Source organism: Helianthus annuus, chromosome 8, assembly GCF_002127325.2.
Source record: "Helianthus annuus cultivar XRQ/B chromosome 8, HanXRQr2.0-SUNRISE, whole genome shotgun sequence".
Taxonomy (NCBI): domain Eukaryota; kingdom Viridiplantae; phylum Streptophyta; class Magnoliopsida; order Asterales; family Asteraceae; genus Helianthus; species Helianthus annuus.
In genome coordinates this window covers 106630121-106774299 of record NC_035440.2, presented here as the reverse complement: position 1 = coordinate 106774299, position 144179 = coordinate 106630121, and the positions used below count along the sequence as shown (strand labels likewise).

General features: G+C 36.4%; 5 protein-coding genes across 6 annotated transcripts; 1 reads left to right on the top strand and 4 right to left on the bottom strand.

Annotated features, from left to right (window-relative positions):
• Positions 1 to 48779: 48779 nt before the first annotated feature.
• Positions 48780 to 52293, bottom strand: LOC110870482 (protein FAR1-RELATED SEQUENCE 5-like). The gene is made up of 6 exons (XM_022119660.1): positions 52281 to 52293; positions 51945 to 52160; positions 50789 to 51581; positions 50439 to 50634; positions 49668 to 50237; positions 48780 to 49430 (listed from the first exon to the last, which is right to left on the bottom strand). Exons 1-6 carry the CDS (start codon positions 52291 to 52293, stop codon positions 48780 to 48782), a joined length of 2439 nt encoding a protein of 812 aa, XP_021975352.1.
• A 17506-nt stretch (positions 52294 to 69799) lies between these two features.
• On the bottom strand, positions 69800 to 75198 carry LOC110873610 (putative BPI/LBP family protein At1g04970). The gene is made up of 6 exons (XM_022122569.2): positions 74618 to 75198; positions 72472 to 72611; positions 71980 to 72331; positions 70669 to 70917; positions 70460 to 70585; positions 69800 to 70206 (listed from the first exon to the last, which is right to left on the bottom strand). Exons 1-6 carry the CDS (start codon positions 75020 to 75022, stop codon positions 70009 to 70011), a joined length of 1470 nt encoding a protein of 489 aa, XP_021978261.1. The 5' UTR covers positions 75023 to 75198; the 3' UTR covers positions 69800 to 70008.
• Positions 75199 to 81556: 6358 nt separating this feature from the next.
• On the bottom strand, positions 81557 to 88598 carry LOC110873611 (serine/threonine-protein phosphatase PP-X isozyme 2). The gene is made up of 8 exons (XM_022122570.2): positions 88325 to 88598; positions 86400 to 86552; positions 85373 to 85435; positions 85217 to 85302; positions 84930 to 85005; positions 83810 to 84078; positions 82813 to 82891; positions 81557 to 82031 (listed from the first exon to the last, which is right to left on the bottom strand). Exons 1-8 carry the CDS (start codon positions 88463 to 88465, stop codon positions 81981 to 81983), a joined length of 918 nt encoding a protein of 305 aa, XP_021978262.1. The 5' UTR covers positions 88466 to 88598; the 3' UTR covers positions 81557 to 81980.
• A 9896-nt stretch (positions 88599 to 98494) lies between these two features.
• Positions 98495 to 111763, bottom strand: LOC110873612 (protein ENHANCED DOWNY MILDEW 2). Of its 2 annotated transcripts, XM_022122572.2 has the most exons (20): positions 111662 to 111763; positions 110458 to 110910; positions 110283 to 110379; positions 109181 to 109231; positions 108928 to 109094; positions 108616 to 108712; positions 108378 to 108482; positions 107169 to 107416; positions 106907 to 107056; positions 105617 to 106096; positions 104565 to 104712; positions 102930 to 103031; positions 102736 to 102828; positions 102575 to 102616; positions 101928 to 102041; positions 101129 to 101200; positions 100916 to 101034; positions 99990 to 100059; positions 99109 to 99348; positions 98495 to 99045 (listed from the first exon to the last, which is right to left on the bottom strand). In XM_022122572.2, exons 2-20 carry the CDS (start codon positions 110865 to 110867, stop codon positions 98722 to 98724), a joined length of 3129 nt encoding a protein of 1042 aa, XP_021978264.1. In that variant the 5' UTR covers positions 110868 to 110910; positions 111662 to 111763; the 3' UTR covers positions 98495 to 98721. The 2 variants fall into 2 exon arrangements, with proteins under 2 accessions (XP_021978264.1, XP_021978263.1); XM_022122571.2 differs by having other exon boundaries at positions 98495 to 99348.
• A 562-nt stretch (positions 111764 to 112325) lies between these two features.
• Positions 112326 to 113225, top strand: LOC110870484 (transport inhibitor response 1-like protein). The gene is made up of 2 exons (XM_022119661.1): positions 112326 to 112450; positions 112580 to 113225. The coding sequence occupies exons 1-2, from the start codon at positions 112326 to 112328 to the stop codon at positions 113223 to 113225; spliced, it is 771 nt and encodes a 256-aa protein (XP_021975353.1).
• Positions 113226 to 144179: the final 30954 nt, after the last annotated feature.

The following is a 144179-nucleotide window of genomic DNA, read 5'->3' as shown; positions in this document are numbered from 1 at the left end:
AAGTGGTTATGCTTCACGATATTTAATCGTACACGAATTCCGGGTCGAACACCCCTTCACAATTACACACATGTGCATTTTGATCTCGGCCCAAACCCCCTTCACTTGTGTCTCGGTTCTCGGCCCAAACGAAGCCCAAAGTTGGGCCCGACTCACTTGTGGAGCGCATACATGCACACACGATTTTGTGTGTATGGTTATCATTATCTTGCAACACAAATATACAAAACTCTAACTGCTCTCCTTCCACTTTCGAAACCGACGGCAACCCTCCCTTTTTCGAAGTCCACCACCTTCGTGAAGCACCATCTCCTTCTCGCTCCAACATCCCCGTACACACAATCTTTAGGTTAGTTATCATCCTTTTGATTTAGTTTTCCTTGTTGTGATCTATTATGTTATTGCTTGGTGATTGATACTTTGTGGCATGATAATAGAAGTTTATGATGAATTTCTTGTAACACCCAAACTGTTAAATGATGTCGATGATCTAGGGTTGTAGATGTATGGGATTTTGATGACTATTGAAATTAGATTGGTTGTTATTTTTGCATGATGTTGATGCTCGATGGTTTTGTGTCGTGTGACGTTCACTGATCTGTTAATATGATTGTAAGATGATAAGGATTCATTGAGCTAAGTTGTGCACAGATCTGATTTGAATATTGAATATGATGATTGATTTCGGTTAATGATTAGTTTGATGATTAGGGTTTATGTGAATCGTTGATAATGTTGTGATTATGGTTAGTTTTGATGAACGGTGGCAATTAGGGTTATATGAACCTGAATAATAGTTGAAATAATTGTGTTGTTTGATCTTTTTGGAATGTGAGTGAAATGCTAATTGTTGTTACGGAATAACCGTTGATGAGGATTTTGATCAGTTAAATGTTATGAGGTTCCGACTGAGGTTCCGATTTGAAATCTCTTGATTCCGACTCGAAATCTCATTGGTTCCGACACCAAGCTTGGCTTCACACATTTAGGGACTCGAGACCAGCTTGGTTGCGAGTCAAAACATGTCCGGTTCCGACTCAAGGCCTGACTCGAAACCTTGGGATTTCGAGTGATGTTTCATAACTCGAGATCTCTTGGTTTCGGCTCGAGACCTCTAGGCTGCGAGTCGAGATCTTCTAGTTTCGTCTGAGGTCCCCACTCGCAACATACATTCACCTTGGGCCGCATACAGGTTACTGTTTACACAAGTGGGCCTCCGTTATAAGATTTAAATAGGGCCCACATACACTACATAATAGTTTAACTTACATGCTCTACGTGTTACGTGATAGTTTAACTGCATGCTACTTGTTAGATACGTGTAAGGTATACGTGAATTATTTGTACACAACACTAATAACAATGGTAACCATAATAGGATGTGGTTGACCAAACTAACTTAAGTAATTTAATCTGCCGAGCTAAGCTAAGGTGAGTTCACACATTTTACTAAAAACATGTATTCCCAGTGGTTGGGAACGGACAACACTTTCCCTGATTTAGGATTGCCTAGTATTTCTGGGATGGAATACGATAAATTTACTAATTATAATGCATGTCTTATGAGGACTAGGCGAAACTCTATCTGAAAGTCCCCACACATTTTATACCGATTAATCGCCGGGGCCTAGCGAACGGGATATTAGTTAGTAGCACTATTAGGTCTAACAAACCTCACACCGTGCCGTAGAGGACGGGAGTGAACTATTATGCCTGGGCAACTGGTCAATGATGATAGACATTGACTCGGGGCACAAACATGACTACAGTTAGTATCGGTATGGCACAAGTTTAGTAGCTTAAAAAGATGGGGTAGCTCCCCATGACGTGTTTTATAAAACAGAGTAATTTAACAACTTATGTTTTTGGAACAACACTGGTAAACTGTGAACTCGCCAACCGTAACACCTCGTAAAATCGTGTCCAATGATGTGTTGACATATGTAATAAACCCTAATAAAGTCAAACGTTGACTATGAGAGACTAATTTCGGCAAAAACGAAAACTATATTTATGGAAGGACTAAAAGTGTCAACATGCTGAAACTAAGTCTCTGAGTGACCTTATACGGTGTCCGTATTCTCATATGAGCCACTTGTTGGACGAGAGAAGCCGTTTACATAATTGTCCAAAAGTTGCGCGATTATTTGAAAAATTTGCGTGATGAAGGGTTAAAAGTGTCAACATGTAAATTCTTACCTCTGAGTGACCTTTTAACGAACCGAGAGTTTTATGATGCTTTTTCATACTCTTGAGTATGCCTAAAATTGGTCAATGAGAGCTTTTGTGATAATCATAACAAAATATGCATTATTCAAGCTCAAGGACTATTTACGACAAACTACGAAAGTATGCCGATTCTTGTAGGGCCATACACTTCGGAACAAGGTCATAAGCTAAACATACCCTAAATACCCTTAACATAGCTTAGAAATAAGTTTTGGAAGGTTTGGTGTATGAAAATACGGTTATTTTGTCACAGGGATTAAAAGCGTCAAAACTGCGAAAGTATGCATATTCGTGCATACTCTGCATTCTGACCATATCCGCACATCCAAAAATTTTTGTAATCATTAAAATATTATATTTTAGTGATGGGAATGCAAAAATACCATTCGTTACGTAATTTGGATTGTTTTCGCGTCCGTTCGAACGTTCGTCGTAATTAAGTGAAAAAAACTCTACGACCGAACGAACTGACATCCATAACATTTTTGAGCATGATTCAAGTTAAATATGCTTTAACATCTTAATGAACCCTAAAATATGGGTTGACGGGGGTTAAATGACGTTATGTGCAAGTTTGAGGGTTCAGGGGCCAAAAGTGTCAAAGTACGAAAGTTATAGTATACTGACCACTACCTTACGGACCGTATACAGGACCCCTTACGGTCCGTATACAGGTCCCCAGCAATGAAAAATTGCTTGGAAGCCACACCAAGCAAGTTAAAACCTTCAAACGAATCTAGGGGCTTGTTTCCTGTATTGTACACCTGTTAGGGACACTTGTAAACATCTGAGGAAGCCCTAAACATCTGTCAATCATCTATAAACTCTCCAAACACTATAAATAGAAGTGTTCTTCAACACTTTCATTTGCACCATTCCTTCTTTCTTTCTATCTTCTCAACATGGTAGTTCCTGAGCATACTGGGAGCAGCCTCTGAGTTCTTTTCAGTCCCTAGGACCACTTGTGAGTGATCCTTTCGTGTCTAGTTATTTTGTTTGGCTTTTAAAGCCGAAAAGTCAAGCATTTACGATAAACGCTTTGACTTTTAGTTAGACCTTAAACGGTCCAGCCATTGTTCGCAACGAACATGGCTACGTGATTGTAATTAGGTAGGTTTTAAATCCTTAAAAGGGGCACCTCCTAAGAATCACGTTTGCTTGATTAATTGAGAGTCAACATATTGACATTTTAAAAAGTCAACGGGTCAGATTTTAAAATAATTGTGATATGAGTTTAAGAGTGTTCTAAAATATGTTTTATCACTTAAACAACTTGGTAATAATTATTAGAACATGTGTAAACATGTTTGGCTCGTCAATTCCAATTTTAGGGTCGGTTCGCAACCAAAAGTCGCAAAGTTTGACTGCTGCTTTGACTTTCATTTATCAACCGATTTAGAACTAAATTGCTACTGAAATAAGTTTCCGTTAGGATCGTAATATGATGTAGTATAACTCCCTAAGGTTATATTACATGTCATATAGTGATTTGAGATTTTGTTGCAAGTTCCGTTATTATGCTTAAAAGTTGACCATATTGCCCTTTCGCTAAAAATAAGGTTTATTAGCACACATGAGCATGCAAATAAATTGTATTCTGATATGCTAACATGTTTAGCACATTTTGATGTTATAAATCTGGTCATAAACTGAATTTGCTTAAATGGTCGTAAATTATGTTTTTAAAAGGACAAAAATTCCCTTTTTACATCTAGAATGATTTCAAGCATATTTTATTGGTTAAACTTGATACCTACTGATATGATATCATAATTAGGATTATTTGGGAATGACAAGTTAGATTGTATTTTGAGTTTATGCACAAGTCGTTGATAAGTATCATTAAATGACGATAATGTCCCCTACGGCACTTAAATTAGTTTTTAAGCATAATAATCATGTCAAACCTTTTACCTATTGATATGTTATGAAAATTTACATATTTTAACTATTCAAAGCTGGTTATAACATCAGATTTACTAAAACATCGTTGATATAGTCATTTAACGACTTTTACGCCGATTAGGCGCATAGTATGGTTTTAAACCATACTTATCACCCAAGACTTGTTACTTACTGATTTTATAAATCATTTTGAATATTTTTATAGTAAGTATAAGTCACAAACTCGGAATCCCAAATAAGTCCTTAAAACTATGTGTGAAAGGACCAAAATGCCCCTACGATGCATAGTTTGGTTTTAAAGCATAAATTACACATATGTTTGATATCCTAATGATATTATATCATAAATCTAATATTTTTACATAATTTTTATGACCGTAACATCAGATTACTTGCAAGCTCCTTTTATAAGTCAGAAAATGACCAAAACGCCCTTTTGAGGCTTAATTCGATTTTAAAATCTTAATGGGCATACATGTTAGTATCCTACTGATATTATAACATGTTTTAAGCATAATGACTTGTGGAACTTGTATATGTCTCATCCGGTTACTCGTTATCGCTTATACGCGTACAGTTAGACTTACGTAACTAGTTTATGTAAGTTTGCCGAAACGGGTTTAACCTTATCGTTTTTACTTCAAAATCCAGAATGTACTTAGTTTACCCATGTTATACAAGTCTTCATACTTGTTGGGTCTAAATAACATTCAGTTCCGGTCATCGATTGATCTAGCGTATCGTACTGTTTTAGATACTTTAAGCTAGCCGGTCTAAGTCTATGACTTAAATAAGACCATTAGCATTCTGAATTGGTTATATATTACTATCATTCCAGACTAGAGCCACCTGGTAAAAGCTACCTGCATTCAGTTAGATTGGATACGACTGAGTTATTTTGTTGTGAATCAAGTATTAGCTCAGGTAAATACTTTTAACTCATTTTCCCTTATACGGGCTTCGGATATGGTAAATTAATACCGCTTGGTCGGGTGTGGGATCAATCAAATGCCGGATTATGGCTAGTAAATCCACATAACCCGTTTTGATACTGTTTTGTTGATAACTTAAACATTGGGGGTTAATGCGACCATGTCCTGGATATATCCTCGGCTCATTAAAATTGCTAATGGCCACGACTGATGCGCAAGGTGTAGGCATACACCGAAAAGAAGCCAATACTAGAATCTTAAATACCCACAAGTTAGGGATAACTCCTTTGTGGGTTTTATAAGTGGTGTGTCGGTTAATCATGTCTCAGTCTCTGTACTGGGCCCCATATGTATGGTAAACATGTAACTCAGTATATAAGATTATAAATGTAATTGTCCCAAGTTATAAAAGATTTTCGTGCCTGGTGCACCTAATCCAATTTTCATAAAACATTTTCAAATGAGTCGGTTAATTGTATTTACTAGTGTAAACTGACGTATTTTCAAAAGACTAAGTGACAGGTACTACTCGTAATAGGCTGGGAGCTGCTCGGTGTCGAAATAGAGGATCTTGCAAATCCTTAAAGATGCCTTAAAGTCTGCTAGACTTCATTTTATACATTCTGTAATGATCCGCCTGTGGATTTGATATTACAAGCTCGTCTATAATAAATACTTTGATATTTTCAGACATTTGGGTTTGTAATAATATTTTATATTCCAAGACTTCCGCTGTGCTAATCTGTGTATGTTTAACCTTGACGATACCAATCTTACGTCACGATACTCTCCACCGGGCTGAGCTGTAAATATCGGGGTGTGACAGTTGACACGCTACTACATGCTTTGCAGGTCGTTAGGTACTTTGCTGGAATTTGCATGGTGGAATGGTCGTTGTGTCGAAGAACCGTTATCGGGTTCTTATGAAACATTATGAACTTTTAACTTTAATTAGGTTTTAAACTAAATGCTTCCGCTGATACTTAAACTTTATTTTGGTCTTTTGACTTCTTAAACATTAATCGTATTGATTGTGATGGGTTCTATTTACTTTAATTAATTGTTCAATATGATTGGTGGCATGATCCTGGTCAGTCACACCGCCTCGCAGTAATACTCTGCATGTGGATTTTGAGGGTGTGACAAATACAGTTAATAGACACATTTATAAAACACTTAATCATCATGGGACAAGTATCTTGATTTACCAGTTTTACATGCTTGTCACATTCGGGAACTAGTACTAGCTAGTGTTTGATCAATATATACACCATTGTTTAGTGTCTGTCAGGTGTATGCCTACACCCCGCACTTATGGTCATTGCAATAATGGATATCGGGGAACCCGAATATACGTATTATCAACCCCTAAATGCTTTATGTTAATCAAGCAATACGTATTAAATCGAATTATCACTTTGTAAGCATTTAGCCCATTATGTGATACAAGAACCAAGGGGTTTTATACCATATCCCAAGTTTTAATAAAACAAGTTAAAAGTATTTACCTGTACTAGCAGTTGAACACAACATATTTGGTTTGTAGTACAGACGGGTCAAAGTTTATAAGCTTATGGTGCGATTATTGGTGGGCTTTATAGTCACATAGTGGATGGAAATATTATCCATGAGAATCGTTTACTGATCTTTATAAGTCATTGTGAGCTGATCGGTTAACGTGGATTTAAATACGGTTTTTGTTAGATTAAATGGCGATCAGATAGAATGTTGGTTGTAACCATACGAGTGAGGAGTCTCGTATAATATGGTTTGTCAACCTTGCGTTCTGATTTGAAAAGGTTTTTGGAAAGGTATTAACCTATTACGATTCATTTAAATGGTTTAACCATTTTAACGAGTTGTATTCGTATATATGGGTTCGAACGCAGGATCGTGATAAGTCGAACATGATAAGATATATTTTTGATATACTTTACAAAGTGATTTGATGTATAAAATGTCACATTGCATATGTTATAGATCATTCTTTGTAAATATATATTTTAAACAAAGCTAAGTTTGACTTTCATAAAATTTAGGTTTGACTTGTCAATTTGAACCACTTAGATGTGATAATGACGAGATGTAAATGAATGGTTTTATTTCCTATATTATGAAGACTATTTGGGTAAATTTAATTTGAAAATGGTTGATCAAAGTGACCATAAATGAAGGTCAAAATGTTTTAAATATATGATACTCGGATGGAATTAAGCTACGAAACTGTTTGTAAATAAAAGAGCATATGAAAAGAGACTTACCAGCTGTTAGGATCGGAGGCTCTCATAATTGTGCTTGTTTGCATGATTTAAACATTAAGTGCAGCGAAAATGAATACAAACTTTGTAAGCACAATTTAGGAAGAAGATAATTTTGATAAAAACATGCTTTTCATAAAGTCAAATGATTACAGTACAAAGCAAAAGATTTACAAAGCATGCTTACAAACTAAACTCCCCCTCAGCCTGATGCTCCAAGGTTGAATGCACAAGATGAAAGGATTGGACTAGAGGAGAAGAACCCACACAGTCAATCAAATGTAACAGTACAGGGTACTGTTACATTTATAGGCAAACCAAACCACTGAAGCATCTCAGCTGACGTCACCATGAAAGCGACATCTAACAAACTCTATCCACTGTCTATAACTACTGACCATACAGACACTGATTACATTCTAATCACTGATGTATAAACACTGATTCTTCATTCCACTGATGTAGTCAACCACTGAAGTTTGAGCATCAGTGCTTTCTTCAAAGGGTGATCAGGCCTTGAGTGAGCAGTACTTTAGTTCTTCATCAGTGCTTGGAATCCATCAGTAGATTGAGCTTCAGTCTTTAATCTTCATCAGTACTTTAGTAGCAGTTGTTCTATTGAGCAATGTTTTGAAGTCTATCAGATGCTAGATGACCACTGTCAAGGGGAGAGCTTAATGCAAACAGCTGCTTATGACTAATCCACTATTGTGAACCGATTTTGGCTTTCATTATCTGTTCCTTTGGTAGGGTTCAATCCCAACAATCTCCCCCTGGAACAGATAATGCTAAAACCCTTCATTATTCTGGATTTTTATTTCTCATCAGAAGTTTCCTAACTTGTCCTTTAAATTTAAGCTCAAAATCCTGAGAACTTGTATCACCTTCATCCCTACACAGTGTAAGCTCAAGAAGATCTTGTAGATCTTCAACACCCAGGCCTAGTGCTTGATTCCTTGATATGTGCTTCACTTCTCCATTGGATCTGATCAGGGTCAATACATGGGTCTTTTGATCAGACATCCATTTTAGTACTTTTGAACCCAATGGGTTTCTTGGGAGAGGTTTATTCACTGATGAGACAGGGGATTGTGGCCTTGTGAGAGGTTGTTGAGCAGTACTTAGTATAGTTGCTGGTTCAGAGTTTTCAACAAGATCAGCACTCTGAGCTTTTAATAGTTCAGAGTTTTCAGTATGATCAATACTCTGACCTTTTGCTACTTATGGGTTTTCAACTGGTATTTGATTGAAGGCCTTTTGTATGATTTCATTTGCTATAGCTATGTCTTCTGCAGCTTCTTGTTCAATCAGCGCTTGCCTTTTTCTTTGTTCAAGCTCAATGTCTGATATTTCTGCTGATGTGTTTGGTGATGATGGTTTGTTTAAAACCTTTTTGGCAAGGTCTTGAAGCTTTGCTGATCTGTCTTTATCTAAAGCCATTTTCTTGATGGCTTCTTCAAAGTATTCAGCTTCCTTTTCCTTTTCTTCCGCACTGGTCAACAGTTTCTGTAACACCTCGAAATTTTTGCGTCCAATAATGTACTGACACGCGTCATAGGTTTACACGTGGTAATAAATACTAAAGAAGGACTAAAGTTGACAAGCATTGAAAGTATGTGAATCCGAGGATTCAAAATGTCAACGAGGGATAAATATACTGTACAGTAACCCTAAATGATGCCCGTACCTTCAAACGAATAAATCATGGATCGTACGGAACGAAATGTGGAAGAAAGTGAGAGATCACAAACTACAGGGGTTAAATGTGCCAATATGTTTAAGTTATACCTCTGAGTAACCCTTTAACAAAACCCGAGACTTTGTAACACTAAATTACGCTCACTAGAATATACGATATAAATTTCGCAACGTTCCGTTTTAAAACGAGAAAGTTATGATCAAATTCGTATGCGAGGGGTTAAAAGCGTCAACCTTGAAAGTTAGGACTTTTCGGGTAATAATAAGTTAACCGAGGATTTAACGGCGAGGGTAAAAGTCACGAGGCCCTTATACGTAAATTAACGAGGCCCAAAACACAAAGTTACCCCTTCGAATCGCCAAAGGCCAACATTAATAATTGAAAAGATTTGAAAAATCTTACTTTTAGGTCTCAGGCGGGCCGCGTAATGGTTGCAAAGGACCTTACGCGGGCCGCATTGACAGTAGAAGATATGGGCTTGTTAGAAGGATTCTGGCGGGCCGCGTAAAGGTTGAGTGATCCTTTACGCGGACCGCGTCAATGCCCCAGATGCAGAAAAGTCGGACAGAAGCACTGTTGAGTGTTTTAACCGACTTATTGAGCAATAATGAGAGCATGGGCGCCCCCTAAACGTCCCCTAGCACTCAGGGACAGTTGTTGATCATCTAGAAACACTTGTAGGCCTTGTTGTAAGGATCTTATGCCTCCAAATTGGCTATAAAAGGGCATTGAGATGCAACATTGTTCTTCACACCTTCAACTGCTTCCTTGATCACTTCTGGAGCTCAAACACTCTCTCTTAGCATCTCTGGTCGTGTACCAAACTTCTGTAAGTATGTCTAACCCTTTGTGGTTTAGTTTTTGCTTAGATCTAGCTTAAAAGTCAATCCGTCGTAACTAACGATTGACTTAACGATAAATCACAAATGGTCCAGTGATTTGTCGAATCAAAGGTAGTTACATGTTGGTAATTATGTGGGCATTAAACCCTTAAAAGGGCACCCTCTGATTCCCAATCTAACTAGTCCAAATGTCGGGTCAAAGTTGCTTTGGAAAAGTCAACAGAATGCTAACGTTCGATTTTATGCATAATCAGTAATGTAGATGGCGTGTAACCTATTTTACCACTCATGTAACATGATAATAAGTATATTAACTGATCTAAGCTTGTTTGATCCGACCATTTACTATTTTGACCCGGTTTGGAACCGAAAGTCGCAAAGCTTTGACTTTTTCTTTGACTTCAGTTCTGACCCGTTATGGTATGTTTTAGATATGCCTTAGGACTCTCTTAGGACCAGGTTACATGATGGTATAACCCTCTGTGACCGGTTCGTTGTTTGTCCGAGTCTTTTGCACATTTCCGTTAAATGCTTAAAAGTTGACCATAACGCCCTTTTTACTTTAAAAAGAGAATTTTGGACATTTGAAAGGACAATAACCTTAGTTACTGATTTCTAAGCATGTCCCTAAAATTTCACGTCAATCCGAGGTCTAGAATAGGAGTTATGCTAAATAGCGCAATTACAGAAACTTTAGTAATTAAACGGCGCAATTAGCATAAAGCCTATCTAAACCCAAATTTCGACACCAAACCTTTTACACACTGATGTTAAATAATATTCTGGGATTTTTGAAGATTTTTAATTATTTTTAACCTGCTCATAACCTGCGGTTATGGCATTGATTCGGTAAATACCGAATATACCCTTTTCGGACATAACTTGAGTTCTACATGGTATTTTGACCCGAATCCAGTTGCTACTGATTTTATATAATAAATAAAGTATTTTGAACTTTATAACCTGTTCGGAAAACTCAGATTTCCTGTAGAACTCGGAAACCTCTTTTATAATCTTTAAAATGATTGAAATACCCCTACGAGGCGTATATTGGAATTAAACTCGTTATGGGCTTAATGGAAGGTATCCTACTAATACCACAACCTATTTAGAGCATATTGACCTAGGAAACCTGTGTAGGACTCTTACGGTTACCCGTTACGCCTTTTACGCGTACGGTTCGGTTTATGTAACTAGTATACATAAACTAGCCGAAACGGGTCAAACCTTATCGTTATTACCTCAAAATCCAGAGTGTGGTTACATTGCCCATATAAAACAAGTCTTCAAACTTGTTGGGTCCAAACCACATTCCATTCCCAGTTTTCGCCTTTCACGCGATTAAACCGTATTTATCCTTTGAAACTGACCGGTCTAAGCTAAGGCTAAATAAAAGACTCGTTAGGATTCTAATAGGTTATTATAAACCTTCGTTCCAGAATAGGAGACCAGTAAAAGATACTTGCATTGCTTGTTGTGGTTTAATACTTGCTCAGGTAAATACTTTTAACTTATTTTCCGTTATACGGGCTTGGATTACGGTATATAAAATACCGCTTGGTCAGGCAATTGACCCCAACTCATTAGTAGTTGGGTACTATCAATGTGACCCGTTTAAAAAATTGGTTTTGTTGGTTTTACACCTTTGGGAGCTTAATGACCATGTCCCGGATATTCTTAGCATCATTTTACGAAATGGCCACGACCTTGACACGCAGGTGTAGGCGTACACCCGACAATGTGTCTATATTTATAAAGGTATAACCGTTGGTTTTTCCGCCACGGCTTTATGCCTTGTGGCTTGTTTATTAACCTTAAACCCGGCACGACCCGGGCGACTGAACGCATAGTGAACATGTAATTCTTTTACAATATTAAATTGATTAATTATCCCAAGTTATAAAGAGTTTGTGCCTTGTGCATTCAAATCAATTTTATTAAACCTTTTTACAAAAGTGTCGATTGAATGTATTTACCAGTGTAAACTGACGTATTTCCCTCAAAAAGATTAAATGCAGGTTCTACACGAAATAGGCTGGCCACTCCTTAGCATCGTTAGAGTCTCGCAAGCTTGGGATGCCACTATCTGTTGAACAATATTTCTATTTTATTTTGATCCCCTGTGGATTTATTTCGACTACTTGTGATACCTAGATATTACATTCGATAGTTGAAATATATCTATCTTTATGCTTCCACTGTACATTTAAATATTGTGTGGTTTGACTATATTGTTGCCAACTACGTCATGGTAATCCCCCACCGGGCCCACCGGTGAAACGTGTGGAAATCGGGGTGTGACAGGTTGGTATCAGAGCCAACGTTGAGTGAATTAAACACTATCCTTATGTGTTTAATCTCAATGACACAATTGCACGTACTCGAGTCTAGACAAGAACATAGGACAAATTCGAATTGTGATTCTAGCTTGTCTTTTATTGTTTATCGTGATTTAAAAATTTGTTAAGCAGGAAATATGCCACCAGCAATTAGAAGAGGAGGAAGAGGCAAAGGGCCGATCACCACTCACAATGATCACGAGGCCGGACCTTCACATATGCGAGCTCCTTCCAGCACAAGGAGTGAAGAACCTCAGAGGCGTAGAAGGAACCTCTTTGAGCCCGCAAGACGGTCTACCTCACACAGTTTGACACCTTCATACCGTCACTCTTTTGGACCAAATTCGGAGAACGAGCCCAGTAACCCTCAACCTTCTTTCATACCTCTCCAGCGTTCTGTTTCGCACCGTTCCTATGGCGACCCTACTCCTTTCTTTCAAGGCTAGTTCAACCCGGCAGATTATGTTCGGGAACCAGTAGGTTTTAACCCTTTAGGACCTGAAGACCATTTCTCTGAGGATAATGCGATGGATATGGACGAGGACACGGATCCCATCGAACCTGCAAGAGGTACTCCCAACCATCCTATCGAGATCTCTGATGGGTCATCCTTTCATGGAACACCCTATCAGGGTCCAGACAGTTACCAGGCGAGGTTTAACCAGTGCGAGTGGTACTTTACACCCTCTCACCATTCATCACCTCACCAGCAGCAACAGCAGCAGGATCCTTCCGAGGATTCGCGTTTCGTGGCAGTTACGCCACCGCCTCCACCGCCACCAGTTCATCAAGCACCTCCAGATCCGCCAAGGCGTAGAAGATCAGGCGCGTGGATGTCCACGCGAGGAGGGGAATTTCACTTTAGCACCCCTCGCCACTCGAGTGCAAGTCATTTTCCGCCATTGCCTGAAGAACCACAAATGGGTGAACCTTCGAGCCACCCTGCAGAGGTGAATTCTGCACCAGTTGCACCACCTCCGCCACCATTCGGCTATGATAACCCGATACCTGCGTACGCTGGTTCCACCGCGTACATCCCATTTAAGCAGCCGACTCACACTCACTACAACTATATGGGTGGCGACCCATACATAGAAGCGGCGGCAAACTATCACGCCCTTCACCCAGAAGTACCTTATGAAACACCTTGGGGAATGGGATACTCGACTCATTGGTATCCAATACCCGCTAGACCTCCGGTTCAACAACGGTCACAGCAGCCACGTTTTTCCCCACCGGAGCAGGAAGAAATCCTTCACCGTTTAAATAGGGTAGAACGAGACTTTGAGCAAGAACGTAAGAACAATCGTGGATTCCTTAAAGGCCTAGCAAACCTGCTAAAGGGGAAGAAGAAGCGAGATCATTAGTCTTTATATGTTCTATTGTATTTCCTATTTCAATCAAATCCCTGTGTCGACATCTAATTGTTTTAGTCCCTGCGTGGACATTTATTATGTTCAGTCCCTGCGTGGACTTATCTTTTGTCCTTGTGCGGACATCTATCCTTGTATTTGGTCCCTGCGTGGACTTGTTTTCTGTAAACCTCTGCGTAGGTATTTGTCTACTGAAAGTCCTGTTTAGGGCAGTGTGTAATCATTATTATGATTAATGGAATGTTAAGTTTATAAATTTCATTTTTGTCATTTTAATACATTATTATATGAAATAAATTAAAAATCATTCCTTTTAATTAAGTCTGCCTAAATAAAGAATCTTAATGGTGAGACCTAGCCTGGTGTCATTATAAGACCCGGCCAAGATGGTGAGACCTGAGTAAAAGGTTCAGATTCCTGTTAACCTCTGTAAACATGTTAACATTCTTGGCAGATGTGATTCGTTAAAATCATACGCGTCATTCTTATATAAGAATCCTTCAAAGGATTCCAAGACCTAAGTTAATGATTTATAAATCATGGGTTAAATCATCCATTGGTGATGTAGTGCCTACGGGCCATACTTATTGTCATATAAGACAACAGACAGTTGTAGTCTATGACTCCCTGTCAGAAAAGGTAAAAGAACTATGGTTCAAACCATCATGCCTTGATTCTCTGAAATCCTGGCTGATAATGTATAAAACGTCCATGTGACTAGGCTTTTGTGCCACTAACAATATTGTTTTTAATTAGGATAGGTTATGTTCAAATCCTAAATGGAAGTGAGTAACAAATTAACCAAATATGGTCTATGTTTACCATGGTTAATGAATTGCCATAAAAGACAATTCCATAATAAACTCCTAAATAAAATTCTGTCATATTCCTTGTAGCAGATCAAGATCTCGATGGCTGACCCAAATGGAGTTAATAGTCAATCAAAGGAGGATGAAAATGATAACGCCCAAATTAATATAACGGGCGCTGAATTGAAAGCTTTAGTAGACGACGCTGTCAAGGCGGCCTTAGATCGGCAATATGAGGAGTATAGCGAGTCTCGAAGCAGGACCCGATCTGCACCACACTTTAAACCAAAAACCCATTCTGAGCATCACAGGAAACCACACTCGACCTAGTCTAAGCCTAAGAAGGACGACGATCGGCACTCATCGAACGAGAATAGTGCCCGTCCTAAGAATAAAGTGTTCGATAATGCACCTCGCGCCAAGGGTTGCACATATAAGTATTTTGTTTCTTGCAAGCCCCGAGATTTTACTGGGGAAAAGGGCGCTGTGGATTGCATGACCTGGCTGGACGAAATGGACACCGTGGTGGACATTAGTGGTTGTGCTGAGAGGGATGTGGTGAAGTTTGTATCCCAGTCATTTAAGGGTGAAGCCCTAGCGTGGTGGAGGTCATTGGTTCAAGCCTCAGGAAAGGCTGTTTTGTATAGCATGTCATGGGAGGAATTTATTGCTCTCATCAAAGAAAACTACTGGCCTCAGCACGAGGTTGAAAAGATAGAATCTGATTTCCTATCATTGGTCATGAAGAACCTGGATTGCCAGGCATACCTCACAAGTTTCAATACCTTGTCAAGATTGGTTTCATACCTTGTGACCCCGGAACCTAAACGGATCGCGCGTTTCATTGGGGGTCTGGCCCCGGAGATCAAAGCTAGCGTGAAGGCTTCTAGGCCTGCTACATTTCGATCCGTGGCGGATATATCTCTGTCTCTCACACTAGATGCAGTGAGGCAGAGATCTCTGAGAAATGCTGACGGTGAGAAGAGGAAACGTGAAGATGATGATTCACGTAGGTCAAGCAAGAAGCACCGGGGAAATCGTGACCTCAAGAAGGGATCGGAGACCAAGAAGAATGACCGACAGTCGGGCGATAGGCCCAAGTGCAATGTTTTACAAGAAGCACCACTTCGGAAAGTGCAGATATGAGCAAAAATCCCAGCCGAAGGCATGTGGGATTTGCAAGTCCTCTGAACATAGGACTCTTGAGTGCAAGAAACTCAAAGATGCAACTTGTTATAGTTGCAACGAAAAAGGGCACATCAAGACTAACTGCCCGAAGATAGTGAAGAAGGCTGAAGAAGGGAAAAAGACCAATGCGAGGGTCTTTCAGATGAATGTTCAAGAGGCTATCCAGAACGACAACGTCATAACCGGTACGTTTCTTATCAATGATGTATTCGCAAGAGTATTATTTGATTATGGAGCAGATAAATCCTTTGTGGATGATAAGTTTTGTGAGTTGTTAAAATTGCCTGTTAAAACCTTGAATGTGAAATATGAAGTAGAACTAGCTGATGGGACTATGGGAACAGTCTCAACTGTTTTAGATAGATGTGTTATATCCATTAGCAATCACTCATTTCCTTTATCCCTGTTACCTTTTAAACTAGCTGGTTTCGACGTAGTATTGGGTATGGATTGGTTATCGCATAACCAAGCCCAAATTATGTGCAACAAGAAGCAAGTGGTAATCAAGACTCCGTCTGGAGAACCACTTACCATTCAGGGAGATACTCGGCATGGATTGCTTGCACAAGTATCTATGCTAAAGGCATCCAGATGTTTGAAGAAAGGATGTGTCATTTATATGGCACAGGTGACTATCGGTGAGGAGAAACCCAAGATTGAAGACATCCCAGTCATCTCTGACTATCCTGAAGTTTTCCCGGAAGAACTGCCTGGTTTGCCACCAGATAGGCAAGTGGAATTCAATATCGACATCATTCCAGGAGCCGCGTCTATTGCGAGAGCACCTTATAGATTGGCACCCACGGAAATGAAAGAATTGAGGACGCAGCTAGATGATCTGCTAGCCAAGGGTTTTGTTAGACCAAGTTCATCTCCTTGGGGAGCACCAATCCTGTTCGTCAAGAAGAAAGATGGTTCGATGTGTCTATGCATCGATTACCGAGAGCTTAATAAAGTTACAATCAAGAATTGGTATCCTTTGCCCAGGATCGATGATCTGTTCGATCAGTTGCAAGGAGCGAGCTACTTTTCCAAGATTGACCTAAGGTCATGCTACCATCAATTGAAGGTCAAGGACGAAAATGTGCACAAGACTGCATTTAGGACTCGTTATGGTCACTTCGAGTTCCTAGTGATGCCTTTTGGGCTCACTAATGCACTTGCCGCATTCATGGATCTCATGAATCGCGTTTGTAAGCCTTATTTAGATAAATTTGTCATTGTCTTCATCGATGACATCCTCATATACTCGAAAAGTCAAGCTGACCACGAGAAGCATCTTCGATGTATTCTTAAACAGCTTCATCAAGAAAAGCTTTACGCCAAATTCTCTAAATGTGAATTTTGGCTACGAGAAGTCCAATTCCTTGGACATGTAGTAAGTGAGCATGGTATCCAAGTGGATCCCGCCAAGGTTGAAGCCGTCATGAATTGGCAGGAGCCGAAGACGCCTACGGAGATTCGCAGTTTCCTAGGTCTAGCAGGATACTACAGACGCTTCATCGAAAATTTCTTAAGGATTGCTGCACCCCTAACTTCTTTAACTAGAAAGAATATAAAGTTTAATTGGGGCCCTAAGCAGCAAGAAGCTTTTGATATCCTCAAACAGAAGTTAAGCAATGCTCCTGTGTTGACATTGCCGGAAGGAATGGAAGAATTTGTAGTATACTGTGATGCATCGCACACCGGGATGGGTTGTGTGTTACTGCAAAAAGGCAAGGTCATTGCCTATGCTTCACGACAATTAAAGGTGCATGAAAAGAATTACACCACCCATGACTTGGAGTTGGGTGCCGTTGTATTTGCACTAAAGCTTTGGAGGCATTACTTATATGGCATTAAATTTGTGATCTATTCTGATCACAAAAGCCTTCAGCATCTGTTCAATCAGAAAGATTTGAATATGAGGCAGCGACGTTGGATGGAAATACTGAACGATTATGACTGTGAAATAAGATACCATCCAGGCAAGGCCAACGTAGTCGCAGATGCCTTGAGCAGAAAAGAAAGAGTGAAACCAATAAGGATCAATGCCAAGAGCATTGAAATCAAGAACAGTCTGAATGAACGATTGTTAGCTGCACAGAAAGAAGCTGTGTTAGAAGCTAACTATCCTAACGAAAGCTAGGGGTAACTGAGGAACAGTTATCCTATGGCAAGGACAGAATTCTGAGATTAAATGGAAGGATATGGGTTCCTGTTTATGGAAGTCTCCGAGACGTTATCCTTCAGGAAGCCCACAGTTCCCGATATTCCGTTCATCCTGGGCTGATAAAATGTACCAGGACTTGAAAGCAAACTTCTGGTGGATAGGCTTGAAGAAGTCTATAGCCACCTACGTAGCAAAGTGTTTGACTTGTGCGCAATTAAAAGCTGAACATCAAAAGCCGTCGGGCTTGCTACAACAGCCTGAACTTCCCGAGTGGAAATGGGAAATGGTGACGATGGATTTCATCACCAAGTTGCCAAAGACAAAGAAGGGAAACGATACAATATGGGTAATAGTTAATAGACTGACTAAGTCAGCACATTTCCTACCCATAAAGGAGACTCATAGCTGTTGGACCGTTCTTTGACCCGAAAAGTCAGTCAGAGTAGCTCATCTTCATGTATGAAGGCGAAATCAACATATATGAAGTTACAACAGCATATCCTTTCAATTCCTATCTTTTTATTGCTTTCTGATGAAATTTTGACAGAGTTTCGGCTCCCAAGCACACACATACACCGTTACCAACTATGAACCGCTCACCCCTATATATAGTGTTTCTGGTCCGCTCATAAGACATGCCAAATGAGCGGTCCAGACACTTGACAAATAAGCGATCCATATCGAAGACATATGAGCGGTCCAGACATAAAACACATGAGCGGTCCAAACACTACTATGACATATAGGCGATCCAACACCTATTTTATACAATATTTACATATTGACCCCCTGTTGACCAAACTTGACTTCAAACTTTTTGTAGACGCAGTCAACAGACATTCCGTGCATCAACAGACTCCCCCTTGGATGTTGACGTAGTCTATTAGCATCTTCAGATCCGTAGTCTTCAGTCTTAGTCTTTTCACCAACTCTGTCTATCTTCACAAGCATTCTTCACAGGTTTCAGCATTAACTCCTGACTCTAACATCAACTTCCCAATGATTGTCAATCCAGACTCCCCCTTTCACAGACTCCCCTTCTCAGTTTGCTGGGATCTAAGGTATCTGACTCAAATTTTAACAATTTACCTCCATTGGGAATAAACAAGCCTCCAAACCTGTTACTCAACCAATAACATTACAGTCTATCTTTTCAATCAATAAAAAATTAACTCAATCAGCTTTAGAAATCCACACAAGTTTTCAAGTTCAAGTTAATGACCCTGAATACTTTGATTAATCTACCAAGTTCAATTTAATGACCCTGGTTGATCTTTTGACGAATCAAACTGACTTAGTAAAACAATTTTCCGATTTTCTTTCTGAAAATAACAAGTATCAACTTAATGAACTTGTTTTGACTTTGAAAACAAACATATTTCCAACAATGTAAGCTCTCCTCGATCTTCAGTTCAGAATCTCCTGCATCTGCTTCATCTTTCTATAATCCGACAATCAACTTTCCACTCTGGTTTGTCTAAAATAAAGCAGAAATAAAATCTTTTTGGATTTTAAGATGATCTAAACTAAAAATGAAATAACAGAAAACTTAAATTGCAGAAAATAAACTATTTACAAAAATTATTTTTGGTGAGCGTATCAGGGAATCATATCAGCTTTTCAGACAGATTACAAGTACCGTTAAGCTACATTACATACTCAGACTTAAACAATTCACCTCGATTGTCGATATACTGATCCATCTTAAATTCTCACACAAACTTCAATCTATTCAGGATACCGTTTAAGTATTTTAAGAACTTAGATCAATTCATGTGTCCCACCTTTTGAATATACTCCCGTATCCAGAATCCCAATATTCAGTCTTACTGGCAAGAATACTACAATGATGTCTGTACATAAATTAGGGGTTAAATGCGAGAATTGAGGGATCTCAGGTCAGAACTTCCGTTCAGCAGAGAGATATCAGCTTCGACTTAGCAGTGTGTCCCCTTTAGAGGATCTTTTCAGCTACAACAACTGATTATCAATTTTATTGTCTAATCAGCTGAGGGCTTCATGCTATATTTCAAGCATTTTGGATAAAGTATTAGCCAAGGACTAGGTCAGAACTACCGTTCAGCAGAAGTCCCGGAATAATACCCCAGACATCATAGAGTATAACCACCTAGTATATCAGAATACGAGACCTTTCAAACGAGATTTCAGGGATTACCTATATATTCAAGTAGTGTTCCCCAAGAATTTCACCAGTTTGAAATTTTAGATTTATATCCCAAATAAATCTACTAAATGTACGAAAACCTATCGACACATCGTTAGTGAGAGTGTTTAACTCATTTTGTCTTTCCAAATCTTTAGCATACTGTAATTGTCTAGCTGATGTACTATCATTTTCCCTATATACACAAGCTCTTTTTCAATTTTATCATGTTTTTGGATTTTTGCATTTTTTTACTGTTTTTGTATTTTTCCTGAAAATAAGCTACGTACAACTATCTATCTCCCCCTAAATACCAAAACACGTAAAAAACCGACAAACCATCGCAGATTGTTTCTCATCTTCATCCGCAACAGTACTCTCATCAACGCTCACAACCCCATCCGACACCGAAAGCAATTTCATACCATTAAGTTTTAACAAATATTGAAACCGATTTTTATCAAAAGCTTTGGTATGCAAATCAGCTTTTTGTTCGTCAGTGTGGATTTTCTCAATTCGTATCAACTTTTTCTCGAAGCAATCACGAATAAAGTGATGACGAATCTCGATATGTTTAGTTTTAGCGTGATGTACTGGATTTTTAGTTATATTAATTGCGGCCTCATTATCAACAAACAGAGGTGTGTTAAGAAACTGCAAACCGTAGTCGCGCATCTGTTGCTGTATCCACAGGAGCTGAGAGCAGCAACTGCTAGCAGAAACATACTCCGCTTCACATGTAGATAGCGCCACAGATGTTTGTTTCTTACACTGCCAAGTAACCAATCTCGGACCAAAGAACTGGCATCCTGCAGTTGTTGATTTCGCGTTGACTTTGCAGCATCCGAAATCTGAATCGGAATACCCTTCGAGTGTAAAATCGCCTTTTCTAGGATACCATAACCCCAATGACGGAGTACCTTTCAGGTAACGTAATATCCTCTTGACAATAATCATGTGCGATTCTCTCGGGTTAGACTGAAATCTTGCTGCGAGGCACGTTGGGTACATGATGTCAGGACGTGAAGCAGTTAGGTACATCAAAGAACCTATCATGGATCGATAAAGTGTCTCATCAACCCTGTCTCCGGTGAGATCTGGGTGAATCCCATGATTAGTAGCAAGTGGGGTAGCAGCTGGAGTCGAACTTGACATTCCAAATTTCTCTAGAATATCATGCACATACTTCGTTTGATGAATGAAAATTCCCTCAGGAAGTTGTTCAACTTGTAATCCCAGAAAGAATTTCATCTTCCCCATTGATGACATTTCAAATTTCTGCTTCATCACCTGTTCGAAATCTTTGCATAATTTCTCATTTGTTGACCCAAAAATTATATCATCCACATAAATTTGTACTATCAGAAGATGACCATCAACGACTTTAGTGAAGAGAGTGGCATCCACTTTTCCACGTATGAACTGGTTAGCGAGTAGGTGTTGAGACAAAGTCTCGTACCAGGATCTCGGCGCCTGATGTAGACCATACAACGCTTTATCCAGCAGATAAACTTTGTTTTTGTGGATTGGGTCAGTAAAGCCCGGCGGCTGACCAACATAAACCTCCTCTTTGACCTTCCCATAAAGAAACGCTGATTTAACATCTAACTGAAATACTTTGAAATTCTTCCAAGACGCAAATGCTAGGAAAATTCTGATAGCATCTAGTCGTGCGACAGGAGCATAGACTTCGGTAAAATCAATCCCCTCCTGTTGACTAAAGCCCTGAACAACGAGTCGAGCTTTGTTCCTTACAACCACTCCTCTGTCGTCCCTCTTACATTTAAAAACCCATTTTGTATTGATTTTTCGTTGACCCTCCGGAAAATCCACTAACTTCCAAACACCTAACTTCTCAAACTGACCTAACTCTTCTTGCATTGCTATGACCCAAGAGTCTTCAGTAAGCGCCTCTTTGTAAGTTCTCGGTTCGACCTGCGAGATAAAACAACTTAATGAAAATTCAGTTTGTAAAGGTGCTACTGTAATATAAAAACATGTTAAGCCCTGGTCAATTTGACGTCTCGTCCGAACGCCCGATTGCAATTCTCCTATTATCAACTCCTCTGGATGATAAGAAAGAATTCGCGGCATCACTTCGATTGGAACTTCTACATTTCCCTCCAGATTAGTAACATTCTGCTCTGCATCTTGATCACCAACTTGGTTTGTTTGACTTGACAACTGGATCTGCTCCCCCTCAAGGTCTGAATCACCATGGTAAAAAACTGGCATATTTACAGCTTCTTGATCATCATTCACTTCCGACTGATTACCAGGAGCAACTTCATCATCATTTTCACCAGCGTTACTAGGACCTGCTTCATCATCATTTGAAGTCTCCCGAGGTCTTCTAGAATACTCTGCTGGAACCTGAGTGTCGATTCATACTCTCGTAAAATATCCAGCTCATCAAAGAAATCTTCTTCTTCTTCTCTCATGTCAAACGATTCCCAAAGTTTGTCATAATGATAACGCCATGAATCACCAGGATTCTGTGGCGGCATAGTGTAACCCTGACATTCAACATTCGCTGCTTCAATAATACGCTTTTCACTTGGAACAAAAACACGCCGTGTAGGACCTAAATATCCAACAAATATTCCTTCAAAGCTCTTTGAACCAAACTTGCCATTAGGCTCTATCACCGTACAGGGTGACCCAAACGGTTCTAGATACTTCAAATTCGGCTTGCGTTTATTGATTAGCTCAAAACACGTCTTGTTGAACTTCTTCACAGTAAGAACTCTATTAAGAGTATAGCATGCAGCAGAAACAGCTTCAGCCCATAAATTTATTGGTAACTTAGAATCTGCAAGCATCGTTCTGGCTGTCTCTATTAGCGTCCGGTTCTTGCGTTCTGCAACTCCATTTTGCTGAGGAGTGTACGGAGCACTAAATTCATGCAGTATACCCCTTTCATCACAAAATTCTTCCATTTTGCTTTTTTTGAATTCAGTACCATTATCACTTCTAATTCTACAAATCAGCCTCTGGTACAGATTCTCAATTTTCTTAAACAATACCATTAAACTATCAAAGGTTTCGTCTTTTGATTTCAAAAACATCACCTAAGAAAATCTGGAATAATCATCAGTCACGACCAAACAGTAGGAATCTCCTGTTATACTCTTGACATTCACTGGACCAAACAAATCCATGTGAAGTCTTTCCAAAGGTCTTGAAACTGAATTGACTTGCTTTGTAGGGTGTGACTTTTTCTTCTGTTTGCCTTTGACACAACTTATGCACTCCCCTTCCAGATGAAAACCTTTAATATTCACTCCAGTGACCATGTCGTTATGCACTAAGTGATTCATTTTCCTTAGGTGAATATGCCCCATCTTTCGGTGCCATAACCTTGACTCTTTTTCCGTTGCTCTGGACACAAAACAATGAGCCTGACCCGTGGTTGTAGTAGTAACACTCATGTCCAACACGTACAGATCGTTGACCCTTGGTGCCCTCATAATGATCCACTCTTCAGGTATCACAAATCCCGGTTTCAAGATCAAACATTCTTTGTCGGTGAAATGAGTAGTATACATCCTGTCACAGATCTGGGAGATACTCAGCAGATTGTTCTCCAGCTCCGCGATGTAGTTAACTCTTTCAAACGTTATAATGCCATTTGACAATGTTCCTTCACCTATGATCCTTCCTCCTTGATTACCCGCAAAACCCACATATCCACCGTTAATGCTATTCACATCATACAGCAATGCGGTCTTCCCTGTCATATGCCTTGACGCTCCACTATCCATTATCCACCTAGATACAAGTTTTGGAAGATCCTGCACATAACAAATCATCACTTAAACAACTTCAAGAAAGATGCCGATTCATGCTTCGCAAACTAGGAAGCTCCGGCAATTCAAACTGTTTAGTCAAACATTGAGTCCACCCAGGCCTCATCAGCCTTAGGTGCAACCTTGATTCTCGCAATTTGAATTTTGAAATTTTCAGCCTTAAGTGGCGGAAAATTCGCATCATAATCAACAATAATTGGCTCTTCAGCCTTTTTCACTTCAGAATTCAATTTTTTCTCAACCTTTGATTCAATTTTTTATAAAATTTATCATTTTGAGTTACCAATTTCTTTACGGGTTCAGTTTTTGCTTTTACGTTGTTGTTTTTAACATTTTTCTTCTCAATCACTTTCTTCTCAACATACATTGGTGCTTTACCCTTCACATCAACCTTCTTTTGTTGAACCTTCACAGCTTCAGTCCTAGGCTTTACATATGTACATTTTCGTGCAATATGACCAACTTGTTCACATCTAAAACAAGTACGAGTATCAGCTACCCGACTCGTGCCTTCAGACTGAGCCTGCGAAGCTCTCTTCTCAAAAAATTCTTTGTTTGATTTTGAAAAAATTACTTTTTCTGCATCAGCAAGTGAACTTGAACTGTTCACAAACTTTTTCTTTTCGACAAACCTCTTGTTTGGAAAATTTCTTTTCTGAAATGGTTTAACCCCCTGATAACCACCTGACCAGTTGTTTCTATTGTTATTGTAAAAACGTGGTGGATAAACAGTTTTCTTGTTGTAAACCCTCTCTTTCTTTCGACTCAGATCGTTCACTGCTGACAACTCGACTTCAACAAGTTTGAAAACATTTGTCAATTTGTTCATATTAACATTCTCAATTGGAAACTCTGAATCCGAAAACAACTTATCCGATCCTGACATCTTGTACATGACAAGATCAGATTCATCATGTAAGTTGTTTTTGGACTTTTGCTTCGGAATGTATTTGTCTAGAAAACACCCATCCTCCTCAGAAGTGTCACAATCCGGTTTAAGCACTTTGTCTACCACACTTTTCACCACATCACTTTGGACACCCTCTTCATTGGAAGACGTGAATGTGACATCAATGTTTTCAGGAAGTGTAACATCACTTTCTTCCTCAAGTTCAACCAACCCAGATTCCTTTTTAATTGTGCAAAATCGGCGGTGGAACTTTGTGAAACCCTACACCGGTACCATCTGAAAAAACATCCTCTCCAGCTTTGTTTTGTCCTATAGGTTTAGGAACAATATGCTGCAACACAAAGCTTGCAGAGTTATAACTGTTAAGTTTTACCTGAATTCGCTCATTCTCTATTTCAGCTTCTTGAACTTTAAGTTTTAATTGAGCGATCTCATCCAGTTGTTTATTAATTAATTCTTCTTTTATTCTAACCACTGCTCGCAAATGTTCATTTTCTTTAAACGTTTTACCATTTCGTTCATCACTTTCTTTAACTGTGGTTTTGAGCTTTTCAAATTTTTCAGAAATTTTACGATTTTTAAGAATTAACTTTTCATTTTCAGTTTTAACCTTTTTATGATCAATTTTATCTTTTTCCATTTGAGAAGTTAACTCTTTGATTCGTTCAGTTGAAGCTCTCACAGTTTTGTCACGACCGAGTATTTGATCCTCAACACTGCTGACCTTGGCTGTCAGGTTTTTAATTTTCTCATTGTTGAGGTACGTGACAGTACTACAGAAATTGCATTCTTTTGTGCAATTTTTGCAGTCAATGTTTCCATCAATCTTCTTACCTGACGCATTAGCTGACACATTTTGACTGACCTGATCCTTAGACTCAGAAACAGAATTAGGATCTACCTCAAGTGCTTTTGCAGCTAGCACTTTGTCAGCCATCTTTTCCAGATTTTCAGCTGTCAACTCCTGCGTAACATCAATCAAACCCGTATCAATCTTTTTCACTTCATCAATCTCTTCTTTTTCTTTCTTTTCTTTCTCCTTTTTCTCTTTCTCTTTCTCTTCTTCAATCATCTTTGACGTTGGTGTTCCCCACCACTTGTGCTGCCAATATTCATCTTCTTCTTTATACTCCTTGATGATGGCCTCGATATCAAGCGTTTTGTCATCAATTGCAATGTTGCCATACTTATCAAGGTAGCACTCTCTGTCTGGATCCCATCTATTCGCTCTTTTTGCCTCTAGATATACACTAGAAAGTCTGATAATCTTGTTTTCAGCAACCATCTTCCGGTATCTATACTTCTGTTCGTCTGTTCGATTATCTTTCCATGGAATAGGCTCATTCTTTGCCATAAAAGCATAACCAACAGCATCATCTTCCGGTAAAACCTCTTTGCTCCAATCGTAACCCTCATCATCATAAATCACAGCTAAAGCCCTCGATTTGTCTCTGTTCTCTTCCTGCTGCATCAATCTAGGCGGTTCAGATTTATTCTGATGGTAGATTGCCTTCTTGTAGTAGTCATCTCGAAACGGATTCTCTGACTCATCAGCGTACGCATTTCTGCATTCTCGCTCGAAGTGACCCTTCTGCTTACACTTGAAGCAGGTCACCTTTGATTTGTCGAACCCCAACTTTGTGGACGGACCTCCGATTGTCTTCCTCCCAGTAATTTCCATGAAACGCTGAGCACGTCGAACAGCACTTGCCATCGCCCAACGGATGTCGATCAGCTCCATTTCTTCGGGGTCTATCTGATCGTAGTCTTCTTTCGTCAGATTTGTATTTCCGATCTTTCCGGCTACCAAACCTTCATAGGACTCCAACACAGATGCCAGAAAAACCATTTGTTGCTTGGCCGACTCTTCATCAAAATTCTGTGCGTTCTTCAGATCTATCGCGATGTTGCACGAAAACTTTGCATCAGAATGTTTTTCAGAAGATAAAGATCCACCGTGATAACCACCGTGGCTTCCACTGTTTGAACTGCTTTGACTTTCTTTGTTTGCTGAAGAGACATTCTCAGCAGAAAATGCAGTTTTCGGAGAAGTAGCTTTCGGCATCAAGCTTTTCGGATAATAAAGATCCAAGTTTTGCTGATAGGATGAGTGATTGATTTTGTAAGTTTTCTTCAATTCAAGCTCATGACTTTCAAGTCTCTCAATCACCAAATCTAGAGTCAAATTTTCAGGAGAAATAGTGTTCTTCAACATTAATGCATAATATCTCCAATCCACTTCATCTGGTAAGGAATCGAACAGTTTATCAACAAGTTCTTCCGGAGAATACGTAATCTTATTTCGTGCAAGTTCCAGCTTCAGATGACCGAATCTTTCAATCATTTTACAAACCGATTCATTTTTAAGACAACTAAACATGTCAAATTCTTTTCTAAGCAATTTCGTCTTATTTTTTACAATCTCATTACTCCCTTGACATTTTTTCTTGAGTTTTTCCCATAAGTCTTTAGCATTGGAGTAATCTATCAACGAAATGATGTCTTCCTGCACCGACTGAAACAATAAAGCCACACACTTCTGTTCTGCCACAAAAGATTCAATTTCGTCAGCTGATGATAAAGTTTCTCCATTTTTGTCTCCATGATCATATCCATTTTTCAAACTCTTCCAACTTGCATACGCAAAAGCCATCAACCAATCCTCAAATTTTCTCGACCAACGACTATATTTATCAATTGCCATAAGCTTTGGGGGTTTGTTGAATGTACCGAATGCACTCTCAGACTCCCAAGCTTCCTTCTTTTTCTCCTTTGATTGATTCTCGTTCGTATTGTTCGATGTCGTATCATTGTTTCCCGAACTACCCGTGAATGCATACATATCGCTGAACGGATTCATGAAAATATCGTCCATCGTGAAAGTACCTGCAAAATCAGACAACACTTAGAAAAACTTTGATTTTGAAAAAATAACAGAACCACAAAAGCGATCCTGTCTGTACAGCTTGACAGTAAAGCAAACTGATTTGGTTCAAATAAGCGAACCAGAAATGTCCAAATATGCGGACCAGACAATAACCAACTATGTCCACTCGAGCGGTCCACAAAATGTCAGAAAAGCGATCCAAATGTGTCCGTTCGAGCGGTTCAGGTAATTATGGTTGTTCGAGCGAGTCAAGAATGTCCGAATGAGCGATCCAAAGTATGATCGTTCGAGCGGGCCAAGTAATGTCCGTTCGAGCGATCCAAACAGGAATATTGTCTGAAAAAGCGACAGATTTTTCGAGCGATCCTAGCACTAAATTTTGAGCGATCCAAACAGATTATGTCCAGATAAGCGATCCTGAATGTTCGAAAACGCGATCCATAGTTTTTAGCCTGTTTTACCTATTTTTAGTCCGAATTTCACTCTGAAATTTTCTAGGGTTTGTTATTAGTGTGTTTTATACAATATACTCAAATTTCAGCCAATTTTGACCGTTGGAACCACTAGAAACTGAAAAAGTATGAGAGAAAGTGAGTAGAAAAGAGAGATTTCTGCAGATCTATGTTGTAGTAGTATGAACTCCTCGTCCTGAGCTCTGATACCACTTGTTGGACCGTTCTTTGACCCGAAAAGTCAGTCAGAGTAGCTCATCTTCATGTATGAAGGCGGAATCAACATATATGAAGTTACAACAGCATATCCTTTCAATTCCTATCTTTTTATTGCTTTCTGATGAAATTTTGACAGAGTTTCGGCTCCCAAGCACACACATACACCGTTACCAACTATGAACCGCTCACCCCTATATATAGTGTTTCTGGTCCGCTCATAAGACATGCCAAATGAGCGGTCCAGACACTTGACAAATAAGCGATCCATATCGAAGACATATGAGCGGTCCAGACATAAAACACATGAGCGGTCCAAACACTACTATGACATATAGGCGATGCAACACCTATTTTATACAATATTTACATATTGACCCCCTGTTGACCAAACTTGACTTCAAACTTTTTGTAGACGCAGTCAACAGACATTCCGTGCATCAACAATAGCTCCGATATACTAGCCCAGTTGTTTGTAGATAAGATTGTAGCCCTTCATGGCGTGCCAGTGTCTATCATCTCTGATAGAGATACCAGATACACATCACACTTTTGGAAGAGTTTTCAAGAATCTTTGGGCACACGTTTGAATTTCAGTACGGCTTACCACCCTCAGACAGATGGACAGAGTGAGCGTACAATCTAAACGTTGGAAGACATGCTTCGTGCATGTGCGATCGACTTAGGTGGTAGTTGGGATAACCACCTACCATTGGTCGAGTTCTCCTATAACAACAGCTACCATACGAGCATTAAGGCTGCACCTTTTGAAGCCCTATATGGTAGAAAGTGTAGAACGCCCGTTTGTTGGGCAGAAGTTGGGGATGTCCAGATGACAGGACCTGATATAATATTTGAAACAATGGACAAGATTGTCCAAATTCGCGATCGATTGAAAGCTGCCCGAGATAGGCAGAAAAGCTACGCAGATTTGAAGCGTAAGCCTTCCAATTTCGAAGTAGGCGACAAGGTACTGCTTAAGGTATCACCCTGGAAGGGGGTGATGCGATTCGGTAAGAAAGGCAAGTTAAGCCCGAGATATATTGGACCCTTCGAGGTAATCGAACGTGTCGGATCGGTTGCCTACAAATTAAACTTACCGGAAGAGCTCAGTGGTATCCACAATGTGTTCCACATCTGTAATCTGAAAAAGTGTTTCGCTGACGAATCACTGGTTATACCACACACAGATGTACACATCGATGAAAGCTTAAAGTTCGTTGAAAAACCTGTGTCGATCGAGGATCGACAGGTTAAGAAACTTCGCAGGAAGTATATACCGATTGTAAAGGTAAAATGGGATGCCCGTAGAGGTCCCGAGTACACGTGGGAGGTAGAGTCCACGATGAAAGAAAAGTACCCTCATTTATTTCAATAAATCTCGAGGTCGAGATTTCTTTTAAGGGGGTGAGGACGTAACACCTCGAAATTTTTGCGTCCAATAATGTACTGACACGCGTCATAGGTTTACACGTGGTAATAAATACTAAAGAAGGACTAAAGTTGACAAGCATTGAAAGTATGTGAATCCGAGGATTCAAAATGTCAACGAGGGATAAATATACTGTACAGTAACCCTAAATGATGCTCGTACCTTCAAACAAATAAATCATGGATCGTACGGAACGAAATGTGGAAGAAAGTGAGAGATTACAAACTACAGGGGTTAAATGTGCCAACATGTTTAAGTTATACCTCTGAGTGACCCTTTAACAAAACCTGAGACTTTGTAACAGTAAATTACGCTCACTAGAATATACGATATAAATTTCGCAACGTTCCGTTTTAAAACGAGAAAGTTATGATCAAATTCGTATGCGAGGGGTTAAAAGCGTCAACCTTGAAAGTTAGGACTTTTCGGGTAATAATAAGTTAACCGAGGATTTAACAGCGAAGGTAAAAGTCACGAGGCCCTTATACGTAAATTAACGAGGCCCAAAACGCAAAGTTACCCCTTCGAATCGCCAAAGGCCACATTAATAATTGAAAAGATTTGAAAAATCTTACTTTTAGGTCTCAGGCGGGCCGCGTAATGGTTGCAAAGGACCTTACGCGGGCCGCATTGACAGTAGAAGATATGGGCTTGTCAGAAGGATTCTGGCGGGCCGCGTAAAGGTTGAGTGATCCTTTACGCGGGCCGCGTCAATGCCCCAGATGCAGAAAAGTCGGACAGAAGCACTGTTGAGTGTTTTAACCGACTTATTGAGCAATAATGAGAGCATGGGCGCCCCCTAAACGTCCCCTAGCACTCAGGGACAGTTGTTGATCATCTAGAAACACTTGTAGGCCTTGTTGTAAGGATCTTATGCCTCCAAATTGGCTATAAAAGGGCATTGAGATGCAACATTGTTCTTCACACCTTCAACTGCTTCCTTGATCACTTCTGGAGCTCAAACACTCTCCCTTAGCATCTCTGGTCGTGTACCAAACTTCTGTAAGTATGTCTAACCCTTTGTGGTTTAGTTTTTGCTTAGATCTAGCTTAAAAGTCAATCTGTCGTAACTAACGATTGACTTAACGATAAATCACAAATGGTCCAGTGATTTGTCGAATCAAAGGTAGTTACATGTTGGTAATTATGTGGGCATTAAACCCTTAAAAGGGCACCCTCTGATTCCCACTCTAACTAGTCCAAATGTCGGGTCAAAGTTGCTTAGAAAAAGTCAACAGAATGCTAACTTTCGATTTTATGCATAATCAGTAATGTAGATGGCGTGTAACCTATTTTACCACTCATGTAACATGATAATAAGTATATTAACTGATCTAAGCTTGTTTGATCCGACCATTTACTATTTTGACCCGGTTCGGAACCGAAAGTCGCAAAGCTTTGACTTTTGCTTTGACTTCAGTTCTGACCCGTTATGGTATGTTTTAGATATGCCTTAGGACTCTCTTAGGACCAGGTTACATGATGGTATAACCCTCTGTGACCGGTTCGTTGTTTGTCCGAGTCTTTTGCACATTTTCGTTAAATGCTTAAAAGTTGACCATAACGCCCTTTTTACTTTAAAAAGAGAATTTTGGACATCTGAAAGGACAATAACCTTAGTTACTGATTTCTAAGCATGTCCCTAAAATTTCACGTCAATCCGAGGTCTAGAATAGGAGTTATGCTAAATAGCGCAATTACGGAAACTTTAGTAATTAAACGGCGCAATTAGCATAAAGCCTATCTAAACCCAAATTTCGACACCAAAACTTTTACACACTGATGTTAAATAATATTCTGGGATTTTTGAAGATTTTTAATTATTTTTAACCTGCTCATAACCTGCGGTTATGGCATTGATTCGGTAAATACCGAATATACCCTTTTCGGACATAACTTGAGTTCTACATGGTATTTTGACCCGAATCCAGTTGCTACTGATTTTAAATAATAAATAAAGTATTTTGAACTTTATAACCTGTTCGGAAAACTCAGATTTCCTGTAGAACTCGGAAACCTCTTTTATAATCTTTAAAATGATCGAAATACCCCTACGGGGCGTATATTGGAATTAAACTCGTTATGGGCTTAATGGAAGGTATCCTACTGATACCATAACCTCCTTAGAGCATATTGACCTAGGAAACCTGTGTAGGACCCTTACGGTTACCCGTTACGCCTTTTACGCGTACGGTTCGGTTTATGTAACTAGTATACATAAACTAGCCGAAACGGGTCAAACCTTATCGTTATTACCTCAAAATCCAAATTGTGGTTATATTGCCCATATAAAACAAGTCTTCAAACTTTTTGGGTCCAAACCACATTCCATTTCCGGTTGTCGCCTTTCACACGATTAAACCGTATTTATCCTTTGAAACTGACCGGTCTAAGCTAAGGCTAAATAAAAGACCCGTTAGGATTCTAATAGGTTATTATAAACCTTCGTTCCAGAATAGGAGACCAGTAAAAGATACTTGCATTGCTTGTTGTGGTTTAATACTTGCTCAGGTAAATACTTTTAACTTATTTTCTGTTATACGGGCTTGGGTTACGGTATATAAAATACCGCTTGGTCGGGCAATTGACCCCAACTCATTAGTAGTTGGGTACTATCAATGTGACCCGTTTAAAAAATTGGTTTTGTTGGCTTTACGCCTTTGGGAGCTTAATGACCATGTCCCGGATATCCTTGGCATCATTTTACGAAATGGCCACGACCTTGACACGCGGGTGTAGGCGTACACCCGACAATGTGTCTATATTTATAAAGGTATAACCGTTGGTTTTTCCGCCACGGCTTTATGCCTTGTGGCTTGTTTATTAACCTTAAACCCGGCACGACCCGGGTGACTGAACGCATAGTGAACATGTAATTCTTTTACAAGATTAAATTGATTAATTATCCCAAGTTATAAAGAGTTTGTGCCTTGTGCATTCAAGTCAATTTTATTAAACCTTTTTACAAAAGTGTCGGTTGAATGTATTTACCAGTGTAAACTGACGTATTTCCCTCAAAAAGATTAAATGCAGGTTCTACACGAAATAGGCTGGCCACTCCTTAGCATCATTAGAGTCTCGCAAGCTTGGGATGCCACTATCTGTTGAACAGTATTTCTATTTTATTTTGATCCCCTGTGGATTTATTTTGACTACTTGTGATACCTGGATATTACATTCACCAGTTGAAATATATCTATCTTTATGCTTCCGCTGTGCATTTAAATATTGTGTGGTTTGACTATATTGTTGCCAACTACGTCACGGTAATCCCCCACCGGGCCCACCGGTGAAACGTGTGGAAATCGAGGTGTGACAGTTTCCCTTTTTCTTGGTTTGACACAATGATAGGGATATCTGCTGATGTGAACAGTTGTTTAGGATCAATGACCTGTATTGGCTCTTTGTGTGCAGGCTTCTTTGGTGAATTAGGATCTATTTTTCTTCTTTTCAGCCTTTCATAAGCCTCATCTGTATACTGCTTTGTCCATTTTGCTATGGCTTTAGCAGTATCTACTTTTGCATCCACTAGCTCCTGCTTCTTTCTTTTGTATTCAGACGTAAGGTCAGCAATGAACTTTTTGTATTTGCTCCAGTTTGGAGCTGTCATCTTCTTGCTTGGATCATTTTTTATTCTATCAATTCTGTTTGCCTCATGCTTTAAAACAACTATTGACCATTCTTCAAATTGTTTTTCTTCAGCTGGATAGAATTTTTCTTTCATGATGTATGCAAAATATTCTTTTCTCATTTCTTTTCGTAGATCTGCTTTGGGTGGTAAAGTTGACATTTCTTTGCTCAGATCTTGTGCATAGACTTCCATCTGTTTGACTTTAGTGAGCAAAAATTCCATTTTTTTCAGAAATGGCTTTGTCACTTTGATCTTCACTTTCAAGTTTGGCTCTTATCTTAGCCTGTCTTGCTTTGATCTGGAGATATTCATCCATATTTTCTGGGACTATGAAGCCTATGTGAGAAGGAAATCTTCTTTTTGAAGGATCATCCTCGATGTAGAATTGTTTCATCTCGTTTTTTACAGCTTCCAGTTCCAGTGGATATTTTGCAGCAATAGGATCATATTTGTCCTCATTTGGTTGAGTTGTTTTCCTTTTTCTTGTGTAAAGCTTTATGGGTGAAGGGAATTTTGGTTGTGATGTAGGAATGGTGAGAGCAGTGGTAGATGGTTGACTAACAGCTGTTGAAACAACTGGTGTTTCAACCTCTGTTGTCATTACAACTACTGATGTGTCAGTAGTTGTCTTCTGCTTTTGAGCAGGTGGTGATTTGGTAGTTGATGATGTGTTTGAAGTGGTAGTGGTTTGAGTGGTGGAAAGTGTCTGACTAACATGTGTTGAAGCAACTGGTGTTTCAACCACTGTTGTCATTACAATAGATGTTGTAATATCTGTTGTCTTCTGCTTTATGGCAGGAGGTAATGGTGGTGAGTTTGGTTTTGGTGGTGGTGATGTGATAATAGATGATGATGGTGGTAGGGCAGTGGTTGTGGTGGTGTGTGATAAAGTGGTGTGTGTTCATATGGCAGCTTTAGTCTGGCTATCTTTTTCTGGTTCAATATAAACACCATCCTCAATTCCCTTCTTCTTCCACTTGATATTCTCCCCCTTTTTGGCATTATATGGAAAGGGGTTATTCATGAAGAGGACAGTTGGAGGAACCTTTCCAGAGGTGCTTTGTATGTGAGCCTTGATAGCTTTGATATCTGCTTGAGTATCTTTAAATCTTGACTCCACCATGTTTGTCAGCATTTGTACATGTATTGCATGCTGCTGATCAGTCATTTGTTTTTGTTTTTCAAGCAGGGGTTTGAATACACACCATAGCTCATTTGCAGCAGGTGCAGGATGTGCAGGTGCTTGAGCTGGAACAGCAGTGGATTGTGCTTTTTGAGCTTTTAACAGCTGTTGCACCATATCCTTTATATCAGCAACTAATGTTTCAAGATTTTCAACTCTGCCCGTCAATTCCTGATATTTTAAATCATCACCCAAGTTAATGGGATCATCTGATTCCCCACCAGCAATGGTTGTACCAATGTGTGACTTAGGAAATGAATCCCAAAAGTCATTCATTGATGCCCCTTGTTCTTGGTATTGGGGTCTTCTTCCTTCAGCACTTGATAGCCTTTTGAAGGTACCAGTGGGCATAACAAACTCACTGGTGGTTCTCAGAGGTGCTATGGAAGGAATTACCTTCAAGGGAGTCTTATGAATGTAACCACTGTCCAAATGTAAACCAGTGGGTTCAACATTTGTAGTGGCTGCTCCACTTGAACTTCTGTCAGGAATTACTTGTAATCCCTGCAGTGTAACCTCCTCGGTTGTTGTTGGGATAGCAGAGGTATAAGTGTCAGACCCAGTCACTTGTGGGAGTGTACTCTCAATGATAGGTGATTGAGAGGAACTGGTTTGTGTCTGAACTACATCAACTGCATGCAACAAGGGTAATATTGTTTGTGGTAATGAAAGGGGTGAAGATATGGGTGTTGAAAGAGACATGTCCTTGGGATCAGGACTGAGGAAGATGGATCCAATTGGGTCCAGAGCTTCATATTGTGGGGTCCCTGTGTTTACAACCTGATCCTTTTGTGAGGATGCAGGAGGAATTTGAGGCAAAGGTGGGGATCTTTCTTCCATCTACTGTGAGGAAGTAGCAGCAGTGGTTATAGGTGACATTTGTGTTGTCACTGGCAGTGGCTCTAGGATCTCATCTTCCAGAGGTGCCTTTGTTTTGGGTTTGGGGGGCTTTCTGGATGTTTTCTTTTTGGTCTTTTTGGTAATGGCAGGTGTGGGTTTCAAAGCAGTGGTTGTGCTTCTATGATCACCTGGAGCAGTGGGCTCAGCAGCCGATACCTAAGGAGCAGTGTTACCTGCTAAATTCTGCTCAGGCACCTCTGCTTTTGTTTTTGAAGGTGTTAACATTCTAGAGAATGTTTCAGGTGTTAAACCATTTATTTGAAAATAAACACCTTGTTTGAGCAAATTTTCATTTTCATTTCCAAATTTTTGTTTAAAATAGTAGCTTAGAGACCTTGGAAAGAGCAAAAATGATTTGTTGTCGACATTTTTTACCAAATCATTAAAGATCTCCTGGGAATAGTTAAAATCTTCATTGTTTAAAATAGCATAACCCAGGCATTGAATCTTTAATGGTATTTCGTTAAATGCAGTTGTTTTATTTGAAACACACATCAAAAGAGTGTGAAATAAAAACCTAGGTGCAGAAGGGAAATAGCCTTTTTGTAAGGTATCTCTTTTTAGTTGTTCTGCATACCCCCTGTTCAAGAAATCAGTTTTCAACTCAGTTTTAGAAAAAGAAGTTTTACCTTTCTGATCATCGAGTTTAAAGACTTCTAAGATTGATTGTGGAGTAATTTGAATCACTTTACCCTGTATAGAGGAGTTAATGGCTATGACAATGTCTTCTTGTTGTTCAAGAGTAGCATTTTTCTAGAACTCTCTCTGGGTTTGTTGGTAAATGGGAGCATCTGCTATTAGCATTTTTCTAGAACTCTCTCTGAGTTAATGGTAAATGGGAGCATCTGCTATTAGCAAAGTTTTGTACTTTGATGCAGATAAGGTGTCGATGATGGAATCGAAGGTGTTGGTGGTAGTGGGTTTTGTGAGTAGACCCAAGTAATTGTGAGGGGATTTGTATGGGATTTCAATGGGTTCAGCGGCCATTTGAGTGGCGTCTTTGGAAGCAGAGGATGAAGATGATTTTGATTTTGATTTTGTCATTTTGATGAAGAAGATCAAAGAATGATTTTTGATGAAGAGTGGGAAACTGTTTTGAGAAGAGAATTTTTGGAATTCAATTCGACAGTGAAACCCTATTTGGGGTTTTGGTCAGGGTTTTATTTAGGGAAAAAGTGAATGTTGATGTGGCAGCGGTTACAACGATCTGATGGCTAAAAACTGAACACGTGCCAACCCCTGATGAAAGATTAAATAATGGAGGACAGTTGTTTTGAGAGCCATTGATGGATCAACCTTCAGTAGTTACAACGGTAACAAATGAAACAGTGGGTGATTTTTACTATCAGTGGATAGAACACTGATTTTGAACAACGGTGCTTATCAAGAATATGAGAGTGCAGGGGTTGACTTTTAGCAGTGGACAGACTTTAGAAAGCAGATGTTTGAGCACAACAGTAGTTAAGGGTAAAGAAAAGGTAAGGATTTGAAAGACCATTAAGTCAGCAACTGTTAGTGCAACAGTGTTTGAACTTTTGACAAATAAAATTTGAGCATCTGCTTGTTTAGATGTGGGAATTGATTTTGTCTTGTGTAAACACAATATCATGTCCAACATCTGTTAATATACATCTGCAGAAATGCTATACTTAACAAATTACATTTTAGATGCAAATTATCAAGTTTAATTTGTCAGCAGTTTTCCAGGGATTTATGTTCTAGGTTTTACCACATGTTTTCTACAAGTTTTGAAGCTTTTATAAATTCCTGACAGTGGTTTAGTATCCCAGATGATGAAAATCTTTTTACTAAGGCTACTCATTTTGTGTCTAATTGTTTGAATTAGAACATGAGTATCTCAGTAGTTTAAAGTTTGTTAGCAACCAATTTTTGATCTGTGATAAAACAAACTTGAGGTTGATATGACCTTGGCACTAGTACCTTTTCCTTTTGATCAGTTTTTTAAGGATAATATCACCAACAAAAATAGAGGTTCTATATCCTGACAGGAGATTGATACTTTTACTATCAAAAATAAGTAAAAGTACAAAATATATTATTTATTAAAAAATGAATAATATATCCTGTTTTATTTGAGAAGAAAAACACCTTTCTAAAAAATTAAGGTTATTTTGAAAACATCATCAAAAGAATCTAGTAATTCTCCAAATAAGCTCATAATCACATCATTCTCAAGTTTTAAGAAAATGGTCAATGAATTGAAATACATTGTAGTTACCACTGTTTGGGACCATCTTCTTATCAATTGATTGCAAAGTCCTCTTATATGTTCAATCACTGGTGATACTATTTTTACCTGAACTTCCTTGAATCAATGAATGCACAAAATTGCTTGATGACCACTGTTTACCTAACTTTGGACTCTTAAGTGTTTTATATTTATACTCCTTTCTTTTGGCTTCATAAGTTTTGAGATAAACACACTTTTGAGTTTTATTAATTTTCTTCTTCCCTTTTTACCCTTCCCATTCATAAGTACAAAAATACTTACTGGGAGGTTTTTATTGAGGAGATACCCAGACCAGAATCATTTTACAGCAATGTTGGAGAGACTTAGACATTTTTGCATATGCTTATGTCAAATCTCACATCACGTATCATTTAATCTGTTTTTCATCTGATTTACTCAATGTGTTCTTAACATAGTTGATTTGATCCTTTTTAACAGGATTCTCAACCTGTTTTTCTACACATAAGATGTAATAACTAAAGTTTTAATTTCCCTCCTTTTATGTTAACAAAAAACACTATTGTTTTTATGAAACTAGGTTTTTGTTGACAGGAGGTTCACACTTTAGTAACAAACATGATAGAAACAACACAAACTTCATTTCAACACTTGAAATCAAGTTTGTAAATAATTATACCATAGTTATCAGACATATTTTTAGATCTGAGCACTATAGGTGTTTTATGTGAAGTTTGTGTGTCTTATGACATCTTGGTTGATTTACAGAGTATCTGAATAATCACTTTGAACATGATTTCTCGTTACTTTGTTTTTCAACTAAATATAATCAACCTTAGTATCAATGAATTTTGAGCTGAACTGTTATGTCAAATTGATTGTTAGATCGAATTTGACTGTCCGAGCTCTGATACCAATTGTTAGGATCGGAGGCTCTCATAATTGTGCTTGTTTGCATGATTTAAACATTAAGTGCAGCGGAAATGAATACAAACTTTGTAAGCACAATTTAGGAAGAAGATAATTTTGATAAAAACATGCTTTTCATAGAGTCAAATGATTACAGTACAAAGCAAAAGATTTACAAAGCATGCTTACAAACTAAACTCCCCCTCAGCCTGATGCTCCAAGGTTGAATGCACAAGATGAAAGGATTGGACTAGAGGAGAAGAACCACTCAGTCAATCAAATGTAACAGTACAGGGTACTGTTACATTTATAGGCAAACCAAACTACTGAAGCATCTCAGCTGACGTCACCATGAAAGCGACATCTAACAAACTAACAAACTGTATCCACTGTCTATAACTACTGACCATACAGACACTGATTACATTCTAATCATTGATGTATAAACACTGATTCTTCATTCCACTGATGTAGTCAACCATTGAAGTTTGAGCATCAGTGCTTTCTTTAAAGGGTGATCAGGCCTTGAGCGAGCAGTTCTTTAGTTCTTCATCAGTGCTTGGAATCCATCAGTAGATTGAGCTTCAGTCTTTAATCTTCATCAGTACTTTAGTAGCAGTTGTTCTATTGAGCAGTGTTTTGAAGTCTATCAGATGCTAGATGACCATTGTCAAGGGGAGAGCTTAATGCAAACAGCTGCTTATGACTAATCCACTGTTGTGAACCGGTTTTGGCTTTCATTATCTGTTCCTTTGGTAGGGTTCAATCCCAACACCAGCTTTGGATGACGACTCAAGAAAACCAAAGGAGAAGCTCGAAAAACAGAAACAAGAAGCTCACACAAGACCTTTTAGAGTATAATGTGTTGTTTTGAGTTTGGGATGGAAATTATGGTGCTCAAGGTTGCTATTTATAGCAATGGTGAATGTCTAAGCTTTGAACAAGTGTCCAAGAGTGTGTAGATGGAGGATTAGTGTCCTCATATGTGTCAAAACAAGAAGAAGTGTGGCAAAAACTCGAGCTAGGTGGCAAAAATGGTGAAAATGTTGCTGCCATCGAGTTTTCTGTTGTCAGACACCCCTTGCAGACTGCAAGGGAAAACCTATGCGGTCCGCAGTGTGTTTAGCAAAACAAATTTTTGGTTTTTGACATTTCAGGCCCCTCAACTTTTTATTTTGATCTTTTGTCAATTCTAACTCCTCAATTTTAACTTAGTTAATCATAAGGAAGGTTTAAGATATGTGTCACTTAGAATTTTATCGAGAATAACCGGGTGTTACAAGTAAATTACGCATACTATAAAACTTAAACCCTAATCACGCATGAACAAAAAACCATAATCACGTATGAACAAAAACCATAATCACGCATGGTGACTATAATCACGCATGTGGTCACCAAAAAAACAACAAAATCACACATGAGTAAACCGTAATCATGCATGTTATATTCATAATTACGCACATTATGCGTATGCATCACACGTTAAGGACTATTGTATTCTAAACTTTATATATATATATATATATAGGGGATGGTTCAAATGAAAACCAATTTTATTGCGAAAACTTGTAAACTAAATAACAGCCATTGATTTAATTATATCAACGGCCGAGATTACACAACTGGGCGGATTAAAAAAAATAGACAATTTTAAAGGGGAGGGTAATTTTGGAAAGTGCACAAATTTTACATCTTCAACACTCATTTACACGATTCAGACAAAACATCCACCCCCAAATTCTCTCTCCGCTAGGGTTTTGACATACGGATCTTCATCTCGAAATCGGACGAATAATCGAATATCGAACGCAGGTATGAACTCGAAACCTCTTAATCAGTTTATCATCGTCGACTGTTTGACGTGTTACACACATTTCATATCGATTTACACACACTAAACCTCTTAATCCGTTTATCATCGTCGATTGTTTGACGTATTACACACATTTCAAATCGATTTACATACACTACGCATCGATCATAACCACATCTTAACATCGATTGAAACGGTGTATTATTTGTTTGTAATCGCACGAAACACGGTCACATTTAGTTGTTATACACTGAATCGAACTTCATAAAACGTAGTGTAGAAAATGAATGTGTTTATAATTCACATATGTAGTATGATTTTCTCATGAATAATGTAGTGTACAGTGTATTACACACGTGTGATAAGTCTAATTGCATCTCACCTATTTGCGGACTGAATTATAGTATTTGTAGTTCACATATGTATTATGTCTGTTAATTTTATTGTAAAAAATGAGCATGACTGAATGTAATGTAATACACATGTGTACTTCTAACTATAATGTATTACACATGACTTATGACTTACATCATGATGGTTGTTTTGATGTTAATGTATTGTAGCACATGTGTCTTATTGAATATATTGTATGTCACATGAGAAATCAAAATAACTTTTCAATTCATGTATTATTGAACACGTGTACACCTTAAATATATTGTATTACACACGAGTGATACTTATAAACTAATTTATATTTGTTTGTTGATGTATAATGCACATGTGCATTCATAGATATAATGTATATGGTTTCACACATGTATTTCCGGTTCCGATGTATTACACACGAGTGATATTGCTAAACTCATATCATATGTATTGTATCACATATGAGAAATCAAAAATAACATTTCCGTTCATGTATTACCGCACACGTGTACACCTTAATACAAGGTATTACACACGAGTGATACTGCTAAAATCATAATATATGTATCGTATCATGTATGATAGATCAAAAAATAACCGATTATGATGTATTACACATGTGCTTTAATATATATAATGTATATGGTTTCACACGTGTATTAATGAGTATGACGTATTACACGTGATTGATAATATCAAAATTGTAATATACTCGTTTGTTGATGCACGGTTACACGTGTGTATTAATGTTTATATTACACATGTGTTACACATCAGTGATATTAATGGTATATATTACACTTGTATGTTCATGCACCGTTGCACACGTGTACACCTTAACATATTGTATCACACACGAGTGATATTGCTAAACTCATATTATATGTATTGCACACGTGTACACCTTAACATATTGTATAACACATGTACGTTCATATATATGTAATGTATATGGTTTCATACATGAATTTCTGATTATTATTTATTACACATGATTGGTATTATCAAAATTGTAATAGAGTCGTTTGTTGATGCACTGTATATATGATGTGTTACACATGAATGGTATTGATAGCTTATAATACACTTTTATGTTAAGGTATTGTTGCACACATGTAGTACATGCGTGTATCAATTTTGGGCTATATAATGATATTTTTGGGAATATGTTAATGATATGGAACATGATATAATTTACTTTTGTCATGCGCAGCAAAAAAAAATGGCACGACCCAGCAAAGGAGAAACCAATGAAGACGCCAAACCTAAACAGTCAACCCCTAGTAAGAACACAATCAAGAAATTGACAGTTGTGTATAAACCAAAAGACGGAAACAAGAAAATGGTTGAAGTGCAAAACAAGGAAAACAACGCTGAAAATAAGATCAAAGATGTTAAAGACATAAACATGGACGACGCCGAAAACAAAGTTGAAAATCAAACCAATGAAAACAAAGCTGCTAGCGACAAAGAAGTTGGTATGTTATAATTTTGTAACAGTTAAACATGCACATTAGTTTATTTTGAAAAAAACACTACGATTGATATTTGTAATAATGTTAAAATATATGTTCTTATTGTTTACAGACACAAATACTATACTCAAGAAAGCAAGGAGACCCCCGAACGTGTCAAAGGATAAAATTAATAAATCTGCAAACAAAGGTTAGACATCGTGTATATTACACGTGTTATATATATGTAATATATTACATGTGTTGAATAGTATGTAATATTACACATGTGTTATTAACTGTACATTAGCATGATATTAATGACAACTTAGGGGCCCCTTACAACTTATTATATGTTTGTATTGAAATACACACGTGTAATCAAATGTAAACGTATCGCACACGTATATGTAATGTACGAGGAGGACACATGTGTAATAATGACACATGTGTAATAATACACACGTGTATGACACATACACATGTATAATATTACACATGTGCACTACAACATTTTTTTATCGCGATAATCATTGTAAACGTGTAATCATCGTTCGAATCGAACGAGTTTTTGGTTAAAACGAATCGAATTTCGGCTGATTTCGGACTGAATCGATTAATTTTCAGTGAATTTCGAATCGTTTCGGTGTGATGTTTGTAATTTATAAACTGCGGACAAAATTTTGTGATTTCGGACAAAAACAGCGGACTGCTTATGTCATAACTGTGCCGCAGAACTGAATATAAAAAAGACATAAACTGTTGAGATTTATCACTGATTTCGATGTAAACCTGTTGAGTTTAGATCATTTTTGTTGAATCATAGACTGCTCACAATCGATTCCGGTTAGTTTCTATGAATGTTTTTAAAGTTTTCAGAAAAGTTTTATTGATATCGGTTTGATTTGGTGCGATTATCAAACTGTTTGAGCATGTTTACAGTGATTACAGTCGTTTATCAGTTTCAATCAAGTTTTCATCAATCTTAGATACTTCATGTTCACATAATATTCATATTCATGTTAACGTGATGTTTTTATCATTTTAATAACTAAACTATTATTTGTATGTAGAAGACAAAGACAACTCAGCTGGGGCCAAAAAGAGAAAACGTTCAACAGCAAAAAATAAAGATGTTAAAAAAAGTAAGTCTGAAGAGAATATTAAATGGTGCTCGATACGAACACGTACATCTCCACGACAGATGTATTTGGGAATAAAGGGTTTGTCAAAAAAACAACGAGATGCTGTAAGAAGTTTGGGATTTGGAAAATTACTATCATTCCAAGTTGATGGGATTCCTTCAAAACTTGGCCACTTCGTAGTTGACAACTTCGATCCCGAAGAAATGGCGATAAATCTGGGAAGTGACATTATTAAGGTAGACGACGACTCAATCCACCAACTGCTTGGAGTACCAAACAGTGGAGTCATTTTGGAAACTCTAAAGTACAAAAGGAACTTCACTGGAAATGCTAAGAGTTGGAAAGCCATGTATGAAGGGTCTTACGTTACAACATCTCAAGTAGTATCCCGGATGCACGATAACGGCGACGATGATGGCATTATGTTCAAGCTAGATTTCTTAACATTATTCATTACCACTATTGTCGAAGCTCAAGATCATGGGAAGTGCAAGCTAGAATTTCTACACCACATCGATGATGATACCGACCTGTCTGACATTAATTGGTGTTCATACATCACCCGTTTAATCAAAAACTGTAAAAATGGTTGGAAAAGATGTGATAAGAATTCATTTTTCACAGGCGCATTGACAATCTTAGTGGTAAGTGCTGTTTGATACATATAATATATATTATTATCTATGCACTACATATATGTTTTGATAATTAACATCATCGCTAACTCATATACAATGTAACAAAAAAATGCAGCTGTTGTATGTCGACAGATTTAACGTACCACCGTTGAATGTAGAACGCACGACAACCCCATTGAAATTCTGGACAATGGAAAGATTACGGTCGAGGGCAAAACTTGAGATAAAAAACGGAGGTTTCGGCAAGGGATGTTTGAGGGATCAGTACTTGGACTTGAATGGGGATGAAAGTGAAGATGAACATGGAAATAAAGACACACCACAAGATTTGACGGTATGATATATAAACGTGTGTAATGATTATTAATACGTGTTGAACACATAGAGTTGTTTTAGTGTATTGCACATGCGCATTCATAATGCATTTGCAATGTGTTACACACGTGCATTCAGAATATGGTATATTTAGTACATTATATTGGATATAATCAGTATTACACGTGTGTATCATATGCACATAAGCATACGTGCATGTTTAACATACCGAAGTTATTGCACGTGTGTAATATACATGATGTGTACTACACGTGTATTATTACACATGTGTACTACAGTTTTTTCTTTCTTTTTTTTAATATAAAAATGTAATGCACATGCGCATTCATAATGCATTTGCAATGTGTTACACACGTGCATTCAGGATATGGTATATCTAAATATATTTATATTGGATATAATCAGTATCACACGTGTGTATCATATGCACACATGCATACGTGAATGTTTAACATACCAAATTTAATGCACATGTGTAATATATATATATATGATGTGTACTACACATGTTAATTATTACACATGTGTACTAATTTTTTTTTATATACAAATGTATTGCACATGCGCATTCATAATGCATTTGCAATGTGTTACACATGTCCATTCAGTTACGGTATATTTAGTATATTATATTGGATATAATCAGTATTACACATGTGCATTATATGCACATACGCATACGTGTATGTTTAACATACCGAAGTTAATGCACGTGTGTAATATATATGATGTGTACTACACATGCGTATTATTACGCATGTGTACTACTTTTTTTTGTGATTTATATAAAAACTAGCGATTTTTTAATTAAAAAACTGTAAAAAAAAATTGGTGTGTTTTTTACGCTTTTTTTTAATTAGTTTTCGAGTTTTGCATTAAAAGTGGTTTTTCATTTCGGTTGCATTAACACGTGTGTTTATTGTATTTTATTTTATTATAATCTTATTTATTTATTTACTACTATTATTATTATTATTATTATTATTACTTTGTTGTTATTATTATTATTATTATTATTATATATTTTTTTCGCATGTTCATTCAGAATAATATGGTCAGTGTGATATATTAAAATGACGTTATATTACATGTGTATGTGTTATGTTATAAGTTTAATGTTATTAGTTATATTTGTTTTTTTAACAGGGACATGTCACAAAGCTAGACGCTTTGTTCAAGAATATAGCACGTGACAAAAAACTGGTTGAAAAAGCTTTGTGTGAAGCATGTTCGTCCTTCCCAGATATTCATGAAATAAAAAGTTTCGTAGACAAATACAAATCTGTATATGTAGATACAATGGATATCGGGGAACAAAATGCACAAAGTGACTGGACCCAGTTTGTGGAAGAAAATATCGGAGAGATTATTGCAAAGGTCGACAGCATTGGCCAGAAAAGGAAAAAAAGAGACAACACAGAGCCGAGCTTCAGCCTTGGCATTAGCTAACAAGAATCCGAGGACGAGCCAGCTCGTATGTGTGAACTAGTTGAAATCAACGAACCGATGACAAATGAAGAGCAGCTAGTTTGGATGTACATGTTGGAGATCGATAAAGAAAAAAGTGAAGCAGATAAGAAAAAGTCACCAAAGAAAGAGTTACCGAAAACAACATCAAAGGGAGTGTACGCAATAGATGACGAACAAGAACAAATGGAAGCAGAAGGGTCAGAAGTACAGCCGTCATTTTTGTAAGTATTATAACGCATGTTCAATATAATAGTTTACGTATAACATGAATATGTTCACATACACGTACGTGTTGTGTATAACAGCAAAGAAATCTTCGAAACGGGATATGGATTACAATTAAAGGCGTACCTGATGACACACATGATACCGGGAAAACAAGTGTATGGAAACACCATAGACTGTTGGGCAGCTGTGCTGAACTACCAGGAAAGAAATAAAAGCACCGGAACGCCTAGACGGTTATTTTGCTACTCATCGACATTTGTAAGTATGGAATACGTGTATGCATATATATATATATATATATATATATATATATATTTATGTGTACGGCAATTACAAATTTGATATTAGTCGGTGATTTTTTTTTACATGTTTTTTTTTAATCGTACACATGTGTAATAATACACATGTGTAATATTACACATGCGAACTACAACATTTTTTTATCTCGTTATTAGTTGTAATCGTGTAAGTATTGTTCAAATCGAACGAGTTTCGGTGAAAACGAATCGAATTTCGGTTGTTTTCGGACTGAACCGATTGATTTCGGTGAATTTTGAATCGTTTCAGTGTGGTGTTTGTGATTTCTAAGATGTTTACATTGATTGTATCATTGTTTCGATCGTTTTCGGTTAAAATTTGGCTGATTTGAACGAGTTTGAACACGTGTCCTTTTTTCAATCTGTTTCGGTGAAGCTGTTTCATTGAGTTTCATTAAAAAAATACACGTCACTATTCAAATCAGATTAAAACCAAAACAGATTTAACTGTACTCGAAATTTAGATATGTTATGATTTTAGAAACTCCAATAAATCATAAGTCAGCTGCTGATAGTATTTAAGGGTGTTGCTGAATCGAACTTAAAATTTTGTGATTTCAGACAAAAAACTGCAGACTGTTTATATCATAACTGTGTTGCAGATCTGAGTCTGAAAAGGATAGAAACTGTTGAGAGTATTTCTGTTGAATCATAGACTGCTTACAATCGATTTTAGTTATTATATAACTGGCAACGTTAACTTTATTTTATTACACAGATCCCGTGGATGCTAACTGGTATAAAAACGATGGAGTCAAGATCGAGAGCTTTTAAAAACAGTTTGCTTGCAGTGGTAGATGGTCAGCTAGACAAAATGGATCTCACATCATATGACGTCATCATTTTCCCAATGTTTGAACACCACCATTTTTACCTGGTGTGCTTTGACATGAATTGTCCAGCTATTGAAGTCATTGACAACATGCACAAGGAAAATTGTTGGGTTTCGCTGAAGGACAATCCAAAATTTCTATCAAAAGGGACGCCGTGTAAAGTTGTAAGTGTACAACAATCTTGAAAATTTAATGTATAATTCATATATGTAATGCGTGTTATATTTAATATATGTTTAATGATTGATTTATTGAATGCAGAGGCACATATTTTCTGCTTACTTGAAAGAAGTGAAACACCCAAAGGCCCTATCTATACCACATGTAGCCCCGAGACGAAGAGTGATTGACTGGGGAACAAGGGAAAACTTCACAGATTGTGGAATATTTGCCATGAGGCACATGGAGGCCTACTTTGGAAGTAGCAAGCCACTTAATTGCGGGTTCAACAATAAAGAATCGGAACAACAAGAACAAATAAAAAATCTCAGAATGAAGTATGCTGCGAAGATACTGCTTTCAGATGCGAATCTGCTCAAACGAAAGGTGATTGAAGATGCGAGGAAAGTAGCGGACAAAAAGAAAGTCGCCTGATAGTTACGGTCATTAACACTTTATTTTGTTGGTTACAAACCACTAATGTTCGTGTGTAATAAGTTGTTAGACCTTACTTTTGGTGTTTAGATCATGTTATACTGTTGAATGACTTAGGTGTTTAGCATGTGTGGCTACACCTGTTAGGTAGTGGTATGTCTATGGTTCATACAATATATGTGGTTTATTAGTGGTTTACGTATGCTATAAAACATATATATCACGCGTGTGTAAATCAAACCTTGATCACACACATATGTATGGTAAAAAAAACCATGGCACTGCGTTGAATAAATGTGAAATATAAAACTAGCGTTGAATAAATGTGAAATATAAAACTAAATCGAAGACAGGTACCATACATATGATGTAATATTGAATACAGAAAGAATCACTGTGTATATGTAAAAAAAATATATGTTTGCACATGTGTAACAATAAACTATCACACACATGTGTAATATAAAAGGAAAACATGTATCATACATATGATGTAATATCGAATATAAAAAAAAAACGGAAAAAAAAAACGAATCACTACGTATATGTAATACAAAAAACCATATTTAGTTATAGGAAAACATCATTTTGCACATGTGTAATAATAAAATATAATACACATGTGTAATATAAAACTAAATCGAAAACAGGTATAATACATATGATGTAATGTTGAATACAAAAACGAGACACTACGTATATGTAATAAAAAAAAACATATTTAGTTAAAAAAATTTTTGCAGATATGTAATAATAAGATATCATACACATGTGAAATATAAAAGGAAAACAGGTATCATACATATGATGTAATATTGAATACAAAACGAATCACTACATATATGTAATACAAAAAAAAAAAAAGAAGAGCAAAAAAAATATATTTAGTTTTAAAAACATCTTTTTTTGCACATGTGTAATATTAAACTATCATATACATGTGTATTAAAAAACTAAATCGAAACCAGAAAGTATATTTTGCATTTACGCAATATAAAGTCAAACATGACATAAACCAGAATTATCAACATAGGTACGAGGTCTAAAACACAGTTATTATTGCAAGTACGTACAATGAGTAAAACGTAAAAAACATAAAATGTATGTAAACGTAATTCATAATGACCAGCAGATTAACAACCAACGCCAACTTAACGACCAGAACCAGATACGGCTGCAGCCTCTTTAGCAGCAGCTGCTGCCGCCTCTTTAGCAGCTTGCACTTTCGCACAGTTACGTTTATCATGATCATACACATACTTGTTACATCGATGACATAAACGCGGGTTCTTTTTGTGGTTCTCTACAGCTTTCTCTCCCGGACCAATTAGCCGCTTGTTGGTGCCACACCCTTTATTCCTGATGCCTTGTGGTGGGTGAATAGTAACTTCAACGTTTTCGGGCTGCCCGATGATATCACTTATAACCGCACTCTTATTGTTACAATCTGGTTCAGATGGAAACTCCTCGTATATGATATCTCTGATCTCTCTTATTTGTGTAGATAGCGCAGACAGTTTGTCAGGTTTACGTCTCAAACGGATAGTACACTGACCAATCAAATCAAATATCTCGTTCTTTATTACAGACTCTGGGTCATTGTCAGCTGCATATCTATTTGAAATAGCATGAACCCTGTTTGGAAGCACATCCCTATCCCACCGGCTGGACTGATATTTATCAGGAATCTTATCAATCTGGTTGAATCTGAATACACAAAAAACATGCCTACACAAGTAGCCGTTACGAGTGAAACACATACACGTACAAGAAACCGTGTTATCGCGCACATCAAGTTCAACCTACACGTAAAAAATGTATATTTAAAAAATGTCAAATCAACAAACAGTTAAAAAAGTGTTTGGTTGGATTGAATACACATGTGCAACATATACTTACGGTTAGTATGCACATGTGTAATGCATTATGGTAATGTTAATACATATTACACATACATTGGCAGTTAATATTATAAATTAGTCAGAATAAATCAGAATTCATCATAAAAAAAACATAAGAAAAGAAAAGAATGTTGGTACCTTATATTCATTGACAATTTTGCAACTCTTGTTCGTATGTGCAATAGTATAGAACTTAATACCATCAAGTTCCTCGCATCTAATTATAAAACAGTGTGTCAATCCTTTGTAAATCTCCTTCTGCACTTCTAGGAATATTGTACGGGTGTATATATCAAAGGCATGCATCTCTATAGGAATCTTGTTAGGCATAAACGGCGTTGTCGTGTTACTGTCAAACTCTGCTTGGCGCTGCTTCTGACGCTGACCATCGATTGTTGTATCAAAACACATCATGAACTGCACCAAAGTATTGGTTCCACCGGAATGTACTTTAAACAGCGCGTTCGAGCTCTCGCATCTAGACGTTGTTTTCATCAAACAACACATAGGAACCTCTCGAAAATAGCAAGGGACCCATTGATCACGAATGGAAAACATTTCATTCAACCAGTTATTATCACTCAACTCTAAGCCGTTCATAAGTATCTGCCATCTTTCTTCAAATTCTGCAGGTGTGATAAACAGGTTCCATACCAATTTGTGTATCGATTTACGTAGATCAGCATTTGATGATGAGTCACCCGATATCTATAAATTATCAACAACAGTTTAGCACAATTAGATTATATAAAACACAAATTTATATTATAATATGAAGTATTGTGTAATGGTATACAAACAGTAACCAAAAAAAAAAGGCTGTACACATATGAATGTGATCATACCTTAGCAGGTATCTTTTTTAACAATATGCCACATGCACAACCGATGTATTGACTTGTCAAAGACAGTAGCAACAGCCTGTTTCATGGATGCGTCTTGATCGGTTAAGGTCAACAACGGTTGTTTTTTATGAGCTTTGAGGAACATTTTAAGAAACCATATGTAAGACTCGATAGTTTCGTCATATATAAGTCCTGCCCCAAATGTCACACATTTTTTATGATGGTCCACACCCGTAAAAGGCACGAAGATCATTTTATACCTGATAAAAAAACAGGAAACACGTCATAAATATACATATGATAATGCAGGTTGTATTACACATTGAAAAAAAACATTAGATACCGTATATACATTAAATCAGTGTTACATGTGTGTTATATAACATATTGAAAATAATAAAAAAAAAAACTTACAGGTTTGTATGATATGTTGCATCAAAACCTAGAACGTCACCAAACGCCTCGTAGTTACATTTCGACACATCATCAGCCCAAAACAATGACCTTAACTCATTTCCAACTACCGTAAACTCAAAGAAGAAGTTGGGCAAATTCGATTTACGAGCATTCATCGTATCGACAATCATTTGTGCGTCTCGTTCACCAATAAAAAGCCGTATATCCCTAGCAGCATTTTTGTAATCTGTTTTAGTACCACGAACATTCTGGTGGCCACCTTTCAGTGAACATTGTAGCCTATGTGCAACAGTTGCACCAATTTTATTTAGGCTTAGCTTGTGAATAAATTGTTGATCAAAGAAATCGAGCTTCCTTCTTTTTTTCGTGAATTCCATGTTGTCTGTATCGACAAGAGAATGGTTGTGCGCTTCGACGAATCCATATAGACAAAACTTTGATGTTATAGGATCCACACTTAATTTGATACGTGCCTTGCAATTTGTCACTTTGAACCTGCTTCGACGACAATTTGAAACAGCAATAACAGTACTCGAGTCAAAATCTTGCAGCTTTGGTTTACCAGCCCTGTTACACACAATATATTTATGTGTGACGATGCCTTGAACTCGTTTTGTAGCGCCTATTCGAGTAGAAAACCCAGATGCATCAGCATATGTGTCATACATATTGACAACATCGTCCCAAGTATCATAGTAACGACCTAAAACGGGTTTTAACTCAACAGGAACATCAGGTATCCAATAGCTCGTTCCGCCTGGAGTGATATATATTTTGCTAGATACACGACCTATAAGATAATATGAGAAGTATTACATGACATTATCATTATACACACTAATAACAAAAAAAAATCACATACATGTATATCAGGCGTGTACAAACAATATACAATAACATATTTAACATACACATGTGCATCATACACATAGTTAAATGATGTGGATGATATGTAACATGTACAATACATAAGAATGTATTACATACATGTAATGGTACTAAATGTATTCAAGTTCATGTGTAAAAATGTTGTTGCGTATGTGAAATTATACAGTGGTTGTAAACATGCATATGAACAACAGAATTAATCATATATAACACATAAACACAATATAACACACTTATGTAATATATTAATCATATATTATTATACCTCTGTGATCTACACCGGCAAATTGAACACCATCGGAATGCAGAATAACAGAATTAGACGATGAATGACCAGCAGAACTCGAAGAAGCAACATCATGCGATTTCGTTTGTGAAGTATCATCTTCATACATAGGTCTTTTTCCTCGATCAACAGATACACTTGAACTGTAATCTGAATTCATCGTGTTGTTGTTTGAATTTAACGCAGAGGAATGACCTAATCAACATAACAACAACAAAATCACGATTATCGATGTACATATTAACAAAAAAAAACAGCGAATAACATGAATAAATCATTAATAAATTATATCGATCAAGAATGATTATGAAATACCTTCAGTAGACATTGTAATCGATACAGAATTCAGATGAGTATAATGTCGTATATGTAGGAACAGGAAGTTGAATCCAATACGGAATTGATATGAAGAATCGTTGATTTGAATTAGATTATACACACCTAAAAACAAGTGATTTGGATTGCGTAATTTGGGCGTGATAAGAACGGGATATATCAGTTAGAACGTATGGACGATAATACCCCTGTACTTTTTGAGTTTTCAAGTTTTCACAGTAACTAGTGGTTTTCATTTGAACCTTCCCCTATATATATATATATATATATATATATATATATATAGGGGAGGGTTTAAATGAGAACGCTAAATATTTGTGAGAACCGTGAGAACAAATGAAAAAACCATGAGAACTTGGTCAAAAACAATTCAAATTCAAAAATTTTTTCTACACTTATCATTATTATTCGAATACAATGTTAGAAATTCAATTTACACGTTTAAATTTACGTGAATTCATAAATAAAGAAAATTTACACATGTGTAAATTTGTCATTTACACATGTGTAAATCTGCTATATTTACACATGTGTAAAAAATCTAAAAATAATGATTTTGAAATGAGAAATGAATTATTTGATGTTATAAATTCTTGTTTTGATGTTGTATCTTAATTACAATGAGGTTTGTATAAAAAAAATTGCTTTTGATTGGTTTTTTCATTCGTTCTCACGGTTCTCGCAATATTTAGCGTTCTCAAGATAACCCTCCCCTATATATATATATATATATATATATATATATATATATATATATATATATATATATATATATATATATATATATTGTGTGTGTGAGAGAGAGAGCTTCAATGGAGAATACCAAAAAGTAGGCAACCGGAGAACCATGCATTTAGCATTTTAAATGTATCATAAAAATTCAGTTAAACATGTTAAAAATTATTTTTTCGAAATATATCTTGGAGCTTTTGCATATAAATATGTATAAAAGCCATTTTAATAAAAAATCATTTATGAAAAAAACTTATACCTTTTTAAGTGTTTTTAAGCATCTTTTTATTTTTATTTTTTTTTAGTTTTTGTATTTTTTTTATTAAAAAGGCTTCTACAACTATTTATATAAAAAAGCTCCAAAAAGTTGTGAATAAAAAATCTAACATATTAAATTGAATTTTTATAATATATTTATCATGTTAAATACCTATTAATAATGATAATATTAAACAGTAATTTAACTAAACCTAATTTTGATTATTACATTAAGATTAAGATATATGACACTAGAAAATAATATGTACTAAGAACTTTTTTCTTCATACACGTTTTAATATATTAAAAAATAGTAACCCGAGCAAAAAAATATCAACAATTTGATCCGAACATAGAAGCTTAATAATATAAAGTATATTATTTACATGTAAACAATAATTACTTATAAAGTATCCAATAATATGTACAAGTACTTATAATTTTGTTAATTGTATAACTTGGGACACCAAATTACAAAGGGACTATCTAAATAAAGTATCAAATTATCTTTATTATAATATTTGATAGCTATGTTGATGTAATACACCTGTTTATTCAACCCGAGCAATACACGGGTTTTTTTAAGACATAACTTTTTTATTAAGTATATAACTTTATATTTACTCAAGTCATGTAATACATGGGATTCTAACATAGTATACACACATCGGGAAACAAATGTTAACACAAAAAGGGCAAGTGGTGTGGTGGGAGGTATGCTGGTTTTCGGAGTGTGAGACGTGGTTTGACCCCCGACCCCGACGGTTCGTAGGTTTTTTTTTTTTTTTTTTTTTTTTTTTTTAAACTAGAAATATTTCACTAACGCCCTAGAACTTTAATCCAATTTACATTTCACCTCTAAAACTTAAATAAAGTTACTATATACTCTCTAATCTTTAATTAAGTTATTTATTTTCTTTTTTCCTCGGTCAGTATTTTAGGTTCTTTTCGGACTTTCTTTTTTTTTCTTGGTTTTCCTAATGCATAAGTTGTCAGAACCGAACGTTACAGTTTTTAACATCGTCTTCATATCTACGTTTTGAACATGCATTGGGGCATGGTAAACCCCTCACTAGTTATATATACATACCCATGTTTTGAAAATTAATTACAAAAATGTGATAAAGGTAATCTATACTATGGAGAAAAGAGAAAATTTTCTATGGTTGCACCTGAGTAAGGAACTAAGGATAGACATAGGTAAATGCGGGGTTCACCATAACTAAAGAGCAATTTGTAGTTTTGGTGTTTTTTTTTTTATTTGTAGTTTTGGTGTTTTTATTTTTATTTTGACCACTTTGGTCGGTTTTGGTCCCTCAACATTTTTTTTGTCTTTTACTTAAAAGAAATTATTTTATTTTTCTTAAGTTTTAAAGTTGTCACTTTTACTTTAGCACAGGTTTACGATCCCGCGCCCGCAACGCGGGATTAAACAAATGGCATACGTGTGTTTTTTTATTTTTACCATAGAAAGAAAAGACATATGTTATCTTGGTTATTTTTAATGTTGAATATTTTTGTGTTGAATCATTATTATCATACTCCATAATTCTTGCTCTTTTGCTTCAAATCATCTAAAATGTTAGCTTTGCATTGTTTATGTACAAATATGATCATATTCATTTGTTCCATTAAGAATCCAACATGCACAATAAGATCATATTCATTTGTCCCATTAGGAATCCAACATGCACAATTGAGACAACATCAAGATAAAAATTTGAGATAACACCAACCTTATTCAAGTGAAACACCTAGGCTTGATTCTTGTCTTATTACAGTTGTAGATTGACATGAAACCTTAGCTTCCTCTAATTTGTCCAAGTCATATTACACCTAGGAATTTCCATAAAGACAACATCCTTTGACAAATCCAACAACTTCACACCAAAATCCAAGATTCCAAGAGGTTCCAAGGATCCCCCCATAAATTCTCGTTAATCCAAACTAACCTTACACCTTATCGAATTTGACCTCGAAAGACATATGGGATCTGGACTTTCATGCTTGAAACCAATATGTTTGCTTTGTAACAATATGAAGAAAGAACCCGGGAGAAGACAACAACGCCCGTTGCATAAAGATGATAAAAAAGAACACTCTTTGAAGAACAAGAAGCTGACTTTACAAGATTATATTTTAAGTTCACCAAGATCATCTTCGTTTCCCGTTACTTCTAACAAACGGGTTCATCCTAACCCTCTCTTTGTCAATGATGGCGCTTCTAAGGAAAGGCGTTTATCAGGGAGTCGTTTGGATGCACAGATAGGAAGCAGTGATGGTGATGAATTGAAGAGAAAAATGGATGATAATTCATTGTCAAAAGGAGAGAGGACAAAGAAGAAGGTGAGTTTTAGAATGCCTGAAATTGCTGATGTTTTCATATTGGCTGATTCTCCTATAACTGCTCATGAGTCTGCTGACCTACAAGTTGACCATGATCATCATTGAAGTCTTGCACTGTTTACTCAAGTTTTTAAAGAACAAAAATAATAAAAAAGGGGGCTGTAAATTGTTTTTTACATGTTCTTGATACAGAAGAAAAACCTACTTGTTTGTGTTAAAATGATTTGTGTTTGAAATTTGAATTTATATACATTTGTCTTTTCATATTCTTTAAATATATTTATATTTTCTATATGTTTTAAATTAGTATGACATTGTATTATAAAATTTGTATTTATATACATTGTATTATATGTTCTTTGAGAAAAGGATCAAATACAAAGAAAAAATAAATAAGAACGGTAAGAAGAATTTTGGTCCACTGAAATAAGGTCTGGAGGGTTGAGATTAATTTTATAGAAAAGAAGATATTGAAAGGGTATAAACAGAATCATATATTTATATACTTTATCTTTCCACATGCAAGACACATGTCAATTTCCCCTATCAATTTAAAACGTCCACAACTTTTTCATATGACATTTTTAAAAAAAAGTTCACCCTAATAATAAGCATTTTTTATGTTTAATATGAGTATGATATTGCTATATAAAAATAAAATAAAATTTTCACTTTTACTGGTTTTTTTTTTTTTTTTTTTTTGCATTGTGTTAAAGGTTCAGATTATTGTGTCTTTTAGCTGGGTTTTGTTCATTACATTTTTACTAGGACTTCTATACATTGCGTTATTATCAAAACTTATAAAACAATGTTAAATTGGGTTCAGGCCACTGCATTTTTATCAAAACTTATAACACAATTTATGACACAATAAAGATGGTGTTATATTTGGGTACTCTATATATTGTGTTATAGGTTCTGGTCATTGTGTTTATTCTGCTATCCATTGTGTTTTAATATGTTGTTCATTGTGTTTTAGTGTGTTGTCCATTGTGTCTTTTATTTGTTCTCACTAATTGTGTCTTTTATCTGTCGTCATCAATTGTGTCTTTTATCTGTCGTCATCAGTTGTGTCTTTAGTCTACTTTCCAGTGTGTTTTTAGTTTGATACTCATTGTGTTTTACGTTATGTCCATTGTGTCTTTTATCTGTTGTCATCGATTGTGTTTTGGTCTACTTTCCATTGTGTTTTTAGTTTAATAGTCATTGTGTTTTACTTTATGTCCATTGTGTCTTTTATCTGTTGTAATCGATTGTGTTTTTAGTGTACTTTCCATTGTGTTTTTAGTTTGATACTCATTGTGTTTTATGTTATGTCCATTGTGTAATACGCAACTGGGTTTTCTCATTGTATTTTACGTTATGTCTATTGTGTAATACGCAACTGGGTTTACTCATTGTGTTTTACGTTATTCCATTGTGTAATATGCAACTAGGTTTTCGAATTTTTTTCTAAATATAACAATATGGTACTCATATTAAAGATAAAAAGTTATGGACGTTTAAAAAATGGAGGGTGGGATAGCATGTGACTTGCATGTGCATAATCTTTTTATTCGAGTAAACTACACAAAATTTTCCTTTATTTATATACTAAATTGCACTATTTGTCCTTTATTTTTAAAAATCACGCAAAATGTCCTTTGTTTTGTAAATTTTGTCCTTTAAGCTAACTGATGTTAACTTTCACTTAACTTTAAAGTAAAAATACCATTTTGCCCAAAAGACATAATCTGAAGTTTATTTATAAAAACATAACTTGTAATTTATTTAAGTTTTTTTATTTCATTTTTTTTATTTCTTTTTTTATTTTATTAAATTTATCACTATTGTTTTATTGATTACTTTAAAAAATGTAACTCATTAGTTAACATTTTCTATAAAAGTATATGTTTTTATAATTTATTTATTTTCATTTTTATTAAATTATTTACTTTTTTATTTTACAAATAATATAAATTTTTATACTATGTTTTACATAAACCATTAGTGTTATCGAGTTATTACTTTTTTATCATTTTCACAACAATTATATGTTATACGAACGAAATTTAAACTAAACTATGAAGAAAAATAAGCATGCTGGTCGCTCGTTACGACAGGTCGATTTAAACTATAATTATCTATAAAATTTTGAAATTTTGTAACAACATTTTTAAAGCAACTAGTTATTTTAGACGTGTTATAAAATGTGTGACGTGCACTCATCTCAAAATACAACATTGCGACAAGTTTTTTAATCTATGTTTTAACCAACCCATAATAACGCGCAACCGGCATGTTTATTTTTTCCATATTTTGTTGTAAATTTCGTTTAAATAACATATAATAATTGTAAAAGTGATAAAATAAATAACTCGATCACACCAACGGTTTATGTAAAAGCGTAATATAAAAAATTACATTATTTGTAAAATAAAAATAACTAGGACTGCGACCCGCCGCAATACGGCGGGGATTCTTTAGTTATAACTAAGTCGATCTAGGACCTGCACGTTATGTTAAACCTGTCAAACGGGGAAAAAATAGAGGATGTAAAACGTTCACCCACACACGCATGTTGCATCGTGTTAACTCGCAAAATTTAGAACGAAACGTAAAAACGTTAAGCCAAAGACACACGTTGCGATGTGTTAAGTCACAAAATTTAGAACCAAGCATAAAGCGAAAAATGCGGAAAATGAAAATTATAAAGGACCAAAGTTGAAAGTAAAAAAAGTTTTGAGGATAGATTGCAAAAGATAAAAAGTTTTGGGTTAAAAGTAAAAAAAACAAATAGTTTTGGGTTAAAAGTAATTTATGAAATACTTTTGGGTGAAAAGTAAAAAAAAAACATTTTTTTTTTGGAGAACCCCCAAAGCCAATGTTACGACAACCATATGCATAACCATTTTTTCTTTGAAAAACCCCCAAAGCACACCTCGCGTTGCAACGGGGCGTAAAACGGTGTCAAATAGTACTAATGTCACACAACCGTCATCGACCACCAACACTGACTCGACCTAGGATATGCGTGTTGCGACGAACCTGTCAAACATGGAAAAATAGAGGCAAAAACGTTGAACCACACATGCACGTTGCGTCGTATTAACTCGAAAAATTTAGAACTATACGTAAAACGAAAATTTGCGAAAGATGAAAAGTATAAGTGACAAAAGTTGTGAAGTTAAATTGCAAATAATGAAAAGTTTTGGGTTAAAGTTAAAAAAACAAATTATATAGGGTTAAAATTGCAAAAGGTAAAAACTTTTGGATTAAAAGTAAAAAATCAAGTTTTTTTTTTGAAAAATGTGTAAAGCATAATGTACAACTTGTTATGCACAAAAAACTTGCTAGTTTATAATATATAATAATTTAATTAAACAATGAAAATAAATAAATTATAAAAACATATATATTTTATAAAAAATTGTTATATGATGATTTAAGAAAATTTTAAAGCAACTAATAAAACAATAGTGATAAATTCAATTAAATAAAAAGAAAAAATAAAGAAAATAAAATAAATAAAAGAACTGAAGTAAATTATAGGTTATGACTTTTATAAATAAACTTTAGATTGTATCCTTTGGTCATATTGGTAATTTTACCCTTTAAAGTTAATTGAAAATTAACATTAGTTAGCTTAAAGCACAAAAAGTATGAAAAATTTACAAAATAAAGGACATTTTGAGCGATTTTTAAAGACAAAGAACAAAAACTGCAATTTAGTATATAAATAAAGGACAATTTGTGTAATTTACTTTTTTTTGTTCTCTTTCACAAAATTACCTTTCCACTTGATTTCTTTTGGGACATTTGTCACTCTATAATGACTTCTTACACTTCTTATTTTTACACTCCTTTGTAGAATAACTCAACCATGTATTATACGCGCTAATAGCCTAAGACTATAGGGTTTTAGGGTGAAGGGGTGCACCCCTTGTGAGATGGGGGGGGGGGATTTCCACAATGTGCCATGTCAATTCCCCTCTCAAACATCACTCTTGCCCAAAAAACATAAGGGGTGGTTTCACCCAAGTCATTTTTTTAAATGCATGATTGGTTGAAAGAGAGTGGGCCCACCACTACCCCCTCTCCCTCCTCTTCCCCGCATGTGGCAACAACTCACCGCACATATCCTTCACCGCGCGGCAAAACCTTGTTGGCGGTGCACCCCTCATGCGGCAAAACCCCTCCCCGCTTCCACCCCCTTCACCCTTAAGGGAAGGATCCACTAAAAAGTGGGTTTTGCCTAAGTAGCCTAACAAGTAGGAAGGAATGTCATTTTGTTACCAAAATATTTTGGTTCTTATAAGTAAGAGTGTGGAGATGACATGTGGCATCCCTTTTGTTTTCAAAAAAAGACAACAAAAAAAATCCAGTACAAAAAAAAAAAAAAAAAAAAAACTAGCACAAAAATCCAGTACAAAAAATATAGTAAAAAAATATAGCACAAAAAAATCAAGCAAAAAAAAACAATTTAATACAAAAAATTCAGAATAAACAAAATTAAGATAAAAAAATTCAGCACAAAAAATTTAGCACAAAAGTTAAGTAAAAAATCCAGCAAAAAAAAATGTTATCCAGCATAGATAAATACAACACATTTTTTTGCGTATTTTTAGTTGTCATATTTTATATAGCAACAGTGTACTCAAATTTTAGATAAAAAATGCTCGATTTTATGATGAAATTTTTATGAAAAAATAATGTTGCATAAAAAAGTTATAAATGTTTAAAAATGGGAATGAAATATGCATGTTTCTTGCATGTGGAGAGAGAAAGACAATAAATAACAATTTACAAATATACCCTCGCACCCTTCTTTTTTCCTACATTTTCATCTTAACCATTGATTTGAAAAAAAAAAATGAAAGGTCAAGATTCATTCTCTTCCTACTTAGGCAAAATAAACTTTTTATTTGATTTTATCCCAGTATTTTAATACATGATAGAGAACCAAGTTAAATGAAATAATTAGTGTTTAAAGGTTATAAAATACGCCATGGAATCCCTAGTTATCCCTCTGTTATACCTCATAACATGTCTTTTCTTTTCTTTTTTATAGTAATATACTAGATTGTTACCATCGGTCGCGCGTCGCGGCGACCATGCCATAGTTGTTTATAGCTGGCAGTACGTTATGTGATGCATTAACCATATAAAAACGCATTTTTTTTATTTATCTTATATCTAAAGTTTTGCGGTTACAAAAGAAATGGAGTCAAACTAGAGTTGGTTTGTTTAGTGACGGTTTCTCCTAACCACTACACCACCCTTACCTTTGCATCAAGACTTAGCGACATTGAAACCTACAATAACTCGAATTTATATTGTCGAATGAAAACTTATTATATTTGACTCGACTCATTTCTGAACACATATTACGTCAAAATGTAGACCAACTAAAGACGTACGAAAAAAAAAGAATGAAAACTTTTTATATTTTACCAGACTTGATTTAGAAAAAATAATGTCGAAACGTGAATTTATGTAGTTTGCATTCAAACATAAATTTATATCAACACGTACATTAAAATGTCAAAACGTAGACCAATTTAAACATACAAAAAAATAAGCATGAGAACGCATTATATCTGATCCGACTCATTCTCGAAAAAATTTATGTAGAAACATGAATTTATACCAACTTACCTAAAAATAACCATGTGAGAAAATAACTTTTAGACTTTAACCTAAAAATTGAATATACGGGAGGTAAAATTGAAAAGTTAGAACCAAAATAGGTAAAAATGATAATTTATAAAGTTTTTAGAAATTTTTATAAAGTTTAAGGGCTATATTTGTCAATTTAGAAAGTTGAATGTAAATTTGTTTGTCTTTTGTGCACCGACCATTAAATTTAAGATATAGAGTAATGTGTTGTGGTATAACTATTTCCTATAAGACTACTCGTAGTAGGGGGTTTTTGGACGTTTTTTCCCTAAAAAAAGCCCCACAACGTTGTGTAACCGCCCCCATGGGTGTTATTTTCAAAACTAGCAAAAAGTGTTGTTATCTCAACACTACGTGACAGAGGGGTAATAACTAATTTGTCCAATAACTAAGGTGCTGTTTGTTTTTGAAGAGGTAAAAGGTCTACAGTCTGCGGATCACATCTGCAAACATCTGCAGGAGAAGAGGTGGACCAAAGGTCTGCAGTCTGCAAGGAGAAGACTGTTTGCTTTTTTTTCTTCTACAAAAACCCTTGTTCTCTTCTCACAACACACACAACACAACACAACACAACACAACACAACACAACACAACACAACACAACACAACACAACACAACACAACACAACACAACACAACACAACACAACACAACACAACACAACACCTCTCTCTCTGCCTTCATCTACCACCACCACCACAACCATCCGCCACCACCTCCTCCACCGTCCACCTGCCACCACCACAACCAACAACCACCGTCAACACCTGTCGCGAAGCCAAGCACCACTGCAAACCCTAGCCCCCACTCCAAGAACCCACCTCTGCTCTCTCTCAAAATCAGGCCACCGGAGACGTTGGAGAGAGAGATCGACAGAGAGAGGAAGACGTTGGAGAGAGAGAGCAACAGAGAGAGGGAGACGTCAGAGAGAGAGACACATGAGAGAGAGAGAGAGACGCAGGAGAGAGAAACAGAGCCGACCACCACTCCTTGGTGGCGACACCCGACGATTGCGGCGGCGGAGGTGGAGGGAGATGGTTCGGGTCAGTTCAGAGTGGGGGTGGAGGTGGAGGAGATGGGTGTCGGAGGAGGTGGTGTGTCAGAGGAGATGGGTGTCGGAGGTGGAGGTGGTGGCGGAGTGGAGGTGGGCGGCGGAAGAGATGGTGTCGGAGGTGGAGGTGGAGGTGGTGGCAGAGGAGGTGGTGTCGGCTGGAGGGAGAAGAGGAGAAGAGGGAGAAGAGGTTTGAAGACTTGGGTTGATGTCTGTGTGGGGAAGAGGTGGGGAAGATGTTTTTAGTGAGAAGCTCTTCAAGAAAACAAACAAGCTGCAGGACCCAAAGGTCCGTGCACGTCTGCGCGACGCGGACATAAGTGCTCAATAGAGCTTTTGCCCAAAAAACAAACACCACTTAAGTGATATGGGAAGCTACATTTTAATCATTTTTCAATTATTTATTTAAATATATATATATATATATATATATATATATATATATAATGAAACAGGATTAGGAGAGAACGTCTCAAAGTGTGAGAACGGTGAGAACGATTCTCAGCCACAAGATCTTAGTGGTTTGTGGCTGAGATTGATGCGGTGACATTTTTGTAAATAATATGGGTCTTGGAACTAACAGGAGGGGTAAAATAGGAAGATCCAAACAAAGGTGCACATGCTAATCACATGCCATTTTCCCCCATCATATTTAAACGACAATAACTTTTTTATACATAATTATTTTTCGAAAAAAATTACACCATAAAACTCAGCGTTTTTTATCTTCCCAACGAGTATACTATTGATATACTTTTCGAAAAAAATTAACTGGGTTTTATAGCGTTTTTCTGAACTGTGTTTTTATGGCGTTTTAACTAGGTATTTTCATGGCATTTTTCTGAACTGAGTGTTTTATGGCATTTTCAACTGAGTTTTTTCATGTCGTTTTTCTGAACGGAGTGTTTTATGGCGTTTTTACAGTACAAATTATGATTTTTCTGAGCTCAAAAAATATTAATTTAGGCGGTTAGACACATAAACCGCACAAAACACACATTTTTTGATATGGCTCAAAAAATGGTTTTTTTGAGCTGTTATAAATTATAGCTCAAAAAAATAGCTTTTGAGTATTTTATGGCGTTCAAAAAACTGGTTTTTTTGAGCTTTGTAAATTATACCTCAAAAAAATAGCTTTTGAGTGTTTTATGGCGTTCTAAAAATGGTTTTTTTTTTTTTTTGAGGTGTTGTAAATTATAGCTCAAAAAATAGCTTTTGAGTGTTTTATGGCATTTTAACTAGGTATTTTCTTGGCGTTTTTTTGAATTGGGTGTTTTTATGGCATTTTATTTGAACACCCAGTTCATGTGAGTGAGTTTTTTTGACAATATTACCCCTTAGTGTAATTTAACATCAATGCCACATGTCAACACCAAAATCGTTCTTACCGTTCTCACACTTTTCACCGTTCTCTCTAAATCCTGACCCTATATATAATTAAATATCAACTTTATAAATAAAACTACATTATATTAAAATTAAATTAAGTTAAAAACTACACTGAAATTAAAATATACTAAAATAAAAAAATAACAAAACAAACTGTAAAATTAAAAAAAAACTACAAATGAATTTAAATAAAGACTAATCGAAACTCGTTTTGCGTAAGCGTTCACAAATTTAATTTGTTGTTTCCTTTGCACGAAAAATTCTTGACCGTCCTCCGATATATGCGAGTAGTCTTTTTGAAGGAAAGCAAGGTCGGAATCGATGCGTTCATCTTGTCTAAACCTGATTAGCTAGTCAATTTTAGAGTCCAAACTATCAACAACCGCTATTACCTTGGGAATGGATTTAGATGTAGCACTTCTCGAGGATGACGGTCAGGATTTATTGTGTATCGCTTTGCTTTTGTCTCTCCCCGTTGGACGGACTAGTGGCTCTGGTTCGGTTTCGTCCTCCAAATCTAAGTTGTTGATATTTATAAGCGAGGGGCATTTGATGTGGCTTGGGAGGAATTTGGCTCGTTTGATGATGTACTTTTTGACCATTTAGAACGTGTCGGTGCTATCGTCATTACCAGATGCCACTTTTAGGATTTTCTTAGAAATTCTCGTTACCAAATGCCACTTTGAGGATTTTCTTAGAAATTCTCAAATCTTTTTCATCCCAAAGGGAGCATTATATTGACCTCTATTTGTATATTAGCCTCCACCATGATGTCCACATCATTTATTCCACTTCCTCGATTATGACTACTAACAAACTTAATGTAGATCCCATTAAAGTGATTGGTTCTTTGTTTTATCGAGGTCCATTTTCCCGATATTTTGTCTTGGTTCTGGTACTCTTCTTGTTGCATAACTTGGTGAAACCTCGCACAAACCTTCTTCCAAAAATCTTTAGCCTTTTGACCATCCGTTGTCTAAAAAAATATATATACAAACTCAACATTCCATAAAAAATATATAATCAACATTCACAATAAAATATTTAAGTCTATAAAAAGTAAATAATGTACATATGTAATAATAAATATAAGAGTATCTAAAACATAAATACTTAACATGCATAAAAATAAAAAGTAAATATTACCGAAGAATTGGGTCCTCGAAAACGTGGAGTCACGCTTATGTTAAAGCATATTCTTCATCACTCGATTATTTCTTATGCATTTTGTCAACCACCTCGTCTTCGGGTTGTTTTTTTCTTGCGACTATGTTTTTTTCTTTTGTGATGATTCCGGTTCACATTCAGTGGCGGTTGTGTATCAAACATAAATTGCGTCTCCGAACCGAATTAAGACAAAAATCAAATTCCAAGTTGGGTAAGTTTTGGCTTTCTTTTGTATGACGATACACATAGCCTTTGGTCGAAGTGCTTAGGATTGAAGAGGTTATACGGGTTGTTTACATCATTAATCGGGTGTGAGTTCGGTTGTGTGTTGGTGTAAAACGGGTTATTAACATTGGGTCAAATGTCTGCAAAAAACGGGTCTCTTGGATCCCACGGATTCATCTTTTTTTTAATAAAAAAGATTGTCGAATGTGTGAATGGTGTATGTGTATATGGTGTGAAATAAAAAAGTGTGTATGGTATTTATAGTAAATAAAAAAAATTAAATTATACCCCAACCCAACGGTCCACTATTCCACCGTTCATGTTTCCTCGATCTACGCAAGCCCCAATGGTCCAATCGTGCCTTAGAGCCTGTTATTGGGCTGGCGTCGGTGCCCTTGGCGCCCCCAATAATAACGCGGGTAGTGTTTAACGCCAATGGCCCTCCTGGATGGCCCCGTTATTAACGGTGAGTCTAATAAGCAAGCTTTTGTAACTATATTGTCGTAAAGAGTTAAGGACATATGAGACACTGAACTAATCAATTAACTAAGGTAGCGTTTGGTATGCAGGAATGAGAGGTGGAATGGAATGGACCACTAAGAGGGAATGAAGAAAAGAGTGTTTGGTTGGTCGATGGAATGGAATCGCCCATTCCAAAATGCATTCCATTCCTTCAAAATCATTTCATCCCTTCCCCTGTTTTTTTTTTCCATTCCATTCCCTCTTCACCCTTCATTAACAACACCACAACCTACTACCGTTGCCACCACCCACCACCACTGTCAACCACCGCCGTCACCCACCTTCGCCGCCAGCCGCCACTGTCGTCACCCACCACCGTCGTTGTCTCCACCCACCTCCATCCCCGCCACCGCCGTTGTCTCCACCCACCTCCATCCCCGCCACCGCCGTCGCCGCCATCCACCATCGTTGTTGCCACCTCCGATCACTGCCACCACCCACCTTCGATCATCGCCGCCACCATTGCCGCTGCCACCTCCGATCATCGCCGCTGTCGCCACCCACCTCCGCCATCGCTATCAACCACCACCACCCACCACTACCACCTGTCACCACCGTCGCCACCGCGACCACCTTTGACCACTGCCGCCACCCACCTTTGCCGTCACCCACCACCACCACCGCTGTCACCACCCGTCGCCGTCTCCAATCGCCGATGTCTCCACCCACCACCACCGTCGCCGCCGCTACAACTGCCACCTATCACCACCCACCATCGCCGCCCATCATTGACCACCGTCATCCAATTTTATTCCTTCGTCTTTTCTCGCATACCAAACAACAAAAAGTAATGGTTCATTCCATTCTCATATGGTAACCAAACAAGACATGGTAATGATCAATTCCATTACCTCATCCATTCTATTACCTTGTCTATTCCATTCCCCCGTCCATTTCATTACCCCATACCAAATAGACCCTAACACTGTTTGATTATATTGTATGGAAATGTTCACAAGAAACAACACATGGTGAGTTCACTAGCTCACACAAGGTATATTACTACATAGATGGTTTGTAGAATACATTTGTAAAGATTATCATACCTTATTTTTTAATTCTCTATATTTCTCATTTAGTATATTACTAGGTTTTTTACCCGTCGCGCGTTGCGGCGGCGCTGACTCGTTTTCGAAGTAAATTTACGGTGAAGCGTAGAGCAATCCAAATTCATACCGTTGAATGAAAAATGTATTATATCTGACTCGACTTGTTTCCAAACAAAATTTACAACAAAACAAAGTGCAACTCAAAACGTACATAAAAACAAAACTTTATATTGTTGACTCGTCTTGTTTCCAAACAAAAATTACACTAAAGTGTATTCAACAAAAACCTTTTCAAGTACTTCAGATTATGAAATAGTTTTGAATAAGTTTATGTTTCGAGTACATAAACTTAGATTATGAAATGCATGTATTTAAAGGTAAAAACATATGGTTGGTTAAATTTAGTTGTTTATGTTTTCTTAGTGTGACGTGGCAGAAATAAATAGATGTATGTTTTTAAAGGAAAAGTATATAGTTCGTTAAATTTAGTTGTTTATGTTTTCTTTGTTGGTATCGTTTTGCTTTACTATGTTACCAGTACTTGATATAGTTTATGGTGTCAAATTTGAATTTTAACTTCAATTATAATAGAATTTATATGAGAATACCGGTACGGTTACATATTCATCTTTTTTTAGAGCTAACGGAGTTACTGAGAGTTAAATGAGCTAAAATTATATATTTTAGTTTATTAAGAGTGAAATTGGAATTTAGAAAATAAACAAACAAACATTGTTCATAGTCTATGCTTTTTAACAACAACAATAATAATAATATTGTAATTGAAGTTCATATTTAAATATTCTTAAAAATGATAAAGATGGATGTATCTATCCACTATAATAAAAGAAACCAAATTTTAGACACATGTCATTCATATAAGGTATCCTCAAATTTATAGTTATCTTATATTAACTAAATAAATAAATAATAAATTAATATTAAATCTTATCATACTTTAATAATATATTATCCTCAAATCTAAATTGTTATTTTAATATATTTTTAGAGTTAATTACAAAGTTAGTCCCTGTGGTTTGCACAAATTAACATACTTAGATATTAATAGTTTAAAATCACATTTTAGGGTATTAACTTTTCATTTTATAACGTTTGGAGGTATTAACGTTATTTGTAGGTTTAAAATCACATTCTATTTTCTGCAAACCACAAGGACTAACTATGTTAATACCCAAGAAGTTAATACCTCCAAACGTTACAAAATGAAAAGTTAATACCCTAGAAGGTGATTTTAAACTATTAGTACATAAGTATGTTATTTTGTGCAAACCACAGGGACTAACTATGTAATTAACTCATATTTTTAAAACAAATACCTCTCTTTCCTACTCATTTTATATTAAAATAATAAATTAATATTAAATGTTATCCTAATTTATTAAAAATATAACTTTTTTTATTAGTTGGTATACAAAATTATATATATTCAACTCGTGTAAAACACGGGGTTTTTAAAAATATATCTTTTTTATTATTTACTATATAAAGTTACATTTATATAACATGTGTAATACACTAAGTTTTTAAAGATATAACTTTTTATCATTTGCTATGTAAAATTAAATTTATTCAACACGTGTATTACACGGGGTTTTTAAGGATACAATTTTTTTTATTATTTGGTAGATTTTTCAACTCGACTATACACGGGTTTCTTTAAAGATACGACGTTTTTAGTATTTAATATACAAAATTACATTTATATAATATGTGTAATACACATGGTTTTTAAAGATATAACTCTTTTTTAGATCTATTCAAAACGTGTAACATATAGGGTTTTTAAGGATGTAATATTTTTATTATTTGGTAGATTTATTCAACCCGATTATACACGGGTTTTTTAAAGATACGACGTTTTTAGTATTTAGTATACAAAATTACATTATATAACTATTTTTAATTATTTGATATATAAAATTACATTTATTTAACCCGTACAATATACGGGTTTATAAAGATATAACTTTTTATTATTTGATATATAAAATTACATTTATTCAACCCGTGTAATACACGGGGTTTTAACCTATCATATAAATAAAGTGATGTGTGAGAGATATTTTGTAAAGCTCATCTAGTATATATATAATGTTGAACAAAACTATTGTCTTTACTTGATCCCAAATAGCAACATAAGCCAAGTAGAACATTATTATTAATAGAGCACATAAGACAAAAACAAAATGAGAGTAGGGTTGGTGGCTTGTAGCCACCGACCTTTCTCTTTAATATATATATAATTGTATCATATTAACTATAATTTGTTTAGATTGAGTTTGTTTTAGAGAGACTAAATCACATAGAAGATTATGTGGAAGATTCTAGAGTATTCTTATATGGTGTTTGTTTTAAAACCAGTAAATTGCTCCACGCGTTGTCACAGTGTTCTATAAAAAAAATTACGTCAAAACGAAGACCAACTGAAAACGTACATAAAAATAAGCACGTTAAAACATCCACCGGAAAAATTTACATCACACATACATAAAACACAATTACAAAGTCTTTATAAAGTTAAGGGGTTATAAGTGTTAGTGCTGAAATTTAAAGGGTTAAAGTATAAAAAAGACAAAAAAGGTCAAATCACTGTTCACAAAAGTTGGTACTTGTATTATATATAATATAATTTGTTTCCCATACACCATGTTTATATTTTTTAAACTTTGCTTTGTTTCCGATACACCATGTTTATATTTTTATAGCTTTGCATTGTAGTAGACGACATAAGCAAAACCACCAATTATGTCACACTAAAGGGTAGTTAATGATCCAAGTGCCTTTAGTAACTAAGAAAAAGTGCGAATTTAGCACTATAATAAGAGGGTGTGTGTTAGTCGTTTAAAGAAAAACTAATCGCACTAAGGATTTGGGGTGCCACACTACTTTTGTACATCGACTACATTCTATTTGAGTTTTTTAATTAGCCATTACTTTAAATATGACGCGTAGACATCCAATGACGCGCGTTAGAAAAAATCACCCAAAAACAACCAATGCACGCCAAACATAACCAAACATAACCGTAGCTGGGCCGTTAGGTATAAGTTATATTACAGTCATTCTTTTACTCGGAATGATATCATAACAAAAGGATTATTGCAAGTATTGAATGTCCTAAAAGTGTACATTTACGTTTATTACATTTACAATATAGCTTCTAAAACTAGCATAATATACAAAGACCACCGAATACGCGATCCTAGTGACACTTAACAGGATCTGTACTCGTGACATCCGGATGAGAAACACAAACACAAACACGTGTGTACACCTATACAACATTTGTTCATGATAAAATCCGGTGAGGAATGTACTCATATGAATGATGAGCAATATCGCTACAAACAATCATTTTCGAATCACCATAAGCGATTGAAGCGTTTTGAAGTCCGTAGCCGTAGAATTCAGGTAACGTGTAGCCTATTCTGAGACGTAAATTCACAACTGGTACGATGACTTTTTTTATGAGCGTTGACATCACAGACTGCAAAATTTCAAAAAATCGTGTCAAATCCGAGGATGGTTGAAGAAGACTGTTTGGGATTGCGTATATTAAAGCTGCTTATTTGCTTGATAAGCAGTTGGAATAAAGCAATCCCAAACACCCTTGAAACAACTTTAACAAGCAATGTTAAAATGCCTCAACGACTAGAAGACGTTGCGACCGTCTTCTATGGATAACGGGTTGAGGTCGAAACTGTAGAATGAGCGAGGCTAAAGAATGAAGATGAGTGTACCTGAACAAGAACCATGTGAAGGGTGCCAATTTTACTCCATTTTAAGGACATTGTGAGTTTGCTTAAGCTAATACCACCGGCAACAGTGTTCAATGAGATTCCTGCAAATCCTGAAGCTTCAATGTCCTGAAAACAGTAAGTCAATAAGTCAACTCGTTATATTCGTAATTACCGTTCTTTTACTCTAACAAGAAAAACAGGTAACATACCATTGAGATGCATGCAACCGGAATAACTTCACCAGCATCCATAACATTAATGATGACGTCAGAATTCACTGTAGCAACAATGCCCTCATCTTCAACCTTTATGATTGGAGGTGATAATACCGTAAAATTTAAGCTCATTTCATCATTCGGGAATTCTTTATATAATTTCGGAATTATAAATCTCCATCCAGCAGTGTTCATTAGCTTCTGATCTGGTAGATTATCAACAATCCAATACATCTTATTTGTCTGTAAGGAAAAAAAAAAAAAAATACAAGTCAGTACGAGAACCTATCAAAGAAAAGATTACACATGCAATAAAGTTGATGTTAAATTATTAGGTAATCTAGAAAAATTAAAAATATTTTATTCCCTCTATGAATGAAATTTTCACCGAGACACCAAGTTACTTTTTCTGGCAAAACATAAGCAATAATTACATATTGCTCATTTTTTCTAAACTAATAATGTGTTAAACATGATCATAAAAAATATTGTTACAATAATAATCCATATATTTGAATATAAAGGTTTAGGAAGTTAAATGCATTAAAAAAAGACTTTAGCGACTTCTGACCCGAACGACCCACTCCTGTTTTAGGTATATACTTGACCCATATAAGATAAAAACAACCAATAAATCAACCAATATATAAATAAACAGGTCGAAATGGTCACTTCTACAAGGAACAAGTATGCATATCCCAAGGGCTGCAAACGAACCGAACGTTCAGCGAACAGTTCGTAAACCGTTCAGCGGGAAGTTCGTAAACCGTTCAGCGGGAAGTTCGTTTGTGTTCGTTCGTTTAATAAATGAAAGAACACAAGAAATTTTGTTCGTTTAGTTAAACGAACGAACATGAACAAAGGCTGCGTTCGTTCATTTATGTTTGTGAACGTTTGGTAACGTGTTCGGTTATGTTCGATAGTTCATTAGTGCTTTTAGTTTCTATATTTTATTTAAATATTTGTAATTTCTGACAAATAAAATACTTAATAAGTATCAGTGTATTATATATTTTGTTCATGAACGCTTGTTTGTGTTCGGAAACAATGTTCATGAACATTAGTTTGTGTTCATTTATGTTCATGAATGTTCGTTTGTGTTCGTTACTTAAAATTAGCAAATGAACACAAATTCGTTCATTTCCTTAACAAACGAGCACGAACATAAATCTCGTTCGGTAAGTGTTCATGAACAGTTCGTGAACACATATATTTCCTTAACAAACGAACACAAACAAGGTCTCGTTCGTGTTAGTTCGGTTCGTTTGCAGCCCTACATATCCCTTTAAATTACCAAGAACTTACATTGAAGTACACCAGTGATGCTGAGTTGAGAACATTTTCATGAACGGAAATTGCAACCATGTTTTCTGGGCTATTACAAGAACCCTTTGATAATAAATTGTTCCCATAACTACCAGAAGTTACTTCACTATCAATTTGTGTAAATAACCCGTCGATACCAATAAGAATAGAGGTACTGCTCATAATAGGACCGTCAGTGATGGTGGCGTTTAAAGCGGCAATATCACCAAAAGTGATTTCTTTCGGGAATGATTGAAACTTTGAATCGAGTTTTATCACCGCTTCAGTAACCTTTTTGGTGATCGTCTCTTCAACTGCGGATATTATATCGTCTTCAAAATAATCAACTATTCTGATGATTAAACAAAAGCAATGAGCTCAATAAGATAAAGTTGATACAAGGTGTTAAAAACTAGAGGTGCCAATATCGTAAATAGTCCATGTGGCTTCAAAAGGGTAAAATAGTCATTTATAGAAGGCCCGAAAAGATACCCTTGATAAAGCCAAGATGCTCCTCCATCCAACTTTATGGAGATATAATCGACATAACATCCACAGTCTTGGGGAGATAGCCTAAGAGACCCTTGTTGGCTATATAAACGAAGAGTCATCCCGATTTCCATACCTTCAACCTTACGATATTAATTAATCATTAGCTTCCCACTAAGATAAGAAAAAAAACGGGCGGTGTAGATATAAGCTATGCAGTTAATGCAAATATGCAATTAAAAATCGGATATCGGTCAAGGACCAATATTTGAGATATCGGTTATCGTGGTGGGATATTGGTTACTTTAATATCATGCTGAATTTATATATAGCAATTTAACACTAACAATTCAGTATACTCTCCTACAATTAACAAATTAACCTTTTGCAACTTGCAAAACAATAACAACTGTAGCAAGTAGGAACCGATTAAGACTTAAAACACTAACATTTAACACTAACAATTAAGACTTAAAACACTACTAGCAGCAATAAGAAGAAAGACGAATGGAAGAACTAAGAAGAATGGTACTGATATCGGGAAAATCGGTGATATATCGGTCAATAACCCTGATAATATCGGTACTGATATTTTGACCAATCTTTGACACCGATATTTTACATGGGGACCGATAACCGAGCTTTGCTATTGGTGGGATTTACTGAGTATGATGATGATGATGATGATGGACCGATAACCGATATATCGGTGATATATCACCGATATTAACTGCATAGGATATAAGGGAAGCAACTGCACAAACAAATTATAACAACAAAAAAATCTCTCATAAAATACAAATTATACAACGTACTTTCACGTTTGTGTCGTGTTAGCAATTGTCCTTTTCTACATTTTTATCATTACAAGTTTTTGCCCATGTAACTTGTGTGATAACTTTTACAGCAAGTCCACATAACGACCCGAACGATACAAAGGTTTGCGTATTGGCCTAAATAGGACCAAAAAAAGCATCTTTCCATAAATCTTATATACAACAAGAAAGTAGAATGAAAAAAACATGGCAACTTTCCCTGGTCTCCATTATGTGGATAACATGAAACTCACATATCAATTCCATTCACACTTTTGTTACAACATTAATGTATATAATCATAAAAATATAATAAAAACCAATAACATATCCCAAAAAGCATAAATATCCAAGGTAAAAAACTTACCCAGTAAAATCTCACTCATAACAGAAACTGCTGGCAAGGTTTAAAAAGACGGAATCATGCCCCGAGGCAAAAGCCCGAGGCGGAATTAAAAAATAAATACAAAAATTATATATCGTACAAAATATAAAATACTAACTTATTTCATCATTAGATTCATCAAAAACACACATAAAAAAAGACATGCAATGTCTGTAATTGACACAAAATGTCAAAAACATCAAAATCAAAAATCAAAACCCCCTGAGGCACAACTTTTCTTAGCGCCTCAGCCTTATGAGGCGAACGTACAAAATAATCTCAGACTCGTTTTTTGGGCGCACGCCTCAGCCGTTTTTTTAAACCATGGTTACAGGTTATCGTCTGGGGAGGGAGGACGAGCTAAAACGTTTCTCTACCCCACAGGATACGTGGGATAAAAGGCTGCTCCCAACTTAGACCGCTCGCCTCAAAAACCCTCTTTTTTACATGTAAAATATAGTGTAACACTAATCCATCTAACATAAAGCATGGCTAAGGCAATCAAAACAACAAGAAGACAAAAGGTACTAACATTACCCTACTGATAACAAAAGTTCTAGGTAAAAAGAGCAAACAAACAACTGAACAAGTAACTTTTTTCATTTTTTTAAATAAGCAATCCTAAGTAACTACAAATTTACAATAAAGTGGCCGGTAAACAGACAACAAGTTGCGCAACAACCCTTTCGAACAGGGGCGAAGTATAGAAGGGGCGGGAGGGGGCACCCGACCCCCGAACTTTTCGCTCAGCAGTGTTACACATGTAGTTTTCGTATAGAAATTTTTGGGTATATACATTTTCGACTCCCGGTTCTATTAGAAATTTTTGGGTATATACGTTTTCGACCCCCTCGGGTCAAGCATCGCCCCTGCTTTCGAACACAAAAAACCAATCCACTTGAAAACAAACAATGAATTGAAAAAAAAAAAAAAAAAGAATAACAATTACCTTAACAGAGGCAACCCCACTATCAGTAATCTCAAACAACCAAGTGCTATACTCATAACTCCAATCAAACCTCAACCCAGCAGTCGCACCAGAAGCAACAATAGTAACCCCTATCTCCCCAGGCTGAACAACCGATCTCGATACATTAACTTCATAAATCACAATATCCGATAGAACCATACGAACCTTACCCACAAGTGGGATTTGAACCTTTTGTTCTATTTCATTCAATTCAAGCGGAATCAGAGACGAAATCGCAGTGTTTATCAACAAATCTTTTGCAAACTCAATACCCTTTTGGGAAATACCAAAAGATATGAACCCTGAATCATCTGATTTGACGTGGGTAGGTGAGGAGATTAAGAATAAAAGGGTTGGAAAGATGATAAAGATTGTTGGATTCATGAGGTGAAATTGGGTTGGTGGATTGAAAATAGGATCCAATTCGAGTCAAATTGACATGTTTTGGTTGTTTAATTCGAGTGTTGTAGGGGAGCTGGAGTAAGTAGGAAGTGACGGTGGATGGATGATCGATAGAGGGTGATTACGTGATTGAGTGAAAGCGTGATTGGGAACAACTACGGTGTATAGTGTTTACCTACCCTTGTACGTATCATCGAGATCATATTGTTGACTTGATCATCATCACGTGTGACTATAGTCATCACATATACGTCTCGTATAAATTTTTACGTAGAGTATGTTGTGTTAAATTTAGTCTGACAACTTGTCTATACACTATAAATTTATGTCTTGTATACGCCACACATGAGTTGATTTTTCCAAATTTTAGTAGATTTTGGTTTGCATGTCATATGTGTCGTATAGCAGTACACGACACGTATCGTTATTGTTTCAAGTATTTCAAATTTTTTATACAATATTTATTGTTTTAACATGTTTTATAAAAAATTAACTAAACATTTTTTTTAATTTTTAAAAATATAAATATTGTTAAATTCGTTGGTTAATCGAAACCAAACTATCGTTTTTATGTAACCAACCAAATAAACAAACATTGTAAACAAATATTACAAATATAAACAACTCAAACTTTAAATGTAACACCTTAGACAAATCTCATATCGCCCATCGAAAGAAAAGATTCTTTGTTCATAAAGGATATCATACCTCTTAAATCACCAATGAGTTTTAGGCTTAATGCTAGTAGATAAGTTGAGAACTCCACAGTCAAATGTGCCCAGGTTGGAGTAGTATGAGAATGAGTGACCTCATGGGAAGTCTCCACTTGGGCAACTAAAAACAAATTCGTGAGCTCTTTATGGGCAAAGCGGACATTATCGGTGGTACGAGAGGTCGGATGTTACACTTAATATATAACATCATTTTGTACATACACAAAAGAAATATACAACTAAATGTAAAATACAAAAAAAAACAGACAACAACCGCGGTCATGGTGTGCCAAGATCAGGACCTATCGGGCTAGGAAACCGGATACTTTGGTGGTGGTGGTGGTGGTGGTGGAGGGTCGATACTAGCGGTACGTAACCTATCCAACTCGCAGTCAACCAGCCACATCAGTAGGTCCTCCAGCCAGTCGATTTGATGACCTAAAACTAACTAGCAGATAAGACACGAAGATATGTCTCTCGCTCAAGGACTAGAGGCACCTTCGGGCCTTCGCATTAGTTAACTTGAGCCTGGTATGGGACCTCAAAGCTTCTGATGGCGCCATCCTATGGTGCTTACTGACTGATGATGACCCACCGTAGTTGTAGTAGTAGTGAGCCCGAGCAAGATATTTGTAACATCTCGATTTTTCATCAGATTGAAATATTTTTTTAATATAAAAAGATTTATTTTCGTAATATTTAAAGAAGTATCAAGTGATCGAGAAATAAGCTTAATAATTTAATTATCAAAGCTTTAACCTAACTTAAATAGTTAAGGGTAATTTTATTGAGTCTATAATCTTTGAAGGTCAAAGACTCAAAGTGCTAATTACCAAATTTAGTGGTAAAAGGGATTTAAGTGGTAAAAAATGGGGAATTACAAGTAAAAATAACAAGAGGGAGAGGGGGTTGACACCAAGGAGGTCGAACCTCCTAGTTGATGTCACAAGATGGGAGAAAACCCCTAGATGGGTTCGATTTCACAGGTTACAGATAAATTAAGGCGATTAAAGCTCGTTTCTATCATCCTTTCTCGATTTCTATGGCCAATGGTAAGTAATTCTCTATGTTTTAATAGTAAAAACTCATGGGTTAGAGTTCTTGTGTTTTATGGTTCAATAAAACTACAATTCTTGGCTTTGATGTTTGATTTCTTGGGTGTAGAAACCTTAATTGATATTTTAGAAATATTGGATATAATTTGGAGTCATGAATTCATATTGCATGTAAAGGTTTAACAACTAAGTTTGACAAATTAATATGGTAGAATGGAAAACATGTATATTTGTTGAGCAAATCTGAATAGAAATTGTAAATCTAATACAATGGTGATTATATTGAAAGAATTTAAAATATGGTATTATTTGGGGATAATGAATAAAGTAGACATCCTTGAGGATGAATTGAGAGTACGAGAGTTTATATGAGTAAAAAATGGTGAATGGTAGTTTATGCTCACAAATTGTTTGATTAAATGGCTAAACTAAAATAAAATTGAAACTTTAAAAGGTTTGAAATGTTTACTTGATTAACATGATTTGATAATAGTCAAGATTAAATTAGTGGGCGTAAGTATATGACAAACCTAGTTGGTGAATTGGATTATATATAATATTTAAATGACACATGAGCTTATTATGACAAAGAACAAGTCGATCATCCAAATGGGTTAGTTGGGTAAATGAATTTATAGGGTTGGTTTAGAACCATAATTTATGAGTTATTGTTAATTGGTGAATTAGAGCATGATTCTATATCTTAATATGGTATAATTGACCCATAGTTTGTGGTTATACAAAATGGGTGATAACGGGTCAAACGTGCAGTGATAAACCAATTAACAACTTTGGGGTAAAAATAATGATTTAGAACACATGTTTAGAGATGGTGGATAAATACTTAGGTATTATGAGATGAATGCCCATGATACGTGTTCTAATGATTTGCAAACTTGATTTGTTGTCAAGTTAGGTGAGACAACATGTGGATGGTAACAGGTCAAATGGATGATAAAGCAACAACATTCCTACGGATGAAGGTAAGTGACGCAAATTGTATTTGATAAAACTAGTGGTTTGTAGCTAGTTTTATACGATGAGAATTATTACTACTATTATATGTATTCAGTACAGTTATACGAGTGATTGAATATTAATTGAGGTGTGGTGTTTGCTAACTAATTAATGTTGCAAGAAGCAAATTATAATTATGAAAGTGTTTTGGGCCCTATGGATTAAATAGACCTATTGTTGACTAGTAAACATTATGGTTAAGTTGGTTTGATACAATCTATCGAACGAAGTTTGAATTAACAATATCGTATGGTTTTGACGGTGTTTTGGGGGGTTTAAACCCATAAATATTTCCAGATTTTTACCGGTCTTCAAATATTCATAGTAAATCAACCGAATGTCCATTCGAGGCATATTATTTTATCAAAGGAAAGGTCTATGAGTCTACTTTATTCATAATTTTAGTTTGAAGTCAAATACTCACTATGAAAGGGGGAAAATGCTTAATTACTACAGCTGCGCAAACCGAAGTGAAAACAGATATTTTATAGCACTTACATAATCTTTGGGAATCTACAAAAAAAACCTAGTGGATGTGATTTTTTATGGTTGTAAACCTTAATCATAGTTGTTAATGGAGTGGGATTGGGTAAATTATTCTAAAAAGAAAGGGGGTTTGGGGATTAATAAGCTCAACGAGGTTAATGAAGCACTTCTTGCGAAATGGGGTTGGAGGTTTAGGGTGGAGAACCAAAGTTTATGGAGGAAGATGGTGAAAGCTTGTCATTTTAAAACCAATCAACGAGATTGTCTTCCTTTAAACGTAAAAATTCTGGGTTGTTGGAAAAACATAGCTTTTACGATATCGAAAATGAAACTAAATGGGAAAGGATTAAATTATTGGGTTAAGGGCAAGGTAGGGAATAGGGGGTATCCGTTTTTGGATAGACACTTGGATGGGCGATCAACTGCTCATGGTTAGATGGCCACATCTCTTTGGTCTAGAATTGTTTAAATCGTGCAAGGTAGCGGACAGGATCACAGCGGAACAGAGTAGTGGGAATGTTAACTGGAGTTGGGCTAGAGACCCGGAGTCGGAAGATGAGCTGAGAGAATGGAAAGATTGCCAAGGGTCTCTCAAGCTGGTGTTCTTTCCGAAGTATCAGTTTGATAACATAACATAATAATGAAAACGTTTACTCATATCCAACATGATAATTTGCATATAATGTTACTAACATACTAACAAGTGTAACCTATATGTCAAACCAAAGTTTAAGACAGTCGTGATTACCAATGTCGTCGAAACGACAATGTTGTAAAATATATTACTTAACAATACCACAAGAATATGGGTGACGCGTTACTCCTATAGCGCTATAATTGTTAAGGTATGCTAGCAAAGTTAATGAGCATATAGACACAAGTATACATAGCATGCGAGTTAACAAGAATAATACAAGTCTCATGTTTGAATAGATAGAGTGTGATGATAATAAGTTTAATTGTGTTTGCGTGATTTGTATAAAGTGTACATGTTGCACCCAAAGTGTAACAAATGGAAAATGGGATCGAGTATACTCATTGTTTGCAAGTGGTTTCCACAAATGTGAGATGATCGTCTTGAGAGGTTGAAGCACCAAATTATCCTAACAAGGATGAACAAGGTGTGTAAGTACAAGGATTTAGAAGTTGGAATGTAAATGATATTTGAATAAGAAATAATTAATAATAATAATAATAGATAAAATGCATAAAAATATTATCTTGACTAAACACTCACTTTGAACACTATTAATTTATGTGTATTTCGTGGGTACTATCTCACCCACTAGAAGTCCAAGTGTGAGGAATTTAGTCTAAGTAAATATTTATCTTTCCACACAACTTTTCACCATAAATTAGTTTGTGCCGTGGCTAGGTTTAATATTTATATATCTTTAGTACATAATAATAAATAATTGATTGACAATGATAATTAAATTGCAAGTCCAAATAAGTAAATAACAAAAATTAAAGGAGTTGGTAATTTTATATTATTTTAGTATGTAATTATAATTAATGAATTGGTAATAATGATCTAATTGTAAAACTAAATAAGTAAATGACAAAATTAAAAATATAAGTAATATGATTAGAAGAGTTAGTGGTTACTAGCATGATTAAAGAGTTAACATGGGTTAGTAATGTTAGACATGGTAATAATATGCTAGTTAATAATATTATCTAGGTTAGGCATGAATAATAATAATAATAATAATAATAATAATAATAATAATAATAATAATAATAATAATAATAATAATAGTAAGTTAGATAATATAATAGTAATTAGCAATGGATTAGTAATGTAATGACCATGTTATAGAGGTATGATAAATATCATTCATTGTATCCTTTTGTTACATCAAGAATCATCAACTTAGGTGATGATCTTGGTTGGTCATGTATAAAAATATAAATGGCATACAATAATGAAAGGTTGAAAGTTATTGGTCCTTATTTGGTGATGCACCATCTTTGTTTACCATGGCAAACATTTGGTGACATTTCATAAGGATTTCTTCAATATGGGAAAGTATGAAAACACAAAGAAAAACAAGAAGAAGAGGAGAAAGTGAAAGGAGATGGAACTCACTTTCAAGAGGGAAGAATTCTTTGAGAAATTGCAAAGAAAAGTGGTGGAATGAGTGGGTATTTATAGGAAAGAGATTAGGGTTTAAGGTGGTGAAAACAATATAGAAAGTTGAAAATTGGCACATTAATATATATATATTTTTTTTGTTTTTATTTGGGCCTAATGTCATGAGTTTGTCTGTTTTATGCATTTCTCTTTTGTTACTTGTATAAATTTGAGTTTCCAACATAATTTATATAAACATCGTATGACACAATAGTTGATTGATTGGGTCTCGGATATCGAAAACATAAGTCGGTTTTCGAATGGTTTAAACGTGTCTTGATGATTATATGAATAACACCTATTTTTGATTGAACAATTATTGAGACAGAAAAAAATAAACAAAATGAATTCCATTATGATCATAAGTCTCGGACTATAATGGTTGAATACGAAAACACAGAAACGAATAATACAATAATTGCGAAATGTTACAGTCTCCCCTAATTTAGGAAATTTCGTCCCGAAATTTGTTTAAGGGTTGACTTTTAGGAAGGAAATAAGAGGTGGTATTTTAATGGTTGGATGCGAGTAACAACTAGTTACAATATTTAAATAGAAAGAAGATTGTCGTGTAGTTCCTATGAAGTAATGCGCATGGAAGCGTAGGGATTGGAAACAAGTTAAATGTAACATGCAAATCAGGCTAACAATTCTTTTGGCTAAACTGAGGATTTATAGGGGTGTGAAATAACATGATTATTTTATTAGTTAAGTAAATTGATGCAAATAAACTATTTAACAAAAAATAAATAACTTGAATAAAACTAAACTAATACTATGATCGTTTTATAAGTTGGATGCTCTCAGGTAAATTTTGAACTTTTCAAGTAACAGACTTCTTCATGAGTAAATTTTAATCGAATAAACATGTATACCCGTATGAAACACATTTTTACAAGCACGACATCTGAAAGACTGAAACTACCAAAACTCTTCCCATTATCATCCCTAGATAGCTCGAGCACGCAACAAACTGAACGCTCAATGGTTTAAGCGCCTGCCTACATCTTATGCAAGTTCTATTTTTCATCTTTAACAAGTATGCACATCGAACCCGATGTTACCTTATCTACATCTTAGTGAGTATGCACCTCAACCCATATACACAGACATGAAAGTATCATAATTGTATAACCATAACTGTTATAATCTTTCTCAAAGCAACTCAAAAGTAGATCACACTATAACATACAATACTTCAAAAGACAACAATTTCTCAAACTTCAATATCCTAAGTTACTTGCACAACCAAATCGAACAGGATCCATGGTGGTTTTTGCCGGTGTAACTACAGCTTTTGTGTACAAACATAAAATATTCGCTACAAAACACAATCTAACACTCGTGATATGAATCCCATGATGGTGGAAATGGGACCGAAGAATAATAATTGCCGCCCAAAACAACCATAATGAATCAGGGATTCAACAGCGCGCCCACTAGCCGCCCAAACGTGAGCCAATGGTAAGATCAGCTCATTGATTTTTCACTGTCATGACTCATGACCAAACTTATCTGCACTGAATCCATCATCATAGAAAGTAATCTGGTGGCGGTTTTTTAGCTGGAGCCCCTCTTGATTCCTGCATTTTAATATTACCAAATGAGTAAACTGCTGTCGGTTGGCAGGTTGAAATGTTCAACCCGAACCGACACCTATTTTTAAATGAGTCATACAAGTTGACGATTTATAAGCGAGTTGTTGGGTTTTAAGCGGGTTATCGATAACATGTTTAATGATGAATATGAGTGACAAAGTAAATTATATAATGTGTCAAAACTAACATTACTATGACTAACCATGCAAAATAGAAACGGAAAAAACAAAAACAAAAATATAAAAGTTTTTTTTAAATAGTTCAATAGGTTAACGGGTCAACCCGAACCCGGTCTGTTTTTATACGGGTCAACCCAAACCGGACCCGTTCTTTTAAACGGGTCGTGTTAGTTGACCAAAGCCTTTTTTTCGTGTCAGGTTCAGGTCGGGCTGGCAGGTCGTATCAAGAATTGCCGCTGCGATTGACACTAGTCCCTATTTCTAGAAATCGTTCGGTTGAGTCCCAAGCCATTCTAATTCACATCAATGTACCCCCCTCCGGGTCAACCCGAACCGGACCCGTTCTTTTAAACGGGTCGTGTTAATTGACCAAAGCCTGTTTTTTTCGTGTCAGGTTCAGGTCGGGTTGGCGGGTCGTGTCTAGAATTGCCGCTGCGATCGACACTAGTCCCTATTTCTAAAAATCGTTAGGTTGAGTCCCCAGCCATTCTAATTCACATCAATGTACCCCCTCCGTCCGGTCAACGTTTGTTTGACTATTACCCAAATTGCAATTTATAAAGCAGAAATGGGTCTTAATAACAAACCTGTGGAGCTGCTTTAAATACTCGAAACTGTTTATTAAGATTCTCATCAAGCTCCAGAATGGCAGCTACATTACCACACCTGAAGCATATATTTATATAAAAAAAAAAAAAACTTTATTAGCAGAAGCGGTGGTTTCAACCCATTTACTTATGAAGCACATTCAGGTTGTCTTTTATCTCAAACAGTCCAAATGAAAAAGAGGGTTTGCATAAAATACCAACCCACCTTTTCACTTGCCCCGTTTTAATCATTGTACTTTTTGTACACAAAAATCAGCTGTCAAAGATAACACTTTTGACATAAACGTGTAGGATATATAGAAGAGAAGAATGCCATTTTCGTCCCTGAGGTTTGGCTACTTTTGCGACTTTTGTCCAGAGGTTTGCCTATTCGCATCCGGATCCAAAAGGTTTGAAATCTTACCATTTTCATCCTGCTCGTTAACTCCATCCATTTTTCTCCGTTAAGTCAGGGGTATTTTCTTCCTTTTTGCTAACTTAAAGGGCACTTCGGTCTTTTTCACTTTATGTAAAAAGACTGAATTGCCCTTTTAAGTTAACAAAAAAAAAGACGAAAAAATACCCCCGACTTAATGGAGAAAAACTGGATGGAGTTAACGAGCCGGATGAAAATGGCAAGATTTCAAACCTTTTGGATCTATATGCGAAAAAACAAACCTTTGGACGAAAGTCGCAAAAGTGGTCAAACCTCAGGGACGTAAATGACATTTTACTCTATATAGAATGTTAAATGTTGTATAGAATGTTAAAATGTCAAATACTGATTACAAAATTCTCAAACGGTACCCAAAACCAATATTTTTAAACGGCTCAGGTGTACAGAAACGAAAGATTGAACATGTTGAAAGTACAATGACTAAAACGAGACCAAAAATAACAATTTAAATTGTAGCGAAACGATTTGATTAAGAAAAACTGAAAAACGATTACTACTAAAACAAAAACGAGAGTAATACATAAGAATTCAAAAATTCACCTGTAACAGTAATTTGGGGCGGACCAGACTGTCACTATCTGGTTATTGAACATCCATTTAAAACCTTCCATTACCAATTGGTGTGCGCGACAAATATAATCGATATTATTAGTGTGATTAAAAGAGGTTACAACACTGCCACCGAACAAGAAACCAGCACCACGTGGACTCAAACCCCAGCCGTCCACAATGTCCTCGGGATCAGACCACAAAAGATCACACATGGCACCATCATGGGGTACTTCTTGTTTTCGGTCAATTGTCCGAATCTGGAAAATTGTTGTTTTTGTTATTAATAAATAGATTATTTCATATAATATCATTCTACACAACTACAAGTAAAAATTTCATCTACGTCCTAAATTTCATAATATCGGACTTACCCTTTTAAAACACTCCCATTCCATAGTAGATAATTTATATATGTTACATAACATAACAGTTTATTTAACTGAATAAACAAAATGGAAAAAAACATTATTAGCTCGATTCATTTGAACGAATAATGTACTGTTTGTTTATTCAGTGAAGCAGACTGTTACAAGTATTTTGTATTTTATCTAGAGTAAAATGCCATTTTCGTCCCTGGGGTTTGGCCAGTTTTGACACACTTTCGGGCGGCCGAAGGTTTGCCTATTCGCATCTGGATCCAAAAGGTTTAAAATCTTGCCATTTTCATCCAGCTCGTTAACTCTATTCATTTTTCTCCGTTAAGTTAGGGGCATTTCCGTTTTTTTGCTAACTTAAAGGGCAATTCGGGTTTTTTCACTTCATGTTAAAAGACCGAATACCCCTGAAAAGGACCGAATTGCCATTTAGGTTAACAAAAAAGAAGAAAATACCCGACTTGCCGGATGAAAATGGCCAGATTTCAAACCTTCTGGATCCAGACGCGAATAAGCTAACCTATGGACGAAAGTCACAAACCTGGCCAAACCCCAAGGACAAAAATGGCATTTTACTCCTTTTATCTATCATGGAATGGGTAAAGTAAATACGCTATTTTAGTGTTCCGAAAGGGTAAATATGAAACACACACACACATATATGAAACTCTGAACTTAAATTAAAGGACTTAAAACAAAATGTTTCAAAGGATACAGAACTAGTTTCTTCAAACCTGATCTAATGTGTTGATGTTAGGAGAGAGACCGCCATGAACTGAAAATATTTTGTTCTCAATGAGAGCAGACAAACTGTAAAAATGTCAAAATTCAGGTAATGCAAGTGAGAGTTCGCAAGTTGTGACACCTGACAATACGTTTAAACACAACATTTGATGGTAAAAAAGATAATACGCTACTGCAGTAGGCTAGTGGTGGCAAAATTACTCATTTTTGTGAAAAATGGTAAGTTCGGTATCTTATTTATAATATATCGGAAAGCAATTGAAAGAAATTAGCAAACCTTAGGTAATCAAATATATCGGTACAATATCTCCAAACATTTACAGAACCATACTTCCTCAGGCACTCATCATAGAATCCATATACCTAGCACACGAAATAGAAATAAGCTCTCAAAAATCATTATATTAAATTATATATTATTTACAATAGAAACCTGCGTTATCTGACGGCTCTCATGGTTCCCCCTAATCAATGTGATCCGATCAGGATACCTCACCTGATTACAGCAATGCGTCATTAGAGAACACATATAAGAAAAGAGAAAAAAACATACAGTTTTGAAATAATAATTGCAATCATATAGTAATAGTATAAATAGATCAGTACTGAAACGTTGCTCCCCTACTAATATTAACTAACTCAAATATTAAATAAGGGTTTTTATAACAATGGCCAACATATACCATTTTATTAAATCATGAAAATAATATTAATACTAATAATCAAACATAATCTAATCTCCAATCATCGCCAGCCCCGTTTAACATTTTTCTTTCTTTTTATATAAGAATAATAAAAAGGCATTCTATTATAAAAATATATAGTGTATGTGATGTCACAAAATTTTGTAATACTAATATGACTGTTCTAGACTTGCACAAACTGAGAACATATTGAGTGAGTGCCAAAAAAATAAAACTTAATAAAAAAAGGCAAATTGGATTTTAATAATCCCACATTTTCTCAGTTGGCCAATAATAATCCCAACCGAGAATATTCTTACCACCAGTCCCTACTTTCTAACTATTATTTTCAATGAACCCCCGTTAAAAAAACTTAACCCACTTAGTTTTTTTGCTGACGTGGACATATGAGGTAGAAAAAATATATATTTTTTATGTCCACGTCAGCAAAAAAATATTATTTTTTCCACCTCATATGTCCATGTCAGCAAAAAAACTAACTGGATTAAGTTTTTAACAGGGGTCTATTGAAAAAAAAAATAGTTAGAAAGTAGGAACTGGTGGTAAGAATATTCTCAGTTGGGATTATTATGAAAAATAATAACTAGCCTACAACAAATGATTAGATAACTAACAAAAAAAATACACAAAAGTACAACAAATGATTAGATAACATACATCTTTATACTATGTAAGTATGTAACAAGAATCTTAAATTCTATATTACAATATATGCTCATTTTGTATCAACAAAATTTATTAACATACAAAAGTTACCTTTAGGGCAAGTAAAAGCAAAAAGGTCTCTACAGAGTAGAACCCTCTATCCACAAAATCTCCAAGAAACAAGTAGTTTGTCTTTGGGCATTCACCGCCTACTTTAAATAGTTCTTTCATGTCATAAAACTGTCCATGAATGTCGCCGCATATCTATACAGCAGAAAAAAGAACGCCAAGAATTACAAAATTAAACTTACTAAAAGGTACCATGAGAGAGAAAATTTAAATAAGCAAAAGGCTTACACAAGAGATAATAGCACAATCAATTGATTCAACCATACAAATCAATTCACCAACCCGTAACCTGACCTGATGATACCTGGACCCGATGACTGAACAACCTGAACCTGTCTAACTATTAACTAAACAAACATACGATCTACCTGAAACCTGATTGATAAACCCGAAGAACGCCCCTACTTTTTAGCGTTTGGGTGAAGAAAAGTGCTTCTTCATGTCTGCTCATTTTAGAGTGAAATAAGTTTTTCCCAAAAGGCATTTTGAGATTTCTTATCTCTAAATCATTATCCTTGATGAACTCATAATTACAAGTTCACCTTGAGGGTAACATAACCTGTTTTCAATAAGCCGATTATCTGCTTCTACTTAAAAGCATGTTTTCTTCAAATAAGCAAAATCCCGAACAACCCCCTATGAAGGCAAATGATATACATCTTCCCAATCCCGACCAATTCAGATTAGAGGTCTTAACCATTCAGACTCGGTATAATGCTTAACCATTCAGAGGCAAATGTCTGAATCATTCAGACATCTGCTAGCGAAACAAACAGTCTGAACCATTAAGTGCTGAACCAGTAAGAGGTATGAACCATTAAGAGCCTCATTAAGAGGTAAACAAACAGCCACTAAGGTTTACAACTTTAGAAACAAGAAACATCAATTTAGGCAACCTGCCATATTAACTGATTTTTTGAGTATCAGAGTCGGCCAGCTACCCTATCAAGTCCCAATCGATACTCAAACAAACGTAAACTTATGGCTAACTCCCACAATATTATTAGACCAAGAAAACTACTCAAAAAACTCGATTACAATCCACCATAGTTGTTAATGGCGAATAGCAACAAATAGCGATAAGGTACCTATATGCTACATAGCGATAAATAGCGGCCATTATTTTATAAACAGCGATACACTAGAAAAAAATTTTAAAATTTAAAAAAATATTATATGTATACTTAATCAAAATACCCTGGTATATACGTTATTGGGTTAAGTTATTCTACAAATAACCCAAAACCTAAACCCAGTACAGCACCACCCAAAACCTAAACACCCACCCCACCCAAAAACCTAGCCCCCCCCCCCCCCCAAAAAAAAAAAAAAAAAAAAAACCTAAACACCCAGCACCACCCAAAAACCGTTTAGGTTTTTTTTTTTTTTTTGTGTAGTGGGTTTATTTTTAGGAGCCTTTGTATATGATCCTAATCCATACGCTATAGATGTATATTTAAGAAAAACCTAAAATCCAGCTATTTTATAGCTATATATAATTGCTATTTATATTAAAAAAAATTAAAGGCCGCTATCTATCGCTATATTTATATACACCACACTATTCACTATAGCGATTGCTATTGACAACTATGCAATCCATAATACCCTAACTTGGTCTTTGTAATCTAACTCACACTCGTTAGGCTACAACTATGATTGCTAATTAATCCACATGTTATAATCCTCCTAGCACAATACTTAGCCCTCCCATATTAACCTACAAACTATAGTACAACAAATTACCATTTCTCAATACTACACTATATGATATAAACACATGGTTCCAGCTAATAAAACCCTAACAATCAGTAGCAAGTAAGAAAACGCATAGACTGGAAAACAAAGAAAGAAAGAAAAATATTATTATTATTAGAGGTTAAAAAAGGAAGGAAAAGTAAAGGTACAGTGACAGGAGCATCGACTCGTTGAACGTTGCTTTCTTCTACAAGAATCTCCATAGCTTTCAAGCATAGAGCCTTCACTTCAGACTCTTTGAGTGGCTCGCAGTTCTTCAACTGCTCGATTTGCCGGTCTAGGTCTGACATACATATGATACCTCCTTTCCTTTTTTTACCAAAAGCCTCCGATCGGCTACTCCGGTCCTCAAATTTGTGTGCTCTCCGATTTTTGTGACTTTTATTATCTATCGCCTCATGATTTTGTTGGAACTATACGCTCCAGCTATAAACTCATGATTTTTTTTTAATATAACTTTTTTTTTTTTTTTGAGAAAAATGCCCGGATAGTCCCTCTTTTTTTCACCTATAGTCCTCAACTTTCTAAAATTACCTGAATAGTCCCCAACTTTTATTTTTTGTTCCCGGATAGTCCCTGGATCTAACTTCAGTTTGTTTTCTCTGTTAAGAGGGTGTGAAATGACAAAAATACCCTTTCCTTAAAAGGCCAAACCATAGGGACTATCCGGGCATCTTCTTCATATTTATTTATAAAACCCTTCTTCCTCTTCTCTGTGTTTTTCCGGCGAACAAGACCCACTTCACCTCACCCTATTTCACCTCCGATTACCCCATCATTAATCACCGCCGGCGACCACCTCTCCACTGTCAACCCTTCGATCGATCACCACCATTATCATTTAAGAAGTAGTTGTTCTTGTTTATGACTAATTTCATTGACCATTTCATGAACTTTTCTTTACTTTTCCTTAACCTCATACTTTTTTTTGAATGGCACACAATGACATCTTCAAAAACTTGCCAGTGAGATAAGATTCCCTTTAAGGAATATACCTTACATTTGAAGATCAAAATTAGATCCTTCAACTTGAGGTGTATACCTTACATAAGGAATGTGTATGATATCATCTTGAGATATAAGATGTTGGCAGGTCGCTTGGTCACGTGCAGGCTCTCTAACTTGGCCCAAACTCCTTCTGTGGAAATTTCCTTTGACACCTCGTAGGATACTCGATCCTCAAGACTCACAATGGGAGTATTATGTGCTTTTTAGTAATGTCTTTTTTCTTCTCATATAGGTTTAAGGGTAAATTTACTTCACCTGCAAGAGCTTCCAAAATTCCCCTTGCACCAACAGTGCCCTCATTTTCATCCTCCATTACCTAAAATGGTTTTTCTTGTCGAATTTCTCCAAATTGAATTTTGCAAAAATCTTCCTTTAAACCGATTGTGTGGGTTCGTCTTCTTTGAATCAAATTGTAAAATCAACAGATTCTAAAAAAACTGAGATGAACAATAAATGACAACTTAATTGCTACCGACCCCCCTCAGTACATATCCTTAACTTTTACGGTTTGTGTTTGACTTAATCAATATATGCGGCTTCCACCATGGTGGTGATCGATCGGAGGTGATGAAGATTGCGGGGGTGGTGATGATGGTAGAAGTGGTCGTTGTGGCAGAGGTAGTTGTGACGATGGTGGTGGTGGTCGGTGGTGATGGCTGCGGTGGAGGTGATGGTGGTACCAGGAAGAAAGAGTAGGGAGAGAGAGAGAGAGGAAAAACTGGTGATGGTGATTCGGTAGGAGAGAAGAAAAGGAGAAAGGGAAAGGGGTTGGGGTGGGTAAAAGGTTAGGTTTTTTTTATTAATTATTAAGGGTATTTTTGTAATTTCACACCCACTTAACAAATAAAACAAACTGAAGTTAGACACAGGGACTATCCAGGAACAAAAAATGAAAAATTGGGGACTATTCAGGTAATTTTAGAAAGTTGGGGACTATACGTGAAAAAAGACGAAACCACAGGGACTATCCGGGCATTTTTCTCCTTTTTTTTTAAATAAACTTCATTAAAACAACCTCCGACCCAAACGGGCAAAAGCTAACAAAAACAACACACCCGACCCAAACGGGCAAAGGGCCAAATTACGACATAAACATAGGATATTTACACCATTATTTCCAACTAATATATTTACATGACGATCAATTCTTTAGCCATCCAAAACCTCTCGACTTAATCTCTATCAAGATCTCTTCCGGGCTTCTCTAGATCTGATTGAAAACCAAATCGTTCCGGCTTTTCCAAATATACTAACACGAGATGATGACCAACCCACTAATAATCTTCTTCATCTTATTCCCACCCTGTATATAACTTTGAGTATCCATTAAATCTTTGAATTCGAAAGCTGTAACACCCCGAAAACCACGTTAATACTAAAAGACAGGTAAAGTAGCGTTAGTAGTAAAAATGAACCCGGTAAATATTAGGATTTAAATAAATAAACCTAATATTAAATAAAAATTGAACAAAGGCTTTTGAGGAAATAAAGTTTATAAAAGGCCTGAGTTAACAAGACTTAAAATAAAGTGAGTCGTAATTTCCTCGAACCCACTAAGTTAACTAGAAATGTTTAACCTAGTTAATAAGTGGGAATATTGTTAGAAATAAGTAGGTTGTGGCCTACTTAATAACTAACCAAGCAAGAGGGGCCAAATTTGGATAACTTGAAAGTTAAGTTACAAAAATAAAATTTAAAACAAAACACACACTTAGTGTGTGTTCTGTTCACCTCAGGAAGCTCTCATGGAGCTCAAACCCTATTCTATCAAAACCATCAAATTAAGGGCTAAACGAAGCTCAAATTCACAATTGAACGTGAATTAATGATCACTCAAGCTAGGGGATCATAAGGTATGTAAAATTTTGATAATTTGTTAAGTTGTGAAATTTGATGAATATCATAACCCGCGAATTATGGATGAATTATCGAAGTTATGGCTGAATTGTGATGTACACTTGCTTAGGAACAAAACTCTAAGTGAAAATTATACATATATTGCCATGAATTGAATGTTTATATGAATTACCACACTAGAATAAGTGGGTTTAATTCATATTAAGAAATTGATGATATAATTGTGTTTAGAATCATCATACATGATAGTAATAAGGAAATACTTGAACAAATTGTGTGTTTGAGTACATGATCATACTTGCTAAGAAATGGGTTTTGTATGATAAAATGAAAATGATGATAAATTCATGTTAAAATGATGTTTGATATCATCATGTGTTAATTGAATGAATTACGATTACAAGAACTTGGTTAATAAGTGGTTAAAACGGTAGCATAAGAATGATGCTTACCGGATAATTAACCAAGTAATTAAACGAGTAGTTGAGCTACATCGTGTAATTACTTACGTTAATAGGCAGTTGACTTTAAAAAGTCAAACTGACAATTAATATGATCGAATGATAATTTCGACATAAAATCGTAGGATGGAATAGTCGTGATTGATTATGACTAATTTAACCATCTTACGAATTACAATGATAGTTTAACGCTTAACAAGCTAGGTGGAAGCTTGGGAAGGAAGCGGGTCAAACAAACTGAGTATGAAGGAAAAAAGCATAATTTGGATGCAAGGTAAGTAAAGCTTACACCTTTTATTGAATACCTATTTGTTTTGTAGGTTATGAATAATATAAAGTCATGGTTGAATTATGATGTTCAGACGCGACATGATACAGGTCGGAACAAGAGACAATAATAATAAACCATGTTTAATGGTTAAAAAAGAATAATACGATTATTCGGTCATACAATGATGAATATACAATGAGTTTTGAATGGTTACCTTATAGGGTAAACCAAAATAAATAATAAGGGTAAAACGGTAATTCGGTCACGCGTTGACGATAATCGTTAGTGTTTGAAAGACACCTTATGGCATAAGCCATGATGGGTCAAAAAGAAATTAAGAAATAAATTATAAGTAATATGAACGTACAGTGTAAACCGGAGCGAGTCATGTAGATGAGATGGTAATAAATATCATCATGCAAAGATAAACGGCCATTTGGACCAAACGGGTCAAAAGGTGAAAATATCACCCTTTGACAATATCGACTAATGATTATTTGTCGAGTTATATGCTTATAGGAGTAAATATCGAATGGATATTTGCATCGCTATTAATTAGTGGTTATTAAAGCAAAGTATTAAAACGGATCTATACTTTGATCTGAGCCAGGTATGTGTAATTAAGATTATAGCAAAGATGTGCGATTTTGGTCAAATATGTTGTTGAAAGTCCTTTGTCGTAAAAGAAGGGCTAAAGTTGATCAAAACGCCCTTGATCGATAAACCAAGCAAACGACCCTTACGGGTTGTTTAGAAATAAGCATTTCGATCAAGTAAATCATTAGGCTAAGTATAAAAGCGAAAGGCATAATCCTTGTGAATCAAATGCCTTGAAATGAGTCCTTTCCGTAAAAAGATAAACCGAGAGGTAGAACTCGGAATAAATAGTTTATCACATTAAATCCACCATAATTATAGTTGTGGTGGAAGACCATTTGATAAGAAATGTGGAAATGTGATGATAGAAAAGAATGAGCGTAATGTTATGCTTAAAAGTGCTTAAATACCCTTAATGGGTCAAAATAAGCATATAAGCAAAAACGGTTAAGAATGCATAAAAACCCGTGATTTGAACCTTGTATTATAAGAAATAATAATAACATGAAGTTCAGGAGAATTTGAATGTAACAAACACGTTTGTTTGATAAAATCATGAACGGGTCAAAACTTTTTAATTGATTATTAAGCCGAAGGCTTGAAAATTTAGAAAATTGTTAATCCAGATGTCGGATTTTAACTCCATGTGATAGAGAATCAATTTACAATCAACGAAGAACCGAACACGATCAAGAATTCAAGCTTCCGCGTTATGTTTCGTCCTCATGTTTTAAACGGCGAATATATATACAAGGTGTTGAATATTTTATTTCTTAAAATATTTTAACAAACTCGTATTTTCAAGTGTATGTATAATCGTAAATACACTATTATAATCGAAATCTATATGATAATCGTATAAATTACGTAAGGGTCTTACAAGTTGGTATCAGAGCTCAAGTTTAAAGAGTAAAGTGTTCGATTCGAGACTTGATCGCATAATCCGGTAAGTTATTATGTATATTAACGGTCTAGTATGATTAAGTGTTGAAAACAACACATAAGGTTATCGTGAAACACACGTTACCCCAAATAAAGTGATAAGAGACCGATATAGTTGACGAATTACGTGTGTTAACACGTATCGTAAAAAGCCTTGTATTATAGTACGGGTGCTTATTAATGTCAACATTACTAATCTTTGTAAATGTATTAGTTGAAGGACCCTCGCATCTGAAAATGACGAGAGTTTAAGGATCTATCGATACGATGAAGAAATGATCTCGAATGAGAGATCGAACAACAAGGAGAGTTTATCAGGGCAAGTATTTACAAGGTAAACGTCTTAAACTTATAGTGCAAATGGTAATATGCAACAATTACATAGTGAATGACAGTTGCATATAGAATATTAAACTTGGGAAACCTGGATAGGTTACCTATCCAGGATGATGTTTCCAAGAGAAATTCAGTAGAGATACGAATTATTCACAAATTGTGAATAATAAGACAATAACAGAATTCAGTTTATACAGAAACTTGGATGAGAGTAATCAATCATCCAAGTAAGTATTCTCAATATAAATCCTATTGAGAAAAGTAATGATCAAATCAACGAATGTGATTGTATAAATGTTTATGAAAAGGGACATTTTATATGTTCAAGGATAAAACAAGTAAAACTAATGATTGTTAACTGACAATTAAATAAAATTTTACCAAATGAAATCATAAATATGGAAATAAATTAAGGAGTTACTTACATGGGACGTGATGTGGTAATTATAATAAGGTCACGTGACCATGTGTTGATCGCTTACTCTGGCCAAGTAAGTAGTGAACACATGATACCATGAGCTTCTTATAATGAGCGCATTTATGTCCGATGCAGTAAGGTCGAGACGAATGAAAAGTTAAAGGATTCTTAGGGTCAAGAAATCTTATGGGCATACTCGTATAAATGGTTTTCGTGGGAACCATAAAAACGATGTATGGCGCACATAGAAATAAATGACCCAAGGAAATTCGTGACATAAGTCATTTTGGACGAAAGAGCCATGGTTGACAAAATGGGCATTGTAAAACCAAAGTATAAATGACCCGCGAGGTCATAGAAACGAAGGTATTGCCCACACAGAAAAATGATAAAAGTCGTTGACTTTGGTCATAGTAAAGAAATGGTGATGATGATAATCATCATTCAGAATTGATAAGGCCGTCAAGGATGGTCAAAATAAAGAATAAAAGTTTGGTCGAATAAAAGCGATGGAGGAATTGAAAGCTTTTAACAAAAAAGCTCACTTGTGGGTGTCTAAAATCCCACCTCTACACTGGACAAGGTCCCATTTCTCTGGTATATACAATTATGCACTTATGGTATACACTTATGGTTTGATCTCAACAGTTATGCACTTATGGTTTGATCTTAACATGTAGGGCATTAAGTGACATGTTACTCAATAACTTGTGTGAAACCTTCAATGGCAAGATAGTGGAAGGAAGGGACAAGCCTCTCATTGCTGCTCTTGAGTATATTAGGGAGTACCCTAATGAGGAGGATTGTGACAGTGTTGAGAGTTATAGAAAAGACTGAAGGTCTTATCACACCTTGGGCACAAGAACACCTTCAAACAATTAAGAAAGATGCAGCCTTTTATCATGTGCAGTGGGATGGAGGGGATCAGTATGGGGTGAGTGGTAAACCTGGACACACATGGGTGGTGGACTTGGTCAAAAAGACTTGTGCTTGTAGAGACTAGGAAATCATAGGTATATTATTAACTGTTTGTGACTGTCTTTTATCATGTGTAGTGCTTAATGTAAACTGATTGTTCATCATTGTGACAGGCATGCCCTGCAGACATGCAGTGGCTGCAATGTGGTTCATGGCTACTAATGGTCAAAGAGTTGGTGCTTTGGAAAGCTGGTTTGATCCAATCTACACAATGGGCAAGTGGAAAGAGGTGTATGTTTTCAAGATAAACCTTATAAATGGCAGAGCTCTATGGCCGAAGAGTGATGTTCCTATTAAGATAACACCACCAAAACATCACAAAACAAGTGGGTCGGCCAAAGAAGGTTAGGAAAAGGTCAGCTGTTGAGATGGAGGATGAAAGCTCAAGCAAGAAGAAGGGCAGGTTATCAAAGAAGAATACCAAGGGTGTATGTGGAAAATGTGGGAACACCAGACACAATCAAAGGACTTGCAAGGGGCAAGGTGAAAAAAGGAAGGACTAGATCTGTTGGCAGGGGTTTAACTTTTGACTTTTGGTTTGTTATGGTCTGACTTAGCATTTTATGGGATATGTATTAACTCTAGATGTTTGGAACGTGTTTAAAACATGTATGTTATAACTTACTTATCTATGCCAATATGGCATTTTTTGTGCTAGATGTCTATGTTTGCTTGTCTTGTTTGTTTGCAATTTGCAGCAATTGAATGGGTCAAAACATGTTATTTTGGTCAAATTGTATTGACCTTGTGTTTGATGTCTATGGCTTATGTGTTGTTTGCCATTTACAGCAATTGAATGGGTCAAAACAGGTTATTTTTGTCAAATTGTATTGACATTGTGTTTGATGTCTACTGCAATATGGTTCATGTCAAATTGTATTGACATTGTGTTTGGTCAAATTGTATTGCCGTTTGTCTTGTTTGTTTGCAATTTGCAGCAATTGAATGGGTCAAAACAGGTTATTTTGGTCAAATTGTATTGACCTTGTGTTTGATGTCTATGGCTTACGTGTTGTTTGCCATTTACAGCAATTGAATGGGTCAAAACAGGGACTGCAGAGGAAGTTGATAGTGTATTGACATTTGCAGCAACAGGAAAGATAATATTTGCCGAAGCGAAACTGCATTACATTGGTCTTTTATCATGTGCCGAAGCCAAAGGTACTACATTACATTCATTATATTGGTCTTTTGAAATTTGCCGAAGCGAAATTGCATTACAAGGGTCTTTTGAAAATGTGCCAATCACAAATTACCACATTTTAGTACACATCAAAACTGCATTATAATCATCATATCAAAAACCTGCATTACACTACTTACATATCACATTTTAATACATAAACTACTTGCATTAAACTGCATTACATCAACACTACTACATTGCATATAGACTGCTTGGAATGGGATCAAATACAAACACTTAAGTTTGTAAGAACCGTAAGAACCAACACATAATTCACAAGTGTCCATCAATAAACAATTAGTTTAGGGGTAATTTAGACCTTTTGACCATATTTATTTATAACTAATTAAAAATAATTACAAAAAATATAATCAGCACAACACTATATAATTAGCATAACATCCTTAATCGTTTTTCATTATCAGCACATCGTCCTCAATCGTTCTCCATTATCAACATAAACGATATTAGCACAACATCCTCAATCGTTCTCTATTATCAGCACACCAGATGTGCTGATTATATCTACCTTTGGTGTTTGTTTGTATTATTTTGTAATTAACACATAATCAACACGTTATCAGCACAATTATAAAACACCTTTTGTTAACTTTTTTAAAAATCACTTTTATAAATACAAAAAAAGTATAGCAATATGGTACTCATATTAAAGATAAAAAAATACTTGATTTTATGATATATTTTTTTAAAAAAAAATAATGAAGTTTATAAAAGTTATTTTAATTTAAAAACTCTTGGTGGAATTTGTATTTAATGGAAAATGGTCAAATGACTAGCAATTTTACAAAAGTACCCCTAATTTGTTAGTAGTAATTTTTAATTATAAGGGTTTTATTTATAATCAATATCAACCTTTGATTTAAATTATCAATGGTTCAGATCTGTTCTTACGGTTCTTATAATAAGCACTGTTTGTACAGGATCTCAACCCTAGACTGCTTTGCATTACATAGACAAATACACGATGAAGCAAAACCAACTCAAAAAGAGAATCTTTTCCAGCTTCATTGTCTCAGATTTAAGTTCTTTCACCTTCTCCTCTAACATGTTCCTGTTTCGTAGCAGACCTGGGATGATGTTCACACATGAATGGCAATTGGATTGATCTACCCATCCTATGAATCGACATGTCGATCCTTGATCAAGACACCCATAAAAACGGCGACTTTGGTTCCTATCTGTCCAAGAGGTGAAGATAACAACTTCTTTTCCACAATCGCAGAACACCATCTTCGTTTACGAGCAGTTGATTTATGTTCGAAACCCTAATTTTGGGTCAGCCGCCGTAGAGAGAGTTGCAGGTTGGGAGGCTTGAATAAACCCTAATTAGGTATTTGGAGGATAAATGAAGGTTTTTAAATGGTGGGGTAGTTGGGTTGTTGAATGAACATAAATGCCCTCACGTGCTCTGCACGTGATTAAAATTAACTTGATTTTCTAACTGGGTTTGAGATAAAGGACGAAAGATGTAACAAGTTTTCAAAATAAAAGATTGTGTCTGTAATTATTAAAGGTAAAGGTCATCCATTGCAACTAGCTACAAACATAAAGGACGAAAAGTGTAATTTACCCAAAAAAAATATTATTTTTCTTGTATAGTAACATGCTTGAATATGTTATATATTTCCTAAAGAAATACGTAAAGCACGCATTCACCTTAAGGGCACAATAACTTCAGAAGATTAGGGCTACCCACATTGTTGCCTTGGTGAGTTGTTAGGCACGCATTCACTCGTTCCGTTTGAAATTGCCGAACTAACATTTAAAAGGGATCAAGGAATCACGTAGTGGACGATGGTCTCTTGACCTTTTCTATAAAAACCGACCAATGCTTGGTCCCCCATTAAGGCCGCATGCCCGAATCAATTAATAACGTTGATCACGAATTTGATCTAAAACCGATAGTGAAACTGGTGTGAGTTTGAAATCGTTTTGAGAATATATCACTTGAAACCTATTATCACTGAACAAAATAAAAAAAAAAAAAAAAAAAAAAAAAAAAAAAAACGGTTTCTAATCTGAACCAGTTTGAACTGATCCGATTTTGACTTGATCTGAACCGGTTATAAAACCCAACCTGGTTTGGCCCTAAATCTGGTTCTAACGTAAGCTTAATGGGTCGGCATGCCACACATGTTATAGAATTCACTCGAATATCAATCACCACAATATACGATTTGAACATACGACACTCTAGGCAAAGCCGTAAAAATACACATGGTCCAAAAGAGATTTTTTTCTTTCACTTTTACTATATCAAAATGATACTTCTCAAAAAAAGTTGGGTTAATCCAAAGTAATACGGTTTGTAGCTATACCGATATCATATACCCGTAATCTTTATAAGGTTGGTTTGAGTACGGCGCAGTCTGGTTTTGTACCATTAAACAACCTTAGTTCCACACTATACCTACTAATATTTCAAAACCCAAAAACATATGTATCATGTGGAAAAGTAACACCAAACCTGATCAATCGTCCAACCAACCACCAGACGAAGTATGCTGAGAATATTGGTGGTCCGGACCAGGTGCAAACCCTAAAGAACCCATATGGGACCCCGGTCCATTAACAGGTGGACCATAACCACCAACACCACGACTTCCCACAGGTGGTTCATGTTGTCCCACCCCACTGATCCTTGCACTATTCATCTCCTGAAGTCCAGACCGCCCCGAGTTGTTAACCCTTACATTGTTCAGCTCATCAAGCCTGGGTGCATAGCGTTGTGTTGCAGATGTGTTTGTCCTGTTGTGCGGTGTTCCATTTGTAGAACCATATCTTGTTAACCCTTGTTCATGAGCGGGAACCTGTCTTTTTTCATGTTTCTGAGCTTCAACAGGAGCACGAGTTTTTTGAGCATGAGTTTGATTACTGGCACCTTGATCATAATTACCAACCGGAAGGTCCAATGCAGGCCCATTTTGATCAGATTGTCGTGGTGTTTGAACTCGGGGTATATGGCCATGCTGCTGGGCTATAGACTTGTGTTTATAGGTCCAATCGGGCCGACTCCAAAGGTATAGTGGTGGTGTAGTGTTGTTCCATTGATCAACTTGATTGCCATTCACGTCAGCAGATCCAGGAAAATAAAATGACTGAACAATAACATAATAAATATTATGCCAAACATTAACGAAGAACAATTTTTTCGGAAAAAAAGTGATTTAGGGGGTCCTGGAAGCTTTAAAAATTAAAACCTTTTGATGTGTTTCATTACTAGTTAACAAGTAAAATGTCATTTTCGTCCCTTAGGTTTGGCTAGTTTTGTGACTTTCGTCTAAAGGTTTGTTTTTTCGCATCTGGATTCAAAAAGTTTGAAATTTTGCCATTTTCATCCGGCCTGTTAGCTCCATCCATTTTTTCCCGTTAAGTCGGGGGTAAATCTGTCTTTTTTGTTAACTTAAAGGGTAATTCGTTTTTTTTTTCACTTTATGTACAAGTATTTAGCATAATATACAAGTATTCAAAAGGCCGAATTGCCCTTTAAGTTAACAAAAAAGACGAAAATACCCTCGACTAAACGGAGAAAAATGGATGGAGTTGATGAGCCAAATGAAAATGGCAAGATTTCAAATCTTTTGGATCCAAATGCGAAAAAACAAACCGTTGGACGAAAGTCACAAAACTGGCCAAACCTCATGGACGAAAATGACATTTTACTCTTAGTTAAAAAAATGTGAATATTATATGTTTCACCCGTAACATATTATTAATAACCCAATACAACTTTATATACCTTGCCAGCTAGCAAGCTAGCATCCTCCCATATCAGATCATATTGGGGTCTCCTCCTTTCACTATCTAACCTGGCCAAACATAAGCGTATGCGTATAGGAATATAACTCAAGATAAAGATACAATCAGTTAAAATGCAGAACATTGATTAACTGGATTGAAATTTGAAAAAAGATCATGGATATAGGTAGTTGGAAAAAAGAGGACAGATTCCGGATCTTTTTGACTTCATGTTATGTTTTTTACTATTATACCCTTATACCGTTTAAAACTGGCCTTCAGTTTTCCTTTTGATTACAATCCTACCCTGATGCATTTTCAACCATTGATTAATAATAGATTAATGGCTAAAGAGTTCTCAATGAAATGTGAGTTTTGCAGAAAACCCATCCCTGTATATTGCGAGAACTCAAGAAAAACCAAACAACATCAAAGTTTTTTATACAATCATTATTATTATTTTTAAAATAGAACATTAAAAAGGAATTTACTCACCAATTAATTCATCTGTCATTTCTAAATTACTCTACACGTGTGTAAATGGTAATAAATTTCACACGTGTAAATGGTAAATTTGCACGTGTAACATAACATGTTTAAATTTAAACGCGTAATTTATTTTTTTAATGTTGTATTTTAATAATAATAATGATAAGTGTAATTTTTTTAACTTGAATGGTTTTTGATCAAGTTCTCAAGAAATATATCTTAACCCTGCGAGAATAAACCCTTCTCATGAGAACCGTGGGGGTTACGTTTTATCGTGTTATGATGAAAGTTCCACCTCCACATTATAATGTAACCTTCTCACACTTGTGATTTATTTGCATGGTACTGACACACACACATATATACATCAACATGCGTGATCACACATATGCATAAACACACACATGCCACATGTGCACATGGGGGGGGGGTATCTACCTTTGTGTTTCTGGGGGAACAATGAGGATAATAAGCTTCGGCTTAAATAGAAGAGCATTGGCTATAAACTTGTTTGCAAGAGAAGCATTCATCCCAAATGGAGGGTTTAGTCCCATGATCTGCTCAACAAACATCAACCATGTTAAAAAAAATTAATTCATAGGGTAATGATCCAAAAGAAAACTTATCAAATGAAAACAACTATCATCTTACCAAACGAGACCCGTTAGGTAATTCCTTCGGAGAAACCTTCATCCAATCCCTCTTCTCAAAGTTGAAATCATTCTGTCAACGCAAAGAAGTAAGCGCCAAAAATTTATTAAAAAAAAAAACAAAAACTACAACTTAAAGAAATACATATATACAAGATCCAGCCATGTAGGAAAAGACCATAGTAAAATTAGAGATAAAACAAAAAAAACATATATACTTTTGCCGCTATTCAACTTTAAATTGTGGATCGATTGGTGTTTGACCTGTGGATTGGTGATTAGGGTTTTAAGAATGAAGAGGGTTGGAGTTCTTATATTACAAGGGTTTCTTTTAAAAGGAATGGACGAAAAATGCCCATGCACGTGGTCTGAATAATGGGTTAAATGGATGGTGGCAAGTGACGTGGGCTGTAATTGTTACAAAAGTGCAAGTATTGGTATTGTTTTCGCAATTTTTAAACTAATGGATTGTAAATGTTATTTTCAACAAACCACAAGGACGAAAAACGTTATTAACTTTCTTTTTAAAAAGAATGGACGAAAATGCCCCTGCATGTGCCAAGCACGTGGTCTGACTAACGGGTTAAATGGATGTTGTTAAGTGAGGCGGACTGTAATTGTTACAAAACTGAAAGTACTAGTACTGTTTTCGCAATTTTTAAACTAATGGATAGTAATGGTTGTTTTCAACAAACCACAGGAATGAAAAACGTAATTAACTCCTATGTAGTATTTGTATCCATATCCAAAATACTGATTATCTACAAGATTAGGAAGTCAAAAGTGCTTGTATAACCTACCTTCGGTTGTTTAAAATCATAATTTTTGTATGAGCAGTTCGTTTTCCCCATCTCATCAAGCCGTTTCTTCATAAGGCAACTAAAGTCATTTGCCCCACAACAAAAGTCAACTACCTGCACAAGAACAAAGTAACCTATGTAGTTAATATTGCGATATATCACTGATATTATCGGTCCCTGGTGAGATATCGGTACAAAATATCGGTACCGATATTGACTGATAATTGACCGATATATGACCGATTTTCCCAATATGTTTTAAGTCTTAATCAGTTCCTACTTGCTACAATTGTAGTGTTTTGCAAGTTGCAAAAGGTTAATTTGTTAATAGTAGGAAAGTATACTGAACTATTAGTGTTAAATTGCTATATATATAAATTCATCATGATATTAAAATTACCGATATCCCACCGCGATAACTGACATCTCAAATATCTGTCCTTAACCAATATCCATTTTTTTACCGCATTAACCGCTTAGAAAATAACAACTTATGTATGGCCCCTAATTTTAACTGAAACGTAAACATTGAAAGGCCTCACCATTCATAAGAAAATAAAAGCATATGCAGAATCTGTATGTATTAACTATATACAAAAATAACATGTGTACACAAAAGAATTACAGTAAACCCGGCACCTTCTTACCATGTCACCATCTTCAACATACCATTGAAGCTTATCAGCAATCTGCACATTCAAATAACACAGATATAAACTACATTAGACAAGCAAAAGTGAGATAATAAAGTCATGACTATAAAACAAGTATAAATAAATCAAATGATCAATAGTCATTGGTCAGTAACCTTTTCCAACTTATCTACTTTTGTAAAATGGCGACCGTAAGATGTATATCGCATTCCATGTAGAAATGGTGCAAGGTACACTCCGAGTCTATCCTACATGGCACAAATAGAAAAAAAAAACATGAAAAGTGTACTCAAGATTCAGCATGTATATATTAAACCAAAGTCAAACAGCACAAACTGTTGACATCTACCTTCCACCTCATTAATTGATCAAAGACACCAGGGTCACAGACAGCCTTCACATCCTCTACACTGCATCCGTCTTTAAGCTTCTTTGCAGCCAAATTTATAGCCTGCAGTAATAAAGTAGTTCAGATCATAGAGACATGGTATTCACTATCACTAGAAGTGGCAAAATGGGTGATTTACAGGTCAAACAGGTTCGGGTTGAAATAGCTGATATGTACTTAAAGCCAAAACGGGTTAGGTTGGTCTGACCCATGTTAGTGCATATCTGTGTGTCCGTTACAGTGCAAATAGGCTAGAGAGAGTGTGTGTTGTATATGTAGATAGTTAACAACTTAACGCATGAGTTCGGTCAACGTATGAATAATGCAGTTGACTTGTAGCCATACGTTGTGTAATGTACAACGTATGAGCCATGCGTGTTAGAATGCCAACGCACATGTCATACATTGAAACTCCCAACGTATGAGTCATACCTTATATAAAGGGAGACATGCGTTGTGCGAGATAAGTATTAGAATTTGAAGATCGAACACACTTGTTTTCTCCTTGAGTTTAACGATGTAAACTCTTTCGGTATGAAAGAATCTGTGATTCTGTGATGACTAAACGTTATGCTGCCGAAATTTCTACCGAATTTGTTTATTATGCAAAAAACTTCATTCTCGAACGTATTAAACACTAATCTGTAGGATTTAAGATCCGTTTTACGTAATTTTAACCCACAAGCTTCTTTCTATTTGTTTTTTTATGTTTAACTACTGTGTCAAACATTGTTAACAACACGTTACCATGTTAGTACAGTAATGTCACTTTCGTTTAGAAAGCCATAAGGAAAAATGGACGGGTTGGGTGACATGTAAAGACAAGCTCGGCCTTTAGGTTGAAACGACTGATTTTTAATTCGGGTCAGATCTGTAAGCTCGTTTTATTCTTTTTGTAAATAGTAAAATGCCATTTTCATCCCTAAGGTTTGGCCACTTTTGTCCGAAGGTTTGTTTTCCAGCATCTGGATCCAAAAGGTTTGAAATCTTGCCTTTTTCATCTGACTCATTTACTCCATCCATTTTCTCCGTTATATAAGGGGTATTTCCGTCTTTTTAGACATCTTTATTAAAATAAAAAACACTATTAAGAAATAAAGATACACCTCTGTTGACTTTCTAATTATGGCTTTCTTTATAAACATTAACAAATAGGTAAAAGAATGAAAATACCCTTGACTTAGCGTTAAAAAATGGATAGAGCTAACAAGTCGGATGAAAATGGCAAGATTTTAAATCTTTCGGATCCAGATGCGGAAAAGCAAACCTTTAGACGAAAGTCGAAAAAGTGGTCAAACCTCAAGGACGAAAATGGCATTTTACTCTTTTGTAAATATAACTAACTACTTTATCAAATATGGTTAAACCCCCCACCTCACTACAATGGTGCCCAGTTTTTTTAAAAAGCCAATTAGGAGGTTTATAAATTTTAAGTTTTGAACACCATCTGGCCGACTTCCACCCAGTTTCACACATTTGAAATTGGCCCATTTCCTTTTTAGTCAACTATAATATCTTAACCTATTTGACTCATTAAGCATAAAACATAATCAATAATGACCCATTTATAAGCAAACGGGTGAAGAAAAAGGATACCTTCACAGCACCTTCCACCCTCGCTAAGTAAATGGTTTTGTCCACCCTTGATGAAAGTGCATGTGTAGATGGTACTTTTTCTTGATGGTACTTCTTTACCTCATCCAGTGTAACAGACGAAGCAGCTTCTTTCATTAACGCCAATAATCTACAACGTTACGAAGTAGGGTTTAAATACTATAAGTTCATAACCCACATAAGATGATGGTTTACATTTTACAACTGGTTATAAGCAGAGGTGACATAATGTGCTGGTTTCAAAATGGCTCAAAATGAGCTTGGGTCAAAACCACTAAAATATATAGAGCTGGCAAAATAAGCAGCCCGCATAATGTGTCAAAACTAGTAAGGGCAGAAACTTTTCTCCAGTTTTGAACTTTTTCGTATATATGTATTGCCACATTATTGCACAAATCATGTTACCGCAAAGGTAATTAAAATTATCAAATTAAATGGTACAGGAGATTTCAGATATTATATATAAATAGGTAGAGGATCCTGTAAAAAGTGCTCAAAGTGTGAGAAGTGTATTATAACACTATATATAATACTATATAACACCATATAAACACCGTATAACAATATGTAACACCATATAATACCATATAACACTATGTAACACTATATATCATTATATAACATATACTATATATATATATATATATATATCAATTGTCATCAGTCATCACCCTTTTGCGCCAGTTACGTTTTTGACTTTTTGGTTTTCACCACTTCACTTTGTTTTCTTTGATTTTCCCCATGCAACGTTCTAGCAAATACACTTTCTATTATTATATTGTTTACTTACTTTTTGTTTTACTTTCGCAATAAACAATTATTATAAAAACCAAATATATTTCCAAATACAGTTAGTGTATCATTCATTATGTATCATTTACTTTAATTTTTAGCTTTAAAAAATGAATACATAATTGTGGTATCGTAATCTATACGAGTGCCGCTATCATAACGAACGATACCGTACGCGTTCATTTACTTTTTAAAAAGGATGTTTCCTTTAATAGATAAGAAAGAGAGACAATAAAGAGTACCTCTCTTTAGATTTGTCATCTAGAGGAGGTAAAATTTCTGTCTGCTGAGATTTGGCCACCGCAGAAGTGTCATCTTTCTCCAAGTTGTTTGATATTGTCTCATGACTCTCATCAAACAAATCAAATAATCTACTCCCTAATGTTGGTTGACCATCATTCGAGCTGGGCTTCTTGACTTTTGTTGACAAATTCCTCAAAGGGTTCCTAGACGTATTCGCTACTTTCTTTCTCTTCAAAGATTCTTCACACGATGAAAATGCTGCTCTCTTTTTGGAAGAGCCTTCTGATTTAATGGTGGAAGATTTTTCAACATGTTTCTGTGACTTCAGAACAGACTTCTTGGATGGGTTTTCGGAATCGAGATCTGTTAACTTGACCGCGACTTTCTTCTTGTCTGGTTGCGGTGTCTTTCTATCGCGAATAATCTCAAATATTATGGGTCTTGCAGGGGTGCCGAGTTTGGGAACAATCTCGTGTTCTCTGACAAGAGAACATAAGATATGTTAGTTCAGAGTAATGGACCGTAAATATTCGGTAATGAAACGAAACAGGTTTGGTTGAAATGGGTTGGGTTTGGGTTAACCTGAAACATGAGTAAAGTACACGGATAGTGCATGTGGCTTACCAAAATTTTGGATTTGATCCCCAACTTTTCAAAAGTACACAGATGGTCCTTGTGGTTTGCACTTTGTAACGCATTTAGTCCCTTGCTTTTTCCAAAAGTACACGGATGGTCCCTGTGGTTTGCACAACACTTTGTAACGCATTTAGTCCCTAACTTGAACATGCTAAAACCTTTAGATTTGTTGGTTAGGGACCAAATGTGTTACAAAGTGCAAACCACGAGAACCATCCGTGTACTTTTGAAAAGCTAGGGAGCAAATCCAAAATTTTGCTAAACCACAGGGACTATCCATGTACTTTACTCTCCCGAAACATATATCTTCTACTATCTTCATTTTTTATCAGTAATTATTATTTATTACTGTAACATATGCTGGCCTAACTATATAAAATTTCAGTAAGAAACTCATTTTTTGAATTAAACTCCTTAGAAGATTTCTTCTTAAAAAAACACTTTGAGCAACTTTCAACCCATTTGACCCATGTCCTTTTTAGCTAATTAATTTTTGTATCCAACTCAAATAATTCATAAATAAACGGTCAAAATAGCTTTGTGTAGAAAGTAGGAGTGTAAATGAGCTGAGGTGCACGTGAACTACTTGATACCGGCTCGTTGAAAGCTCGAATCAAGCGGAGCTTTAACGAGCTCGAAGTTTACAAACTTACAAGCAATATATCAATGCACGTGATTTAGGCAAAAGTCCATTCCAAGCCCTAGCTTCAACAACAACATCATCATCATCATCATCATCATCACCACCATGATCATCATCATCATCACCACCACCACCAATTTGATCATAAAACATAATGTCACTACAAAAAGACCAAAAACACAACGAAATGATCAAGATTATTTACAAGACAAAGATGAAAATAACTTATCAAGAGAATGTATGAAATGAAACAGAAAAAAGTCAAAAACTACCTCGGTAAACATTTCCTGTGATATGATTTTGGACACCGCCTGCAAGTAGCAAACTGCAAATCTTTCACTTTTTCGTTTTCCGTTTGCTTACAGACAGCACATTTGTGAGCTGGACATACGAAGGGTTCACCGGCAGCAATTTTTTCTTTTAGAGCCTGTTGGCCTGCTTTATCATTCCTCTGGAGCAACTTTGCTACACACTCTGGGTGATAAAAATGACCACAAGTTGCAGAACAACAACGATATACCTACAAAACAGTACCATATTTAGTCTGAAGATTGAAAGGGTATCACAACAATACACTAAAACACTAATTCAGTATAGAATTAGACTTTAATCTCTAATGTCCACGCTAGACGCTATAATTGTTATTAATAGTAGTATTCATTACACAGAAAGTTTAGAAGGTTGACTTAGGTTGACTTAATGAGCTTTTTATTTTGGACCCTTCACATATAATAAGTATAACTGCTAAGCGTTCAACAAAAACACTAAAATAAAATTTATACAAAATATGTTATTAAAAAAGTTTCATTAATGCCCTTCGTAATGAACACACTATTGACATATGATATTTTATTCATTTTAAATAACTATTTATGATTGTTATTAATAAGTTTTTACAACTTATTAAATAACAAATAAGTTAATGTATAATGTTTTTTGATTTTATAAAATAAATAAATCAACTGAGATACATCATTATGCTATTCAAATTGAATGGGTTGAAAGCCGCTCAGAGTCAGACTCTATTTTCAACACATACAACCTCCTAAATCGTTCATATTCAAAAGATTCAGATTATAACAGCAAAAAATATTGTTTTAATATTCATAATTAAGTAATTAACACACTATCAAATGATTCAGATTATAACAGCAAAAATATTGTTTTGATATTCATAATTATGTAAATAACACACTAATTATTTATAGTATTTTTCAAAAACTATCTGGGGTTCAACCCGTTTAGACCGATATGATAGGACTCGTTTGAAGCCAAAACCAATTTTAACATGTTAACAGACTCATCCGTTCCGATCTGCCCATGTTTGACATGTCCACTTTCACCTTTAAATGTTTCCCATTAAAAAGGACACTACAATATACATGCATATGAAAACCACAAAACTGACTTTTAAAGATGACACTAAAAGAGAAACCAGCCAGATAAAAAACATTAAAAAATTTCTTGTAAATATCACATACCTCTGTATTCGAAGATTTATCAGAAGAGCCTAGTTTACCACAAACAAAGCACTGGTGTAGACGATACTTACAATTCTCGCATTTATATAGTTGATTTTGTAGACCCTGCAAAAGAATACAGATAGTAGATGACTAAAGATAATCAATGCAAAAGCAAAAGTAATCGAAAAGAACAATTAAGAAAACAACACAATTTAGAAAATTTGTATCATCCAAAACGAATATATAGTTAACAAACCTCCAATTCTTTAGAAGTTAAACCAAGAGATTTACACTTGGAATCTAGTCCAGAATCTCGGGTTGCGTGAAATGACCTAAAACATTCCCCGTCACAACTGCAGTGGATGTGAATCCATCACAAAATCATCAATTGAAATTGAAAATATTATGGTTTCAAAGAAGTCTCTTCAATATGGTTGATATGCCACATGTACAAGAAATGAAGTTACTAAGCATACATATGTAAATAAAGAATGCATTCAGCACAAAAGTTGGGAGAAAATAAATGAAAGCTAATGTTATTAATTTGTAACAAAACAAATAAGCGTACCAGATGAGTGCACCGCCGTTATCGCAAATTGCACAAACTGTATCGTAATTATCATCTTCCTCATCAGACTCACTATCTTTAGTCTGATTGGTGATGATGTCATCATCTTGCGTTTCAGCGTTCGTGTCATCAACTATAAAGCTAGGTTTAGTAGCAGTTCCAACATTCTACACACCAGTTATTTCAAGAATGTTAAAACAACATAACAAAGCAACAAGAGAGAAAGTATGACAAACTAGAAGCCATATTATACCTCATCATGAGATTTCCTCTTTCTGGGATTATCCAAAAATGCAGCCAAAAACTGTTCCACTCATTCAGAGTCAAGCTCAAACCAAGTTTTGAAGAAAAAAAATAAGAGTAAAATGCCATTTTCGTCCCAGAGGTTTGGCCAGTTTTGTGACTTTCGTACAAAGGTTTGTTTTTTCGCATCTAGATCCAAAAGGTTTGAAATCTTGCCTTTTTCATCCGGCTCGTTAACTCCATCCATTTTTCTTCGTTAAGTCGGGGGTATTTCCGTCTTTTTGGTTAACGTAAAGGGCAATTCAGTCATTTTCACTTTAAGTACAAGTATTTAGCATAATGTACAAGTATATAAAAGACCGAATTGCCCTTTAAGTTACAAAAAAGACGAAAATACCTCTGACTTGACAGAGAAAAATGGATGGAGTTAACGAGCTGGATGAAAATGGCAAGATTTCAAACCTTTTGGACTCCAGATGCAAAAAAAAACAAACCCTTGAACGAAAGTCGCAAAGTTGGCCAAACCACAAGGACTAAAATGGCATTTTACTCAAAAAAATAATCAAACTATACTATTCTCATATCAAGTTGTAACATCTAGTGACTAGAAGCTTCAATTTGACCAGCAGGAATAAAATTGCCACACATTGCACATATTTTAACCCACAATATATACTCCAAAAACTGACGTCTTACATTCTTGCTCATACCAAAAATCAATAATGTCGACTGAAATAAACATCATGTAGCTAATTCCTTTCAGGTTTCATCCATGTTATAGACATCAAGTACCCAGGTTGTGTTGACCTGAACCACATTTTGTTCAAACGTTTTGATCTGTCGTAAATTACTAATGCGTCAAATATGATTACAAGATTATATTACTCTGATAGTAATCTAAATTTTTGAATTAAGTGATTCAGGGGATCTCATGCACAAAAATTACTTTGGAAAACTTTCTACACATTCGACCCATTTCCTTTTAAGCTATTTTATTGACTTCACTAGTTTGACCCATTAGAGACAGTACATAACCCAAAAACCCATTCACGAGTAAGTGGGCTGAAATTGAATAACCAAAACAACACAAAAAATAATAAAACAAGACAAACCTTGGATTTTTCCAATGTTTCATCCCTCTTTACAGCTTCTCTGATGAAGCTAATATGATCTATCAGATCATTCACTGAAGGGTTTACATCATACGAGCTACAAAACGGAAAGAAAAAGTCCTAAAAACTCATACATATAACGATTAAACCCCATTAACACCGAAACTAGAGATACCTGAAAACTTTCGAGAGGTGGTTCCATAAAGATTTCTCTGGTGCTTCTGGTTTTCTTTTCAGATAGCAGAGACAATGCACGGAGACAAATATTGTCCTGATCATATTTTTGTAACATTTTTTAGGTTTTTCTAGCTTGATCCAGTGGTTATCTTTGAAAAGCACGGAGATCTGGGGAACTGTAGTTAACATATCATACTTCCATGCTATCACCTGCTGGTATATCTTTCTCCTACCATTATCAACAAGGCCACTCAAATAAACGGGCCCTGTGTTAGCACTTGAACTCTCGTTGTCATTCCACTGTACGGGTAACTTTGAAAATGAAATGGGGTCATTATCTTTATCATAAAAAACATAATCCATGATAGCGTCTGGATATGTCTCCCCCTCGTCATCCGATGATGCCATGTTCTAGACTTCTACAACTAGCAATGCGAAAGCACTTAAACACCTGGAAAATGTTTTAGGCATACACACATCTGATTTAATTAAACTAAGTTGATCAAAGTTTTGCACAACATCTAAGCAGTTAATGCGGTAAAAAGTCAGATATCAGTAAAGGACCGATATTTGAGATATCAGTAATCGCAATGGTATATCGATAATTTTAATATCATGCAGAATTTATATATATAGCAAATTAACACTAAGAATTCAGTATACTCTCCTACCATTAACAAAATTACCTTTTGCAACTTGCAAAACACTAACAATTGTAGCAAGTAGGAATTGATTAAGACTTAAAACTTTTAACATTAACAATTAACAACTAAGACTTAAAACACTAATAGCAACAATAAGAAGAAAGACGAATGGTGGTACTAAGAAGAAAGGTACTGATCTCGGAAAAATCGGTCAATATCACTGATATCATCGGTACCGATATTTTGCACAGATATCTCACCGATAACCGATATATCATATACAAATACAAATTCGTAGCAAATCAACATGCAACTATAGAAACACAAATACAAGTCCTATAACTAAGTTGTTGAACACTCTACGATCATACACAAACCCAAACAGAGAAATATTACGGGAAATAACGATCGAGGTTTTACAAAACCCTAATTTTCACGGCAAACATGCAATTCGTTACAGTGTGCTTCACGATCATGTATAGACGATACCTGTTGCACTGCATAACATTAGATATAGTTCATATAACTATATACACAATCATGGCGTATGATTCATACCTGTGTATGGCAGATTAGGGATTCGGAAAATGAATCGTCGAAGAATGGAGAGATTAGCGTAATTCCGTAAACGAATGTTTCGCTATAGAGTGTAAGAGAGAGGGTTTTATAGTGCTATACGTGCGTAAAAGATTTATATATTTAAATAATGAGTTAAATGTAAGGGTAAATTACTTTTTGAGTCCCTGTGTTTTATGTGTTTTAACTAGTTTAGTCCAAAAGCAAAAAGTTTAACGACCTGAGTCCCTATAAGCATTTTCTTTAACCATTTGAGTCCATTTTTTGGATGTCTGTTAAGTCAGCTGTTAAGTTCCCTCACGTGCAGTCCATGTGAGGGGTATTTTCGTCCATTTAACCCTATTAAGCCTTTATTCCACCTGCATCTATCTCACCAACCTCATCAACCTCAATTAAAACCCTATTTTCACCCCCCAAATCTTTCACATTATTCTTCGTTCTTGTAGATGATGGTCGACGAGATGAATTGAAGTTTATCAATGGAATTGTGAGCGAGTGAAAGATTTGGGGGTAACGTTGATCATAAACATTGCATAAAGATTCAAATCAAGCTCGTCATTCAAGAAAAATAATCATTTTAGGTGTAACGTTGATCATAAACACGGCATCTGCTTATCGTGCGCTTGAAAAGATCCACCTTGAACGGATGTCTGTTACTGATGATGATCTTGCTGTGGTGGCCCACTCGTTTCCCAATTTTAAAGAGCTTGTTTTGGTCTGTTGTGATGGGTTTGGTACCTCTGGACTTGTTGTTGTTGTTAGTGAGTGCAGGTAATGATTTTATCTCCAATTTGTTAACTTTATGTTATATAAGGGTTAGATCTGTTGTTTAGCTATCTGGGTATTTGTTTAAATTGTGTTTTAGATGAAAAAAGTTATCTACTTGATGAATGTTTTTAGCTATTTGAGAGTTCTTGAATTGATTGAGGATGAGGTTACTGATGATGAAGTTGACTGTATTTCGTGTTTTCCGGGTGATGGTGTGACAAATTTGGAATCTTTAGCTTTTGATTGTGTTGAATCTGCTATAAATTTTGAGTCTTTAGAGAAGCTAGTGGCTAGATCACCTAGATTGAATCGGCATGTTAGTATATCGCAGCTTTATCGGTTGCTTATCAGGGCGCCACGGTTGACTCATTTAGGAACTGGATCTTTTAGTCCTTCGGAGGAACAACCACAAAATGACAACAGTCGAGAATCAGATTATCTTTCTGCATTTGCTGCTTGCAGATCGATTGTTTGTCTTTCGGGGTTTAGAGAAATCGCACCGGAGTATCTTCCTGCGATTGTTCCGATTTGCGCTACTCTTACGTCGTTAAATCTTAGCTATGCGAACGTTGATGCTGAGCAGTTGAAACCTGTTATCCGTCTCTGCCATAAGCTTCAGGTTTTCTGGGTAAGTCGTATTCGTTTAGATATGGTGATCGACGATGAATTGAAGTTTATCAGTGGAATTGAGCGAGTGAAAAGATTTGGGGGTGAAAAAACCTTTTTAATTGAGGTTGGTGAGGTTGGTGAGATAAATGCAGGTGGAATAAAGGCTTAATAGGGTTAAATGGACGAAAATACCCCTCACGTGGACTGCACGTGGGGGGACTTAACAGCTGACTTAACAGACATCCAAAAAATGGACTCAAATGGTTAAAGAAAATGCTTATAGGGACTCAGGTCGTTAAACTTTTTGCTTTTGGACTCAACTAGTTAAAACACATAAAACACAGGGACTCAAAAAGTAATTTACCCTAAATGTAATTTATTCCCTATGGTTTGGGCCATTTTCACATTTTAGTTTAAAACTTTTATTTTTTGCCTATGGATCCAAATAGTTTCATCGTTGCCCATTTTAGCCCACCAGGTTAACTTCATCTATTATTTCTGTTATCGAGAAGGGCAATTCGGTCATTTTATGTGGCCGAATTGCCCTTCTAGTTAACAGAATTACATATAAAATGACTGAATTGCCCTTCTCGTTAACAGAAAAACAGAATAAAGTTAACCCAGTGGATTAAAATGACAATGGTGAATATAAGGACAACATGAGTATTGATTCTCAAAATGAGGGTCAAACACCGATGATTAAGGATTTTATAAATCCTATACTTTAAATACGATTTTCAAATAACTTATAATCTGATTCAATATCCTACGAAGATAGGCATTAAAACTAAGTCTTAAAGACTCACATGAAGTCAAAAATTGCCTTCTCCATGTCCACCAACTTTATTAGACAAGCATGAACGTGAAAAGAGAGGAAATAATGACGAAAGAAGTCCAAATTTCCAAGGGTCGGCTTTTTTTCATAAAAGACAACTTTCAAGACCTTCTGACAAAATTTGAGTTACAAGAAAGACATGTCATAACGAGAGCATGTGAAAAGAAAACACAAGTGAAAAGACCTAGAGCCTATCTAGAAAAATATTGGGCTACAAAAAGAGGAAGAAGGAAGAAAGGTGTAACACCTCGTAAATTTATGTCCAATAATGTATCGACACGTGTCATGAGCTTTAAACGTGTAAAAGGTTACTTATGAAGGACTAAAGTTGACAAACAAGGAAAGTATGTGAATAAAAGGATTCAAAATGTCAACAATTGATAAATATACTTTAAAATAACCCTACACGATGTTTATACCCTTAAACGAATGAATTATGGATCATACGAAGCTAATTGTGGAAGAAAGTGAGAGATTACAAACTACAAGGGTTAAATGTGTCAACATGTTTAAAGTATACCTCTGAGTGACCTTTTAGCGAACTCGAAGCTTTGTAACGATAAATTATACTCACTAGAATAAGTGATAAAAATTTCACAAGGTTTCGATAAAGTATGAGAAAGTTATGATAATATTCGTATACGAGGGGTTAAAAGCGTCAACGTTGAAATTAAAGACTTTACGGGTGATCATAATGTTAACCGAAGACTTTGTGTTTGGTTATGTCTTGGAGCGCTTAAAAGTCAAGTTAGAGGGTTGAAAATGCAAGAAAAATAGTTAAAACCACGTTTATAAAGGATCAGGGGCCAAAATGTAATAAACGAAACTTTTTTAACTTGTTCCCGGCCCTCATACCGGTCGCGTAAGACCTTAAGGGTCCTTACGCGGGCCGCCTAAGCATGCCAGCGACTGAAAATGCATGGCAGCTGCCAGTTCAGTCTGTTAACCGACTTTAGAGCCTTGTTTTATATACCAGGGACTCCTCCACTGGTATTTCATGCAATAGGAACACATGGGACCATCTTATAACATATGTAGACTTGCTTGGCATGATCTACTTGCCTTAAAATTCCTATATAAGAGCTCCAATTTTGCAAGCATTGGACACTTGCATTCAAAACATTCACAACTTCAAATCTGAAGATTCCTGGAGCTTAAGACCTGTTCCTAGAAGTCACTAGTCGTGCATAGGACCTTTGTAAGTGTCCTTAACCTTCCTTAATTCAGTTTTACTTAGTTAATTAGCCTAAAGTCAAACCGTCATAATGAAGGTTTGGCTTCGTGATTATTCACAATTTGTCCAGTCAAATCTTGAATTGAAAGTACCTATGAGTTGGTAATTATGTGGCTAATAAATCCTCAAAAGGGTACTCTCTGATTCCCACTATAAGTAGGTCAATTGTCGGATCAAAGCTAATTATAAAAAATTAACAGAAAGCTTATTTTCAAATAAACATATAATTAGCAATGTAGAAGCCATGCAACCTGTTTTATCATTAATATAACTTGGTAATTAATGTAAGAACATGTCTAAACATGTTCAACCCGGCAATTTTCAGTTCAAGCTCGGTTCAGAACCGAAAATCGCAAAAGTAGACTTTTGCTTTGACTTTCAGTTCTGACCCATTAGAGCATAGTTTAGAAATGCCTTAGAGCTTTATTAGGACCAGGTTTCATATTACTATAACCCTCTGTGATTATACAACTTGGTTCATTAGTTATCCGATTCATATGCATGTTTCCGTTAAATGCTTAAATGTTGACTATTATGCCCTTTCAACCTTAAAACGAGATTTTTGAAAATGTAAAAGAATAAAAACCTTAGTTACTGATTTATAAACTTGTACCTAAAATTTGACATCAGTTTGAGGTTTAGATAAGGAGTTATGCTCATTAGCGTAATTAGAAAGCTTTTTAGTAATTAAACGGCGTAATTAGCATAAAACCTATCTAAACCCAATTTTTGATACCAAACTTTTTACCCACTGATATAAAATAATATTTTGGGATTTTTGAAGATTTTTATTTATTTTTAGACTGAGCATAACATAGGGTTCTAAGCTTAATTCGGTTATTGTCGGTTTTGCCCTTTTGGCCTATAAAATGAGTTTTACAAATCATTTTGATACCAAACCCTTTTTCTACTGATCTAATATGATAAATAGAATATTTTAAGCCTTCTGAAATAATAAAAATATCAGCTTTTCTTATAAAACCCGGAAATCGCTTAAAACCGCCTTTTTAAGCGTTTTTAACGCATAGTATGTATTAAAACTATTTTTAACATATAAGACTTGATACCTACTGATATTTTTAGTAAATTTTTATACTTTAATAGTAAGCAAAAGTTTTAAACTCAGATTTCCAGTTTTGACCTTTTAAGTCTATGTGAAATTACCAAAATGCCCCTACGGTGCATAGTTTAGTTATAAAAGATAAATTTCACATATATGTAATACCCTACTGTTATGAATTATAAAATGTAAAACCTCTAAATTTTTGCGTCCAATAATGTATTGACACGTGTCTTGAGTTTACACGTGGTATTAAATACAGAATAAAGGACTAAAGTTGACAAACATGAAAAGTATGTAAATTCGAGGGTTAAAAATGTCAACGAGGGATAAATACATTGTACAGTAACCCTAAATGATGCTCGTACCTTTAAACGGATAAATCATGGATCGTACGGAACGAAATACGGAAGAAAGTGAGAGATTACAAACTACAGGGGTTAATTGTGTCAACATGTTTAAGTTATACCTCTGAGTGACCCTTTAACGTACCCGAGGCTTTGTAACAGTAAATTACGCTCACTAGAATATACATATAAATTTCGCGAAGTTCCGTTTTAAAACGAGAAAGTATGATCAATTTCGTATGCAAGGGGTTAGAAGCGTCAACAATGAAAGATAAGGCTTTTCGGATAGTAATTAAACTAACCGGGGACTTAACGGCGCGGATAAAAGTCACGAGGCCCTTATTCGTAAATAATTGAGGCCCAAATCGCAAAATTACCCCTTCGAAACCGAAAGGTCAGGCTAATAATGGCAAAAGATTTGAAAATCTTGAATTACAGGCCTCAGGCGGGCCGCGTTAGAGAAACAAGGAAGCTCATGCGGGCCGCGAGCCATATAAAGATCCGGTGTCTGACATAAGGATTCAGACGGCCCGCGTAAGGGTAGCCTGATCCTTAATGCGAGCCGCGTCAGACCGCCAGATGCAGAAAACATGCACAGGTTCACTGTTCGATGTTTTAACCGACCTTGGGTGCAATTATGGCAGCATGGGCACCCCCTACACGTCCCCTAGCACTCAGGGACAGCTGCTGATCATCCATGAGCAATTATAGACTTAGTTGTGATGATCTTGTGCTCAAATTTTCACTATAAAAGGCCATGTAGTGCACACATTTGAAACACACCTCAAACCTGCTTTCTTGGTCACTTCTGGAGCTCAAGAGCATTCTTCTAACATCTCTGGTCGTGCACCAAACTTCTGTAAGTTTGCCTAACCCTTTGTGGTTTAGTTTTTACATAGTTTTAGCTTAAAAGTCAATCCGTCGTAATTAACGTTTGACTTAGCGATAAATCACAAATGGTCCAGTGGTTTGTCGAATCAAAGGTAGTTATATGTTGGTAATCATGTGGGCTTCAAACCCCTAAAAGGGCACCCTCTGATTCCCACTCTAACTAGTCCGAATGTCGAGTCAAACTTGCTTAGAAAAAGTCAACAGAATGCTATTTTGCGATTTTATGCATAATCAGTAATGTAGATGGCGTGTAACCTGTTTTAACACTCATATAACATGATAATAAGTATATTAACTAGTCTAAGCTTGTTTGATCCGACCATTTACTGTTTTGACCCGGTTCGGAACCGAAAGTCGCGAAACTTTGACTTTTGCTTTGACTTCAGTTCTGACCCGTTATGGTATGATTTAGATATGCCTTAGGACTCTCTTAGGACCAGGTTACATGATGGTATAACCCTCTGTGATCGGTTCGTTGTTTGTCCGAGTCTTTAGCACATTTCCGTTAAATGCTTAAAAGTTGACCGTAACGCCCTTTTCAATTTAAAACGAGAATTTTTGACATGTGAAAGGACAATAACCTTAGTCACTGATTTCTAAGCATGTCCCTAAAATTTCACGTCAATCCGAGGTCCAGAATAGGAGATATGCTAAATAGCGCAATTACGGAAACTTTAGTAATTAAATGGCGCAATTAGCATAACGCCTATCTAAACCCAAATTTCGACACCAAACCTTTTACCCACTGATGTAAAATAATATTTTGAGATTTTTAATGATTTTTAACCTGCTCATAACTTGCGGTTATGGCATCGGTGCGGTAAATACCGAATATACCCTTTTCGAGCATAACTTGAGTTCTGCAAGGTATTTTGACCCGATTCCAGTTGCTACTGATTTTAAATAATAAATAAAGTATTTTGGACTTTGTAAACTGTTCGGAAAACTCAGATTTCCTGTAGAACACAGAAACCTCTTTTATAATCTTTAAAAATGACCGAAATACCCCTACGGGGCATATAATGGATTTAAACTCGTTACGGGCATTATGGAAGGTATCCTACTGATACCACAACCTCTTTAAAGCACATTGACTTAGGAAACCTGTGTAGGACTCTTACGGTTACCCGTTACGCCTTTTGCGCGCACGGTTCGGTTTATGTAACTAGTTTACGTAAACTAGCCGAAACGGGTCAAACCTTATTGTTTTGACCTCAAAATCCAGAGTGTGATTATATTACCCATATGAAACAAGTCTTCAAACTTGTTGGGTCCAAATCACATTCCATTCCCGGTTTTCGCCTTTCACGCGATTAAGCCGTAATTATCCTTCGAAACCAACCGGTCTAGCTAAGGCTACATTAAAGACCCGTTAGGATTCTAATAGGTTGTTATAAACCTTCGTTCCAGAATAGGAGACCAGTAAAAGATACTTGCATTTATTTGATTGAGGATATTACTTGCAAAGGTAAATCCTTTTAACTTATTTTCCGTTATACGGGCTTGGGTTACGGTATATAAAATACCGCTTGGTCGGGCATCAAATCTTCCATCGTTTGGTGGTTAATTGAATAATTTGATCGGCTCGTTTAAACAGTTTTGTTTACTTAAACGCCTTTGGGGGGTTAATGACCATGTCCCGGATATCCTTGGCAGCATTTTACGAAATGGCCACGACCTAAGCGCGGAGTGTAGGCGTACACTCGTCAGTGCATAAATAGTTGATGTGGTGTGTCTATTGATCTTTAACCCGGTACGTCCGGGCTACTGAACGCATAAGGAACATGTAATTCGTTCACAAGATTATAAATGTAAATAATTCTCCCAAGTTATAAAGAGTTTGTGCCTTGTGCATTCAAATCAATTTTTATTAAACCTTTTACAAAAAGTGTCGGTTGAATGTATTTACCATTGTAAACTGACGTATTTTCCCAAAAAAATTAAATGCATGTACTAAGCGTAATTGGCTGGATATTTCTCCTTAGCATCAATAAAGAGTCTCGCAAGCTTAAGATGCCTACGTCTGCTGAACAATACTTATATTTTATTTTGATCCTCTGTGGATTATATTTCGACGATTGTGATACTTGGATATTACATTCAATAGTTGAAATATATTTATCTTTATGCTTCCGCTGTGCATTTATATATTGTGTGGTTTGACTATATTGTTGCCAACTACGTCACGGTAATCCCCCACCGGGCCCACCGGTGTTACACGTGGAAATCGGGGTGTGACATAAAAATAAATATTTTTACTGATTATATCAGACCTGAAACTCAGATTTATAAATAATCTCTTTTATGAGCTTTAAAATGACCAAAATACCCTTACGGGGCATAATTTGAGTTTAAATTCGTTTTGGGCATAATAGAAGATATCTTACTGATATCACAACATATTTAAGGCATATTAACTTAGGAAACCTGTATATGACTCTTATGGTTACCCGTTATGCATTTTTCGCATTCAGTTCGGTTTATGTAACTAGTTTGCATAAATTGACCGAAACGGGTCAAACCTTATCATTTTTGTCTCAAAATCCAGAATGTGTTTAGTTTACCCATATTATACAAGTCTTCAAACTTGTCGGGTCTAAATCACATTCTATTCCGGTCTTCGCTTAATCGTGTGTTTGAACCGTATCTTCCTTTAAAACTAACCGGTCTAAGTTTAGACTTAATTAAAGACCCGTTAGGAATCTAATAGGTCATTAAAAACCTTCGTTCCAGATTAGGAGACCCGGTAAAAGCTACGTGCACTTGCTGTTTGTGAATTATACTTGCTCAGGTAAATACTTTTAACTTATTTTCCCTTATACGGGCTTGGGGTACGGTATATAAAATACCGCTTGGTCGAGCATTGAATCTTTAATTGTATGAAGGTTAATTTATTGAAATGACCCCTTTAAATTGTTTTGTTTGCTTAAAGCCTTTGGGGGGTTAATGACCATGTCCTGGATATCCTTGGCATCATTTATAGAAATGGCCACGACCTAAGCACCGGGTGTAGGCATACACCCGCCAGTGCATATAAAAATAAAAAGGTATAACCGCCGGTTTCGAGAATAAATCGCCGCGGGACTATATCATGTGGTGTGTCAATTAATCTTTAACCCGGTACTCAACCCGGGCTACTGAACGTATAACGAATATGTAATTCTTTTACAAGTTTATATATAAATAATTATCCCAAGTTATAAAATATTTTGTGCCTTGTGCATTCAAATCAATTTTCCTAAACTTTTTCAAAATGAGTCAGTTAAATTGTATTTACCAGTGTAAACTGATGTATTTTTCCAAAAAGGCTAAGTGCAGGTACTAATCGAAATAAGCTGGCCTCTCCTTAGCATCAATAAGAGTCTTGCAAGCTTGGATGCATTTAAATCTGATGAACTATGTTTCCTTTTTATTTGATCTGCCTGTGGATCCATTACAGTCCGTTTTGTGATACTTTGATATTACTTTATATTCGGTTTGTAATGTGATTCATCTTTTGCTTCCGATGTGCATTTAAAATTCTGTTGTTTGACTATGATGATATCAACTACGTCACGATACTCCCCACCGGGCCCACCGGTAATACGTGGAAATATCAGGGTGTGACAGGTTGGTATCAGAGCCAACGTTGAGTGAATTAAACACTAGCCTTTTGTGTTTAATCTCAATGACACGATTGCACATTCCTCGTTTTTCGAGTCTAGACAAAGAACTTATGACAAATCCTGATTTGTTTATTTTTGTTCTTTATATATATTCTTGTTGTTATCTTTATTTTTATTTACAGGATCATCATGCCGGCAAGATTCCGAAGGGGGAGAGGAAAAGCTCCAGCCACTTGCCACGATCATGAGGCCGGGCCGTCACATAGAAGAACCCCATCCATCACAATGAGTACCAGTCCTCGGGAGCATTGGAGGACGTATATAGAGCCAGCGAGGCGATCCGTCTCGCTAAGTTCATCACCATCCTATAACCATTCTTTCGGGCCTCAATCAGTCAATCTGAAAATGAGCCCCATAACCCACAGCCTTCTTTCATCCCTCTTAAGAGATCCAACTCTCACCATTCTTTCAACGACCCCACACCTTTCTTTCAGAGCCGGTTCAACCCGCCAAATCTCGTTGAAGAACCAGTGGGTTTTAACCCACTAGGACCTGAAGACCACTTTTCGGGCGACCATGCGATGGACATGGACGAGGACACGGATCCCGCCGAGCCTCCAACCAGGACCCCTAACCACCCCATCAAGATTTCTGATGGGTCATCTTTCCACGGATCACCTTACCGTGGTCCGGACAGTTACCAGGCGAGATTCGCCCAGTACGATTGGGTGTTTACCCCTTCGTACCACTCCTCGCCTCACCAGCAGCAGCAGCAACAGCAGGATCCCTCCTAGGATTCTCATTTTGTCGCGGTCACTCCACTGCCACCACCACCAGTTGGGCAGCCACTTCCGGAGCCACCGAGGCGAAGAAGATCAAATGCACGGATGTCCGTGCGAGGAGGAGTGCGCATCAGCACCCCTCAACCTTTAAGTGGCAGCCACTACCCGCCACTCCATGAAGACCCGCAGATGGGTGGGCCTTTAAACCTCGTCTCGGAAGTAGAGTCTACGCCTGTCGCGCCACCACCGTTGGGTTTTGGTAACCCAATTCCTGCATACGCCGGCTCAGCGGCGTATAATCCCTTTGAGCAGCCGGCCCACACCAACTACAACTATGCAGATGTTGATCCATATCAGGCAGCGTGGGACTACAACGCTCTTCGTCCTGAAGGGCCCTATGAAGGTCCTTGGACCATTAGGTACCCAACTTATGGGTACCAGCACCCGCCACCTCCTCAACCTCTACATCAGCAGTCGCCGCAGCCGCAATTGATACCACTGGAGCGACAACAAGAGGTTCTCCAATGGTTGAGCCAGGTAGAGCGGGAGGTCCAACAAGAACGCAGGAACAACCGTGGATTCTTCAAAGGTTTAGCAAGCCTAATCAAGGGGAAGACCAAGGGAAGGGATTTTTGAAGATCCTTGTTTATTTATTTATGTTATAATCAAGTCCTTGCGTGGACAATTGTTTCGGTATTCAGCCCCTGTGTGGGCATGTCATTTTGTATTCCGCCCTTGCGTGGGCATGTCTTTCTGTTTAACCCCTGCGTGGGTATGTTATTTATGTTTAGCCCCTGCGCGGGCATGTTATTTCTGTTAGAAGTCACGTTTAGGGCAAACTTGTACTTTTAATTTGGTAGTGGAATGATTAGATTAAATTTTCATTTTTAATTATATGCATAAACATAAAATATGAAATAAATGAAAAATAACATTCCTTTTATAAGACCTATCATTATAATAAAATGACAAAATCTAAAAAGGACAAGACCTAGCCCATGTGTCATTTTAAGACAGGGCCAAGATGGTAGTTCCCAAAATTAGATTCAGATCCTTATTTACATCTCAATGTACTGAGTTAAATATTAAAAAGAATCTTAAAGGTAAAACCAAGCCACATGTCATTGTAGATATGGCCAAGATGGTAAAACCTATTCAAAAGATTCAGAATCCTTGTTAACATCTGTAAACATGTTAACACTCCTGGCAAAATGTGATACGATAAAATCGCATAAGTCATCCTTATATTAGATTCTTCCAATTTCTCTTATTATATTAAACATCCAGTAGGGATGTAATGCCTACGGGCTATACTCATTGTCATATAAGACAAAAGACAGTGTTAAGAAGAGGTAATGAATTATGATTAAAACCTCAATACCTTGATCCTATAAGATCATGAATAAAAATTTAAAACTGTCCATGTGACTTGGGCTTTTGTGCCATTAATATATTTTAATTGTAACTAAGGATTATTATAATGAAAATCCTGAATATATATATATATATATATATATATATAGGATAATGCTAGATAAAAAACCCTAAAATTCTTAGAAAACTCTGGAAACCCAAATGGGAAGCCATTTTTACCCAACCTCCCGACATTTTTTTTTTTTTGAAAAAAATTACACATGTAATATACATGTTTTAGAGTGTTTTGGGCCAAAAAAAAACAAAAAAGCGCCGAAGGGATTTTTTTAAAAAAAATAAACAAATTTCAGCTCCTAACACGTGTTAAGCAAAAAAGACATAATTTCGCTGAAAATTGCTGAAACTTGTTTTTTTTTTTTTAAATATCCCTTCGGCGCTTTTTTGATTTTTTTGGCCCAAAAGTCTTAAAAACATGTATATTACATGTGTTATTTTTTTCAAAAAAAAAAATGTCGGGAGCTTGGGTTTTCTCGGGTTTTTTATATATATAGGGTTTTCTATCTAGCCCTACCCTATATATATATATATATATGCTCATCAAATTAATCAAAATGGTTTCTTAAATACCATGATTAATAAATCATCTAGAATGATAAAAAAACTGTTATAGACCTCTGAATAAATTAAAATCATTATTTTATGTGGCAATCAAGCTACATGCCTGGGTCGGACGAAGTTAACAGCCACCCCAGAGATAATCATGACACCTCCAGAGTCAACGTAGCAGGAGCAGAATTACAAGCATTGATAGACAATGTTCTTACAAGAGCTTTGGATAGACAGTTCAAAGAATCCAGTGGTACCCAGGTCAGGACTCAGTCAGTACCACACTCTAAACCACCCTCCAGAACTCATACTGCTCACAAGAGTGATTCTCATCACTCATCAAACCAAAGGAGTGTTCCATCTAAGATAATAGTGCTAAATCAAGAACCACGTGCTAAGGGTTGCACCTATAAATATTTTATCTCCTGTAAACCCAGGGATTTCACTGGGGAGAAAGGAGCTGTCGACTGTATGACATGGTTGGATGAAATGGACACAGTGGTTGATATCAGTGGTTGCGCTGATAAGGATGTTGTAAAGTTTGTATCTCAGTCATTCAAAGGAGAGGCACTAGCTTGGTGGAGATCTTTGATCCAAGCTACGGGGAAGATCCCATTGTACAATCTGACATGGGATCAATTTGTTGCTCTCATTAAGGAGAACTACTGCCCTCAGCATGAGGTTGAAAAGATTGAGTCTGATTTCTTGTCTTTGGTTATGAAGAACCTGGATTGTCAAGCCTACCTTACAAGCTTCAACACTATGTCAAGGTTGGTTCCTTATCTGGTGACTACGGAACCCAAAAGAATAGCTCGTTTCATTGGGGGTTTAGCCCCAGAAATCAAGGCGAGTGTGAAGGCCTCTCGGCCAGCTACTTTCAGATCTGCAGCTGATATATCTTTGTCCCTCACACTGGACGCGGTCAGGCAGAGATCGCTGAGGAACACTGATGCTGAAAAGAGAAAGCGTGAGGATGACAACTCACGACGTTCAGAAAAGAAGCATAAGGGAAACAATGACCACAAAAAGGGTTCTGGATCTAAGAAAGATGGTCAACAGACGGGTGATAAGCCCAAGTGTAAGATCTGTAAGAAACACCATTTTGGAAAGTGCAGATATGAGTCGAAATCCCAGTCACAGCCGAGAGCTTGTGGGATTTGTAAGTCGAGTGAGCACAAGACCTTAGACTGCAAGAAAATCAAGGATGCGACGTGCTATAACTGCAATGAAAAGGGCACATCAAGTCCAACTGCCCTAAATATGCCAAAAAGCCTGAGGAAGCCAAGAAGACCAATGCAAGGGTCTTTCGAATGGATGCACGAGAAGCTGTTCAGGACGATAACGTGATCACAGGTACCTTCCTTGTAAATGATGTCTATGCAAGAGTGCTTTTTGATTCGGGAGCTGATAAGTCATTTGTATATTAAGTTTTGTAAGTTGCTGAATTTACCTGTTAAAACCCTAAGCGTAAAATATGAGGTAGAATTAGCTGATGGTACCCTAGAAACAGCCTCAACCGTGTTAGATGGATGTGTTATATCCATTAGGAACCACTCTTTTCCGCTATCCTTGCTTCCCTTGAAGTTAGCTGGTTTTGACATAGTTTTAGGCATGGATTGGTTATCTAATAACCAAGCCCAAATCGTTTGCAACAAGAAGCAAGTAGTAGTCAAGACTCCGTCTGGTGTGCCACTTACCATTCAGGGAGATACCCAGTATGGGTTGCCTGAACAAGTGTCTATGCTCAAGGCATCTAGGTGTTTGAAGAAGGGTTGTGTCATTTATATGGCACAGGTAACTATTGACGAGCGGAAGCCCAAGGTTGAAGATATCCCTGTCATTTCTGAGTACCTAGAAGTTTTTCCCGAGGAACTACCTGGTATACCACCAGATAGGCAAGTAGAATTCAGAATTGACATCATCCCTAGAGCAGCATCTGTCGCAAGAGCGCCTTACAGGTTGGCACCAACAGAAATGAAAGAGTTGAGGACCCAACTAGATGATTTGTTAGCCAAAGGTTTTATTAGACCTAGTTTGTCTCCTTGGGGAGCGCCAATCCTGTTTGTAAAGAAGAAGGATGGATCGATGCGTCTATGAATCAATTATCGTGAGCTCAACAAAGTCACTATCAAGAATAGGTATCCATTGCCCAGGATCGACGATATGTTCGATCAATTGCAAGGGGCAAGTTACTTCTCTAAGATCGATTTGAGGTCAGGCTATCATCAACTGAAGGTTAAAGATGAAGATGTACACAAGACTGCATTTAGGATTCGTTATGGTCATTACGAGTTCTTAGTGATGCCTTTTGGGCTCATTAATGCACCTGCAGCATTCATGGATCTCATGAATCGTGTCTGCAAGCCCTACTTAGATAAATTTGTCATCGTCTTCATTGACGACATTCTCATATACTCGAAAAGTCAAGCTGACCCTGAGAAGCATCTCCGTTGCATTCTGAAACTGCTTCAACAAGAAAAGCTCTATGCCAAGTTTTCGAAATGTGAATTCTGGCTTCGTGAAGTCCAATTTCTTAGACATGTTGTTAGTGAGCGTGGTATTCAAGTGGATCCCGCTAAGATTGAAGCTATTATGAATTGGCAAGAGCTAAAGACGCCTACGGAGATTCGCAGCTTTCTAGGACTGGCAGGATATTATAGGCGATTTATCGAAAACTTCTCAAGAATTGCAGCATCCCTGACTTTACTAACTCGCAAGAATAGCAAGTTTGGTTGGGGGCCTAAGCAACAAGAATCTTTTGACATTCTTAAGAAAAAGTTGAGCAATGCTCCTGTATTGACGTTGCCTGATGGAATCGAAGAATTTGTGGTATATCGTGATGCATCACACACCGGTATGGGATGTGTGCTTATGCAAAAAGGCAAGGTTATTGCCTATGCTTCTTGACAGTTAAAGGTGCACGAGAAGAATTACACCACCCATGACTTGGAGTTGGGTGGCGTTGTATTTGCACTAAAATTGTGGAGGCATTACTTGTATGGAACCAAGTGCGTGATCTATTCAGATCACAAAAGCCTTCAACATTTGTTCAATCAGAAGGACTTGAACATGAGACAGCGAAGATGGATGGAAACTTTGAATGATTATGACTGTGAGATACGATACCATCCAGGCAAGGCAAATGTGGTTGCCGATGCCTTAAGTAGGAAGGAAAGGGTTAAGCCCATAAGAATCAATGCTAAGAGCATTGAATTAAAGAATAGTCTGAATGAAAGGTTGTTAGCTGCACAAAAGGAAGCTATACTAGAAGCTAACTATCCTGATGAGAAGTTAGGAGTAATTGCTGAGCAGTTATCCTATGACAAGGACGGAATCCTGAGATTAAATAGACGAATATGGGTTCCAATTTATGGAGGACTTCGAGATGTGATCCTCCAGGAAGCCCACAGTTCTAAGTACTCCGTTCATCCTGGAGCTGACAAGATGTACCAGGATTTGAAGGCAAATTTTTGGTGGATAGGCTGGAAAAAGTCTATAGCTACCTATGTAGCCAAATGTTTGACGTGCGCGCAAGTTAAAGCTGAACACCAAAAACCGTCAGGTTTGCTACAACAGCCTGAACTTCCCACCTGGAAGTGGGAAATGGTGACAATGGATTTTATCACCAAATTGCCAAAAACAAAGAAAGGGAATGATACTATTAGGGTGATAGTGGATAGACTGACTAAGTCAGCCCATTTCCTACCTATTAAGGAAACACACAGCTCAGATAAGTTAGCTCAGCTGTATGTGGATGAGATTGTATCTCTCCACGGGGTGCCAGTATCTATCATTTCTGATAGGAATACAAGGTATACCTCGCACTTCTGGAAAAGCTTTCAGCAATCCTTAGGCACCCGAATAAACTCCAGCACAGCATATCATCCTCAGACGGATGGTCAAAGTGAGCGAACAATTCAAACACTGGAAGATATGTTAAGAGCTTGTGTCATTGATCTAGGTGGAAGTTGGGATAATCATCTTCCATTGATCGAGTTTTCATACAAGAATAGCTATCACTCTAGTATCCAAGCTGCACCATTTGAAGCCCTATATGGAAGGAAGTGCAGAACGCCCGTTTGTTAGGCAGAAGTTGGAGATGTCCAACTAACAAGACCTGATATAGTCCTGGAGACGACAGACAAGATCGTGCAGATAAGAGATCGTCTCAAAGCTGCCAGAGATAGGCAGAAAAGCTACGCAGATAAAAGGCGTAAACCTCTAAAGTTCGAGGTAGGTGATAAGGTTCTGCTTAAAGTATCACCCTGGAAGGGAGTGATGAGGTTTGGTAAGAAAGGTAAGTTAAGCCCAAGGTATATAGGACCATTCGAGATCATCGAATGTGTCGGATCAGTGGCTTATAAGTTGAACTTGCCTGAAGAGCTCAGTGGTATTCATAATGTATCCCACATCTGCAATCTGAAGAAATGTCTAGCTGATGAATCACTAGTCATACCACATACAGATGTGCATATTGATGAGAGCTTAAAGTTTGTTGAAAAACCTTTGTCGATCGAAGATCGACAGGTGAAGAAGCTTCGAAGGAAGCAAGTGTCGATTGTAAAGGTCAAATGGGATGCCCGCAGAGGTCCCGAGTTCACGTGGGAGGTAGAGTCCACAATGAAAGAAAAGTACCCTCAATTGTTTCAGTAAATCTCGAGGTCGAGATTTCTTTTAAGGGGGTGAGGATGTAACACCTCGTAAATTTATGTCCAATAATGTATCGACACGTGTCATGAGCTTTAAACGTGTAAAAGGTTACTTATGAAGGACTAAAGTTGACAAACAAGGAAAGTATGTGAATAAAAGGATTCAAAATGTCAACAATGGATAAATATACTTTACAATAACCCTACACGATGTTTATACCATTAAACGAATGAATTATGGATCATACGAAGCTAATTGTGGAAGAAAGTGAGAGATTACAAACTACAGGGATTAAATGTGTCAACATGTTTAAAGTATACCTCTGAGTGAACTTTTAGCAAACCCGAAGCTTTGTACGATAAATTATACTCAGTAGAATAAGTGATAAAAATTTCACGAGGTTTCGATAAAGTATGAGAAAGTTATGATAATATTCGTATACGAGGGGTTAAAAGCGTCAACGTTGAAATTAAAGGCTTTACGGGTGATCATAAAGTTAACCGAGGACTTAACGGTGTTTGGTTATGTCTTGGAGCCCTTAAAAGTCAAGTTAGAGGGTTGAAAATGCAAGAAAAATAGTTAAAACAACGTTTATAAAGGATCAGGGGCCAAAATGTAATAAATGAAACTTTTTTAACTTGTTCCCAGCCCTCATACCGGCCGCATAAGACCTTAAGGGTCCTTACGCGGGCCGCCTAAGCATGCCAGCGACAGAAAATGCATGGCAGCTGCCAGTTCAGTCTGTTAACCGACTTTAGAGCCTTGTTTTATATACCAGGGACTCCTCCATTGGTATTTCATGCAATAGGGACACATGTGACCATCTTATAACATCTGTAGACTTGCTTGGCATGATCTACTTGCCTTAAAATTCCTATATAAGAGCTCCAATTTTGCAAGCATTGGACACTTGCATTCAAAACTTTCACAACCTCAAATCTGAAGATTCCTGGAGCTCAAGACCTGTTCCTAGAAGTCGCTAGTCGTGCATAGGACCTTTGTAAGTGTCCTTAACCTTCCTTAATTCAGTTTTACTTAGTTAATTAGCCTAAAGTCAAACCGTCATAATTAAGGTTTGACTTCGTGATTATTCACAATTTATCCAGTCAAATCTTGAATTGAAAGTACCTATGAGTTGGTAATTATGTGGCTAATAAACATTCAAAAGGGTACTCTCTGATTCCCACACTAAGTAGGTCAATTGTCGGGTCAAAGCTAATTATAAAAATCAACAGAAAGCTTATTTTCAAATAAACATATTATTAGCAATGTAGAAGCCATGCAACCTGTTTTATCATTAATATAACTTGGTAATTAATGTAAGAACATGTCTAAACATGTTCAACCTGGCAATTTTCAGTTCAAGCTCGGTTCGGAACCGAAAATCGCAAAAGTAGACTTTTGCTTTGACTTTCAGTTCTGACCCATTAGAGCATAGGTTAGAAATGCCTTAGAGCTTTATTAGGACCAGGTTTCATATTAGTATAACCCTCTGTGATTATACAACTTGGTTCATTAGTTATCCGATTCATATGCATGTTTCCGTTAAATGCTTAAATGTTGACTATTATGCCCTTTCAACCTTAAAACGAGATTTTTGAAAATGTAAAAGAATAGAAACCTTAGTTACTAATTTATAAACTTGTACCTAAAATTTGACATCAGTTTGAGGTCTAGATTAGGAGTTATACTCATTAGCGTAATTAGAAAGCTTTTTAGTAATTAAACGGCGTAATTAGCATAAAACCTATCTAAACCCAATTTTTGATACCAAACTTTTTACCCACTGATATAAAATAATATTTCGGTATTTTTGAAGATTTTTATTTATTTTTAGGCTGAGAATAACATTGGGTTCTAAGCTTAATTCGGTTATTGTCGGTTTTGCCCTTTTGGCCTATAAAATGAGTTTTACAAATCCTTTTGATACCAAACCCTTTTTCTACTGATCTAATATGATAAATAGAATATTTTAAGCCTTCTGGAATAATAAAAATATCAGCTTTTCTTATAAAACTTGGAAATCACTTAAAACCGCCTTTTTAAGCGTTTTTAACGCGTAGTATGTATTAAAACTATTTTTAACATATAAGACTTGATACCTACTGATATTTTTAGTAAATTTTTATACTTTAACAGTAAGCAAAAGTTTTAAACTCAGATTTCCAGTTTTGACCTTTTAAGCCTATGTGAAATTACCAAAATGCCCCTACGGTGCATAGTTTAGTTATAAAAGATAAATTTCACATATATGTAATACCCTACTGTTATGACTTCTAAAAATAAATATTTTTACTGATTATATCAGACCTGAAACTCAGATTTATAAATAATCTCTTTTATGAGCTTTAAAATGACCAAAATACCCCTACGGGGCATAATTTGAGTTCAAATCCGTTTTGGGCATAATAGAAGATATCTTACTGATATCACAACATATTTAAGGCATATTAACTTAGGAAACCTGTATATGACTCTTATGGTTACCCGTTATGCATTTTTCGCATCCGGTTCGGTTTATGTAACTAGTTTGCATAAATTGACCGAAACGGGTCAAACCTTATCATTTTTGTCTCAAAATCCAGAATGTGTTTAGTTTACCCATATTATACAAGTCTTCAAACTTGTCGGGTCTAAATCACATTCTATTCCGGTCTTCACTCAATCGTGTGTTTGAACCGTATCTTCCTTTAAAACTAACCGGTCTAAGTTTAGACTTAATTAAAGACCCGTTAGGAATCTAATAGGTTATTAAAAACCTTCGATCCAGATTAGGAGACCCGGTAAAAGCTACGTGCACTTGCTGTTTGTGAATTATACTTGCTCAGGTAAATACTTTTAACATATTTTCCCTTATACGGGCTTGGGGTACGGTATATAAAATACCGCTTGGTCGGGCATTGAATCTTTAATCGTATGAAGGTTAATTTATTGAAATGACCCGTTTAAATTTTTTTGTTTGCTTAAAGCCTTTGGGGGGTTAATGACCATGTCCCGGATATCCTTGGCATCATTTATAGAAATGGCCACGACCTAAGCACCGGGTGTAGGCATACACCCGCCAGTGCATATAAAATTAAAAAGGTATAACCGCCGGTTTCGAGAATAACTCGCCGCGGGACTATATCATGTGGTGTGTCAATTAATCTTTTACCCGGTACTCAACCCGGGCTACTGAACGTATAACGAACATGTAATTATTTTACAAGTTTATATATAAATAATTATCCCAAGTTATAAAATATTTTGTGCCTTGTGCATTCAAATCAATTTTCCTAAACTTTTTCAAAATGAGTCAGTTAAATTGTATTACCTGTGTAAACTGACGTATTTTCCCAAAAAGGCTAAGTGCGGGTACTAATCGAAATAGGCTGGCCTCTCCTTAGCATCAATAAGAGTCTTGCAAGCTTAGATGCATTTAAATCTGATGAACTATGTTTCCTTTTTATTTGATCCGCCTGTGGATCCATTACAGTCCGTTTTGTGATACTTTGATATTACTTTATATTCGGTTTGTAATGTGATTCATCTTTTGCTTCCGCTGTGCATTTAAAATTGTGTTGTTTGACTATGATGAAATCAACTACGTCACAATACTCCCCACCGGGCCCACCGGTAATACGTGGAAATATCGGGGTGTGACAAAAGGACATCGGGCTTCAACAAGTCTTTAAAAAAGTTTTTGATGTACTAAAAGTGTGTTGTATTTTTATAAGAAATAACTTACTTTACCAGATTTTCCTCATATCTTTATTTTTTTTACCAAAATGGTTTAAAGATAGTGTAAGAGATTGTTATCTAAATAACCTTACAATTACTCCAAAAGATGTCATGGCTCTAAAACTCTTTTCTTCAGGGCCAAATTTTTATAATGAATTTTATTATCCAGCTTTTTACTTTATTCGGATAAAAAAGGTTACATTAGCCTTTACTTATTCTATTAATACTGAACGAAAGATTTTTCAAAACTTCTAATGAAAATTATATTCAATATAGAAGAGGATTAGGAATAAAATTTATAATCCAAGCATTATAAGCTGCCTTTAAAAAAGGATTTAGGACTTATGGTGGGGAAAATATGTTTTTTTCTGTCATGATTTCACCAGCAAGAAATACTCCACCATCAGCCAAAAATATTTAGAAGATAAAATTCAATTTTTGAAGAAAGACATAATAAAATCAAGTCTTTAGGCTCAAGAAAAGGTTTGCTTATTCAGGAATCATAAAAAAGATATAAGTCCAATGTGTTCTAAACAAAAGGACAACATGAGTATTGATTTTCAAAATGAGGGTCAAACACCGATGATTAAGGATTTTATAAATCTTATAGTCTAAATATGATTTTCAAATAACTTATAATCTAATTCAATATCCTACAAAGATAGGCATTAAAACTAAGGGCTATTTGGCAACATCTGAATGGCTAAGTGCTGAACTAGTAAGAGGTCTGAACCATTAAGGCCTGAATCAGTAAGAGGTATGAACCATTAAAAGATTGTATAATGCTTAACCATTTAGAGATAAATGTCTGACCAATTCAGATTAGAGGTCTTAACCATTCAGACTCTGTATAAATCTTAACCATTCAGAGGCAAATGTCTGAACCATTCAGACATCTGCTCGTGAAACAAACAGTCTGAACCATTAATTGCTGAACCAGTAAGAGGTCTGAACCATTAAGAGCCTCATTAGGAGATAAACAAACAGCCCCTAAGTCTTAAAACTAAGGGGTTGTTTGTTTACCTCCTAATGAGGCTCTTAATGGTTCAGACCTCTTACTGGTTCACCACTTAGTGGTTCAGACTGTTTGTTTCACAAGCAGATGTCTAAATGCTTTAGACATTTTCCTATGAATGGTTAAGATTTATACAGAGTCTGAATGGTTAAGACCTCTAATCTGAATTGGTCAGACATTTATCTCTAAATGGTTAAGCATTATTGTAACACCTCGAAATTTTGTGTCCAATAATGTATTGACACGTGTCTTGAGTTTACACGTGGCATTAAATAGTAAATAAAGGACTAAAATTGACAAACCTTGAAAGTGTGTAAATTCGAGGGTTAAAAATGTCAACGAGGGGTAAATATACTGTATAGTAGCCCTAAATGATGCTCGTACCTTCAAACAAATAAATCATGGATCGTACGGAGCGAAACACGGAAGAAAGTGAGAGATTACAAACTACAGGGGTTAATTGTGTCAACATGTTTAAATTACACCTCTGAGTGACCCTTTGACGAACCCGAGGCTTTGTAACAGTAAAATACGCTCACTAGAATATACGATATAAATTCTGTGAAGTTCCGTTTTAAAACGAGAAAGTTATGATCAAATTCGTATGCGAGGGGTTAAAAGCGTCAACAATAAAAGTTAAGGCTTTTTGGATAGTAATTAAACTAACCGGGGACTTAACAATGCGGGTAATGGTCACGAGGCCCTTATTTGTAAATAATCGAGGGCCAAATCGCAAAGTTACCCCTTCGAAACCGAAAGGTCAGGCTCATCATGGCAAAAGATTTGAAAAATCTTGATTTACAGGCCTCAGGCGGGCCGCGTTGATGAAACATGTAACTTAATGCGGGCCGCGAGCCATCTGTAGATACGGTTCCTGACAATAGGATTCAGGCGGCCCGCGTCCATGTTGCCTAATCCTTCATGCGGGCCGCGTGAAAGACACAGATGCAGAAAAATGATTAACTTGCCTGTTCAGCCTTCTAAACGTCATATAATGCCTTTAAAACCTTCCAAGTGACCCCTAAACAATCCCTAAGCATTAGGGACACATGTTGATGAGTTGTGGTTAGTGGTAGAGTTGTGTGTCAACTTCTTATGGTGAGAAATTCACTATAAAAGGCCATAAGTTGCAATCCATTGTTCACACCTTCATCTGCATTCTTGGATCACTTCTGGAGCTCAAACCTTCTCTCAAGTGGTCACATTTTGTGCATAGGACTTCAGTAAGTGTTCTACTCCTTTCTTATTTGAGTTATCACTTAGTTTTAGCTTAGAAGTCATACCGTCGTAACTAACGGTTGACTTTGCGATAAATCACAAATGGTCCAGTGGTTTATCGAATCAAAGGTAGTTATGTGTTGGTAATCATGTGGGCATTAAACCCCAAAAAGGGCACCCTCTGATTCCCACCCTAACTAGTCCGAATGTCAAGTCAAACGTGCATAGAAAAAGTCAACAGAAATGCTATTTTTCGATATTACGCATAATCAGTAATGTAGATGGCGTGTAACCTGTTTTAACATTCATAAAACATGATAATAAGTATATTAACTCATCTAGTCTTGTTTGATCCGACCATTTACTGTGTTGACCCGGTTCGGAGCCGAAAGTCGTAAAGCTTTGACTTTTGCTTTGACTTCAGTTCTGACCCGTTTAAGTATGTTTTAGATATGCCTTAGGACACTCTTAGGACCAGGTTACATGATGGCATAACCCTTTGTGACCGGTTCGTTGTTTGTCCGAGTCTTTTACACATTTCCGTTAAATGCTTAAAAGTTGACCGTAACGCCCTTTTTAATTTAAAACGAGAATTTCGGACATGTGAAAGGACCATAACCTTAGTTACTGATTTCTAAGCATGTCCCTAAAATTTCACGTCAATCCGAGGTCCAGAATAGGAGTTATGCTAAATAGCGCAAATTACGGAAACCTTTGTAATTAAATAGCGCAATTAGCATAACGCCTATCTAAACCCAGATTTCGACACCAAACCTTTTACACACTGATGTAAAATAATATTTTGGGATTTTAAAGATTTTTAATTATTTTTAACCTGCTCATAACCTGCGGTTATGGCATCAGTTCGGTAAATACCGAATATACCCTTTTTGGACATAACTTGAGTTCTACAAGGTCTTTTGACCCGATTCCAGTTGCTACTGATTTTAAATAATAAATAAAGTATTTTGGACTTTATAAACTGTTCGGGAAACTCAGATTTCCTGTAGAACTCAGAAACCTCTTTATAAATCTTTAAAATGACTGAAATACCCCTACGGGGCATAATATGAACTTAAACTCGTTACGGGCATTATGGAAGGTATCCTACTGATACCACAACCTCTTTAAAGCATATTGACTTAGGAATCTTGTGTAGGACTCTTACGGTTTACCGTTACGCCTTTTGCGCGCACGGTTCGGCTTATGTAACTAGTTTACATAAACTAGCCGAAACGGGCCAAACCTTATTGTTTTGACCTCAAAATCTAGAGTGTGGTCATATTACCCATATAAAACAAGTCTGCAAACTTGTTGGGTCCAAACCACATTCCATTCCCGGTTTCCGCCTTTCACGCGATTAAACCATAGTTATCCTTTGAAACTGACCGGTCTAAGCTAAGGCTAAATTAAAGACCCGTTAGGATTTTAATAGGTTATTATAAACCTTCGTTCCAGATGAGGAGCCCAGTAAAAGTACTTGCAATTGTTGTATTTGATTGATACTTTGCTCAGGTAAATACTCTTAACTTATTTACCCTATACGGGCTTGGGATACGGTACTATAAATGTGACAACTGGCACAAAACCGGTAACTTCCGTACATTTTAATTATTATTTAATGACTGCAATTATGTGCTTAAATGTCAACATTGACTGATTAGAAGCTAAGCAAGTGAATTCATGCACGTTGTATACTACAAAATATTCCTTTATGCAAAAACGAGAGCGTTGCGTCAGAAATATTAGTAAACTCACCGGTAAGACACACTGTGTCAACGGAACTGCAGAAAGCAGTCAGACAATAAAATTGGAGCCTAGGTGTAGGTCCAATAACAAGAATACATTAAAACCCAAGAGTACATATCAGGGTTTAATTTATGGTCGTTACGAAAGCTAAAACACGCACTAAAAGGCACCCGAAACACACTTTAAGTGCAGAACAAATTACGACAAAACTGCGAAACGAACGTTGGTGGCCGCCCGGATAATATTTAATCCCACAAATATTCTGTTATGATTAAAATTTTATTTTAATCAGGTTCGTGTTGAAAAATAAATTGAAACGCTTAAAAACGTTATTTTTCAAGTTTAAGCGCGTACCGTGAGTTCCTACGCGACACAGTGCTTACACTGCAAAACGCAGACAACGCAGAAAATCTAGGAATATGCTAGGAATATTCCAGGAATATGCCAGGAATATGCTAGGAATATTCCAGGAATATGCTAGGAATATGCTAGGAATATTCCAGGAATATGCCAGGAATATGCTAGGAATATGCTAGGAATATTCCAGGAATATGCTAGGAATATGCTAGGAATATTCTAGGAATATGCCAGGAATATGCTAGGAATATTCCAGGAATATGCTAGGAATATTCCAAGAATATGCCAGGAATATGCTAGGAATATGCCATATGGAATGTCTATAAATACCGTGAGATGGCACATATGAACTTTCACACTTCACAACACCAAACAACTCTCCTCTCTCCCTCTAGAAAGCTCACGGCCAAACATCCCTAATCACCCATCAATTTTTCGAGCCTTGTTCAAGCCATTCCAAGCATACCCAAGCATCAAGGATCACGTATTAGGAGGCTTGGTGCACTCGGAGCACGAAGGACCTTTTTCTCTAGCTTTTATCCACCACATTCGCGTCTAGATTCTTCCCTAGCCTCGAGCTAGTGGTGAGTTACTTAAAACACATTCTTGAACTAATCTAGAGTGGTTAATATGATAGATAACAGTTAAAACTTGGAATCTTGCAATTTGATACATTAAAGTCTACTAAAAGACACTTAAATGATGGATAAAAGCTCACATGATGTGTAAATGTGGTAGTATTTGATTGGTGGGATTATTTAGGCCCGGTCTACGTTGTGGTAGCTCGGATCACCGTTTAACCCGACTTTGTTAAGATCATAGATCTTGACATAAGCTTGTTTCGGACGGTACAAGGGTTAAAAGGTGAAACTCTACCACACGAGAAACATGAACTTGTGTAAAAGTATTTTTACTTGTTAAATAGTGTTTAAAACTTGCCGATCTATGTATCTACAAGTGGTATTTTCAAAAGACCAAGCGTCAAAAGGAACCACATGTTCTAAACCGGATCTTACACAAACAAAAGTGATTTTTGTGAACAAACAAGTGTATGGACACTTGCGTAACAAAAGTTTTAACAAAGAAATAATTTTCGTAAAAACCGACTAGAAGTTGTGAAACTTTATATTCTTTGAAAATAAGGTTTTTAAGAAACTAAACTTATTTTTAAAGATAACAAGACTTACTAAATGTGCTAGTAAGTTACTACACAATTTTAGTAAATAACCAAGTTCATGAAATGGAGAAATTAGTGATATTCGTGGATGATTATTGTTGATAAGTGTTGTTGATGATTGTTGACGATTTAAAAGAAAATAAACACATGTTTTGAAAACATGGGAAACCTCCATTTTTAGGGGAAACTCTGCCAAAATTTTTATAAATTTTGATACTTAGAAAAATATAAGTTTTTGAGAAACTTATTCCCTAAAAATGTATTTAAGAGTATTACCAAGGTTTCCCTAATTTTTAGTGATAAGAAATGAGGATTTCTTCAAGAATAAAAATGGATATAAGTATGTATATTTTTGAGAGAAAAATATATATTATTTTATCACCAACTTCTGTGCTAAGTGTATATAGTATGTGTTATACGTGCTAGCGTATTAAGACGTAAAAATACACTAAATACTCATGAGGAGTATAAACATGAAAATACACATACAATATACAAGACACATAATTCGGGTGCAAAGTGCAAAACACAAGATACTTATATTAATTTGCGAAAAATAATATAAGTAAGATACTTAGTAAAAAAAAAAAATATAAAATATTTTTAACACAAGAATATATACACAAAAGAGAGTGACTGTACTTGTGCGATGCAAGTCTAGTGACTAACGTTAAGAAAACGCGTATAGGTTACGACGTTAAATAAGCAAACCCGGTGAAGTTTACGACGCACAGGAACGCAAAGTTGTGAGTTCATGCTCCCCCTTTTCTCTTAACTGTTTTCAGTTTTATAACTTCGGGGGTGAAATACATGTTACAGATATTTTTATGTTTAACAAATAGTATGATAATAAAAAGCACACTTGGTGAGAACGAGTACCAAGTGTGTAGCGATATAAGAATACAAGAAGCGCACTTGGTGAGAACGAGTACCAAGTGTGTTGTGAAATAAGAAAACGAGAAGCGCACTTGGTGAGAACGAGTACCAAGTGTGTTGTGAAATAGGAATATGAGAAGCGCGCTTGGTGAGAAACGAGTACCAAGTAGGATGCGCTATGAAAAATGATGCGAGGAATCGTGTCACGAATAGGGTACAGAAGCACCATTAATCAACAATATACCTAGACCGCAGAACAAAAGGTTAGATCTAACGGGTGCCGGGCAGCCACACTCTCGATGAGGGCGAGTATCGAGTAGTGCTTTTGTGTCTCAGAATATACCAATTAAATGCCTAAGGTTTGGTGACTTCCTATGTCGTGTCACATGTTAATGGCTTTGCAACCCATTAACAACCCTGATACCTACAGGAATACTTAATTTACATAAAAACTCATACCATTCTAAAACTTGATGAATACTTGAGTACGTGGGGTACTCAAGAAAAGCATGGATTATACTTGAGTACGTGGGGTACTCTAGAAGAATTTGAATCATACATGAGTACGTGGTGTACACATGAAACTGGATTTTATGAAAACTCGATTTATTCACAAAATATGTTTTCATACAAAGTATACAAAAGTGCAAAACAAAACGGCATGAATTCACACCAACATTATGTTGACGTTTTTCCAAAACTCACATGTATTTCAGGTAACTACGATGGATGTGCGCGTGGTCTTACTTATGCTCGTGGATGTCGCTTATGTTTGTCTTTAAATAAAGTGTAAACCTTTTAAGACAATGTTTTATGTTAACTCGCGATGTAAACGCTAACTTATGATTTCAAATTCTGGTATTTGAAGTTATTTTCATGAGCATGTAGTATGTTTACCTTTCGTATGCAATGAGAACCTTTCATGATCACACCTCGTGCTTCCGCCGCAGAAAGGGGTGTGACAGATTGGTATCAGAGCTGCGATTGTAGTGAACCAGGATTCCTTCTCGAGTCTAGTCTACAATCTCTAGGATCCTATCACGAAAACAATTTTTCAAAAAGTTTTCATTGCATAAAACGTCCCGCGACATCCACTGCCTAAAACTATTTGCATGAGTCTAGAAAAGACGCTACGTGACCTAGGGTGCACTGGGGTAGCACTTGTCTATGATTAAGGATTACTCGCAAATATGTGTGATAATTAGCATATACATGTACTAGATGTAGAGTACCCCTAGTATACATGACTTTGCCTGAAAACAATGACTTAACTGAAGGAAGAAATACGAGGATGACACGAACTGTGCGGACTGTGCAAGGAGTTACGTAATTATGGATGCATACATAATTATGGAATTCAGTGCACAGAAACCACAACAAGTCTTATCACGTATAGATTCCCTCAGTACAAGAAAAGGGTCAAACGTGAGCACCCTTCCCCCAGCCTAATAAATACTCGGTGGAGTAATAATTTAGGGTATAAAGACAAGAACCGCCAACATTTATCTATTTATACATGCTTGCTGCTGTATGAATTGATTTAAATAGCGGATTGTTTGATGTCACTTATGTGGGTATATGTCATACTACCACTGTCTAGTAAGACGATATCAAACAAATGTCTAAACCCTATTGGGTCGTGTTCTGTCAGAACATGGCACCCAGAAGAGCTGTGAACGCTCGTGATCAACCTCCTCCTCCCCCACTTCCAAGAACTGCTGAAGAGCTAAACGCCCTACTGGAGGAAAGAATCTCCGCAGCTATCACCCAGTACGAGGCGAACCGTACTGAACAAATTGGAGGACCAAGCAATGCAAGACGTAATGGGAATGGAGATTCATCTGGAGGAGACGCAGCTCAGGGCTGCACTTTCAAGCAGTTTCTCGACTGCAAACCGTTGAGCTTCGACGGCACTGGAGGTGCAGTGGCATTCGTACTCTGGACAGAAAAGACCGAGACGCATGCTGAGTCGTCTGGTGACAAGAAAAGGAACGCACGCGAGGATCCTAACGTGGTCACCGGTACGTTTCTCGTTAACAATCACTATGCATCCATATTATTTGACACTGGTGCCGACTATAGTTTCATGTCTGTGGAATTTAAACGTACGCTCGGAATAGAATCTAGTAGATTAGAAGTCCCATATTCCATAGAATTAGCCAATGGAAAACTTGTTGAATCGGGCGAAGTAGTTAGAGGGTGCACGCTAGAACTTGGTGAACGAAGCTTTAGCATCGACCTCTTACCTATTCAATTGGGTAGCTTCGATGTGGTAGTCGGAATGGACTGGCTGTCCAAGAACAAAGCTGAAGTTATTTGTCATGAGAAGATCATTCGCATCCCTTTGGCGAATGATGAAACTCTCATCGTGCATGGAGAAAAACGAGACGCGCCTCTTCAAATCATCAGTTGCATGAAGGCACAGAAGTGCTTAAGGAAAGGATGTGTTGCCTTCCTAGCACACGTTATAGATAAGAAGGCTGAGGAACCGAAACTCGAAGATATTCCTGTGGTGAAGGAATTTCCTGATGTGTTCCCTGAGGATCTGCCAGGACTACCTCCGCAACGACAAGTCGAATTCCGTATAGACTTGGTTCCGGGAGCTGCTCCTGTAGCCAAGGCACCGTATAGACTTGCGCCATCCGAAATGCAAGAACTATCTACACAACTCCAGGAGTTGTTGGATAAAGGATTCATAAGGCCAAGCTTCTCGCCATGGGGAGCTCCAGTTTTGTTCGTGAAGAAAAAGGATGGAACCATGCGGATGTGTATCGATTATAGGGAACTGAACAAACTAACGATCAAGAATCGGTACCCACTACCGAGGATTGACGACTTGTTTGACCAGTTACAAGGGTCAAGCTATTATTCCAAGATCGACCTTCGGTCTGGATACCACCAGCTGAGAATCCAAGAGGAGAGCGTACCAAAGACTGCATTCAGAACACGCTATGGGCATTACGAGTTTCTTGTGATGCCATTCGGGCTGACGAATGCACCAGCGGTCTTTATGGATCTGATGAACCGTGTATGCAAACCATATCTCGATAAATTTGTGATTGTATTTATCGATGATATCCTGATTTACTCTCGGACGAAAGAAGAGCACGAGCAACACCTCAGAACCATCTTGGAGCTACTGAAAAAGGAGAAACTTTATGCAAAGTTCTCAAAATGCGAATTCTGGATTCGCGAAGTACAATTTCTTGGTCACGTTGTGAATGAGAAGGGCATTCATGTAGACCCGTCCAAGATAGAAGCAATAAAGAATTGGGAAGCTCCCAAAACCCCGACTGAAGTTCGGCAATTTTTGGGCTTAGCGGGCTACTATAGGCGATTCATCGAGAATTTCTCGAAAATAGCTCAGCCGCTAACTGCTCTTACGCAGAAAGACAAGAAGTATGACTGTGGTGTTAAACAAGAGGAAGCTTTTCAGCTACTCAAAAACAAGCTATGCGATGCACCAATATTGTCACTGCCCGAAGGCACGGAAGACTTCGTGGTATACTGCGACGCCTCGCGACAAGGACTGGGATGCGTGCTCATGCAACGCCAAAAGGTCATCGCTTACGCTTCAAGGCAACTGAAGGTGCATGAAAGAAACTATACCACTCATGACCTGGAGCTGGGCGCAGTGGTATTCGCCTTGAAAATCTGGCGACACTATCTATATGGTACTCGATGTACAATCTTCACAGATCACAAAAGCCTGCAACACATATTTGATCAGAAGGAATTGAATATGCGCCAGCGGCGATGGGTCGAGCTGCTAAATGATTACGACTGTGAGATTAAGTACCACCCAGGAAAGGCAAACGTTGTAGCGGACGCGTTGAGCCAAAAGGAAAGAGTTAAGACCCTACGGGTTCGAGCATTGGAAATGACCATTCGAACGAACCTCACTGCACGCATTCGTGACGCACAACAAGAAGCCCTTAAGGTGGAAAACCGCAAAGCTGAATACCTCCGAGGTGCATTGAAGTACATGGTGCCAAATGAAGAGGGAGCCTTATACTTTAAAAAGCGTATTTGGGTTCCGCTCTATGGTGGCCTACGAGAAGTCATCCTTGATGAAGCGCACAAGTCAAGATACTCGATCCATCCCGGATCGGACAAGATGTATCAAGACTTAAAAGAATACTATTGGTGGCCGAGACTCAAGAGCGACGTTGCTGTTTATGTTGGTAAATGCCTAACGTGTGCTAAGGTTAAGGCTAAATATCAGAAACCGTCTGGCCTACTACAACAACCAGAGATTCCCATGTGGAAGTGGGAGCAAATCTCGATGGACTTCATAACAAAGTTACCCAGGACCCCAAGAGGGCACGATATGATATGGGTAATAGTTGATCGATTGACGAAGTCTGCGCATTTCCTACCAATCCGAGAGAAGGATAGCACTGGAAAGCTTGCTGAAATATACCTGAAAGAAATTGTGACACGTCATGGAGTGCCTATTTCTATTATTTCAGAAAGAGATGGACGCTTTGTCTCAAGGATCTGGCAATCATTTTAGGAAGCCTTTGGATCTCAACTAGATCTAAGCACGGCATTTCACCCTCAGACAGACGGCCAGAGCGAACGGACTATACAAACATTGGAAGATATGCTTCGCGCATGTGTCATGGATCTAGGCGGCAGCTGGGATACTCACCTACCCTTGGTTGAGTTTTCCTACAATAACAGTTATCATACAAGCATAAAGGCCGCGCCGTTCGAAGCTCTGTATGGCCGCAAGTGCCGATCGCCCCTACGTTGGGCAGACGCCGGTGACAAGCGTATGGTTGGTCCTGAACTAGTACAAGAGACAACCGACAAGATTGCGCAGATCCGAGAACGCATTAAGGCGGCTCGAGATCGACAAAAGAGCTACGCTGATCCGAAAAGAAAATCAGTAGAATTCGAGGTGGGAGACAAAGTGTTGTTAAAAGTCTCACCTTGGAAGGGCGTAGTCAGATTTGGAAAGCGTGGAAAGCTGAACCCACGATACATCGGACCATTCAGAATCTTGAGAAGAATTGGTACCGTGGCGTACAAGTTGGAGTTACCGGAAGAACTTAATGGAGTACATGATACGTTTCATGTATCCAACCTGAAGAAGAGTCCAACACAAGAAAACGTGATCATCCCGGTGGATGAAGTGCATATTGATGAAGCCCTCCGATTTACAGAACAACCCGTTGAGGTTACTGACTGGAAAGTCAACAAGACTAGGAGGAGCAGTGTGAAACTTGTCAAAGTACGTTGGAGCTCTAAGCACGGACCCGAGTATACATGGGAACGCGAAGACCAGTTCAAAGAAAAGTATCCCCACCTATTCAAGAAGACTCCTGCGAGAGTTAGTTCAACCTGAATTTCGGGACGAAATTCTTTTAACGGGGGGAGACTGTGACAACTGGCACAAAACCGGTAACTTCCGTACATTTTAATTATTATTTAATGACTGCAATTATGTGCTTAAATGTCAACATTGACTGATTAGAAGCTAAGCAAGTGAATTCATGCACGTTGTATACTACAAAATATTCCTTTATGCAAAAACGAGAGCGTTGCGTCAGAAATATTAGTAAACTCACCGGTAAGACACACTGTGTCAACGGAACTGCAGAAAGCAGTCAGACAATAAA

What these genes read in the sequence shown, in the direction of transcription:
- LOC110873612 (XM_022122571.2), bottom strand. Translation starts at nt 110,867, where the DNA reads ATGGCATCATCGGATGACGAGGGGGAGACATATCCAGACGCTATCATG. An exon ending in ATAAATCTTCGAATACAGAG is followed by an intron (nt 107,417 to 108,377) that starts GTATGTGATATT and finishes ACTGTTTTGTAG; the next exon opens with GTATATCGTTGTTGTTCTGC. An exon ending in AAGTAGATAAGTTGGAAAAG is followed by an intron (nt 102,617 to 102,735) that starts GTTACTGACCAA and finishes TTGAATGTGCAG; the next exon opens with ATTGCTGATAAGCTTCAATG.
- LOC110873610 (XM_022122569.2), bottom strand. Translation starts at nt 75,022, where the DNA reads ATGAATCCAACAATCTTTATCATCTTTCCAACCCTTTTATTCTTAATC. An exon ending in GTGGGGTTGCCTCTGTTAAG is followed by an intron (nt 72,612 to 74,617) that starts GTAATTGTTATT and finishes TAATATCGTAAG; the next exon opens with GTTGAAGGTATGGAAATCGG. An exon ending in CATCACTGGTGTACTTCAAT is followed by an intron (nt 70,918 to 71,979) that starts GTAAGTTCTTGG and finishes TTTTCCTTACAG; the next exon opens with ACAAATAAGATGTATTGGAT.
- LOC110873611 (XM_022122570.2), bottom strand. Translation starts at nt 88,465, where the DNA reads ATGTCAGACCTAGACCGGCAAATCGAGCAGTTGAAGAACTGCGAGCCA. An exon ending in GATATATTTGATTACCTAAG is followed by an intron (nt 85,006 to 85,216) that starts GTTTGCTAATTT and finishes ACATTTTTACAG; the next exon opens with TTTGTCTGCTCTCATTGAGA. An exon ending in GCCCCAAATTACTGTTACAG is followed by an intron (nt 82,892 to 83,809) that starts GTGAATTTTTGA and finishes TATATGCTTCAG; the next exon opens with GTGTGGTAATGTAGCTGCCA.
- LOC110870482 (XM_022119660.1), bottom strand. An exon ending in TGCCGGTGTAGATCACAGAG is followed by an intron (nt 51,582 to 51,944) that starts GTATAATAATAT and finishes ATTATCTTATAG; the next exon opens with GTCGTGTATCTAGCAAAATA. An exon ending in AAATTGTCAATGAATATAAG is followed by an intron (nt 49,431 to 49,667) that starts GTACCAACATTC and finishes TTTTACGTGTAG; the next exon opens with GTTGAACTTGATGTGCGCGA.
- LOC110870484 (XM_022119661.1), top strand. Translation starts at nt 112,326, where the DNA reads ATGTCTGTTACTGATGATGATCTTGCTGTGGTGGCCCACTCGTTTCCC. An exon ending in GTTGTTGTTAGTGAGTGCAG is followed by an intron (nt 112,451 to 112,579) that starts GTAATGATTTTA and finishes GAATGTTTTTAG; the next exon opens with CTATTTGAGAGTTCTTGAAT.